General features: G+C 36.6%; 1 protein-coding gene across 3 annotated transcripts; it reads right to left on the bottom strand.

The window, feature by feature from the left end:
- Positions 1–3,806: 3,806 nt before the first annotated feature.
- LOC128991567 (rho guanine nucleotide exchange factor 17) lies at positions 3,807–110,051 on the bottom strand. 3 transcript variants are annotated; one of them, XM_054414565.1, is made up of 22 exons: positions 109,938–110,051; positions 92,085–92,247; positions 78,541–81,115; positions 24,444–24,521; positions 23,269–23,346; positions 22,552–22,659; positions 21,495–21,611; positions 20,214–20,306; positions 18,557–18,622; positions 18,211–18,458; positions 17,757–17,848; positions 16,072–16,297; positions 14,039–14,133; positions 13,068–13,216; positions 12,714–12,820; positions 12,217–12,309; positions 11,434–11,667; positions 10,376–10,443; positions 9,808–9,956; positions 6,776–6,950; positions 5,813–5,992; positions 3,807–5,184 (listed from the first exon to the last, which is right to left on the bottom strand). In XM_054414565.1, the coding sequence occupies exons 2-22, from the start codon at positions 92,141–92,143 to the stop codon at positions 4,997–4,999; spliced, it is 5,178 nt and encodes a 1,725-aa protein (XP_054270540.1). In that variant the 5' UTR covers positions 92,144–92,247; positions 109,938–110,051; the 3' UTR covers positions 3,807–4,996. The 3 variants fall into 3 exon arrangements, with proteins under 3 accessions (XP_054270540.1, XP_054270542.1, XP_054270541.1); XM_054414567.1 differs by having other exon boundaries at positions 5,825–5,992; XM_054414566.1 differs by having other exon boundaries at positions 11,434–11,664.
- Positions 110,052–115,587: the final 5,536 nt, after the last annotated feature.

Here is a 115,587-nt window from a genome sequence, read left to right as displayed (position 1 = left end):
CAAAGTGACAGTCCTCACTGTTAAGCCATTCAAAGTGACAGTCCTCACTGCTAGTGCAAGTCAGTCAAAGTGACAGTCCTCACTGCTAGTGCAAGTCAGTCAAAGTGACAGTCCTCACTGCTAGTGCAAGTCAGTCAAAGTGACAGTCCTCACTGCTAGTGCAAGTCAGTCAAAGTGACAGTCCTCACCGCTGGTGCATGTCAGTCAAAGTGACAGTCCTCACCGCTGGTGCATGTCAGTCATAGTGACAGTCCTCACTGCTGGTGCAAGTCTGTCATAGTGACAGTCCTCACTGCTGGTGAAAGTCAGTCAAAGTGACAGTCCTCACTGCTGGTGTATGTCAGTCAAAGTGACAGTCCTCACCGCTGGTGCAAGTCAGTCATAGTGACAGTCCTCACTGCTGGTGCAAGTCTGTCATAGTGACAGTCCTCACTGCTGGTGCAAGTCAGTCATAGTGACAGTCCTCACTGCTGGTGCAAGTCTGTCATAGTGACAGTCCTCACTGCTGGTGCAAGTCTGTCATAGTGACAGTCCTCACTGCTGGTGTAAGTCAGTCATAGTGACAGTCCTCACTGCTGGTGCAAGTCTGTCATAGTGACAGTCCTCACTGCTGGTGCAAGTCAGTCAAAGTGACAGTCCTCACTGCTGGTGTATGTCAGTCAAAGTGACAGTCCTCACTGCTGGTGTATGTCAGTCAAAGTGACAGTCCTCACTGCTGGTGTATGTCAGTCAAAGTGACAGTCCTCACTGCTGGTGCATGTCAGTCAAAGTGACAGTCCTCACTGCTGGTGTATGTCAGTCAAAGTGACAGTCCTCACTGCTGGTGTATGTCAGTCAAAGTGACAGTCCTCACTGCTGGTGCAAGTCAGTCAAAGTGACAGTCCTCACTGCTGGTGTATGTCAGTCAAAGTGACAGTCCTCAATGCTAGTGCAAGTCAGTCAAAGTGACAGTTCTCACCGCTGGTGTATGTCAGTCAAAGTGACAGTCCTCACTCCTGGTGCAAGTCAGTCAAAGTGACAGTCCTCACTGCTGGTGTATGTCAGTCAAAGTGACAGTCCTCACTGTTAAGCCATTCAAAGTGACAGTCCTCACTGCTAGTGCAAGTCAGTCAAAGTGACAGTCTTCACTGCTGGTGAATGTCAGTCAAAGTGACAGTCCTCACTGCTGGTGCAAGTCAGTCAAAGTGACAGTCCTCACTCCTGGTGCAAGTCAGTCAAAGTGACAGTCCTCACTGCTGGTGCATGTCAGTCAAAGTGACAGTCCTCACTGCTGGTGTATGTCAGTCAAAGTGACAGTCCTCACTGCTGGTGCAAAGTCATTCAAAGTGACAGTTCTCACTGCTGGTGCATGTCAGTCAAAGTGACAGTCCTCACTGCTGGTGCATGTCAGTCAAAGTGACAGTCCTCACTGCTGTGGCATGTCAGTCAAAATGACAGTCCTCACTGCTGGTGCAAGTCGGTCAAAGTGACAGTCCTCACTGCTGGTGCATGTCAGTCAAAGTGACAGTCCTCACTGCTGGTGCATGCAAGTCAAAGTGACAGTCCTCACTGCTGGTGCATGTCAGTCAAAGTGACAGTCCTCACTGCTGGTGCATGTCAGTCAAAGTGACAGTCCTCACTGCTGGTGCATGCAAGTCAAAGTGACAGTCCTCACTGCTGGTGCATGTCAGTCAAAGTGACAGTCCTCACTGCTGGTGCATGTCAGTCAAAGTGACAGTCCTCACTGCTAGTGGAAGTCAGTCAAAGTGACAGTCCTCACTGCTGGTGCATGTCAGTCAAAGTCAGGGCCGGAACAAGGGGGGGGCAGAGGGGGCGGTTGCCCCGGGCGGCAGGGTTGAGGGGCGGCAAATTTCTGGTTGCAGAAAATTTGTTTAATACTGTTTGTAAAAGTTTTTAATGAGCCGAACGTCATAAGGAACGTCAATTAAGTAATTTCAAAACTGCATATCGTAATAAACAAACAATAATTTTACAATAGAAATCAATATAAATTGCAACGGAGTAGAAAACACTGAGAGCCCTAATAGCATAGTTAGCAGCACAGCAAAGTTTGTTTACAATTTCAGCTGATCGCCATCCCTGTCAAGGCGCCATGCCGCCCTGCCGTGGTTCGTTATATAGAGGTTAGGTTTCCAGGAATTTCGCTAAGTCGAGGTTCCAGAACCAGCGTCGATCAATATAGGTCGGGACTTGACCTCATTAAAATACAGTACAATTAAAGTAGCATGGGCTACAATTCTTTACAGTACAGTGTTTACATTGTACAGTAGAACCTAAATTATCCGGCATAATAAAGGGGAGGGATCTTGAATATTGCGCAATCATGACAATGGCCACAACCAATCACAGCTTGTTCTAACCCTCCTAAAACCTAGCCAAACACTGTATTGCGTAGTCATAAATTATGTAAAGAACAAAACAAAACAGTAGAAAGTGTTGTAAGCTACTGCTCGCGATAGGCCGGTAGCACAGACAATATAATACTTTATTGTCTGTGCCGGTAGGCTACTTACAGTACAGTACTGATTTATCACAACAGAGGAATGTCAATAATAATCATTAACTATAGCATTGGTGTTGCTAATGCTAGTTGAAACAAATCGTATTGAAAACAATAAATTATTAGATAAGTCATTATAAAAGAGTATAATCATAGCCAACTTAAGGATAGTAAAAATACTCGTAAAAGGAATGTTAAAATAGCGATGTTGTTATTCTTTCTCTTTGGTTTTGTTTTTATATTCTTTCTTAGGTTTTTCTTTATCAAAAAAATTGTACAATTCACCATAGTTATCCCATATCGCCCAATCACAGCTTACTAAACATTACGTCGTCATCAGTCCTCAGTGAATGAAATCAGTTCTCAGTTGCAACATAGCGCGCGCAGAGACAGCAGACAAAGATGTAAATTGTAAAACGGAGCAGAAGAATGTTAGCGCAAGCGATGAGGTGACCTTTCCATTTCATTTGATAAAGAAACAGATTTTCCCAAAACAATAATTGGGTGGGGGATTTGTTATATCGAGGGAAAGACGTAGACAATTCGTTATGCAGAGGTTAAATTCGCAATGTAGAGGTTCTGACAATGATAAATTTGTTATACTTATTGAGGTGTCTTATTTTAGCCGAAATCACGAAAAATTCGTTAAATCAAGGTCGTTATTATAGTTTGTTCGTTATGTAGAGGTAAAATATACATTGTGTCTTATGGAGAGTTCTAGGGGATTAAAAAAAATTCGTTATATCAAGGAATTCGTTATATCTACCTATTCCACTTTACCTATTCCATTTTTGTTTAATTTGTGAGGGATTTTTTGTTGTGGGTGAAGGGGGGGAGGGGCGGCAAATTTTAGTTTGCCCCCACTCAAAAATTGTCTAGATCCGGCCCTGGTCAAAGTGACAGTCCTCACTGCTAGTGGAAGTCAGTCAAAGTGACAGTCCTCACTGCTGGTGCATGCAAGTCAAAGTGACAGTCCTCACTGCTGGTGCATGTCAGTCAAAGTGACAGTCCTCACTGCTGGTGCAAGTCAGTCAAAGTGACAGTCCTCACTGCTGGTGCATGTCAGTCAAAGTGACAGTCCTCACTGCTGGTGCATGTCAGTCAAAGTGACAGTCCTCACTGCTAGTGGAAGTCAGTCAAAGTGACAGTCCTCACTGCTGGTGCATGTCAGTCAAAGTGACAGTCCTCACTGCTAGTGGAAGTCAGTCAAAGTGACAGTCCTCACTGCTGGTGCATGCAAGTCAAAGTGACAGTCCTCACTGCTGGTGCATGTCAGTCAAAGTGACAGTCCTCACTGCTGTGGCATGTCAGTCAAAATGACAGTCCTCACTGCTGGTGCATGTCAGTCAAAGTGACAGTCCTCACTGCTGGTGCATGTCAGTCAAAGTGACAGTCCTCACTGCTAGTGGAAGTCAGTCAAAGTGACAGTCCTCACTGCTGGTGCATGCAAGTCAAAGTGACAGTCCTCACTGCTGGTGCATGTCAGTCAAAGTGGCAGTCCTCACTGCTGGTGCAAGTCAGTCAAAGTGACAGTCCTCACTGCTGGTGCATGTCAGTCAAAGTGACAGTCCTCACCGCTGGTGCATGTCAGTCAAAGTGACAGTCCTCACTGCTGGTGCATGTCAGTCAAAGTGACAGTCCTCACTGCTGGTGCATGTCAGTCAAAGTGACAGTCTTCACTGCTAGTGCAAGTCAGTCAATGTGATGCACTAGTGAAAGTCTCCAAAGGCTACTGTGACTTTGTTAATACCAACTCAATACACAGACCCATTATAACCATTATAACATTTTTTGTAACATATTATCGTGTTTTATGTTCTCGTATGTGAAAGAGTACAAAAACAATAATTGTAGCAATACAGACACATTATAATATTAACAGTCAAAAGGTTTCACTAAGATGTCAACAAGTTTGGTAAAGAATCAAATTTGTAACAGATGTTACCATAGGGACTGACAAATACAGAGGATACAAAATGAAGCTGCTTTTAAAACTGCATACACTTTTACATAGACAAAATTAAGTTTTTAATTCATTATCATATCTGTAGTAGATTTAATTAATGTTCTAGAAGTCGTTGAGATGACTTGCGAGCATCACATATAAACTAATTTACAAAAGTACAAACAATGTGTTTTAGCATTGATTGAACACTCATACAAAAAATTTTTTTAACGGAATTGATAGAAAAACCATCAATAGATTTAAAAATTTTTTACGATAATAAATCTAAAGCTTTTAAACTAACAAGTTCAACTTCTGTTTCAAATGGTTTCAACATTTAACCAATTTGAGTGAGAATTTTGTTTACTAAGATGACATATCTAATACGATACAGCTTATCTAATTTTAAGGGTTTGCAGCAAAGATCAGTTTGTCAAGTCTTATCCAATTAGTCAAATTTTATTCATCTAGTCTCACTTTTTTCAGTCCTCGCTCCAACCTCTGGTTGTGACTGTAGGGCGACTATATTGTTTCCAGTCGCCCCATCCGCCTCAAGCCTGCCACAACAGCAGGTGGTTGGTCGAGTCCTCTCGCCCTGCGACTTCCGAGACGCTGGCTGACCGGAAGTCCTCGTATCCGTCTCCTCCGGAGATGACCAAGGGACGACCTTCTCTCTCCCTGTCGCCTCTCTCGACCACCGTGAGGAATCTTACTTGTCCTGTGTGGCCGTGGGGTACACCTGCAAGTTATAAATATTCTTGTTGGTTTTAACTTTAAAGTACTGGGTAATAATTGTTAAGTCTGTGATAACAAGGAGTCTATCAGTTTTCAAATCTTCTATTATACAACGACAATGATCAAGTAACGACGATCATAGTCGATAGACGATCAAGTAATGTAAGATCATAAGCTATATTTGTGTGGTATGACTTAACTCTGTAGTAGGTGCTTTGAGACAACTCATTAACACCGCCTTACACTGTAGTAGGAAGATCCACCTGGTTTTGGATGCTTGCTCTTGACTGTACTTGTGTGTATATCCTTTGGCCCAAATAAAGATTCAAAAATACCTCCCAATCATCTATCTAGATGTTCTTCACTGACAAAACCTTGGTTACTGTGATTTATTGTAAAAATATGGTCTGACCTTTCCAGACTTTGTGAGGAAAGAACTTTTTGCTATTCTCAATCCATTCAATGACACAAAAATCGTTAAATGTGTTTAAACTGCAAACAATTAACAGAGTGACAATTATTTTATTGAATAGTTAACCTACAAATAAAATACAGACTATGAAGTATCATACTACTAGTCCAATTGCCAGTACGAAGTAACCACCACCAGAAAAGTAGCTTGTGCGACTCACATTTGCACCGACCTGACACTGGCGGCAACTTGGCGGCCGTGGTGGCGGGAGATACATGAGGCAGTGGCATTGTCAATATCACACCGGCGCTGGTGCCAACCCACAACAAGTCCTGACACGCCAGCAGCGACGTCACGCGTAGACAAGCTGCCTTGTGTTGCCTTATGATGTCATCACAGCCTGTAAATAATGAATACTTTAAATTTGATAGGGTTCAGTGTTCGTTTACTAATTTTGTTACTGAAGGCTGTAATACTGACTGAAAATTTGAAGGAAAATTGTTAGAGTTTATTTGTAATTTGGTAAGATATCAGTTATCCAGAGTGGTCGTCCATTTTTTGTTTTAAATTTAAACTCACTTTATGCAAAAACTTCCTCAATCTAAATTATTTACTCAGTCCTATATATATATATTTTTTTGTTGTCCTAGTATGCTAGGCTCTAGCCCGGTATTATTTTTCACATTACTTCAAACTAGACCTAGGGGTTGTGGCATTATCACAAAATAATATGCATTGGTAATTTTGCATGATTTGAACACTTCCCTCCTGCCTGCCTGATTTGAGTCCTCAAAGACTGAAGTCCCTTGCTCTACCGCTAGACCAGCTCACTCCCCCACCTCTCTGGGGCCTAATACTACTATGCATTATCAAAGTCAAAATATTTAAATATAATTAAGAACTATGGATTTTTTTACTGGGGGTTGTATCCCTTACGTCAACTTTCTTCTATATTGCTTACTCCATATATAGTGTAGTGGCCTGAGAGAGGTGGGGGAGGTAGCTGGTCTAAAGGTAGAGCAAGGGACTCCACACTAAAGATTAAAATAAAACATTTTTAGGGATAAGAGTGCTAAAGTGCAGGCAGGAAGAATTTTAAGCATATTACCCATAATTAGTCAAGAATAATTAATAAAGAGAAGTGGTAAAGATTAAGAATTTTTCATTTGATTTGATAACTGACTTGCAAGCATCTTGGTGACAGCAGGAGCGATGTTGACTTCACCCAAGCAGTCAAACGAGGTGGCATGGAACACCCTCAGTACTGCGGAGTGCTGCAGTGACAGCCACACAGCCAGTCCTGACACTGCCATGCAGCTGATACTGCGGTGAGTCTCCCCACTGGCACTGAACTGATGCTACAATGGACGGCATAGAAAGTAAATACAAACACAATAATCTTGGGGATCTATTCATTGAAATAGTAGATACCAAGGTAACTTCATTTGCACAACGTAACTGTTATTGGAAAATTTAGCCCCCATGCATTGGGAACATACACTTGACTTTATACTTTATTATGGAACCCCACTCTTGACCTGCTGATCCTTCCATGAGCTAAACAAAAGCAATATTGAGCGGCCAGAATGGGTACGCAAATTACAATAGCCAAAAGAGTCGCATGTCAAAGACACAATGAATGGTAGCAAAGTAGGTGGTACAGTGGGAGTGGGACAATGAAGATAAAGGACGATGGACTCGTCGTTTGATACCCAATATAAGGTTTTGGCTAGAGAGAAAGCTTGGAAGTATGCATTTTTGCCTCACCCAGGCTTTTACCATGGGGCTTTCCGGATGTACCTAATAGGCTGCAAAAGCTAGAAGATAGAAACTGCACTAACTGTGCCTATATATGATGCCAAACTTTTGGTGCAAAACATTTATGACAGAGTAGCAGCAACTTGATCTTAAGCAAGAAATCAGAAAGGAAAGCTATTGTATTTGAGAACAAGATTTTGAGGAAAGTGTACGGACCGATTTTTGAGGATGGACAATGGAGATCGAGACATAATTGGGAACTAAGAGAATTATTTAAGGATCCAGATATTGTCGCAGAGATACGGAGCAGAAGACTGAGATGGGCAGGGCATATTCTGAGAAAAGATGACAACTCCCTATCAAAGAACATCTTGAGGAATAACCCAGAAGGTAGAAGACCCCTTGGAAGACCGAAACTTAGATGGTTCGACCAAGTGGAGAAAGACCTGAGGAAGCTAGGGAGAAGGAAGGAAGATGCAAGAAGCAGAGACCTATGGAGGCAGTGTGTTGGGGAGGCCAAGTACCATCTAGGGTACCAGTGGCCACAGCAGTAAGTAAAGCGGCCCACACACTGGGGCGCTTATGCGCGCACATGTGACGCGCGAACAGCTCTACGCACATGCGCCTCAATGTGTGGGTAAATGTGCCCATGCTCGCGACGCGCATGCAAGGTGCCTGGTGCCTGCCGCCGGACCTTCGAGCATCGTCACAAGAGCGCGAGCTTGTTATGATGTGCGCCAGTCTGTGGGAAATCGAGGCACATGTTCGCAAGCTAGCAGTACTAACCATAGCTGCATATACTGTAAATCGGGAAATACAAGGTCTGCGCCTGCGTGGCACAGTGTAACATTAACTGCCCCACGTGTTGTATTTGATTTGTCCTTGTTTTTAGGTTATGAACTTCTTTGTTGTGCGGTTAAGATGTCCTGTAATGACATAAGAAAGTTTTGGTCTGAGTTTATAGAGCTTTATAGATCACAAACGTGTTATTAGGACGTGAAAAATGTAAACTTTTCAAACAAATAAATGAGAAAAGAAATTAAGGAGTTATTAATAACAAAATGCAAGGGGGTGTTTCCTGAAAGTGGCGATACGTTTGTGGAGACTGAAATCAACTCTTTGAGAGCTTCATATAGATGTGAACCAATTAATTAGAACTAATTAAACTAATTAAATCTAAGTCTATAACCCTAATAGGTACTCTAAATACGACCCTTATACCCTTATATTAAATAATACAACCCTCATATTCTTTCATACCTTATTTCTCACTTTTTTAGGCCCACAAGTTTATTGTAAACACAAAAACCATAATACAGTACATACAACTAATAACTCCCCCAATCAATTGAAGTACAATCACGTCTAATGTATTTTTTGAAGGCAAATTTGATTCTTTAGTGACTTTGCTTGCAACTTAAAAAAAAATTCCTTGTTAAAAAAAATCCAAAATGAAAAACAAATAGTAGGTAAAAATTACATGGGGGCGATACAAAGGGGTTTATTAGAATGATTTCCATATATAACATATAATATATGTTGAATTTGCTGTTATAGCCCACTATTTGAATCGTCAAAGACGGTGGTGCGCGCGCATGTGTCTTTAGTGTGTGGTTACCAATTGGATCGCACATGTGCCTCGAGCCGCTCGCAGTCACCTCACCACGAGCCCCGCAAGGCACATGCGCGCTAGTGTGTGGGCCGCTTAAGTAAGCAGCAACTTGAAATAGAATAAGCTGAGCATTAAAGCTGAAAATCTTGTAAGAGTCATGAGGGGAAGCGAGGTCACTTTTGTGTGTTTCATACGTTTTCTACGCAAATGGATTTTTTTAGTTTTAAAAGCGGACAGTTGGGACATGATAGGAAGCCAGATCCGCAACAACATGGAAGGTCAAATGGAGAAATGTTGAGACAAAGCCTATCTAGCCATGAAGTCATACTAAAAGGAGATCCTATGTCAGAGAAAGGGCGAGAAAAAGAGGGATTGTTTTCAGTGGTCTCCAGGAGGGGGGTTGAAAGGCATCCACATACAAACTTTTAGGTGCAGATCCCCCAATGCATCTGGTTGCAGACTTTTTCTCCTCTCAAAGGAGGTAGTGTGATTGAAAGCCAAAGTTGAAGCTTTATAGACGAAAATATTTTTTAAATTGTATAATCGTAACATGTTTACAATGGTTTTTAGTTTTTAAAATGTTTTGTGTCATCCAACCTCACCGGAAACTGTCAGCCCCCACTCTGCTTTTTCCAAAGTACCTACATATAAGTAAGCGTCCTGTATTTTTCTGTGACAATGGTGACAGTTACCGCCCTAGAAAACCAGACTATACCACTCTCCATCTGGCCAAGTGATAAAGTTATGTCACTACTTTTTCACCGTAGTGCCATCTGTAAATTATAACGTGCATAGGCCTAAAACTGGATAGACAAGATGATGAGATTTAGTCAGCATCGCATTACCTCAATGCTGAGACTGGAGATGTTGAGGATCTTTATCTCATTATTACAGCTGCACCACAGCTTGTTAGAAATTGGCACCATCCTGGAGACCGGACTAGACACAGTCCCTACAGTCACTGTCTCTGGCTGGGACGTGTTCCATTTGCCACCTGCAATAAACAATAAAATTGGAGGACTAGAATTTATACAATAGAATAGAACACGATTTATACATAAAAGTCAATTTTTTTTCTTAAAGTTTTTCTAATAGTATGACCATAGGGAAAACTAGGTAAAATAGTAGTGAATAAAGTAAGGAACACAATATTGGTCTCAGAAAAGAACTGGCCTGGTTGCAACGGGAGCTTAACGGAGACCTTAATTTACAGACAGAGCCCTTGAATATTCCAATGTCTATAACAAACACACAATATAAAAATGTTAAGATTTTGAAATAATTTTAATTTTACAGGAAATACAAGTAGGTATTTCTTATTTAAACTCCAGTACCACTCATTCCTACAATGAAATATTCAGTTAAAAACAACAACAATTTATTTAGTTTTGAATTTAACAACATTAAACTCACTGTTTTCCCTGGAGTAGATAGAAATGTCTCCGTTTGCCAAAGCCACAAACACCCTGTTGTCCAGATATCTAAAACAACACAAAACTTTGCATTAAAATAGGCCAAGTTCTACATTCATTAGAGTAAATTCCCACTAATTCGGCGCCCTATATTGTGTCTGAGCTTTTATTTTTGGCCCCTTTTCCCGATCAACTGGCATTTAAGTCAGTCACCCGACTGCTTATAGTGACTGGCTAAATTTAAATTTAACTTACATATCATTGTATACATGAGGGGGCGAGCTGGTCTAATGGTAGAGCACGGGACTTAGGTCCTTGAGGTCCCAGGTTTAAATCCCGCCAAATCATCAGTGGATTTTAAGTTATAATGCCGCAACCCCTAGGTCTAGCCTGAAGTAATGTGAATAACAATCCCGGACTCGGGCCTAACGTCCTAACTAGGACAAAAAATGTCATTGTATATAAACTATTTGATAACACTAACAAATAAAATTGTTGAGATGTTTTTTTTTTTTTTTTTTTTTTACGAATCATTTTTAACAGTAGATTTTAATGTATCAGATATCATAAAGCAGTAAAACTTGGTTAATCTTTTACCCTTTCTTACTCTGTATAGCCCAGAATTAAACCAACAGTAGGGCTGATTACCAAACACGGGCAGTTCAAAAAACATTTGCGGCGTATGAGCTTGTAGTTGACAAACGTCTATAATAGGACTTCCTGAAGGTCAGAGGAAACAGCTGAACACCTACTCTCTGACTGTGAAGAGATCTTTGAGGTCAGAAGGACAACTCTTGGACATTTGGTAAGAGGTAATTAATTACCTTCCCAAAGAGGAATTGATTGGAAGACTGCAGGCATTCATCAGGTGTTTGAATCAGGTGTATCAATAAAACAACTTATTGGGATGCACAAAAATATGAATAATTCGGAAGAAGTGCTTTATGACTTGGGCATGCCCCTGTAATATAAGATAAGACTCTGTATATTGAAAAAAATATGCAATATGGTCTTAAAAATCAAAATACACAACACCGGTTCAAACTGCTCAGCACTCACATGATGGAGTGTACCGAAGAGCCGTGTTGGATCTTGATCTTGTTTCTCTTAGTACGGATGTTGTCGCTGCTGTTGTACACATGTATACACCCGTCTTCAGTGCCGAGCCACATCGTGGGCTGGAGATGGTCGTATTCTTCTCCCCCTTCCTCCCCTCCAGCTCCACTATCTCCCTCTTCTTCCCCTCGTCCTGTAGTCTCCACACCCTCGTCCTCCGATGAGCTTGAAGAACTGCTGAAACGTAAGCAAATTATCACGTTAGAGTACAGGTATGTGCCAAGGTGTTTCTAAATAACTTCAAACATATTGCAATTAATTGGACTCATTCATGCTTCATTCAAATTTTTTAGATTGATTTGATACACAGTCCTGGTCAACCAAGGTCATACAAGACACAAAGCGCTTAAATTCTTGGCAGAAGAACCAAACAGGAGTATCTATTGTTGAGACACTAGTGAAGACCAAATCACATTGCAGTCAGCACATCCAACCACTAATCATTTAAGTAGCTGGAAAAACAAATATGAAATTCGTCCAAACTGCTTCTAACAAATTAGAAAGGAGGAGAATGTTATTTATGTATATCAAGGAAAAGGGATCAGCTGACTTCGCTTGGAAAATTTGAAGGCGTTATAAGATTTGAAACGTCCACAGTTCACACAACATAACTCTGATATTTTTTAGTATATGAGTCTTCAGAGAGTAGATAGATGTGAAATTAAAGCTAGCCAAACTCTAACATTTTTAAAGCAACCAAAACAAAAACACTTTGATTACCCTTACCTTTCCAGACTCATGTTGGGCTGTTCAGTATCCTCCACTGATATACTGATTTTGGAACTGTCATTTTTACGTTGTCTGGTTTTACGGCTGTTTCTGAAAAAAATAGATCTTTGTTGTTCAACTTTATTTTGAAGAGAACCATAAAAAAATATAACTACAAATGTAGCACATAAAAATATTAGTATTTTACAGTAAAATTGCCGTCATTTTTCTTCAGATGCAGGACATTTAAAAAAATTAAATAAGCCTGTATGAAATATCAAAATTAAATATGAAAAAACGCCTCATATACCTATAGAGTTAAATCAACCTCCTAAATATTAGCGATTTTTGGTTACTCTCTCTACTAACAACAGGTTTCAGACAGCGCTCAACAACTGAACTATTGTCAGTATTTCAGTACTGCCGAGAGCCAGATTAGCAACCCACTGTAGAATACCATACTATTCTTGAAGTTAAAAAGATGCCAATACTTAAGAAGGTTTTATTAAGCTTACTGTGAAGGGCAGGCAGGAATAGCAGCTATACAGAGTATTCTTGCATTGCAAACTCCGTTACAAGACGTAACTGTTGGTTCTGTCGGCGACAACGACAGGACACAAACCTACGACAGAGAACATGTTTATAACAACTGATATTTTATTGCAGCAATATTGTAATAGCATTATCCTACCTTCTCAAAAACATAGGCAACAACAACAACAACAAAGGTAATCTAAGTCAAGTTCTTGAACCAGGGATGGGAGAAAAGATCTAATAGCAAGGAGTTGCCATTGCATACACAATAAGGTATGGTTGATTGGGCAGATTTTGAAAGTACGGGTAGAATTTAAAAGAAGGTTCTACTGTACCTGGCCTACGTAGCCATCACTGTTGCACACCCAGACATCCCGAGAGCCCAGCAAGGGAGCAGCGCAGGTGAACTGCAGCCCGGCTCTGGTCTTGCGGATCGGCACAGAAGCGACAAACTCAGGACAAAGTCTTTTGTCTGCTGTCACTGCTGGAAAGGAACCATACATTCACTGGACGTTCTAAATTATTCTAGCGAAAATAAACAGTCAATATAGTTTTAAACTTATCCAACTGAATTTAGGTCCCCAGCCAGACTTAAAGTCTATGATGGTTTGACTATTCCATTCCACATTCAACCACCACTGGGCCATATGACATGCGATTGAAATGGCAACCTCAGCCAGTGTTTTCATTCTCGACTTTCATTTCAGACTATGTAAGGGATTCGATTAAAATAGGATAAAAAGGGAATATTGGCTCTGATGCTGTTTTTCTTTGTTATACTGCTTTCCCAATAAAAACCAATCCCAATTGATAAATTTATTCTAGTGCAGTGTTATAGCAAGGTTAAAGAGCTATATAAACATTATACACCAAAAAGTTCACTCGAAATAGAACGAGGAAATACATGCGGGATAAATTATATTTTTCATTGTATTGAGTGGCATTTGCTCGACCTGATAAGTGGAATTTTCGTTTTTGTCATGTGGATACAATGATCTCCTATCAACCCATGCAAAAGACATCAGGACCCTCAAAAATAGCTCTTTCACTATTTACTTTATTCTTGTGCCTTGAACTAAAAATCTAAATCCAAATCAGTACTTGAATAAGCTTCTTATTGTGTGCTACTAGTGAAGTTCTATTTCTCTCTAGTTTTTCCTACTATGATAGTTGATTATATTCTAAAAGCTGGAAAACAACTTTAACGTGGGAAGTAAATATTTCCTTCGGAACTGTATCCATAGTCCAAGATAATATCAAGCAAGAGTAAAAGTAGAACATAATTGGTGGTTTTCACATAACTTACCGAGCCTTTGTTTCGCTTCGTTGAATGTTTCCTCCCAACTGCTCCTCTTGTCGGGTTTGGAAAAGATCACGGAGATTGGATTGTTGACTCCATTCCTGAAAATAATCGTAAAACTTCCTGAACTATTTTGAATTCAATATCACGTTAATCTGTTAAATATTATTTAAACTAATTATTTAAACACTTTGTAATGGACAGGTTTACAGCAGGCTTACTTTACTGACAAAATTTGATGAAAATGCACAGATAAATACATAAACACATAATTTTCAGAGCTACTAGCTCCATCAGTAGTCTTTGTTCTTGTAGGGTGTTCTGGCTGTGGAAGGAGGAAGAAGAATATGATGTCTAGTCTATGGTTTTTTTTTTCAATACCACCAAGACACAACCGAATCATCATACTATAACAATTAGCCCTATTCTGAAGGTTCATGTTGGGGGGTTCTCTGTATTCGGTTATCCATTGGTGGGAAAGTTCCCATCTTCTCAATTCTAAGGAGTTGCAAGTTTGATGAAGGGCTTTAATGAACCTAAACCCCAACTCTCACTTGTTAGCTGCGGAGAGCTACCTTCTGCCACTGGGTGTTGGTCCACCTACAGAACCAAGTGAGGGGGGCCCTAGACTAAGGTGTAATGTGATCCGTGCCAAGAGTCTTGTGGCACTGGGGGCCTAATGTTCAGTGTCTTAACGGAGCCTTCTGGGAACCAGGGGGAACCCAGTTGTATGCACCCCTTACCTCTCAACTCGGGTCACTGGGGAGGTAAACGTAGATACCCGGTATTCGTGAGAACAATGTAGACGATCTGACCCAAATGGAGGAGGAAGGTCTACTGAAATCTGATGATGACGACAAGCTCGCAGAAACTGGAAAGGAACGAAAAACGACTTTCCAGGGGCGAGTTGCAAAGACAGAGGATAGCGGATGCTTTAGCCAAAGGCGAAAAGGTGCTATCCAGAAGTGAGAGAAGACTGGTGTGGGCTGCCAAGCACCCTAACTCTGCTCCCTGCAAAGCCAGTTCCTCCAGGAACCAGGATGCTGGGAAAAAATCAGGGCAAGGGTAGTACCCCCAAAGCTGACTCTAATGAAGCCTCCAGGAAGAAAGGTGGAGGCTCTGCTAACCCAGCCACAAAGGATTGGCTGGTCAAGCAAGTACAGGAGTTGAGTCCTTTCAGGGAAAACTCGCTACGGCTTGCCCCAGCCAGAGACCTTGTGAAAGCTGTGAAGGTATATTTATGTGCCCAGCCCTACAAGGTCTGCGTATGGGATCCCTTGGTCTATTGATGGGAGATCAAAGGGAAGAACAGGTTACCATAGTCAAAAGGCTCTCATGGTTCACCAAGGACCTGGGATTTGACGGTGAATGAGGGTGCACAATAAGCTGTTCTAGCTGCGATGCAATCCCATGGTGACTTGTAAGCCTGGCCCTCTGTTAAAAAAAAGAGCTTTAATGACTTAATTAGGAAAGCAGCTGTTTAAAATCTTTGTTGTGGGTGGCAGCATGATTAAAACTATGGGTTTGTCTTTGAACTGATTTTTCACATCTTGCCCTAGTCTATTCATCCTTTTACATATGCTCTTGGTAGTTATAAGGCCTACATATTAAGTGGGGCTCATTTTGTATTGGCAAATCTCATTATCGGTATGTTGTTATTGATTTTGTATGTTTTGTTTGTCATTGAGCAGTTAAATGTAATGAAAGGAATATGAATTTCACGAGCATTAAATTTGTCTTTTTCACGGAGATAGGGGTTTGGAGGAGATTTTTACTGTTTGGGGATCTGAATTTTTTTTTCTTTTACCGGAATCTTCTTAAAGTTATTAGTGGGTGTTTCAAGAATTACACCCAATGTTTCAAGAATTAGTTAGTGGTGATTTGATGAGATCTTTTGTGTGAGTGAAGGCTTGAAGAATGTTGTAACCTTCTTTCAAAATATTTTAGAAGTGCCAGTGGACACTAAAGTTAAAAACAGCTCTGGTATAAAATCACACAAATAAAAATTAAGTTTTAAGTTAGTTGCTAACATCACTTACGGTGTATTGAGCATGTTGAGTTCCAGACAGGATAGTTGTGAGTCGCTGTTCTGTCGCTCGGCCAGCTGTTTGCTGAGTGCGGAGTGCATGTCTCGGACGTCAGACTCCAGCTGGGAGTGGGGACAGTGGAGTTGCGATACCAAGTCACACATCTGTGTCAGGGCTGTCACGTCATCACGCAGATGCTCCATGTCACGCAGCATCCGGCGCAGGTTCTCATCCTTCTCTGTAAACATTTATTGTTAATTGTTCAAATTTCAGATTCAAGATGAGTTTGAGATTACAAAAATATGGTACAGAGGACAATTTGAACACCAAGAGAAGAGTAAAAAAGTTTGAATTTGATTTTAGCAATAGGTTTAGCAAAATGGAAGTCACATTTGCAATTGCTTAGTCATACTGAAAAACATGCATGTTTTTTGTTATACACAGTAGAATCCCGTCCAACCGAAATAAAGGGGGAAGAGCCGTTTTGGATAACCAATTTTTCAGTTAACCCACATGCCAAAATTATCATATGCTAAAAATAACCATATAGTGGTTTAAATTACCTTGTTACTGTCAAAACGATCCTTTGTAGTTAGTAGACTACAGCTGTTTCGTGCTACGAATGGAGCACATCATCAGGTCAGAAGAATGTCAAGTAGTCTTCATATTCCTCGCAGTGGAGTTCGTCAAAAGTTTAATAATAAATAGAGAACAAAACACATAACACACGGAAACACGAAACATTTAATATTGGTCGACCAGACGACGGTAACAACACACGTGATACGGCGCCGGTTGAGGGTGAGTCGCGACCTGGAACTTCAACCAGGACGTGATTGAGCCATGCGAACGAGCTCATCTTGAAAATTAAGAAGTTAAATGGGGCAAAGCCTGCGGGTACAGCTAGTCCAATATATACCAAATCACTATTTCCTTTTGTTGTAAACAAAACATTTTTACTTCTACACTATTTTACAGAGGAAGTTGGTTATTCGCTCGTTGCACAACATTCACCTGTGTGATGTAATACCGCTCTTACTACACTTATAATGTAAATAGCTATTAAACTAAACAATTGAAGTTACTAAAGCATTTTACATTACTTATATTTGAGCCGTGTATTATTTTTTAAGGGATCGTTTCGGTTAACCTGGGTTTCGGTTCACCCGAATTCGGTTAAACGGGGTTCTACTGTACTCTAGTTGTCATACATCAGTGTTGAAAAAATGTGAGTCATCCAAAATTATATCCAAATCATCCATGTTATTTCGACCACAGATACATAAAGTATGGTAGGTTTAGGTAATGAGAGAAAAACTTTAATTCTACAAGTTTTTGAACTAAGAAAATTTTAACTAAAAACCTTCCACGCCATGGAAAGTAATTAAAGTTAATGTTGGCTAACTTACACTAGATCATTAGTACACGGTAAACCATCACTAAATATCTGGCATTCAATAATCCAACATTTTATTTTAGGGATTTTTTCTTCTTTTAGTTTGAAAATCTACAGGTTGTGTTTGGCAGAATTTTGGTCTGCTGAGCGTCCTCAGGAAAATAACCGGTTATCGATTATTTACTAGCATGTGCCTAAGGAATTTGTTGAGCCTGCGAATTATGGTATGATACAGAACTGATACCACCATAACTTTTTAACAATCAGTGATTTGTCAATACTAATATTAAAATTATCTTACCTTTCACGATTTCTAGATCCTCCAAAGGTATCCTTGTAAGCATTTTATATTTATTGGCTTCCAATGTGCTGGCTATGGTTCCAGGACAGTTCCTGCAACAAAAAAACACATTATATGCTAATGCAACCATTCTAAGCTGGATTGGACTATTTAAACTGTTTATTTCTATCATTTAAATTTATTTATGTAACATAACATAATTTTCTTTAAAATAATAGTATCAAATGTTCGTATTTAATAGCAATACTAGATAGAAACCATTTTGAGAGTGGATAAAAAACAAAACAACATTTTAATTTTGTGTAGCTTAAGGAATTGTGCAATAAGAATTGATGATCTTGTCTTTCCCTAGATCATCAGGAAGACACTTCAGGCTCTAGTGATGAAACATACTATTTAACATGCTACAATTCCAAGAAATTGTATACCTAATATTAATAAACTTCCAACTTACATGGAAGGTTTCCGTATCGTCCCGGACCGCCGCTTGATGCTGGTGATGATGAGGAGGTCGGAGAACAAGAAGAGTGCTCGTTCCTTACGACCCCGCTCGGAGGTGATGGACACCAGGTCATGTCGTAGGAAGCTGCGGTCAGCTCTCTCAGGATGTAGGCTGCCTGCGCCTTCAATCAGCTGTTCTAGCTGTTCCAGCTCTAGGCTCTCACGTTCGGTACAGTTTATGCGGACTGCTAGAGCGTGTACCTGGTGAATGTGACATTGGTTATTGTGAGAAAATTTTAGAAAGTCGGTGTGGTATATATATTTTTTTTTTCATAGATGAAACATGTTTGTAAACATACCTCTCTCTGCGCTTCACACAGCGGACCTCGGTCAGGATGGCTTGGCTCTGTGTGTTTCAGAAGAGTCTGAAAAGAATCAAACATTAGTGCAATGTTTAGAGGTTATCCTGAAAACTTTTCTACAATTTATAGAGGTCCTTAAGGGAGCGAGCTAACTTAGTGGTAGAGCTTGAGGCTCAGAGCCTGAGGTCCTTAGTTCAAATTCCACCAATCACCAATGGATTTTATCTATGTGATAATACCAAAACCCTCTAGGACCAGCCTGAAGTTATGTGTCAAAGAATTAACAGTTCCAGGCTAGAACCTAGCGTCCTTGGATGTGAAGGTTGACATTAAAAATTGTTCTTTAAGCATAGTGTTTATAAATGACAGATAGAGAACAATTTGTATCTACACAGGACAAGGATGATTGGCTAATACAACAAAACTGCCCTCACAACTATCTATGTGAATTTAACTCAACAAAATCCAGCTGTATGCTACCTGAACCTGAAATGTGCTGCAACCAGGAAGTCATGGCTAGAAATTAGAATTACTACACTTGTGCTTTTAGTTGACCAGTTGTTAGCAGTAGATTGGGTATGTCCGTTCAATGGTCAACCCGAAGGCATTGCCTCTTCAGCCAGGAGACACAGCCTGCTAGATTAATGGTCTAAATCCCGTCTTGATCAGGTCTGGTGTGCAGCTCTCGACAAACTTGCCTGTCTCTAGCAGAGATTCATGGGAAAACCCGTCTAAAAAAGGTGCATGGGCAGTGGTGGTTCAATTTCAGAAGGAGATTCCCCCTTCTACCCAGAAAAATGTATAGCCTTTAAAAGATAATGCCAAAAAAGGTTTACCCTGATAATTTGGGTGGATCAAGCTCCCCTCCCCAACCCCACTGGGACCGCCACAAATTTCTTGTAATGTGCACCTCAAATCAAGCATTTTCCAGCTTTTGAGCTTACCCTTGTGTGTGCCCACTAAAAACTTGTTTTATAGTTTGGATTTTTGTGGCTGTAAGCTATGGGAAAATCATTGAAAATATGCATGGATAAATGTTTTGCTACTGATAAATGATCCAGGCTAAATAATCAGGTGATCTTAATTAGTAGAGAAGCAAGGCTATAATGTCATAAGTTCAACGTTCGTCCTTCACACATCTTTCACTTAAGCTTCACATACTGATGTTTCATTGTCTTGATAAATAAATAAAAATCATTATACATAATATGTGAAGGCGTTTTCTACGAAACACTACTCCTCCGTTAATAATGGACAGATTTTTACAAACGATGTGTCAAAATTAAGTATTTTTTGTGTAGACGCCCCCTTTCAACAATTCCTGTCATAAAAGTCCTCGGACTTCGCCCCGCAGGCCATCAAAATCCCAATGTATTTCTTATGAAGAAAATATTTTGTTTACTTAAAAAGACGAATAATTTTTATTAATTACAGCTGTTCATAGTAAACACATGATACACACAAGAGCATTCGTTTTCAGAGTGAGTTCGTTTTCAGTTTCTATAACTGGAGTGGAGTGATTTATTGCATTATCTTTGAGTTGACTCTTTTAAGTCATCGGAAATTATGACTGTTATTAGTTTTGAAATAACGCCTGTAATACTTTGCAGTTGCTCAAATTCGAGCAACATGTGCACTAATCTATCTATATTACCTGTATGAGCAGCTCATATCGGGGTATCCTCTGAACCGGCATTATTAACAGAGAGTCCAGAGCCAGTTTCCCCTTATGTTCTCTAGCCATCGCCTGGAAAATGAAAAACCAAACAATTTATCAAATAGCCTAAGGGAGTAAATTGTTTGTTAAGCTATTAGTACTTTACTGGGCTATAGAATGATTGATGTAGACATTTTCCAAAGAATCTATTAAACCATAATCTGTTACTGTTGACTTTTGAATCTGTGTATTTATTTAAGCTTTTAACAATTCTGTTGTTCATCTAAAACACTATGATTTTGTGTTAGAACTAAAAGAGGTAAAGTGTCACAGTGCAGCAAAGCTCAAGCCACTTTGAGAAAGCTATGATTTTTGTAGCTTATACATAAATAGATTTTAAAATACATTGTGCCAGTATGAATTATATGGGTTTAAGAATTGAGCAGTAATGATTATACTGTATTGCATGGTGGCTTCGCTTAAGGTTGTGTGTTAAATGGTGATTCTAGGTATTTATCTATGGATCCAATTTCAAAATTTGACATGGTATTAGCAATTAGACAATATCTGTTGCCTACATACAAACCAAAATCTTTGATTAAAACTTATGGAATCCTTATATATAATACGTGAAGGCGATTTCTAAAAAACACTACTCCTCCGTTAATAATTGACGGATTTTTACAAAAGAGGTGTCAAAATTAAGTATTTTTTGTGTAGACTCCCCCTTTCACAAATTCCTGTAATAAAAGTCTTCGGGCTTTGCCCCACAGGCCATCAAAATCCCAATATATTTCTTATGAAGAAAAGATTTTGTTTACTTAAACAGACGAATAATTTGTATTAATTACAGCTGTTCATAGTAAACACATGATACACACAAGAGTGTTCGTTTTCAGAGTGAGTTCGTTTTCAGTTTCGATAGATGGAGTGGAGTGATTGATTACGTTATCTTTGGGATGACTCTTAAGTCAACAGAAATTGTGACTGTTATTCGTAAAAAAAAACGCCTTTATTACTTTGCAATTGCTCGAATTCGAGCAACAGGTGCACTAGTAAATTAAATTGTAAGAAAACTATCAAAACCCCACACAGATGAAGAAAATCATTTCCAGCCAAAACTCCAGGCTTTAAAATCATTCAAACAGTCGTCTTTTTCTCATAAAGCAGTTGTTCGCACTTCCCAATCGTTGAGTTTGAAAACAAACATTTTGGAACAAGAGTGGGCCAATGGCAAACATTTACACCTGCAGCTGACGAGACGAAACCGAAACTAACCTCCAAAAACCTGGCGAATGCTGGCTTGGCTTGGCATGTTGTTTTGATCGCTTCCTTGGCTGACTTCCAATTGTTGATGAACGCTGTGTAGGTATCGATCACCGACTGCTTGGTAAACTACAACAAGATCACTATAAATACACAGTCTGGAGAAGAACAGAGTTTACGAAAGCTGGGCACTACTCAGTTGAGAGATGAATTTTATTCAAGTTGTTCCCTGATTTGTGTACACTATCGGTTTTTGTAGTTTGATTTTATAATGTTAATAGAGAGCAAGATTATTGATTGTAAAATACAGTAAATCTAAAAAAAGAACAGAATTTCCATAGTCTTGACAGGCATTTATCACAAGTTTGTAAATAATTTAAAAATTTACAGTAGGCTAAACCAAATTTTTTTTTTTATTCACAACAATAATCAAGATTTTTTCTGTCAAAGATGTTATTTTGTTCACAAGGAGTATCCAAATTGTTCTATAATACTGCCGTCTTCTCACAAATTGCCCATAGGGAATAAGTTATTACTGTGGGTTTCATGATAAGACTATTCAGGGAACGACTCATTTTTTATTTTTTTATGTCTTCAGAGGCCAAAAACCCCATCTGTTCTAAATTAATAAATATGTGGATCTGTAGCAAGATAGCTTGAGTAAAAAAGTGTTATATTTTTCATCCCTGATCTATCAACTTAAATAGCAATTTGTGTTTGGTATGTTTCCAACTTGTACAGTGCATGTAGAGTGCATTTTCATGTTGACTATTAATTATGTGTTACACTTTCAAACAGTTGTAACCAAATACCGCTATTCATTTTTAATTTGTAAAACTCCTTGGTATTCAACCAAAGAGTGATACACTGTACAATTTACAATGAGAGAAAATCATATTTTGCGCACTCAAACGTGCGCACAAGAAACACATCAAAACAAATTTAAGACTTCATGATAAGATGAGAAATCTACTTTACCCTCAAACCGAGAGGTGAATCATGAGTGACTTTAAGTATCCATCAATCAATCTTTAGTGATTTACATCCTAAAAGCTCAACTTCAACTCACTGTTTCCAGGAAGATATCTCCGACTCTTTGTTTGACGTCCCAGTGCAGCATCAGCCGAACCCTCAGTGCTTCCAGGAACTCTTCATGGTGGGCGAGAATTGCAGGAACCTGTGTAGTATCATACTTTGAAATGAAGTTGTAACTCAATAATCCGACATTGGAACCAGGTGTTTGTCCAGGTCGTACAACTTTAATTTAAGCCGAGAAAATTCAGCTTTATGAAGCCTTATTTTGTACTCTTTGAGTACGGTACTTGGCGTTCAAATTAATCAGTTAGCATTAATCAACAAAAATCAATGTTTATTGAATACAAAACCATTGATTTACGTACAGCTTTGTCTCCAAAGACTGAATAACATTAAATATAACCAATATTCTTAATTCAAGTAGATACAACTGTACACATGTTTAATTGTTATAAATTAGGCACCTTACTTTATTTCAAAAGGCAAACTAACAAACCAAGTACAGTAATATACTTAGTCTAGGTAAAAATCCCTACCGGTACTATTCAGTGAAATGACTCCGGAATTAGACTATACACCACAACTGGACCACCACACAACACCAAAGTATTCCACAAACATCGACCAAGTAACAAACTTATTTTTAAATAAAAAACATTTTAATTTCCTAACAAAGTTTTAAATTCATTCAAAACCTAAACCGACAAATAAATATAAATGAAACAATAAATTCAAGTCCATTACTTCTTACTTGATAGAAGATTTCGTCTACCAGAGCCGCATCAACAAGTCCTGCGTTTTCTGGACTTTTCAGTGGCTGAAGATATTTCTGAAACAAAATAGAAATGGCATGAATAAAAAGGAGACGATTGATATTTGGGAATACATAATAGGGGGGCCTCTATTAAAAATATGCAATTATGAGAGCTTGCCCCGTGGTAGAAAACTCGACCAAAAGTATGTATTGTGCAAACTTCTCTATTTTTACCCCACGTTGTAAATAATAAAAAATGTGATTGGAATTTCTTCCATTAGTTTAGATTTTCTGTTTATATTTTGTTGTTATTTTGTCACCGGCATGGCAACCCATAAGGCCCATGTTAATTTTTTTATTAAAAATTCATTTTTTGTGCTCATTTTCGAGCTTATTTTAATTTATAAAGGGATTCTGCACCTACCTACAGGAAAATATCATTGGTACCAACCGCGTGTAATTTGGTGTTGGTCCAGTAGGTTAAGCCTAGCTGTCATAAGTTTTTCCAGTTTTTTAGTATGTACGATGGGAACTGTTTTTGGGAGTCACAGCTAATAATAGTTTTAAATTAGTAAAAATTTGTGTTTTACATATAATAGTTGTTTTACCTAAATTCAGAATCAAGTTTGTTGAGATTTGGTTAATGTATTTACAGTAAACTCAGGATAATAGCATTTATGCTTTTTTCCTAATTTGAAGAGAAATGAATACGCAATGTTCCCAAGGGTTGGATCCAGCTCTCATCTTATCTACAATAAAAAAAATATGTGGTATAATTTTGTTACAATTATAAGTTTATCTCCACAGTATGATGAAAATAGTTGTTGTCACACGAAGCGAAAGTGTCTTTTTGGTACTTAATCTTAAAACACTATTGTGTACAAAAAAAGCCACTTTCGCTCCTAGTGATGAAAACTACTATATTGAAATCATTCAGTAATAATTTTGTTTCCCATATTTTACTTTAAACCAATAAATAAGGTCTCAGTAAAAAATTTTTCCAGGGAAGGTTGAAAATTTGCTGAATCGCATATTTTACAGTATTTACTTAATCCCACTTATGTTCTCAACAATGTGTATAAAGCGGGACATCATTTTATCAAACTTACTCCTTTAGTTGCGATAACTAATTTAACTTTGTAAACAAACTTAAAAGTTATTGGAGAACTTACCGTGACTAGAGTTTTCAATGACTCGACATACGAACCCTCCGTTTCATACAGTTCAAATACCACATGAGTCCGAGTATCCTGAAACAAAAAAAAAAATTAATTTTCATTCTTGATTCTGATGAGAATTATTTTTACAAGAAATCGTAAGTCGATATGTTTTACTGTGGTTACGTGACAATTTTCCAACAACCATTAAAGAAGAAATTAATGTCTGTAGCCATTTAAAACTAACATTTTAATTATATTTCACTTTTCCTCAAGGAAATATCCTCAAATGTAATCACATTGTTATATTGGTAAGCAAGGATATGGTTATATAATACTTAATGGACATCATTAACAGATAGATTGGGTTTTGGTTCATGGAAATAGCATACAATAACAATGGTCGGTTACACTATGTATTGTATAATACCATTCAGATAGTTGACAAAAGTATTGAAGGTCCAATTATTATTAAATATGTTTAAAAATTTGTGAACCAAACTATAACAGGATTACATATACAGGGTGTTTTTTTTTTTAAACTTGCATCTTTATTTTTGTAAAAACCGCAATAGATATGCAGTTTGCGGGAATCATCTATTGACGTAGGGGTCCAATCTTTTTTAATTCAACGTTACATTCACATTCCCCCCCTTTCCCCCCCTGCCCCCAACTTATTTTTTTAATAGCAAGGTACCCCTTGTGGCATATCAAATGAAAGAGCATGAAAAAAGAAAATGTTTGATGAAAAAAAATTCAAAATCGGTTCATAAATTTGTAAGATATTCCCCCCTCCCACCCGGAACTTATTTTTTTTTATTGCAAAGTACCCCTTGTGACATATCAAATGAAAGAGCATGACAAAAGAAAATGTTTGGTGAAAAAAAAATTGAAAATCGGCTCATGAATTTGTGATACAATCCCCCCTTTCCCCTCCTTGGAACTTAATTTTATTTTAATAGCAAGGTGCCCCTTGTGGCATATCAAATGAAAAATAAATTTCACCAAACATTTTCTTTTTTCATGCTCTTTTATTTGATATGTCACAAGGGGTACCTTGCTATTAAAAAAATTAAGTTCCGGGGAGATGGGGGAGGGATATCTTACAAATTTATGAACCGATTTTAAATTTTTTCATCAAACATTTTATTTTTTCATGCTCTTTCATTTGATATGTTGCAAGGGGTATCTTGCTATAAAAAAAATAAGTTGGGGGCAGGGGGGAAAGGGGGGGAAGGGAATGTAATGTTGAATTCAAAAAGATTGGGCCCCCTACGTCAATAGATGATTCCCGCAAACTGCATATTTCTATCAATTGTGGTTTTTACATAAATAAAGATGCAAGTTTAAAAAAAAACACCCTGTATAAATGTTTCAAAGAAGCTGTCAAATGATATTTAAGGAACAACTTTTAATTTAATATGTACTAAAAGTAAAAATATTTATAAAAACATTCCAGTAAAAATGGTAAAAGTAATAAGGTGAAATAGGCTAAGAACAAAATAGAAAAGAATAATAGAAAATGATCTCAGGAGCTAAGTGATGAAGGTGTTTTTGTCTCCAATTGTATTGACTTGTTTTTTAGCAATCGATTAAAGATGCTGTCCAACAACAGGTTGATTTTAGACCTATGTAATAAACAGGTTTAGGTTTAGAAACTTTACTTTGAAAAACGTGCCTAAGTGTAAATAAACAAAATTTAAAAATGTATGGTATCTAGATTTCTTGACATTCTATTTTGGGAAATCAAAAATTGGTACTGACACTAGTTATTTTTAAATTTAAATTCTGTGAACAAATTTTCCTCCACCTGACCTGAGTTGGTAAAAAGGAAATTAATTGAACCCTGCAAACAACCAGGCATATAACGAACATTTTTTGCACTCAGAACCCCTTTGAAGATACCCGTGGTTATTAAGGTAATAGAATCAACTATATAAATTTCCAGAATCAATAATACCAATACTGTAATCCACTTTTAAAAAATATATTTGTTTTACTTCAACCAAATAAAAATAAAGGATATTTAACTCCCAAATTTAAAAAAAAAACTTTTTTAAGCAACAGAACTTTTTTTGCAGATCAACCTACACTGGAATCCTGATCTGGCGTGGATTGAATCAATCGCTTCATCGCCATTTTATAGATATAATTTTACACAAACTTCTTTATTATGAAGTGAATATAACAAAATGACCTTAATAAATCAAAAAGTAAGCCAGATTGTTCCCAGTGTCTGTGCTAACACATGGTTACCAAATTACTAATGTCTCAATGATCAACAAAAGCTTTGCAGTTAAGAGCAGATTGTAAAATTATACGATTCGGGGGTCACAAACGGAAAACTCCATTTTTACCCCATAAAACCCCCGATAAAACTCCTGTCCCCACAGTCAGATCATGTTCGTTCCTGAACTCTTTCGAATAAACGTAGGTTTACACGTGTAGCAAACCTCATCAAAATCGAATAGTATCTTCAGTAATCTTCTTCTATATTTATAAAAGATGAAGTTTGTATACATATATATATTTGAGCGTTATAGACTCCGAAATCACTCGACAGATTGCAATGAAACTTTCAGGCATTATTAAGCTTTATTGAAGGATGGTTTGTGTGAAGTTTGGTGCAGATCCGTCAAAAGGGCTCCACCCCAGTGGCTCTGGAGTTTCCCATGTTAACCTTATGAATACTCATATTTAAATGGAATTAAAGAATCTTAACAGCTGTTTCAACTAAACAATTTGATTCTGTGATGTTCAATAGCATTAAAAAGTTATAAGGTTTACCAACAGGGTGCAGCAATTGTTTAAATTGATGACAACAGCTAATTTGAACCAAGTAGCAACAAAAAGCTGTGAGAACTGTCAAAGTAGGATTTTTTACAGAGTTGTGTTTATGTTTTTAATTTAATAAATAATTTGTGATATTGTGGGAATAAGGTGTTTTATTATTTTAGTAGTGAGTTCATTAACTTATTGACTTTCTTTTTTCCTATTTGTTAACAAAAATTTATTGTGTCCACAAAAATAATGTTTGGGAAACGAAGTAGCCAGTTAATACTTTTAGTGGATCAATAAAAGTTTATCTACATACAGCATAATGGAACATAATTATTCTTTTAAACGTTCCCTTCCCCGTTGCGAAGCACGGGTGACTGCAAGTAGCTTATTATATAGGAAATTTGCAAAAACTACCCAATACAACATTGCTCAACTCAAAATTATAGACCGATAGCTTAATATCTAGTTTACAAGTTAGACATGTAATTGATCTAAATTAAAACAGATTGTCTGGTCTTGGGTGAAGCTGAAGCTGAGGCTGGATCGAGGTCATATTGTGGTTCCCCGGAGACGAGGCAGGTACAACACGTGGATCTACTCAGGATATTGGAAATAATAGAGGACGGAGGTCACACAATACTCTCCAATAATTACCGTTCGAACGAACATAATTTTCCTATTGGATAGTTTCAGATTTATGAAAATTAGTGAGAAATAATTCATTTGTGAACCCTTCGATGCTATTTCTTTAGATTGTTGCGTATCATATATTTAATTATAAACTCAGGTTATTGGAAAATAATAATGAAGAACGGAGGTCATACAGCATTACAGGGTGTCCAAATTACTGTTCAAACAAACATAATTTTTCTATTTGATTGTTTAGCTTTATGAAAATTAGTGAGACTTTATATAAGACTTTATGAAAATTCATTTGTGAACTCTTTGATGCTATGTTTTTAAGATTATTGCGTTTTGTGTATCTTGCTAATATTATAAATCTGAAAGTTTGTGAGTTTGTGTGTGTGTGTGTGTGTGTGTTGCTCAATCACGCATAAACTACTGGACGGATTGGGCTGAAATTTGGCATGATGATAGCTCACATTCCCGATTAACTTTAAAGCATATTCTTATCTCAAAAATCCTTTTGGGCTCCGCCCCAGTGGCTCTGTAGTTCCCCATGTTAACCTTATGATTTTTCATATTTAAAAGGAATTAATGAATCTTAAACGCTGTTTCAATTAAACAAGTTGGTTCTGTTCTATATGATGTTCAATAGCATCAAAGTTACAAGGATTACCAACAGGGTGCAGCACTATTATTTTTTTAAATTTATGACAACAGCTAATTTTCAACCAAAAGGTGAGTGAGCGTAGCGAACGAACTTCAACCTGGAGGCGAGTTAGCGTAGCGAACGAGCTAACCTGAAGGCAAGTGAGCGCAGCGAACGAGCTCCAACTTAAAGGTGAGTGAGCGTAGCGAACGAACTTCAACCAGGACGTGAATGAGCCTTGCGAATACTTATGAAGTTAAACGGGGCAAAGCCTGCGGGTACAGCTAGTTTCATATATATTGGAAAATAATGATGAAGAACAGATGTCATATAGGCCTACACGTGGAAGTCCAATAATTACTATTAAATTAAACAAACATTATTTTCTTATTAAATTGTTACAGATTTGTGAAAATTAGTGAGTAATAATTTATCTGTTAACCATTAGATGGGGAAATCTTTTATGACTTCTACATCAATGTATATCTTTTAGATTATTGCGTTTAAATTTCCCGAACAGGGAATAAGCTATTACCATAGGTCTCTTGGTAGACCTGGACCCCTTTCCAATTTACTTTCTTGTTTCGGTGTGCCAATAGGCCAAAAACAGCATCCCTTAAAAATAATATAATGCTTTAGCAAGGTTACCGAGCAAAAATGTTCATAATTTGCAAATCAGCATGATCAGACTATAAGTACGGGGTTGTATAGGGGTTTTATGAGGTAAAATTTGGGTTTTCCCATTGTTGACCCTAAAAATAACATGCAATTACTTCTATATCATGTTGTAGAGCTCAAAAAGCAAACAAATAGTGTAGTATATTGAAGCAATATTGTAAAATCAATGGTTACAAATAAAATTTATACACATTTTATATTACAGCTTCTAATGTCATTCTAATGGAAAATAAATACACTGATTTAGTTTGCTTGTTCGTGGATACATTTTGAACATATTTTGAAAATTCATGTATTTTATGTTAAGCTTTTGATATTAAGTTAAAAATCACATTACTTTCCCTGTGACGGCAAACCTAAGTATTCGTTGAACCTAATATTTTTAAATAGGTTATAATAATGACAGGTTTATGAAATATTTTTCTGAAAATCCAACGGTAGTCATACAATACACATGTGCATGTTCAAAAATTACTTATCTGGAAACAAACTAAATTTAGCTTTCCGATTGCTACAACTTGTTAGAGTGGAATAATTCATCTGTTAAACTCAATTGAATGGAAGGATTTGGAATGTTTATAAATGTTGTACAGAAATAACTGATGAAAATATTATTCATTTACTAAGTTTTAAATTTGTTTTTTATAAACCATACAAAAATTATTTGTTAACATTTAACTTAATTTATTTAGTTAAATTATCTATTTATTTTACAAAATTGTTTAAGAAAAATTTGCTAGTAGGATAATTCAAAAGTTTTAGTATTTAACCTGAAAATACTACCTTCCGGTAGTTTATTAAAATGTATTTGAGATGTTGTTGTATCTAAATATTAAAAAATAATGGTAAATATGTATTTGTAATTTAATTAATTGAGTCGTTAAACGACAGCTATGAAAGTCACCCTAAATGTAATATATAAACATGTAAAATAGTTACCTACTATAATAACAGCACTACATAATAACTTTAGTGAAATTTTTACTCTTTACACATATTTTATTGGTGTTCACAATAGGGTGGTGTTCATTTTTAAAAATTTGAATTCCAATTCAATCTATTTACATGTCACAGTTTTGAATTGTAATTAAAGATACGCGTATATATCTTTAAAGGTTTGAACTCTAATCCCTTGCCAAAAAAATATGTACACCACATTATAAGAGAGAATTAAGTTTAAACGTTTCAACAACTTTAGGGTAGACCTACAGTTGTCTTGGTTCAGTTTTATTTTAAATTTGTATTAACATTTGTCATCCTTATAGATCAGCTAAAGACAATACAAGGTAAGTATTGTTCAGTATTATAATAGTTTGAGTTTTTATAAAGTTTTACTAGTATGTTGAGTATTCCATGTTGTTTCACAAGCTCTTAAAACTGTTTTAACCTAATAAAACAATAAGTTACTCTTTCCTCTGGTAATGTAGCCAAAGAGAGCACAAAGTAAAATGTACCATAATATTAAACCGGCATCATACCATTTAACACTCAAGCGAGGACTAGACATAAACACAAGCTTCGGCTTTTACAAAATGATCAAAAGTCAACGTGTATCATACAATTTCGCATAATAGTTACTTTACTACGTATATAATCAACGCTAGAGCGCACAAGTTGTGTAAGTTGTAGTGGCACTACTGCATTGTCACAGCTGACAGGTAGAGGTTAGATTACTGGAATGAATACAACAGGTGATTACACAACAAGCTCATCAGCTGATTACCCGCTGTTGCGGTACAATGGCTACAATCTCTGCGACAGCCGACAGGTGACCGACACACACACACACGTGCAGAGGTCACTTTCCGTGGTGCGCTCCATGGGGGTGTCTATCAATTTAGACTACGTTTAGATATAATAATAGACGACTTTTAGAGACAGCGTTTGACGATAGCGTTATTATTGACAAAATACTGTAATATTTGTTATCCTAATGTTAATCTAGTATGTTTTGTGTGTGTTGATGTTGGTAACATTGAGTGTACTGATCTCGACAAAATCTTTCCTCACGATAAATTTAACAATTTGAGCGGTTAAAAAATTGTGAAATTGGTTAGATACCTACCAAGAAAAAATCACGAAATAAAACTTTAAAATCTATAAAAACCAGACGGCACCAACCTTCAAATTGCCTTTTAGTTTTAGCTAATCTACTGTAGTTTATACTATCACTACAGTAGTATACAGTACTTAAATTGTCAATTGTATTTGAAAGTAAGTTCTTGTCTCTTACGATCACTAAATTATGAGTAATTACACAAAAAAACAAGCGTGAGTAAATTAAAGTCAACGAAAGATTAAATCAAAGAAGTAAATTTGTAAAAATGGTTTGCACCTCTCAATCCTTGATGGAATCTAGGTTAGCCAAGAAACCGTACAAACTCACCGCAGCCGGACCAACTTGGCTATGTAACTCTGTCCTGTCAAATTCTAAACCAAACGGATATAAAAATAGAATGACGATTTAAATAATATTTATGTTGCTATCTCAGATCCAAGGACTTGGGATTTTATCCATGTTCTCAACTCACACACTAACCTTTTTCAGATTTGCTCACGATTCTTAGCAAATCCACTCAAAGCCACTAGCAAAAGTACAAGAAAGCTACCAAAAACATACATAAAATACGACATTGAAAATGACAAAACTGGAAACGGCCACAAACCGGTGTTACAGCAGAAATCAAAACATTTACTCAACCATACATGGAATCTCCGACCTACCCTTAACCCTCACGGAACGAAATTCCAACATCCCCAGAGTAAGAAATAAATTGGAGAAAGAAATACCTCCCGCCGCGTGTCCGTAGTCGCGTTGTTAGTTCGACCCGACCGCGATACCAGTGACCGCATATTTGTTAATATTCTTGTAAATAGGCTACAGTGTTAATGAAAGAGAATAACTTAAGAAGACAAATGAATATACCACACAAGCTGGCATAACGCATAGGATGACACAAAAACATCTTAATCAAGAACACAGTCAGGTACCAATGATTTCAACAAACTGTTTTTGTCTTCTGGGAACGTTAACACTTGGGCTTTGTGCCGGAGCTATATCTTATCATGGAATTATTGTTAATAACAAATAACTAGTCTACTTCTAAGGGAGCCTGAAGCGATAAACCCTGGAGAAGAAAAGGACCTCCACGCAAAGAATGTTCAAAACGCTGTAGACAGATTTTGACAGTAAACTCGGAATTATCTTTCAAAAACGCCTATAACACATTTCATAGTCACTTTTGATCTTTTGTGTACATTTTAAATAATTGAGGGACATCAATACATAGGCAAGTTAATTAATACCTGTTCTTCACAAAAAAATTATGATTTATGCCAAAACTGTATAATGCAGCCGCGTTCGCTATAGTGTAACAGAAATAAATCAAAACACGTCGAAAAAGCGTTGGGAATAATGTAAATAGTGTGTGTTGGCAATCGTGTGGTTTAGGATAGAGTGAAAGATAGGGTGAAGTAGTATTATGGCTTGTATTTTGGGCGTCGCGAAGTAGAAGATCGCTGGCATGCTGACAACTTAGTGATTACATTACAAATGGAACTAGCACATCAAGAGACGTCTTCACTACCGCGTGGATAAAGGCATCGCGGTAAACATGTGAATGTTAAAGGCAATGACGATTGCGTTTAAAAAACGCTCATTCCAATATTTTTTACCGATTCATTAAGTTTTTGAAAATCCAAAAGTTTACCACTGTGGTACACGAGGCGACTCCAAAACTTCGACGTGTTCCACCGGTGGACACCGTTAAGTGATTGTACGCAACAAAACGGCATTTCGAGTCTTTTTGAGTATCTTTACTATGTATTCGTGTTTGTAGAAGCCACATGAAACGTGTCCAGGGTGGTACATGAACCAAATTCAGGTTACATAAATAATAAAACAAAACACAAAGTTACAAAAGATGGCGTGTTTTTATTTATTTCAATCAAAAAATTTCAAAAAAAAAATTGAACTAAAAAGTAATTTTGAATGCTCAAAGTCCTTTGGATCTATAACCTAAAAGTAAAACACAACTCGTAAAATTAACCCTAAAATGCGGGGAAGAAAATTTCGTAGATACTAGCGCTCAGCGTCACCAACATGAAAAAAGATAAAGCTTCTGATTTTACAATTGAACGATATGTCTACTTGTGTTAGTTAGGGTTTTCAAACAACAGTTAAGTATGCTTAAATTCGGAAAAAAACTAAGATACAAACCATAAAAAAACATATTCTTTACAGTATTAATGGATCGAAACGCAAAGTTTGTTAGCTCTTTTAACAAAGTAGCTATTTTTTCATCGTGATTGAAATTTTTCCACGAATCTATATTCAAACGGAACTAATTTTGATCTGCTGAACACAATACTCAAACACTTCTCTTGACAAAAACTTTAAAAGTACGAAATTAATTTTTAAATCTTCAACCTAAAAAATCACAAAGTATCGCGAACTCATCAATCTTTTGAACTAAGGTAATAATCAAATCTCTGACAAAAACTTCGACTAAGCCCATAATTGAATCGATGAGAACAAAAGCTATTGAAAGATGAACAAAGCGAGCTAACTTTAATGACGTCACGCGTTTGGACTGTAATGAAACAAGTTGGGAAAACGGGAAGCCCCTCGTGGGCTTACGTAAGTCAAAACCGCAACTCTGACAATGGCAGAGCTCAGGGTCCGGCAACCGGACCTCGTATTACCTATATAAAACAATTATCTTAATAAAGAAAATGATTTATCAGAGGTTGGTTGAGATAATTTCATCAACGTTTTCGATCTAACAGAAAATCTTGTCAAATTATTGAGTAAGGTGTGGATTGTAAGATATGTCCCTTAATGCTAAAAATTGTTAATGAAAAAAAATCACTGGAGGATTTTTCACGTCAGATATGTACCAACAAATTATCTAGTAAAATCAGTAAAGCAGTTTCAGTGGCAGCTGTTTATTGTCTATTGGGTATGTAGTTGGTGTTTGGTGTGTCCATACAGTGTTGTAGTTATTTAATTTCTATTTAGTAGTGCATCAATTGTTAGATTTTTCTAGGGAGCTTTGAGTTAGACCGTCAGCTGTGCTGCGGTTACCACAGCACGGCTGACAGTCTATATTTAATTATTTTTGTGTATGGTAAATTGTACTAAATGCAAGAATTGTTCAGAAATACAGCACATTGTAAACTTTTTGTACAGAGATATTCAACAACTCTTAATTTACTGTAGACACGAAATGTAAGGAGTATTAAACACGGGTAAGTAATTCAGAAGCTGTAGGCAGAGAGAAAAAACACACTCCCATAGTTGTTAGTTAGTATATGCTGTAGCCTAGATTAATATTAAAGTTAAATTAAAATCAAAATTGTAAAGAATATTGAAACGAATGATTTATCTCTGCGTTTTAAATAATGTATATATATATATATATATATATATATATATATATACGTTTTGCGACCCGGCCTGTGCATAAGTCGCGTAGCTGTGCTCGAAGGTGTACGTTTCGTGCTCGGCATTTCAACTGAAGATATCGAGGTGATGGCAGCGATAGTAGTGAATAGGAAAAGGTGCAAGAGAAGCATGTGGGCGAAGTCATGATTTGAACGTAAAAGAAATACCACACTTCAGTGTTATGCAAGAGATTGGAACATTTTAATGTACGAACAAACTTACATGGAGTTATAAAAATGGTTAAACTTTTTATTGCCAAGCAAGACACTGTTATGAGGCAAGCCATGAAGCCTAGCAAAAAGTTAGACAACATTGCTATATCTAGAGACAGGTAGGACATTGGAAGATCTGAAGTTCATAACTGAATTGGCCTCGGACTGCGGGATTCAACAGTACACGATCAGTGTCTTGAGGCCAGGCCTCGTGCAATTCTAACTTTTCCCTGTATTTACATTCTAGAAGTCCTCACTTTTCTTAAGTCAAATTATTCTCATTTTCACACCGCAACCCACTCATATCTGCTTCGCAATACTTTCAATCCGAGAATTCCAGCCCATTCAACTACATTCTTTGAAAGACATCTAAATTATAATGACATCAAACTGTTCAATACTCTCCCTCTTCAAATCAAGTCCACATCAGACCCGGGATGCTGCAAAAGGCACTTGAAGACATTTCTCGTGGGTAAAGGCTACTAGTGTCCGCGCCTTTCTCGCTGACGGACAGTCCTCATGAATTTTAATTTTAAACATTTCAAAAGTTAGTCAATAGTTATTTTTAGTAAATTTTGTAGTGTTATCGTAAGTTAAATTAAAATATAGTTTTAATAAGACAAATACTTTATTAGGTAGCTTCTACAATAAATCATGATTCAGAATGTTTACCAACAAAAACTAAACAAATAATATTCTAACACCATCTATATATTAATAGGCAAGCATGTTTCTTTAAAACCTTTTTTCTCAGCTCGTGTGCATCGTAGGGAAAATCTACGCATACCGTTAGAAAGCTATTTTCCTGTAGGTGTGCAGAATCCCTTTATAAATTTAAATAGGCTCAAAGATAAGCACAAAAAATGAGTTTAAAAATTTGAAAAAATTAACATGGATCATATGGGTTGCCATGCTGGTGACGAAATAACAACGAAATATAAACAGAAAATCAAAACAAATGGAAGAAACTCCAATCACATGTTTTATTTACAGTGTGTGGTGAAAATAGAGAAATCTGTACATTACATATTTTTGGTCGAGTTTCGACCACTGGACGACCTCTAGTATGTTTTAAAACACATATGAATAACAACACATCTCCCCTTTAAAGATCGAACCTCCGGGTAGGTTTGAACTGTCTTGTTGATCTTCTTAGATTCACTAAACCAGGATTTGTCTGCGATGCTATTGCAGGATGATCGAAAGATTCTGATCTTCTCAGGTGTTCTGAAGGACAGGTCTGCAATGCTGGTTGAGAGTGATCAGAAGGCATAGTAGTGCTAAATTTTTGCAGCGACCTTCTGTTCCTCCGCAAACAACCATCTTGCGTTTGGATTATATAGGATCGAGGTGCAGGATGTTTTTTCAATATAGTTCCTTCTTGATTCCGGTCCTTTATATGGACTTGGGCTCCAACAGGTAGAGTAGGCAATTCTCTGGTTCTATGTCTTTTGTCAAAATAAATCTTTTGACGATCAATTCTTGCTTCTTCCTTTTCCCTTAACTTTTCAGCGTCTACCAGATAGGGTCTTAGTTGATCAGACATTATTGGAACATAAGTGCGGATCCTTCTCCCGAAAAGTAATTCCGCTGGACTTTTCCCATTTTCTAGAGGGGTCGCTCTTAACATAAGTAGCATTTTGTAGGGATCATCACTTTTTTCTAAGTGGTACTTAAAATTTTTTACTTGCGCTTCGATGAAGCCGTTGCTTTGTGGAAATTTTGGGCTTGATGTAATCAATTTAAATCCATAATCACGACCAAGTTGTTTGAATTGACAGCAGTCAAATTGGGAACCACAGTCTGCTCTCACTGTCTCAGGTACACCATGACGTGCGAAGATGGACTTTGTATATGTCACAATAGTGCCCATTTTTAAGTCATTTAGTCTAGCAATCTCCATAAACCTGGAATAATAGTCTGAGATTAAGAGATACCAGTGACCTTTGCACTTTAGCAAATCGGCACCCACTATTTGCCAAGGTCTGTCCGGATAAGGGGTTGGTATCAGAGGTTCTGCTCTCGTAGCGCGATTTTCTGTACATATCTTGCAATTTTCTACTAGTTCTTTGATTTGTTGAGAAAGACGAGGCCACCACACAGTCAATTTTGCAAAAGATCTACATTTTGTTATGCCTTGATGTCCTTCATGAATACTTCTTAGTACATTAGCTCTTAGAGAATTTGGTATTATAATACGACTTCCAAAGAGAAGTATACCATTTTGCTCACTTATATCTTCTCTATGATACCAGTAGGGCAATACATCCTCTGGAATCTTAGATTTTTCTGGCCAACCTTTCACACAATACTGAGACACATGTTTTAAAGTTTCATCTTTCATAGTTTCTTGATTTATTTCTTGCAACCTTTCATCTGAAACTGATGTTAGAGTAGTGTGAATATTTTGTATATATGCAAGGATTTCCTCTGTAAGTTCCCATTCCTCTTCAGAGTTCTCTGTGTCTCGAGACAGTGCATCAGCCAAAATCAACTGTTTACCGGGCGTGTATGTAATATCATATGTATATCTCATTAGTCGGAGTCGTATTCTCTGAAGCCTGGGAGTAATATTGTCCAAGTCTTTTATCTTGAATATGGAGAGCAAGGGCTTATGGTCTGTCTCAATATGCAAATGCAACCCTAAAATGAGGTGTTCAAATCGTTCACACCCCCATGCAATCGCTAGAGCTTCTTTTTCTATTTGAGCCCAATTACGTTCGGCTGATGACAAACTTCTCGAAGCATAGGCCACAGGACGTTTAGTTCCATCTTCTTGAAGCTGAAGTAGTGCAACTCCAATACCGTATGACGAGGAATCCGCCGAGAGGAAGGTTTCTTTAGACATGCTGTATAAAGCGAGACACGGTTCGGACATCAATGACAGTTTAATCTTTTCCAAAGCTTGGTCTTGATCAGGCCCCCAAACAAATTCTGTATTTCTTTGTAGTAAAGCATGTAGTGGATGAACTATGGTTGACAAATTACGAATAAACTTGGCTACGTAATTGACAACACCTAGAATTCTCCTTAATTCTTTAACATTAGTTGGTGTCTTGAGTTTTTGGATAGCCTCAACACGAGAGGGATCAGGCTTAATACCATTTTTAGTTACAAGGTGACCTAGTAAACTGATACTGTTATGCCGGAACACACATTTTGATCTATTAAGTGTCCAGCCCTTTTCCTGGAGCCTACACAAAACACTATGTAAATTTTTGTCATGTTCTTCCATATCTTTTCCGTATATAGTTATGTCATCGAAATGGCAAACAACACCTTGAAGCCCTTCAAGTGATTCAGACATTTGACGCTGGAATACTTCTGAACCAGTGGAAATCCCGAAAGGAAGTCGTAAAAATCTGAATCTTCCAAAAGGTGTGATGAAAGTAGTAAAATATGAAGCTTCTTCTGTTATGGGTATTTGCCAATAACCCGAGTTAGCATCTAGTTTCGAGAACACCTTAGCACCATCTAATTGTCCCAGAGTGTAGTCTACAGAGGGCACAGGATATAGTTCTCGTTTAACACTCTCATTAAGTTTAGTAAAATCTACACAAAGTCTTATTGAATTGTCCTTTTTAGGGACAATGACAAGAGGTGAACACCAGTCAGTCGGAGTGTCTACTCTCACGATAACACCTTGATCCAACATTGCATCAAGTTCTTTTTTTACAGCATCTTTATAGGGTAGGGGAACACGCCTTGGAACTTTGAGAGAGTACGGTTCAGCGTTTGGTTTTAATTTTATATTATAATGAGCTTGTGTTGTGCCAAGACCGCTGAAAAGTTTAGGGTATGATGTAAAGGGATCAAATGAGCCAGTTGAGTCGACTTGAAACATCCTTTTAACTAGACCCAATTTTTCACTAACTTCATTGCTCAAAAGGGTTCTATCAGCACCAGATATTAGGCCTACATAAAACTGAGACTTACAATATTGATTCTTGTACTGGATTGTACCCTCGAATACGCCTAAGATATTAAGGACAGACCCGTTAGGCCCAATTAAAACTTTGTTACTTGAATTTAGTGGGTACATAAACAATTTCAACTTATAAAGTGATTGGGGCAAGACACAAACGTCAGCTCCAGTGTCTATCTTAGCTTGAATACATACTCCATTTAGTTTAACTTCAGCAGACCATTTTGCTTTAGGATTCTTTTGAGGATTAATAGACCCCACAAATTTGTCACTCTTAATAACTTCATCTTGAAGAGGATTTGAATTTATTTCCTTGACATTTTTGAACTGGCAACATTTAGCAAAATGGCCCTTCCTGTTACAGTTTCGACAGAAAATATTACGGGCAGGACATTTTGGTCGATCATGTTGAGCGTTACCACACCACTGGCATTGATTGTAGTAATTGGTACTGGACGCATTGGAATCAACTGGAGGTTTCTGAGCAAATTTAGTGCCCCAAGTCCTTGAAGTGACTTTATCTGCAGTTAGAGCATGTTCAGAAGACCCGGACCTCATCAATGATTGTTGCATTTTAACCGATTCGGCTTGCTTAACATTTGAGACAGCAGAATTAAGTGTTAAATCTGCATTCATTTGTAGTTTTTCAGATAAACTTTTGTCTCTAATCGCTACAACAAGTTGATCTCGTATAGCCTCATCTTTATAAGAAGCAGGGAAATCGCATCTAGAAGCCATCTCATGAAGATCATGAATCAAACTCTCAACACGCTCTTCCTCATGTTGACTCCTAGTATGAAACATGTACCTCTCATAGATAACATTTTTAGAAGGTATGAAATATGTATCAAATTTTTTTTAAACAGTTTTGAAACTTTTACTTTCCTCAGATGTCAAATTAAATGATTCAAATATGCTTTCAGCCTTTTCGCCCATCATATATAGTAAGGTGTTTACCTGATATGGTTCGTCTTCATTGGTGAGCCCAGATACCGCATGAAAGCGCAAGAAACGGGTTTTCCATTTAGACCAGTTTTCTCCTTTAAAATCAAAATGTTCTGGGGAAGGAACACTAAAACCTTTCATCTTTATGTACTGTATAGCTAAAACAATAAAAAGCCCGCTGCCACCATGTAGTGTTATCGTAAGTTAAATTAAAATATAGTTTTAATAAGACAAATACTTTATTAGGTAGCTTCTACAATAAATCATGATTCAGAATGTTTACCAACAAAAACTAAACAAATAATATTCTAACACCATATGTTTTAAAACACATATGAATAACAACACAAATTTGACTTGGCTAAAGCATTTTTGTAATGTTAATCTAGCTAAATAAATGAGTTATTGAGTTTCCCATCAGGCCGACGGGTAACCCGGGATTGCGCCAGCTATGTGTGGATTACCAAGGGTCAGCCTGGCACGCACCGGGATTGCGCCAACGCTACCACAGGTAGCCAGGTAGCCGGGTAATCAGGTGGAGGATGGAATGTAACCTAACTTAACAACCTAACCTAACCTATCCTAACCTATCCTAACCTAACCTAACCTAACCTAACCTAACCTAACCAGATAATGAAGGGATATGAAGGGAAGTTTTTTTTGGGGGGTCGATTTCGCAGTGGTGCTTTGCCGGTGTCTACCTGACCCTAGTTTCGCATAGGGTAGTCCGCGGCCGACGATCCACCTCAAGGAATCGCTACACACTTTCAGTTCTTCCTTCAGTCCAGGTACAGTCCAGACCTTGAGGCCGAACTGAACGTGTATGGTAGACACTAGAAGCATATTTTGCATTTAAAACTAGACTGCATACTACAGCACACGTACCAGTGTGGCAGAGTTGGTCCAGCAGCATATCTGGTTGTCTGTGTCCTGAGGAGGAGGCTGGGGACAGAATCCCAAGGTAGGATCGCTGAGTCTTAGTCTGAGAATGTCCCGCGGTTCAGAAGTCATGTCTAGTAACCGCATCGCATCACTTCAAAGTTTGTCATCAACTTTTTAATCTTCAATTTAATAATCCCTTTAGTTTTGCTAATTGTCATAATTTGTATTTATTAATGTTTCGATTTTATATACTACTCTGAAAATCGTTATAATCCGTTAATTCATAGTTTGAATGCTGCAAAAATTCTGCTCTTTTCCGTGTTTGTTTTTTATCTAGATTTGACGGATTGGATATGTTTACCGTGCTTCTGATAAAAAACTTATTTAGTTTGAAATTGAAATCTCTTTTCTTTACACAAATTTACTATTTCAACTTGGGTTTTCTTACTTTACACGTGAATAGTATTTTTATGTGTTTGATTAACTTTATACAGACAGATATGGACTGAAGTAAATCTCGCCACAGTTTTGTGGTTGCGAACACAAATCAATTACGAATCAAACTACATTATTAGCCCGGTGCATTTGTTCTATTCACTAGTAAAAATTACTTTTACGTTTCCAGTAATAGATTGGCCAAATATCAATGTACTGCTAGACTGTGGCTATTAATTAGTTGGCTAATCATTAAAACGATTAGGGATGGCTAAATATTTAACACCCAAATCAAACAAGAGTAAAATTGGAATTAAAAGCAAACAAATAGAATTAAATTTTAAATTAAAATACAAGGTAATTACAAGTACCGATACTGTAACGGTTTAGTACATTCAGACTTTCGTCTACTTGGAATACATGTATTTCGTATTCTGTTTAATATTATTTATGTACTAATTGTCAAATGGCCTAATTCAATCACAGAGCAATTGACAACCATGGCATGCTGTCAAAGCAATAAAAATAATTGGAAAATTACGTATGCTTAGACAACAAGAAAAGTAGTACGAGTAAACCTATCTCAACAGTAGTGATTTTTTTATGTGAATCATCATTTATAATCTCGTGTGAAACCGCCATGCAAACAATAAATAATTAAATAATTATTTTTATTTGCTCATTTAATTGCAGTAGTATTTGAACAAAACTTTTAGAAAATAGTCTTTAAATAAATATAGACATTCGGTTTTAAGATCAAACGTATTCTAAAGATCTAACAACGATTTTTGTAGGCTATGTGGTAAACAAATAGAATCAAACATAAAATATTTCAACATTTAGCTTCAACAAAATCTATTATAATCAGCAAAAATGTATGGAACAACCTAATGAAAATATAAAACCGATCGAAAATTACTTGTTTGTTCTAAATGGGAATCATCACCGAAAAACTATGAAATGTTTAGCCATCACGAAAATATTTAGCTTGCTAAAAATATATCATACCCAATAGTCAAAAGTATATCATGAAAAATAACCGATAAACCTGAAATGGCCAACCTAAGTAGGAAACGCCACCAAAAATAGTCAATCATTCGCCCAAAATAAATATTTAGGTCCAAAATATTGCATCACCGATATTGACAGTGTACAAAGTAAACCTAAAAAATTAAAATTGTAAACCAAGAATCAACGAAATTACCCAATGCAAACACTAGTCCTATAAATAAAACCACATCACTGACAACACCTACGTTCCCGGCAAAACACAAAGCCTAGATGCACACACTGCCTCCTGGAAAAGAAACACTGGTCTCTTGAACATAACCGAGCTAAAAATACGCTTGGATAACGTAGGAGCTACGCGGTACGCTATGTACGTCCTACGCTTCTACGCTGTCTAGAGCTCTGCTAGCAGTATGGTCAATAAGGGTGCTGCGCGCCGGACCGCGTTGCTAGGCAACGGCAACCAGCTGACGATATTGCGCGGGAAATATGGATGTAAAATAAGTTGATAGGAGTGGTAAATAGGGTCACATGATTTCGTAATTGTCTGTGGTTGTGATGGCCTCACAGTCCGAAACCACAGATAAAACCATAGAGGTTAACTAAGAAAGGACTTAAGTTCGCTTCAATAAAGGATAATTTTCATTTCATTTCATAAAACATAAGTTACTCCCTTAGTAGATTTCTCACTCTTATGGATCAGCTGAAGACATTTGTATTGTTAGTTCCATCCGGGTGTCCGGTGCACTAGAGAGGCACGGCCACCTTTAAAGGCGGCCGTGGGAGAGGTCGTGTTTTGTTTACAATTTGTTTCTTGATATTTCAGTAATATAAAACCTCGTTTAACCAAATAAAACAATCTAACCATAAACTCGTTTCCTGGTTATATAAACAAACAGTGAAGCATAAATCACTAAATTAACCCTAAAATAATAGAAACAAAATTTCGTGAACACTAGCGATCAGTGTCACCAACATGAACTAGACACGAAAAACGAGCTTCAAAATTTACAATAAGATGAGAAATGTACTAACTTGTGTTGGGTAGTCTCATAGATAAAACATACTCCTCATTTCGTTGATTGCAAACATTTTATTTGGTGCAGTAAAAAGTTTTCCGTCAGACTATTTCAAAATTTTCGATTTTCATTATTAAAAAATACAGTACTTCATGAATGGGAAACGCCAATTTAGAGTGTTGCCACTAGCAATAACGTCATTGGTAGACACATTCGCAACATTTCATTGGTTAGATGGAAGAATCATGATTTGTTTTAAGATGTCTTTGATTAAGTAGGATTCTTTCTATACGCTAAATTATTCCGTAATTTATACACATGAAGGGAAACAGTTTGTGGAATTACCAATTATTCATTTCCATACAGCTGAGACCTTCGAAAATCTTCAATTTCCGTACACCAAAAACAAATAGTGATCAGCTGACTTTTCCTGACATAAACATTACTTTCGCTCCACAAACAATAGGTACTTTGCCTGACATCAACAAAGTTACAACTCAATGTAAAGATATATAGATATTTTTAAAAGTTTGATTAAGTATTCTTTTTCATTGTGATAAAAAGTATCGTTTAGTACTCGTCAAAAAAGTCACATTTCGCCCATTTCGGGGCTCTATAGTGTTTTACATGCGAGTCGTAGTGATATACAGGGTGACTGAAAAGTAACTTGCACCCCCCTTAACTTTTCAGCCATTAGAGATATTTGAAATCTGTTTGTGGTTTAGCTATGAGGGGCTACAATTATTATGGTCAATTTTGAAAATTTTTGCCCTTAGGGTAGTAGGGGTAGGGGGTAGCTCAAACTTTTCAAATGACAAGTTTAGTCGAGTTTGGCATCATTTTACAGGTCTTGACAAAACATACAAATTGACATAAAGAAAACCAAAATCTGCCCACTAATAACAAAATGGTGCCCCAAAACGTTTCAAATCCAAATAACCATGAGGGTGGCTGAAAATTAACTTGCACCCCCTTAACTTTTTAACTATTTGAGATATTTCAAATCGGTTTGCGGCAACCTATTTGGATATGAAGGGCTACAATAATTATGGTCAGTTTTGAAAATCTTTCCCTTAGGGGTAACGGGGGTAGCTCAAAATTTTCAAATAGCAAGTATAGTCGAGTTTGGTATCATTTTATAGGTCGTGACGAAACATAAAAATTATCATAAAGAAAATAGAATTCGGACCATTAATAACAAAATGGCAGTTCAAAATTACTTTTAATAACCATTGTCTTAATCATTTTTAGCGGTTATTTTGTTATTAATGGTCCGATTTCTGTTTTCTTTATGTTATTTGTTATGTTTCGTCAAGACCTGTAAAAGGATACAAAACTCGACTATACTTGCTATTTGAACATTTTGAGCTACCCCTTACCCCCGCTACCCCTAAGGGCATAATTTTCAAAACAGACCATGATTATTGTAACCCTTCATATCCAAACAAGTTGCCGCAACCGATTTCAAATATCTCAAATAGTTAAAAAGTTAAAGGGGGTGCAAGTTAATTTTCAGCCACCCTCGTGGTTATTTGGATTTGAAATGTTTTAGGGCGCCATTTTGTTATTATTTGGCCGATTTTGGTTTTCTTTATGTCAATTTGTATGTTTTGTCAAGACCTATAAATTGATACCAAACTCGACTATACTTGTCATTTTAAAATTCTGAGCTACCATCTACCCCCACTACCCCTAAGGGCAAAATTTTCAAAATTGACCATAATAATTGTAGCCCCTCATAACTAAGAAGTTTGCCACAAACAGATTTCAAATATCTCTAATGGCTGAAAAGTTAAGGGGGGTGCAAGTTACTTTTTAGCCTCCCTGTATACTATTACTCATTATTGATGAAAAGTGTTTGCAATGGTCCTGTACACAATATAAACTTGCTAACACCAAAATTAACATTGAATGAAGGAAGACAAACTATTTCATCTCTCGCGTGATAACCAAATAACTATAAATTTTACCCTAAACACATATAAGGGCTACTGACTCTAAATCTGATGGTAAAAGTAGCCGATTTTCAAGGTAAAACCCGCTGTAAAGGCTGTTAATCTATTTCAGCTCGGAATGTAACAGCGGGCAATTCAATAGATATTGCGGCAGTCAATGGTCCATTACTATATAAATGGCCAATGGGCCAATGGTTATTTTTAAAGACTCAAACCCCTCGAAATAACTTTCAACAGCGCCACATTGGGATTGTTAAAGTACGATAGATTTAGATTAAAACATCCAAAACTTGTTATTGTTTGTATATTTTTGATTGCGACCTGGAAAAATCATCCAATTAAGGGATTTTTAGTGATGTGAATTCATAGTAAGTAGCTCTCTGTTTTTTGACTGTATTCGAAATCAATACCAATACTTCGAACATTGTACAGCGCATTTTAAACAAGTTTTTAGTAAATAATGAAGGTTGTAATACAATTAATTGCACTGGTTCTTATATGATTGTACAAGGTAAATTTGATAGTATAACACTATACATCTCCTTTACCAAACTTTTAACATGTTTAGCCTCTGGCTTTGGGTCCTACCAATATCCCCACAAGTCCCAATTTCATTCCCCAATCCCTCATATCCCTTTCTCCCCCCCCCCCTACAAAGTTATACCCATGATCCGTTTTTAGTCTGCGACCGATGTTTCGAACCTTAAAGTTTCATTTTTAAGCTTTCTCTCTATACCAAGTAGTTGAAAACACCCTCTCCATGTTTGAAGTTTGAAGTGAGTTGTGAATCATGTCTCATCTTCTGGTTCAGCATTACAATTTGGCACATTTTTATGTGTTTGAAAATGTTTTCGTGTAAGTGTTTATTTGACAAATCTTCACAACTCCAAGCATGGAGAGGATGTTTTAAACAACTCGGTACAGAGAGAGCTTGAAAATGAACCTTGTTCAAACCCTTGGTCGCAGACTGAAAAACGGATCACTGAGGTATCAGGTATTAAACCTTTTTTTATTTTTTTATACAAATATTATGTTTAAAAAGTTAAAATCTGTCAATTACTGATACCGTACTGCATTTTACTCTGTTCAATGAAAGTTCCCCAAATTTAAACTTAATTTTAAAATATTATGCGATTACGTGTTTCTTATTACTTTGTTTACAAAGAAATCACCGCCTGATACAGATGTTGATTAGTTGATTACTTTTAAAACCCCTTTGTTCGTAGGTAACCATAGAGCACAGAGCACATAATATTAATATGCACTAAATACTATGCTATATGTACGTAACACGTTGCACTCCCGTCACAACAGGACGCTTATAAATAATTACAATAATGGCGTTCTTCAATCCAAATCAGTAAGCAGAAACTACACAGTACTTGTAGGTGTAGTGATTTCCTCACAGATGAAATTAGAACAGGAATTAACCGGCTAAAAGTAACCCCAATCAAAAATCCCACACAGCATTCCGTACCTGTTCAAACAAATCGTAACGAGAGGAATTCCACGTATTCTAAACATCAAATTTACTCCTAGATCAGTTAGGTTTGTTTTTGCGAGAGCGTCGGTCAATAATAGACCTACCGGCACTCGACACTTTGACGATTGTCGGTTGCGGTTTTATTTAGCGCGTTAAATCGGGAGAGGATTAACTTGTTGTGACGCAGACTTAGTACGTCATACCCCCTTCCACCCCCAAACGCCCATCACTTCACGCACGCACTCATTCATGCCCAGGACCGTCTTTTATTGAACTGTTGTCGTCAGCGAAACAGAATAGGGCTCATTCAGTTACCTTGAGGCACACCTGTTGAAGTATTTTTGTTTTTCAGCATTTTTATTTTTGGGAGAAAGTAAATTTGTTTTTAAAAAAATTCGTAAATAATTAATTTTGAGTGGGTACGTCAAAATGGCAACTAATTCATCTATGTTACGTGTTGACTTTCGAATCGGATTTTAATTTAGACACACAGGCCCTATTTGAAAATGTATGTTTATGAAGGAAATGCACAAGCTGTTATATTTAGAGCTAGGTACACAAATGCTGTATTTCCTTTGACAACTAGGTGTTTAAAAGGAGTTTTAAAAATCTAATACAACAAGAGTACAGCCAAAAAGCTTATAGTTATCGAAAAAAATGTATGAAAGTAAAGATTTGACAAGTCCTTAAATGAAATTCTAATCTTGAACACAACACAGCACCTATTCATTATGTAGCTGATCGTGGGAAGATTGGTACTTAATAACTAAGATAACACTATCTATTCATACAAAGCTTCTGATAAAGTTATTTACACCGTGTGCTTCCAACATGGCAGTCACGGTTTCATTCACAAACCCCCTACACTATTGCTTCAAGATACGGACGGTATAAGTACCCCCCACCAAAGCAAACCTGCGAATTATGCATTTGATGCCGTAATTTTACCACATGTTACTACTGGTAATTTTACCGGCGACCAAGGAAATACATGTTTTTTTTTATCTAAATGAATCTTTGGTCTAATAAAGTATTCTTTCAGTCATGCTAAAACTGCTCATGTTCTAACGTTTTGCGTTGAACTACTGGTGTTGGCTACTGCAACGCTTGCTAAAATATCATGGAAAACTATAATCGTTGTCTTCAGATATGTTTAGGTTTTTAGCGAATTTCCCATATAGGGAATATTTACTTATTTTATAATCAAAACCTAAGAATGGGGAGGGCAGAAGAAAATTTAGCAAAGCTTAGGGAATCAATGTTAGTTTGCATGTGTTTGTACGCACACGAAGCTAACATGAACAATAACCCTGCCGCAGCAAACCTGCAGTATAAGCAAATTTCTATTTGCCTGATTGGATTTTCACTAACACATCTCCTGAAATATATCAAATTTATTCCCTATTTAAATAAATTTGTTTAACGAGGTTTGTTGCTACGGTACGGGAAGGAAATGAAGTGTTTTTATAGTTAAATGTTAACAGTATAGTACGAATTAAATAAACTTTCCAAATTTGATCAATGCTTATAAACAAGTAAACTACAACAGTTTACTTTGTCACCATAAGAATAACATGGGGATTTTACATTTACAGTATTTTTTATTTTTCTCCTTAACCACTAAAGGAAAGGCAACGCTTCATTATACTAAATTATTTGTTATTTAAAGCTCTACAAAATGGTTTAGAAAGAAATTATGAATGTTTAAAAATGGAAAACTCCCATTTTTACCCCATAAAACCCCCCATAAACCCCGAGTTATCGAGTTATCGTGCTGACGGACACATATATAAAATATATACCTACTGTTTGAATTTGAACGGATCGTGATTTGGTCCTCTGGGAACCTCTAAACGAAAAAGTAAATCGGTCCCGGGGCCAGGTCTTACCATGAGACCCACGGTAATAGCTTATTCCCTGTTTGAGAAATTCACTAAAAACGAGATAGTAAAAGGGGGGCCACCAGTTGACCGACAAGATACTTGGTCGTCTTGCCACTAGACCGTCTTTTTTAATTAAATAGATAAATACTGAAAACCAGTACGTCGACAAGTTATTTCATCGTCAGTCCAGTTGACCGGCCTGTAAATCTAAATTATTATATACGAGAAACCAACTTGTCGTCAGTACTCCCGACCGACTTACCACTTGCTCGTCTTTTAGGTGGGGATGTGTTGAGCGGCAGTGCCAGCGGCGCGCGCAGCTGTGGAGGGCACTGCAGGCGTACCAACTTCTGTATCTTGTAGCGGCGGTTTTCATTCCGACGATTTTCAGCTATCACAATGCAGCGGACTAGCGAGGTTCTTATTACGTGTAATTGTTTGTTTCTCAATCGATATTTTGTTATACACAGTACAGTGAATATAAATAGGCCTATATTAGTTTACTTCAATGAAATAAATGTTTTATTTAGCTAAATAAATAAAAATACGCCGATTGAACAAATAAAATTGTTACAGACAACAGGAAGTCCTTAATATGATCAAAAAAGTGTTTATCTTTATTAAAAAATTACTGAAATTTGTAAACTTACTGCTGGCGACAAGGGTGGTGCCATACATAGGTTTATCAATAAATAAGATAAACATGGACAACCTTATGCAGCTATAAGTCAGGAAACATTTGTAGAAACATTAAAAAGCAATACCAATTTATGAAATATGATAAAATATTTACAGGAAATGTTGATTACTGTATATACATCGTGAGTATCTCCAGCAGTTACACACTGGTGATCTTTGAGTTGACTCTTTTAAACTCATTGATTATTACTTTTTTTCGTTTTGAAATAAATTCTGTAATACTTTGAAATTGCTCGAATTCGAGCAACATGTACACGGGTTTGAATATTAAATTAACTAACATATTTATGTAATAGGAGGGTCAAATATTGTTAACAGTGGTGAGGTAACTACCGTTACATTTATTCAATTGAGAGATAAATACAAATTGATAATACCGGTTATTTAAAGCTTTGTTGTCTATTTTTCCCTCTCTTAAAAAAATAAAATAAAGAATGAATTCAAATATAAAATTCTTAACTCCTACCCCAAAATATGCCGATTCATAATGTTTATTACAACTAACTATGATCGAAATTTAAACTGTGTCTATTTAAACTGTGCGTGACACAATGATGATAATATCTTACTTTTGTCATTTTTGGCTAAGCCACTACGGATGATTATTGTCATGATTGTAATACTCTGTTTATTTCTTATGTACTGCAAAATATTTATGGCAGCTTCACCGCAGGTGAAGCCTTGGGTTGTATTTACTATGCCATTAGATAAGCTAATACGATAAAAATCAATGGCAGCGTTATTAAGAAATGTAAGCATTTCAAGTTGATCGAATAGTGGAACTAATTATGTGGAATGTTTGCTGAATAGCATGACACACTGTGACGTTTGACTTCTTTCCAAAGTCAACGAACACTGATAACCAGTGCAAATTTTAATCCAATATACCATGTGATCCTATTGTGGTTTAATGTCAAATGCTCTTTCATTTTCAAGATGAGCTCGCTCGCATCAATCAAACACGTCCTGGTTGATGTTCGTTTACTACGCTCAATCCGGATATTGTGGCTACACAAATGCCAATAAAAATAATCAATTATAATCAGCTATTCGCTTAGTTAATTTTGAAATATTTAAATTGTTCAGATCAGACAAATTGACAACAAAAATTGCGTTGTAAAAAGTCACTATGAGAGATTGCTGATGAAGGTATGCGAAGGGGTGGCAAGGTCATCCAACGCGGCTTCTCTTTCATCTACGCAGTTCTAGGCTTCTCTGGACTTCCCCAATACTTTCGTTCTCACGCCGATGAAGGACAGGTCAGGTTGATTGGAAATGGAAAGAAGTTGTAAAAGATGCTTGTCATATTTATGATAGTCTCTATTCATTTAGGGCTTATAAGGGTGTTGTTAAGTTAGGGAAAGCAGACGCGGTGGCGTTCTTTTGAAGATATTGACCGCCCTAGTGGCAAGTCCCGCACCCGTGGACTTTCCCCGAGGCTTCGGTTCTCACAGTGATGTACGTCCAGAGAATTGTAAATTAAAACTGATTTATATAAGTTCCTCGTTATTTTTACGATAGTACCTTACCTATTCGGTGAAGGTTTTTAGGGGTGTTCTTAAGTAAGAGAATAGGGATGACAGACACGGTGGCGTTCTTTAGAAGTGGTAGGTCCCGCTCCCGTCAACTTAAATATTTGAAGGGTTTGGTTTTTTTTTTTGTTTGGAGCAAATATAAGCATTAGTCAATTATATAAGGCAAGGACTATACAGATCTTAGTATACACAGCATATACAGCATATACAGACATTATTTTCTTCCGCGTTCTCTTCCCATTGCGATTACTTATATAGTTAAGTCTTTTTTGTTTTACTTGCGATATCAGTAATGCTCCATATTTATTATGTTGCCAATTTATTGTTAATTTGTATTTTTCAAGTTTCTATGTTAGTTTTACCTGATATTCTCACAGCAATGGCCTTTTCGAACAGAAACAAGTAATATTGGCACGGGCTTGGAAATATGTTTCAAATCAGGCGAAAGCACTTGGAATCACACGATTAGCCGACATTTATGTTATAGAAAGGATTTCATGTGTTCTAAATAACAATCTCTCTAGACATCGCCAGAAGTTATTTTACCATCCATGCGATTCGGGCAACTTTGTCTAGCGATCCTTTAAGCTCGTGATACCCAACATCTGTTGACCGTTATTAAGTCACTGGTATCGCGGTTGGTTAGTAAGTATTCCTTTGGTTAGTAATACATCATAAAACCCAAATACATTAAATAATCAATGCTCAATAGCATTCATAGGAATGCCCTTTTCCTTTGTATTGTATTTTGTAATTTGTTACTCTAGTATAGACTAGTTGTTTCCAGTTAATATTAACTATACAGTACCTATTTAAAAATCATTAAAAAATTTTAATTACCTTATAACTTCTCAATACAAAAAAAGGAAGAATTTTAAGCGCTTAACTTTTAACTAACCGTAAATAAAAATCTTAAGCTCAATACTGTTTTAATAAAGGTTTTAACAGGCTTAGAATACTGACTGACAGACCAGTTAAAATGTTCATCTTACTTTTAAAATGTTAAATAAGAAACTCTTCACATACCATGTCTTTTTGTAAACACTCTAACGTCTTCAGCCAAATGACCTTGGTTTCGTTGTTCTTTAACCATTATTTTTAGATCATCAAAAGCGCGGCATCTTGAAATTGTTACGTACAATCCCCCATGCTGTAAGCAGGGGATGCAGCTCTAGCAGATAAAGACCAACTTTTCGAGGACGAATTTTAGAGGAACACTCGTTTTCCAGCTGACCTTCAAGTAATAATTTCAAGACTTCATCATTCATAACTTTCGCCATTAATCTGGTTCTATTAACCAGTCCTTTTTTTGGATTTAATTTTCTTAGTAAAATTACAATTACACCTTTTTTGACATAACTTGCGAGGAGGTAAACCACTTGGTGCTAAAGTGTGAAGAAATTCATCAGGCACATGTATCTGGTCTCCCTCTTCTTGAATTAAAGTGTCCACTGAGTAGTAAAATCGGCTGTCATCATTTAGTTGCTCAACTATTTTATTATTTATTTCGTCACAAAGCCAAAACAATCACCTTTCCACCAAAAGGCTTTTCTTGGTCTTCTCTTCTGGCAATATATCGCAGTAATCTTTTTACAGACGATAAAGCTTACTAATATAGACATATGAGCTTCATCCTATAGTATTTCTTTACAATTCCTGATATAAATCTCCCTAACACTTTGAATGAAACTGCAAAAATAAACTATCCCATTTCATCAGTCATCCTTGTATTGGAAAGTCAACTGATAAATAAACAGGAAAAGTAAATATTTAAAGAGGTTATTTTTATGGGGGGCCACCAGTTGACCGACAAGATACTTGGTTGTCTTGCCACTAGACCGTCTTTTTAATTAAATAGATAAATACTGAAAACCAGTACGTCGACAAGTTATTTCATCGTCAGTCCAGTTGACCGGCCTGTAAATCTAAATTATTATATACGAGAAACCAACTTGTCGTCAATTCTCCCGACCGACTTACCACTTGCTCGTCTTTTAGGTGGGGATGTGTTGAGCGGCAGTGCCAGCGGCGCGCGCAGCTGTGGAGGGCACTGCAGGCGTACCAACTTCTGTATCTTGTAGAGGCGGTTTTCATTCCGACGATTTTCAGCTATCACAATGCAGCGGACTAGCGAGGTTCTTATTACGTGTAATTGTTGGTTTCTCAATCGATATTTTGTTATACACAGTACAGTGAATATAAATAGGCCTATATTAGTTTACTTCAATGAAATAAATGTTTTATTTAGCTAAATAAATAAAAATACGCCGATTGAACAAATAAAATTGTTACAGACAACAGGAAGTCCTTAATATGATCAAAAAAGTGTTTATCTTTATTAAAAAATTACTGAAATTTGTAAACTTACTGCTGGCGACAAGGGTGGTGCCATACATAGGTTTATCAATAAATAAGATAAACATGGACAACCTTATGCAGCTATAAGTCAGGAAACATTTGTAGAAACATTAAAAAGCAATACCAATTTATGAAATATGATAAAATATTTACAGGAAATGTTGATTACTGTATATACATCGTGAGTATCTCCAGCAGTTACACACTGGTGATCTTTGAGTTGACTCTTTTAAACTCATTGATTATTACTTTTTTTCGTTTTGAAATAAATTCTGTAATACTTTGAAATTGCTCGAATTCGAGCAACATGTACACGAGTTTGAATATTAAATTAACTAACATATTTATGTAATAGGAGGCTCAAATATTGTTAACAGTGGTGAGGTAACTACCGTTACATTTATTCAATTGAGAGATAAATACAAATTGATAATACCGGTTATTTAAAGCTTTGTTGTCTATTTTTCCCTCTCTTAAAAAAATAAAATAAAGAATGAATTTAGACTTTTGGTGACATTAGTTTGTACTATTTCTCCTTAAATGACACTGCTGTCTTGGTAAGCAATAGTTATCTCGGTAAACTATTTATTTGCTGAAGTGCACAGTGTGCTACTTAGCCTGAGAAACATATTTTGTTTTATGATTTTGTTGTAGGCCTATTGAAAACCTTGTCTAGAAGGAATTCCCATTGCCTGTGTTACCGGGGAGAAGTTTTTCTTAGTAAAGTCTGTAGACGTCTTCGGTTTTACACAGAAACATGTAATTATAATAGAAGAAGTACATGTTTTATCCTCTCACGTTGTTGCGTGGACAATACTATGGTGATTCAATTCTGTGTACTTCAATTGTCTAACTGGCCCTAACTGACGCATCCTTGTTTTTTTTTTTTTTTTTTTACTAAATAATGTAGTCTTTACTTCCGTGGATCTTTGCGTTTTATTGTGTAACTGTCCTCAAGTAAGTCTGTGTTCTGAGTAAGTACTTCAAATGCACGGCACTACTGTATATTCAGATTTTTTAATGAACTATCATAGATAAAAGGAGTATAGACATGTATGTATGACAGAGTATGTCTACTCCTTTTATCTATGGTACTATTTCCAAGTTCATCTGGACGACCCTGCAAATCGTTTCTAGTAAAAAAAATTTTATTTGGTTTATGTTTATGAACTTGTATGAGTGTTGTTAACTAAAGCTAAATTCACATCAAATTAATTAATTAAATTTATTTTAATAGTAGGCTATTTCTAATCAATTTCAGTTTTAAGAACATATAGTAAATAAATCCTTGTTGAAACGGCTGTACTATCCATGCAATTATTGTCAAACTATATGTTCAAAGATTCCTGGGCGGCAATGTAATAATACTAGTTGGAGCAGAGGTACTGGATCTAGGGTTAATACAGTTTTGTGACGTGTAAGGTATATCACTGCAGAAGTAGTTAGCTCAAGAATTATGACGCGGATGACAAAGATTGGTAGCTTTTGCTATAATTATAAAAAAAACCAAGTACATAAAATCATTCACAGTTTTTTTTCACAGTCTATTGAATAGCCTGCAGTTAAGTTCACTCTAATGAAGAATATAGACGTGGCCAGAGTTCCAAACGATTTAAGTAACAACTGTTTACATGAACTATCCTATATGTAAGTTTTTTTTATAGTGTGCAATGTACTTATTGAATTTTCATTAGTAATATATCATGGCTATATCGTTTATGTAAAAGTATCAAAAGATAGTAAAACGAAAACGAAACAATCAACCAAGACCAGTGACCGAAACAAGTGTCGAGCTGGCGGCGCCGCGCCTACCTCGGGATTCCCCGAGGGCAATAATTCATCTTTGAAGTAACACCGGTAACACTGACTCACTGGCCGACACGGATACCCGCCTACCACCCCCTTTGTGTCGTCACCCTATTACCACCGGTCGGTCGGCCACCCATCCAAGGAAACTCTAGACATCGGCGGCTCTTTGTCGTTCGTTGACCAGCGTATTTTCTAGAGTTGAATGTATACCCTCACTCACACCAGGGAATAAGTAAACTGTAGTAGTTTTCTTGTTTATGAAAATATTTGCATTAAATTAGAAAAAAATCATTTATTTATTTATAAAATGTTATTATTTTACAAAAAAAAAACACACTTTTACCCTCCCTGTTGCAGCAAACCTAAGTACTTGTTAAACTTATTCTATTTAAATATGGAATAACTGTGATATTTTCAAAAAGTCATTTTAGTGTAAATCCAATCAGGCAAATAGAAATTTGCTTAGTCTGCAGGTTTGTTGCGTTGGGGGTATATTTCGTCATAAACTCTTTTGCCACTTAAGAGTCTTCAATAGTAAAGTGGCAACTAAAACGCGACTCCTGCGACCCAATTCTGGCGGCGCTCTAGAACTACCCGAAGGCCTTTTCCGGTATTACGCGTGCCGCATCACACAAGTAGTTTTCCCGCGCCTTCGCCTACAAGCGTTTGAATAGGGGCGCGGCCCGCGCCCCTATTCAAACGCTTGTAGGCGAAGAAAAAGAAAACGAGTTGACGACCGAGGCTAGGTCGACCCGATCGACTTCGACAGCTGTTTTACTGTCTCTCTCCCTCTCTCTCTCTGTCTTTGGATGTGTAGGGTTGGCGAGGGTTGTAAAATTGCTGAAAGTGAAAGGGACGTGGCTGGCGCTACGTTCCTAGTTTTTGGCCTCTTGATGCTAACACTGGGTCGGCTACTCGAGATCAAACAACAGCGTGTGTTTAGTACAAAATTGGGTCCACAGTCACATCTATACTTATTTAATACGCAAGCAGGATTTTTGTGACAATTATTCCTCCGAAACTACTGAACCGATTGACATGTTTTTGGTGTCATTGGAAAGAGCGTAACGTGAAGTTGTGCAGGAAACTTTCTTTTTAGGTAAATAATTAGAGAGTGAGGCCCTGGGACCCTTTAAAGTTTCGTATTTCTCCATAAGATTAACACGGGAAACAAACATTGTTTTGAAACTCCAGCTGTTGTCAGGAATTAAATATTAATAATTAATTGCTCCCCATGGAAGCATGAGAGTTCTGTAGAGTTTGTAGCCTACACCTTATTGTCTACAAATTGGCTAAATAACTTAGGTACAGTACATTATAAAAGCTGACAGACTTTTTATTTTGACTTAAATTGTAAGCTTACCATTTCCCGTCCATGGGCAGTTTGATAGTTAAAAAATAACCCTTTGAACTGGAATAGGACTGTTATGTAAATTGTGAGTATTTCCATTAGTTAATAATCTTTTAGTTGACTCTTTTAAAATCATCGGAAATTATGACTGTTATTAGTTTTTTAACAAGTCATTTGTTTATATGTAACTCCTGTACTTCTTTGCAATTGCTCGATTTCGAGCAACATGTACACTAGTTAAGCTATTATTTTATACAATAGCTAAGATATTCCACATTCCAACCAAATATCTGGCCGAAAGTAGTTTTTGATTGCATTTCAATTGAATAATTTGTAACGAATCGAATTAAACCACGAATCGGACATACCATGATCCGTATGTCAAAATGTATGTTTTAATAGGTGAGGAATCCGATTATGGTATTTTTAAACTTTCGAAAATGTATGGTTTAGGCTGTATAGATAAAATTACGGTGAAAATCAAATATATAATTGAAACGATTTTTTGTGTTGAAATTCTAAAATAAAATTCTTAACTCCTACCCCAAAATATACCGATTCATAATGTTTATTACAACTATGATCGATAATGTAGCCATAAGGTCGATACAAATTCTTATATTTCGTGCGAGGAATATGAAAATATATAGGTTTTTATTAAGGAACGGATTGTACAAATATATTGATCCGTATGTCGAAATGTATGTTTTAGTAGGTGGGGAATACGATTTTGGTATTTTCAAAGTTTCGAAAATGTATGGTTTAAGCTGTAGAGAGAAAATTACAGAGAAAATCAAATATTGATTTTAAAAGATTTTTTTGTGTTGAAATTCAAATATAAAATTCTTAACTCCTACCCCAAAATATGCCGATTCATAATGTTTATTACAACTAACTATGATCGAAATTTAAACTGTGTCTATTTAAACTGTGCGTGACACAATGATGATAATATCTTACTTTTGTCATTTTTGGCTAAGCCACTACGGATGATTATTGTCATGATTGTAATACTCTGTTTATTTCTTATGTACTGTGAAATATTCATGGCAGCTTAACCGCAGGTGAAGCCTTGGGTTGTATTTACTATGCCATTAGATAAGCTAATACGATAAAAATCAATGGCAGCGTTATTAAGAAATGCAAGCATTTCAAGTTGATCGAATAGTGGAACTAATTATGTGGAATGTTTGCTGAATAGCATTAGACACTGTGACGTTTGACTTATTTCCAAAGTCAACGAACACTGATAACCAGTGCAAATTTTAATCCGATATACCATGTGGTCCTATTGTGGTTTAATGTCAAATGCTCTTTCATTTTCAAGATGAGCTCGCTCGCATCAATCAAACACGTCCTGGTTGATGTTCGTGTACTACGCTCAATCCGGATAATGTGGCTACACAAATGCCAATAAAAATAATCAATTATAATCAGCTATTCGCTTGGTTAATTTTGAAATATTTAAATTGTTCAGATCAGACAAATTGACAACAAAAATTGCGTTGTAAAAACTCACTATGACATATTGCTGATGAAGGTATGCGAAGGGGTGGCAAGGTCATCCAACGCGGCTTCTCTTTCATCTACGCAGTTCTAGGCTTCTCTGGACTTCCCCAATACTTTCGTTCTCACGCCGATGAAGGACAGGTCAGGTTGATTGGAAATGGAAAGAAGTTGTAAAAGATGCTTGTCATATTTATGATAGTCTCTATTCATTTAGGGCTTATAAGGGTGTTGTTAAGTTAGGGAAAGCAGACGCGGTGGCGTTCTTTAGAAGTGGTAGGTCCCGCTCCCGTCAACTTAAATATTTGAAGGGTTTGGTATTTTTTTTTTGGAGCAAATATAAGCATTAGTCAATTATATAAGGCAAGGACTATACAGATCTTAGCATACACAGCATATACAGCATATACAGACATTATTTTCTTCCGCGTTCTCTTCCCATTGCGATTACTTATATAGTTAAGTATTTTTTGTTTTACTTGCGATATCAGTAATGCTCCATATTTATTATGTTGCCAATTTATTGTTAATTTGTATTTTTCAAGTTTCTATGTTAGTTTTACCTGATATTCTCACAGCAATGGCCTTTTTCGAACAGAAACAAGTAATATTGGCACGGGCTTGGAAATATGTTTCAAATCAGGCGAAAGTACTTGGAATCACACGATTAGCCGACATTTATGTTATAGAAAGGATTTCATGTGTTCTAAATAACAATCTCTCTAGACATCGCCAGAAGTTCTTTTACCATCCATGCGATTCGGGCAACTTTGTCTAGCGATCCTTTAAGCTCGTGATACCCAACATCTGTTGACCGTTATTAAGTCACTGGTATCGCGGTTGGTTAGTAAGTATTCCTTTGGTTAGTAATACATCATAAAACCCAAATACATTAAATAATCAATGCTCAATAGCATTCATAGGAATGCCCTTTTCCTTTGTATTGTATTTTGTAATTTGTTACTCTAGTATAGACTAGTTGTTTCCAGTTAATATTAACTATACAGTACCTATTTAAAAATCATTAAAAAATTTTAATTACCTTATAACTTCTCAATACAAAAAAAGGAAGAATTTTAAGCGCTTAACTTTTAACTAACCGTAAATAAAAATCTTAAGCTCAATACTGTTTTAATAAAGGTTTTAACAGAGTAGGCTTAGAATACTGACTGACAGACCAGTTAAAATGTTCATCTTACTTTTAAAATGTTAAATAAGAAACTCTTCACATACCATGTCTTTTTGTAAACACTCTAACGTCTTCAGCCAAATGGCCTTGGTTTCGTTGTTCTTTAACCATTATGTTTAGATCATCAAAAGCGTGGCATCTTGAAATTGTTACGTACAATTCCCCATGCTGTAAGCAGGGATGCAGCTCTAGCAGATAAAGACCAACTTTTCGAGGACGAATTTTAGAGGAACACTCGTTTTCCAGCTGAACTTCAAGTAATAATTTCAAGACTTCATCATTCATAACTTTCGCCATTAATCTGGTTCTATTAACCAGTCCTTTTTTGGATTTAATTTTCTTAGTAAAATTACAATTACACCTTTTTTGACATAACTTGCGAGGAGGTAAACCACTTGGTGCTAAAGTGTGAAGAAATTCATCAGGCACATGTAACTGGTCTCCCTCTTCTTGAATCAAAGTGTCCACTGAGTAGTAAAATCGGCTGTCATCATTTAGTTGCTCAACTATTTTATTATTTATTTCGTCACAAAGCCAAAACAATCACCTTTCCACCAAAAGGCTTTTCTTGGTCTTCTCTTCTGGCAATATATCGCAGTAATCTTTTTACAGACGATAAAGCTTACTAATATAGACATATGACCTTCATCCCATAGTATTTCTTTACAATTCCTGATATAAATCTCCCTACCACTCTGAATGAAACTGCAAAAATAAACTATCCCATTTCATCAGTCATCCTTGTATTGGAAAGTCAACTGATAAATAAACAGGAAAAGTAAATATTTAAAGAGGTTATTTTTATAAAGACAGATGTTTTTTTTTAGAAATGAATTATATGTTTGATATACTTAACTAAATGTTCACTTATATTTAAAAATACAAGGTAGCTTTAAAGTCCGATGGGTCAAAGCACATTGAACTGAGCGTGACATCAATTATTCCATGACTTCTGCAGATAATTCCCTTTAATTTGACACAACAATCATCAAAATAGGTTGATAAATATAAGAGTTTTGCTATGCACAAGAAATTCCTTAAGGAATTAGAATAATAGATGATTTGTTACAAGCCTATGTTACAATTAATATTTGTTTTATGTTTGTGTGCTACTATCAACAAAACATGCGATCCACCACTGAGCTTAAACATCGCATTCTATACTTCCTAACCTATCGTGAAGTTTGAAATTGGGAACACATTAGATCGGCATGTTGTGTTGATCGCAACTTGGGGTATATATGATTGCCCAAGTAAGTAATCCTAAAGTAGTTTTTTGACGTTTAACAAGAAAATACCTAAGTCACATAAGAGTGTAATATTAAGGACAATTTCGGAATGCATTCTCAAAAACTACCTGAAATGAAGACTAGCAATAAATAGCCGAAATGCATGAACAGCTACGTATGGCAATATTTTGAGATAGTTCTATCGTAGATTAAAAGAAGTCCTTTTATCTATGGTTCAATGTAGAACAATTGCTTAAAAACAATGATTATTATAAGTTGTATGTACATAATTTAATATAATAGACCTTATAAGGTTTTGTGAAGACTGTTTGTGCGATTATATATAAACCAGAACTGTAGGTTCATCAAATGACATTACCAAGCAATCATAGAAAAAAACGATACAAAGGATACCGAATGTAAGTAATGTACAAATGTTTATTTGTGAAACTTCTTGTATGTGTTGATGGTTCTGAGACAAGTTGTATTATATAGATATAAAGTGCTGTTTTAATGTATTTCTTTAGCCTTTTAAATTATTGCTACCTTGATTGGCTTTCACTCTTATGATCGCAATCCTAGTAACATAATAGGTACTCTATATTGCATCCTACACAGTTTACACAAAAGTACAGAATTTAATTATGACATTTAATATTATTAAACCAAATTGGAGTACAGGTAAAATAAGTATCGCAACGTAAACAATGTAAAGCGTAAGTATTTCATGACGGTTTGTTAAAAAATGTTCACTCAAATGTGTTAAAACTTTTGTAGCTTGAACTAACATTTCGGAATCCAGACAGATTGCAAAACTTGTACAGTACGGTATGACATAAATTAAATGTAACATGACTAAAAAATAAGATGGGACAACAACGATAATTAAATTGTAAATAGTGATGTAGTTGTTTCTAAAATTGGTTCTCGCTCTTCGGTAGTACCATCAAAAAAACCAACGTCAAAATAATAATGGTTTCGGACAATTGAGTAAGGCCTGGGAAGCATCTCAAATACGGGTTATTTATTTCACGTGATCAGTGAGGGTTGCGTGCGGCCGTGAGAGGTCAGCGCCCTTATATACAAACAATGCAGGGTGTCCTACTATTTGCCACCAGTGTCGTTTGCCACCAGTGTCATTTGCCACCAGTAGGGTCAGTTCCTGGAATTCCCGCCGTGGCCGTTCCTATGAGTCATAACCATGTAGATGTACTTATATATTTTTCACCACACTATGATGTTTTTGGCTGTATTACATACGTTAATTGGTGGCTGAAAGTTACGTTTTGCTGGCCATGCCAGCTGTCATCGTAATTTGGGGACCGAGCAGGTTTTTACAACCCGGGGCCGCAAAATCAGCTGTCCGCTTACTTACTTAAAACATGAATGCATTTTGAATACACAATCAAAATCCATAGCATTGCAATAGAATTGTGTTATTGTCACCGTTGCCTAGCAACTATTTATTTTTATTTTTGCTGATTCCTCAAATTATTTCTTAACATAACCTTAAAGTTGTAGTTGTGTTGATTATCAGTGTGCATTATTATAGTGATGAATAGTGGTAATAGGGTATAGTGTGGTGAAAAATAGTGTTCGTACCACGGACCGAAATGGTTTTGCAGCTCTCGATCGATTTTTAAGTTCTCGATTTCTTCTCGAACTTAAAAACTACCTCGAGCCTGCAAAACCTCATTTTCGGCCCTAGGTACGAAATATACTATTTTGGATATTAAATAAATGTTTATAACTCCAGTTACAACTGTGAATAATACAAAAATAACATTTGGCACAGTATACAGCGCATCAATGACATTAAATCCCATTAAAATACTTGAAAATACGCAGTTTCGGTGTTTAGTATTCTGCGAATATACAGGGTGAAGAACTTAAATGTACCACCATTGACTATGAATCCACCACCTTTGCAATCTCAGAAACGGTGTCCTACTATTTGCCACCAGTGTCGTTTGCCACCAGTGTCATTTGCCACCAGTAGGGTCAGTTCCTGGAATTCCCGCCGTGGCCGTTCCTACGAGTCATAACCATGTTGATGTACTTATATATATATTTTTTTTTATTAAATAAATGTTTATAACTCCAGTTACAACTGTGAATTGTGAAAATTAATTTTACCATCATCTTGTTCGGCAAAAGAAAACGCACATTTTGAGTCCAAAATCACATAATCGCAAGTTAAACAGTGTAGGCCTATCTATGTTAAGGTATTTTAAGCTATTTAAATATTTCTTACATGGCCTAAGATTAGATAAATAATACAAAAATAACATTTGGAACAGTATAAAACGCACCAATGAGATTAAAATACCATTAAAATACTTGAAAAGACGCAGTTACAGTGTTTAGTATTGTGCGAATATACAGGGTGAAGAACTTTAATGAACCACCTTTGCTATCTCAGAAACTAATCGATTTTAGAGAAAACATTATGGGGAATTTCAACTGCTATCTTATGACATTCAAAAATATGAATCCTCTTCCTTTAAAGTATGATATTTTCAATATTTAACTTAAAAATTTCTTATCGGACACCTTGTATTTTATGACGATTTTAGACTGTAATTTTAGTTCAGTTTAATTTTTTCTATAAAGCTACGTAAAGGAGTTACAGCGTGTAAAATTTAGATTAAAGTAGCTTTTGGTTACATTCAGCATGATATAGCTCCTAAACGAGTAAGTTTGGAGAAAAAGTGCAAATAATAAACTATAAATGTTTTAAAATTACATCTACATTCTGAAAAGATCATAAAATATATTGAAATTATTCCTTTGAGACGTTAGGTTCATGTAACAGTTATGGGATAAACAACAGACCTAAAAACTGTGTTTTGTTATCATATGTTATCTTGATGTTCTTTGGAAAGAATCCTTCATATGTCGGTATTCATATGTTCATATCTTCATATGTTGTGTAAAATTCTGCCTGATAACTTTTTAAAAATAAGCAACTAAAACATTTATGTTAACCAAGTCCGTCTATCGTCTAAATTAATTTGTTGATTGAATGTGGTTTTATTTAGTACGTTATTAGGTTATTAGTTAACATTTTTATTTAGCCGCTTTAGGTATAGTTTGTATTAAAGATTCATAACTGTGATGTCATTCTTGTGCAATATGCATCTACTTATATATAATTCAACTTTGAAAATCTTTGTACAACTAAATCTAGAGTTCTACTGGCCCGATTTATTAATTAGTGGGTCATTGGAAAGCTTATTTCATGTAGATTTGCAAATAGTTATGAACGTTTTTAGCGAATTAATAAATAAATAAATTAGACTAACACTTTGTAAAACTTGGTGAGAACAGCACTAACTAACACTACAAAACCACAGATAATGTATTTCCCTACTCCTAGAGAGAGTGTTGGAATTTTACCATAAAAATGTTGCAAGTGAGGGTGATAGTGTGAATTGTAGGTATTCCTTGGTCCATCGGCCGGTGCCTAGAGGGGTGATGACCCACGGACTAGGGTTGTGGCTGATGACTCACCCAGCCAGGTATAAAGTGGTGGCAAATGACACAAATCCTAGAGTGGTGGCAAATGACAGTGGTGGCAAATAACACATATTCCTCAGAAACTATTCGATTTAGAGAAAACATTATATGGGAAATTTCAACTACTATTTTATGACATTTAAAAACATGAATTCTCTTCCTTTAAAGCCTGATATTTTCAATATTTAACTTAAAAATTTCTTATCGGACACCTTGTATTTTATGACGATTTTAGACTAATTTTAAAAATGTTTTCAGTTGAATTTTTTCTATAAAGCTACGTAAAGGAGTTACAGCGTGTAAAATTTAGATTAAAGTAGCTTTGATATAGCTCCTAAACGAGTAAGTTTGGAGAAAAAGTGCAAAGAATAAATTATAAATGTTTTAAAATTACATCTACATTCTAAAAAGATCATAAAATATATTGACATTATTCCTTTGAGACGTTAGGTTCATGTAACAGTTATGGGATAAACAACATATCTAAAAACTGTGTTTTGCTATCATAAGTTATCTTGAAGTTCTTTGGAAAGAATCATTCATATGTCGGTATTATGTTGTGTAAAATTCTGCCTGATAACTTCTTAAAAATAAGCAACTAAAAACATGTATGTTGACCAAGTCCGTCTATCGTCTAAATTTATTTGTTGATTGAAGTGATTGAATGTGGATTTATTGAGAACGTTATTAGTTTACATTTTTATTTAGCCGCTTTAGATATATAGTTTTTATTCAAGATTCATTTAACTGTGATGTCATTCTTGTACAATATGCATCTATATAATTCAACTTTGAAAATCTTTGTACAACTAAATCTAGAGTTCTACTGGACCGAATTTTTAATTAGTGGGTCATTGGAAAGCTTAATTCATATAGATTTGCAAATAATTATGAACGTTTTTAGCGAATTAATAAATAAATAAATTAGACTAACACTTTGTAAAACTTGATGAAAACAGCTCTAACTATGTCGTAACACTACAAAACCACAGATAGGAATGAGCGTTTCCGTCATGTATTTCCCTACTCCTAGAGAGAGTGTTGGATTTTTTACCATACAAATGTTGCAAGCGAGGGTGATAGTGTGAATTGTAGGTATTCCTTGGTCCATCGGCCGGTGCCTAGAGGGGTGATGACCCACGGACTAGGGTTGGGGCTGATGACTCACCGAGCCAGGTATAAAGTGGTGGCAAATGACACAAATCCTAGAGTGGTGGCAAATGACACTGGTGGCAAATAACACATATTCACAATGCAGGGGTGAGGAAAGAGAAAGTCCAGTCAGCTGCTTTGGAATGCAGTGGTCCTGTCTGTGGAAGGGCAGTGACGGCCATTATAAACACACCAAGCACTGATGGGTAGGAAGGGAGAATGTTTGTTTAGTGATTGATATATCATCTCAAGTGTCAAAATATTGTCTTCACTTGATGTTGATGTTCATTATCTGACAAGTTTAAGGTCATTTGTTTCTGTTGTAGTAGTGTAAAAATGTGACAATGTTTGATTACAACACAAGTACCAGGAGAGCTTACTCGAGGTGGCAGGTTATTTCATATGTAGCGATGCATATTTGGCTAAATACACTCTCGCCAATTCAGTGAATACAAAAAGACTATTTAAATGCCTATCGTATTTCGTATTCGTATTTCAGGAGAAGACCTCTTGTTCATCTTTACATGCAAATACTACGTAAAATATCTTCTGGGCCGTGACGGACAGACAGACAGAAATTGAGAAAAAACATTAAAAGTTTTTTAATGTATAAACGCAAAAATAACAGAAAATATGTCATTCTGAACAGTGTACAGACAAAACTCTAATTTTATTTGCAGATATTTTATATACAGCACCATTTGATTAACTGTATTTTTTCACTTCTATAACAGATTTCGTTTCTCATGACGCTTGATGAACGACTTATACACCTAATAACAACTTACTTAAATAGGCAATCCTAACGAACTACTGTTGCAGTAAACTTAACTGTTACACATGTTTGAAATTTACAACATCTTGCATAATTACAATACTTTGTGCCTGTTGGCTACTATGAATCGTTTGGATTAATTTAAGATATTAAACTTTTTTGATATAGGCCTACACAAGGTAAATTGACCTCCATGTTACCCAAAATTATACACAGGTCCTATATATATACTAGTGTACATGTTGCTCAAATTCAAGCAATTGCAAAGTATTACAGGGGTTATTTCAAAACCAATAACAGTCATATTTAAAAAAGTTTAACTCAAAGTTTAAAAAGAGTTTAAAAAGAGTCAACTCAAATATTACCATTGTGTAACTCAGACCCTGATTACCTAAATCCCTGATCTTCGTTATTGATAAACCTAAAGCATTCCGGCTGGTTTTCTCCTTCTCAAAATGCCTCGCTGTACAGGCAACACATGTCATTGATAGAGGGTCAAATTGAGAACGAAAAGTCTTTTAGGGGTAGTGTTAGCTCGCATTCGTAACCTAATAGTTGAGATTGTCCAGGGTCAGGTGCTGACGTGTACGCCTCCTTTCTATGTTTCGTTGTTGTCGCGTCGGAGGCATTTAAAAGAAAAAAACAACAAATAAACAAATTATAGCTACACAAAACAACGATAAATGCACAAATTTAAGTTACAATCATGCTAACACGATCCGTCATAGCGACACAAAGCAACGATAAATATATAAATTCAAGATACAACCATACTAACACGGTCCGTTTTCGTTTTGGGGGTTATGTTTACACAAACTCAAATAGTAAATAAATTTACTCAATGCGTTTCATTGAATCGAAAAATAAATAACAGCAATTAAATTATACAGCTGATCAAAATGTAAACAATTATGTTCTTCATAAGGATAACATGGGAACTTTCAAAGCCACTGGGGCAGAACCCAAGGGACTTTGTAAAAAATGTAAGGCCAGTTGGCAAATCTACGCGACACGCTCTTTCCAATGAGATGTCAATGGATAAAATCGGTTAAGAAATGGCGGAGGAGTTCAACCGACAAAGTTTCATGTAGCGTATTAATTATATATATATATATATATATACACCATATTACCACACTACAAATGTAATTCTACAATATACGGTACGTAGTTTTATCCAAACAAACGATCAAAACCCCCTAATGATATTGTTATTTGATTCAATAGTCAATGCACATAAGCGAGTCTTATCTTTCAACGCAGATTAAATAATACAAAGGCAGAGGAATGCGCGAGAACGAGGTCACTTCACGGTTGCTATAGAAACGACGAAACTATCCATTAGAATTGCGCGCCAACGTCAACTAAACTCCAGACTGTATAAACACGCCGAGTGTGTAGTGTTCGACGGAGCTAGGCTACTTTCAGTTGGCAAGACTGGCTTCTAGCCTCGAGCGACGTGGTTCAACCACGAGAAGCGCCTCAAACTCCTGGGTAATCCCCGGTTAGCTCCTCCCACTCTGCCCCCTATCCCCACCTAAAAGACGAGCAAGTGGTAAGTCGGTCGGGTCGATTGACGACAAGTTGGTTTCTCGTATATAATAATTTAGTTTTACAGGCCGGTCAACTGGAATGACGATGAAATAACTTGTCGACGTACTGGTTTTCAGTATTTATCTATTTAATTAAAAAAGACGGTCTAGTGGCCAGACGACCAAGTATCTTGTCGGTCTACTGGTAGGCTCCCTATTTTTATAAAGACAGATGTTTTTTTTAGAAATGAATTATATGTTTGATAAACTTAACTAAATGTTCACTTATATTTAAAAACTAGCTGTGTGCCCGTTCTACGCACGGGGATCTTATAGTAGTCAGTTGAAACCTTCTTATATTAAGATTAAGAACAGCAATTAGTTTGCATATTTGCAGATATGCTGGCAAAACTATTATATATAAACCTTCGCAAATACAGTATCTGACAGTTCAAGCCAAAATAAATGCTTCGCAATTAAATGTCACCCGGATCGTGTTGGTCCATATGTCCAATGATTAAACTTAAAAATGTTTTATAGATCCATGAAGCGTAGCCCTAAAGTAGGCCTATAATTGAAAGTTACTTTCCACATCGGTTAACTTAAACGTATTTAAAGTACTATCTCAACCTCACCATTTAACACTTTATTCCGGTTGACATTTTCAGTATCAAAGGTGCTCTTGTCCATTCCGTGAAACACTGAGAAATAAGGACATTAATGCGTTACCAACATACAACAAAACAACACAATAAAACAATCCAACAAAGGCCACGAACTATTGATACATAAACAATATAAAGGCGTAAACAATTCATGATGGTTTGCCCAACAAATGTTTTACTCAAATAGGTTATCATTTTCTTAGCATACCGGGTAAGCTAAGATTTGGAATCCAGGCAGAAAAAGCAAAACTTATACAGAGTTAAGACATCACTTAAATTGAATACGGACGGCTCTAATAAATAAGGTGCAACACCAACGATATCTAATTTGTAAACTACCGGTTCTAAGGAAAAGAACCAGTACCTACGTAAGAACCTACCTAAGAATTACAGTAAATCGGACCAATTAAATGCATTAATATCTAGTCCCGAGGTTATTGATCTCTTGCTTTTGGATTTTCTCGTAAAAAGTTATAGCGTAAACTTATCGGTGTCAGTTTGAAAAAGAAGCAACCTTACCCAAACAACTTTTTGTTATTTAATAGATTACGCATTCTCTAAACAATGATTAGTATATCTATTAACATTAGAAGGAAATGTGACGAAAATCACACAATGTTGGGGGTTTGGTCATTTGTAATTTTATTTTTTAAGTAGGTAGGCCATGTATTCTATGGAAAAGTACCGGTATCAAGGATCGTCGTCAAAAAGGTTGTTATGAATAAATATGTAGGCTTACGTACCCAAGATATGAGCTATGGGCCTATTGGCTGTATGGTCCAGCGATTGCATCACACGGTGAGTAGAAACAAAAAGTGACACATTGGAAAAGCGAGTTTAGCACTTCCTCTGTTAAACCTCTGTTACAATCACCCACTGCAGTTGTGATTTTTTACTTTACACTTTACACAATCGCCATTGAAGCGCCGTCAATGAGTGGAAACCTTTTTTGTAAGCTATTGGCGACGATCATTTCAGTGTCACAGCCCTATACAACACTGATTCAAGGTCTTCTTCTTTCTGGTTGTCAAAACTCAAGAAACATTTTATACTCAAAGAATTTCTGGTTCCGATTTGGACGATGTCTAGTTATTTAATTTCATTTACGGTTACACTATTAGACTATATTATTGCACTTGCGATTAATTTAATCCGTTATGTAAGAAAAACGTTTTTAATCTCACTTGGTTGGGATTTGCTTTCAAAACGTGATTCGAAATAGTTGCGGTATTTGTAAACAACATTTGTAAACATGTCATTGACAGCTAGAAAAAATAATCTTGATCCGAACAGCTGTTAGTTATTTCATAGACGATTATGTGATAAAAATTGAACGAAAATTTGACAAAAATCGCACAAAACTGCAATTTTGAACGTCCGTAATTTTATTTACAAAGTAGTGAGGCTATATTTAAATCACTAAAGACACTCTCGCCAATCCAGTGAATACATTAAAATGACTTGGATCTTGATATGTACTCTGGTTTTCACGGAGAAGATTGCGTAAAATGCCATCTTGAGTGTTACAGACAAAGGGACAGACAGACAGACAGAAATTGAGATAAGACTCGTTTCTGCTTCTTTAATGTATAAAACGTAAAAATAACCTAAAAGTATATAATTCTGAGCAATGTACAGACAAAACTCTAATTTTATTTATATAGATACAAGGTAGCTTTAAAGTCCGATGGGTCAAAGCACATTGAACTGAGCGTGACATCAATTATTCCATGACTTCTGCAGATAATTCCCTTTAATTTGACACAACAATCATCAAAATAGGTTGATAAATATAAGAGTTTTGCTATGCACAAGAAATTCCTTAAGGAATTAGAATAATAGATGATTTGTTACAAGCCTATGTTACAATTAATATTTGTTTTATGTTTGTGTGCTACTATCAACAAAACATGCGATCCACCACTGAGCTTAAACATCGCATTCTATACTTCCTAACCTATCGTGAAGTTTGAAATTGGGAACACATTAGATCGGCATGTTGTGTTGATCGCAACTTGGGGTAGGCTATATATGATTGCCCAAGTAAGTAATCCTAAAGTAGTTTTTTGACGTTTAACAAGAAAATACCTAAGTCACATAAGAGTGTAATATTAAGGACAATTTCGGAATTCATTCTCAAAAACTACCTGAAATGAAGACGAGCAATAAATAGCCAAAATGCATGAACAGCTACGTATGGCAATATTTTGAGATAGTTCTATCGTAGATTAAAAGAAGTCCTTTTATCTATAGTTCAATGTAGAACAATTGCTTAAAAACAATGATTATTATAAGTTGTATGTACATAATTTAATATAATAGACCATATAAGGTTTTGTGAAGACTATTTTTGTGCGATTATATATAAACCAGAACTGTAGGTTCATCAAATGACATTACCAAGCAATCATAGAAAAAAACTATACAAAGGATACCGAATGTAAGTAATGTACAAATGTTTATTTGTGAAACTTCTTGTATGTGTTGATGGTTCTGAGACAAGTTGTATTATATAGATATAAAGTGCTGTTTTAATGTACTTCTTTAGCCTTTTAAAGTATTGCTACCTTGATTGGCTTTCACTCTTATGATCGCAATCCTAGTAACATAATAGGTACTCTATATTGCATCCTTGTATAAGTACGTGAATAAAAACATTGCAGGCCCTACTCTGCAGATTTATGTACATTTACAATGGCAAAAATCAAACGTGTTGGTTTGTCCATGGGTTTACGTATATTTGCTTTAATTGCCCAACTGGTTGGTATATTTAATTTCCTGGTTAATTCCTTTCATAATAATTCACCATATTCTTTGAGTAAATAACCCATGTAAGTGTGATTTAAATGTGTACATTTGTATTACTAAAAAAGCATTTTGCCGCATTAAGAGTTTATTATTTTATTTGTTGTCTACAATTATTGTGTATAATTAATTCTATCATATTGCTACATTTAATTTGAAAGAACGGATATTTGGTATCAGTCTATATAGGCCTATAGCTTTAAAACAATCAGCGGGTATGCACACCTGCTAAGGGGTGAAGCGCCATGTGGGGATGGTGGGGGTTGAAGTGTGAAACTGAGGGGGTGGGGGTTTGCAGATTTAAGAAGCTTGCGCCGTCACATTCGTTCTAACTTGACAACGTTTTTTTGATTGTGCATCTTTAAACTATCTTCTTGACATCCACTAGGACACCTGAGTTATGTGTGCTGTATTGGTTTTATAACCTTTTGCTGCTTACAACTGTCCTTAATTAATTTTACTTCCGTAGGTATTACGTTCACCGTGCTTAAGTTTTACAAATCAATGTTGGTTTTTATGAGTTTGTATGCTATAAGTTAATGTTACACATATATTCTCTTTGCTCTTTGGAATACGGTCGCAATGAGTTTTTTAATTTAAAAAATATAGATTTTCATTATAATAAAATAAATACAAACAATACGTTGATTTACAAATATTTATAATTCTTCTGTTTTAATGTTAATGTTTGTAATTTGTTGGGGTTTCTTACATTGCACTTCATTTTCACCTTATTGGAAATCAAAATATTAGTTTATTATAATCTGAAGTTTAATATGTATACAAATCTTTTTACCATAGTTTGTTTTCTTTTAATTGCTTTACACATACTATTGGTGAAATCACGGTATCTGATACAATCTGTGCAATATGAGTTATTAATTTATTTTCAGTTATTTATCTATATTGGGGGAATAAGCCAATAATGACGGTCTCTTAGTCACATCAGGGCGCGGGACAATTTAGTTTATCTTTTTGATGCCCCAGAAGACCAATAACACCATCCATCAAAATTCATATATATTTATATGCGTTCGATAGCACGATAACTCTAATAAATATTTTCCGATTACAATTCAATTTGGTACAAATTTGAATTCTGTACCTACATTTACATACATTCTCTGTAAATTGTAAACATACATTTTGATAAACCTACTGGAGAAAAATAATTTTATTACTTTGTTTACATTATTTATATTTATTACATAATTAAATGAAAAATATTCAGCCTATGCTATCTTTTTACCAATCATGCGGTTTTATTTTCCATCTACCTTCCCATTATCTGTTACGTATAAACTATTAATGACACGATCTTAATACAAAACTTCCCAATATCATGTATTTTACATTTGATGCATTAAATAGCGTTGTGTTGAATCAACTCATATTAGCAAATTTCCCTATAGGAAATTAACTATAATAGTTATTGTAGTTGGAACAGTGAAACCTAGACCCGGGAGCGATACACTTTTTCATTTGGATGTTCCTCTAGGTAAAACAACTATCAGTTCAAATGTATACATATTATAATAGCTGCGTGTCCGTTGTTTTAATGGTTCTACGGACGGGAATCTTGTAGTCAGTTAAAACCTTCTTGTAATTAGAAAAGCCAATGGTTTGCATATTTAGTGTGCATTTTTTAGATATATAGGCAAAATAATTATAATAATACACATACAACTTCGTAAATACAATATCTGACGGTTTCAAACCAAAACAAATGCTTAGCATGTTAATGATACCTGGATATAAATCATGTTAGTCTATATTTTATTTATATCTAATCATTAAACTAAAAAAATATATAGATCTATGACGCATAGTCTTAAGGTAAATTTGAAAACTACTTCACACAGACTGGATAAATTAGTTCACCATTGCAAACTTAATTTCGGTTGACATTTTCATTTACAAAGATGCTCTTGTCTTCTTCGCGATCCACTAATAATATGCACCCTAATGCGTTCACAACAGAGATACACAGTTTACACAAAAGTACAGAATTTAATTATGACATTTAATATTATTAAACCAAATTGGAGTACAGGTAAAATAAGTATCGCAACGTAAACAATGTAAAGCGTAAGTATTTCATGACGGTTTGTTAAAAAATGTTCACTCAAATGTGTTAAAACTTTTGTAGCTTGAACTAACATTTCGGAATCCAGACAGATTGCAAAACTTGTACAGTACGGTATTACATAAATTAAATGTAACATGACTAAAAAATAAGATGGGACAACAACGATAATTAAATTGTAAATAGGGATGTAGTTGTTTCTAAAATTGGTTCTCGCTCTTCGGTAGTACCATCAAAAAAACCAACGTCAAAATAATAATGGTTTCGGACAATTGAGTAAGTCCTGGGAAGCATCTCAAATACGGGTTATTTATTTCACGTGATCAGTGAGGGTTGCGTGCGACCGTGAGAAGTCAGCGCCCTTATATACAAACAATGCAGGGGTGAGGAAAGAGAAAGTCCAGTCAGCTGCTTTGGAATGCAGTGGTCCTGTCTGTGGAAGGGCAGTGACGGCCATTATAAACACACCAAGCACTGATGGGTAGGAAGGGAGAATGTTTGTTTAGTGATTGATATATCATCTCAAGTGTCAAAATATTGTCTTCACTTGATGTTGATGTTCATTATCTGACAAGTTTAAGGTCATTTGTTTCTGTTGTAGTAGTGTAAAAATGTGACAATGTTTGATTACAACACAAGTACCAGGAGAGCTTACTCGAGGTGGCAGGTTATTTCATATGTAGCGATGCATATTTGGCTAAATACACTCTCGCCAATTCAGTGAATACAAAAAGACTATTTAAATGCCTATCGTATTTCGTATTCGTATTTCAGGAGAAAACCTCTTGTTCATCTTTACATGCAAACACTACGTAAAATATCTTCTGGGCCGTGACGGACAGACAGACAGAAATTGAGAAAAAACATTAAAAGTTTTTTAATGTATAAACGCAAAAATAACAGAAAATATGTCATTCTGAACAGTGTACAGACAAAACTCTAATTTTATTTGCAGATATTTTATATACAGCACCATTTGATTAACTGTATTTTTTCACTTCTATAACAGATTTCGTTTCTCATGACGCTTGATGAACGACTTATACACCTAATAACAACTTACTTAAATAGACAATCCTAACGAACTACTGTTGCAGTAAACTTAACTGTTACACATGTTTGAAATTTACATCATCTTGCATAATTACAATACTTTGTGCCTGTTGGCTACTATGAATCGTTTGGATTAATTTAAGATATTAAACTTTTTTGATATAGGCCTACACAAGGTAAATTGACCTCCATGTTACCCAAAATTATACACAGGTCCTATATATATACTAGTGTACATGTTGCTCAAATTCAAGCAATTGCAAAGTATTACAGGGGTTATTTCAAAACCAATAACAGTCATATTTAAAAAAGTTTAACTCAATGTTTAAAAAGAGTTTAAAAAGAGTCAACTCAAATATTACCATTGTGTAACTCAGACCCTGATTACCTAAATCCCTGATCTTCGTTATTGATAAACCTAAAGCATTCCGGCTGGTTTTCTCCTTCTCAAAATGCCTCGCTGTACAGGCAACACATGTCATTGATAGAGGGTCAAATTGAGAACGAAAAGTCTTTTAGGGGTAGTGTTAGCTCGCATTCGTAACCTAATAGTTGAGATTGTCCAGGGTCAGGTGCTGACGTGTACGCCTCCTTTCTATGTTTCGTTGTTGTCGCGTCGGAGGCATTTAAAAGAAAAAAACAACAAATAAACAAATTATAGCTACACAAAACAACGATAAATGCACAAATTTAAGTTACAATCATGCTAACACGATCCGTCATAGCGACACAAAGCAACGATGAATATATAAATTCAAGATACAACCATACTAACACGGTCCGTTTTCGTTTTGGGGGTTATGTTTACACAAACTCAAATCTATATAAATAAAATTAGAGTTTTGTCTGTACATTGCTTAGAATAATGAACTTTTTGGTTATTTTTACATTTCATAGGTCAGAGAAACCGAATCAAACCTTATCTCAATTTCTGTCTGTCTGTCTGTCTGTCTGTCTATCTGTCATTCTCTTGGTAACGCTAAAATACGCACTTTATTACAACTACTCCTCAATAACTATAGCACTGTCCCGCCTGAAACTTATTTTCCAAATACTATACATATATGAGATGGTTTTAGACGTATTTCATCGAATATGAGACAGTTAGATATTTAACAGTAAACCCTTGAAAATCAAGTTTTTGTCGATTTTTGACGTGGAATTTCTGGAAGCCCATGTTAACCTTATGAGAAATGAAATTATTGAATCTTAACAGCTGTTTCAATTAAACAAGTTGGTTCTGTTCTGTGATGTTCAATAGCATTAAAGTTACAAGGATTACCAACAGGGTGCAGCACTAGCACTATTATTTCTTTTACATTTATGACAACAGCTAATTTGCAACCTGGAGGCGAGTGAGCGTAGCGAACGAGCTAACCTGAAGGCAAGTGAGCGTAGCGAACGAGCTAACCTGAAGGAAAGTGAGCGCAGCGAACGAGCTCCAACATACAGGTGAGTGAGCGTAGCGAACGAACTTCAACCAGGACGTGATTGAGCCATGCAAACGAGATCAGATAGTAAAAATAAAAGTAAGCCTACCGTTATAGGATCGACCGGCAGACACAGAGGTAATTTAACCTTTTATTGATTGTCATACCGATCCGGAACAACAAAAAACAACATAAAATGAAGCTATGTATAATAGTTTGGCCAGCATATCTTAAAATATGCAAACCAACTGCTGTTCGTTATATAAGAAGGTTTCAACTGAATATTATAAGATCCCCGTGCGTAGAACGGGTACACAGCTAGTAGTAAATAAATTTACTCAATGCGTTTCATTGAATCGAAAAATAAATAACAGCAATTAAATTATACAGCTGATCAAAATGTAAACAATTGTTCTTCATAAGGATAACATGGGAACTTTCAAAGCCACTGGGGCAGAACCCAAGGGACTTTGTAAAAAATGTAAGGCCAGTTGGCAAATCTACGCGACACGCTCTTTCCAATGAGATTTCAATGGATAAAATCGGTTAAGAAATGGCGGAGGAGTTTAACCGACAAAGTTTCATGTAGCGTATTAATTATATAGATATATATATATATATATATATATATATAACACCATATTACCACACTACAAATGTAATTCTACAATATACGGTACGTAGTTTTATCCAAACAAACGATCAAAACCCCCTAATGATATTGTTATTTGATTCAATAGTCAATGCACATAAGCGAGTCTTATCTTTCAAAGCAGATTAAATAATACAAAGGCAGAGGAATGCGCGAGAACGAGGTCACTTCACGGTTGCTATAGAAACGACGAAACTATCCATTAGAATTGCGCGCCAACGTCAACTAAACTCCAGACTGTATAAACACGCCGAGTGTGTAGTGTTCGACGGAGCTAGGCTACTTTCAGTTGGCAAGACTGGCTTCTAGCCTCGAGCGACGTGGTTCAACCACGAGAAGCGCCTCAAACTCCTGGGTAATCCCCGGTTAGCTCCTCCCACTCTGCCCCCTATCCCCACCTAAAAGACGAGCAAGTGGTAAGTCGGTCGGGTCGATTGACGACAAGTTGGTTTCTCGTATATAATAATTTAGTTTTACAGGCCGGTCAACTGGAATGACGATGAAATAACTTGTCGACGTACTGGTTTTCAGTATTTATCTATTTAATTAAAAAAGACGGTCTAGTGGCCAGACGACCAAGTATCTTGTCGGTCTACTGGTAGGCTCCCATAGTAAAATTGATATGCGTATTTCATATGTATTCACCGTATATTGGTATGTTTAATTTACTATGCAATGCTTCATAAAATGTTCGTTCATAAATATTTTGAAGATTCTCATCAAAACTTCGCACTAAAAAGCTAATCATTAAAGGGATTTAACCATTAGCTTTTTGAGGGGTCGAAACTGTGGCCAGCTGACCGTGATTGGGCTTTTAATAAATTACAAAGAGACCCGTGCAAAGTTTTCACATTTTAATAGCGATCGAAACTCAATTTCAAGACAAAACAAATAGTGGTGTATCTTTTTATTTTTCGAAGATTATGTTGGTTTGAGACATTATTAGAATAAAACTACAAAATTACGATACAATTAATTTGTTGTTTTTATATCTACACCATAAAGAGTGATTTGCCTAAATCACGTTACAATGAGAAAATGTAGTCCATTTTAAATCCATGTTCATTAACTACTGCTTTGTCTCTTGTTTACAATCTGACTGTGGTTTAACATTCAACAAAAGAATCAGCTGTTCGATGACATTTAACATTTAAACGGTAATACAAAAGTTAGTTAGCATCTCTGAATCTTTGAACGCAAACTCTAGGAATAAATAAAACTCTACGGGGGCGAAGCACAAAAGTAAATTACCTTTTCGGTTCGTCGATCCGCTAGATCATAAGCTTTAAAATAACACTTCAATCGTGAAAATCTGTTAAGTACAACGGGTGGAAAAGGGATGGATTCTGACTTCAAAACAGCTGATCTTAGTTAGTACCAAAGCTACACTAAACATCTCGCTCAATTATACACTCATCCTACTCATATTTGGGTTAACATACGCACCGTTGAGGCACAGACAATAAAATACTTTCCATTGTCTGTGGTTGAGGCGTCCCCATTTCACTTGGTATAATAAACTCCAATAAATTAATACAAATAAATATATTTTATTTATTAATTTGTATTAATTTATTGGAGTTTATTTTAAGTATCAAGAGAAATACAAAAATATTGTTCCCTGAAGAGCTACGATGAAATATCAAAGCTCTGATTATATTTACAATCGTTAAAGCTTAGTATTAAAAAAACTTCTTAAAAACAACTGTTTAATTTTTTACTCAAATTAAGTAAGCTACTGTTTCAAAACATGTCAGAAGAAAACTTGCTCTTATGAATCATAAAGAATTGGGTCGTCAGATACTAAAAATACCCAATTTACAAGGCGTAAATAGACAATAAAGACCCCAACGTGAATCCTATAGAAGTCGCTTGTCGCCACAAGATAATCATATCAATACTAATGAGTACTTTGTTTTGGATTTAAATATAGTTTTGGATAGTTTTGGAATAAGCTAAACTAATCGTATAAACAATTAATTACAAGTTGGCTGTACAATGTAAATCAAATCGATGCAATACGATCGATACACTTTAGTATGTTAATAGTTTAACCGCCATTTATTAGCAGAGATTTTAGTGTTTAAGACCATAAGAGGTTATGTATACAATGACTCTCATATTTATAATTAATACACATTGAATTTCGGCAATGAAACTGGAAAAAGGAATTCAGCACAAAAAGTTATTTGCGTAACTAGTGTGCGAAGTGGCACTTTGCACTCGCGTTACACATTGTATTTTCATACAGTTACTATAAAGCATAAAAAAAAATAGTCTTTCAATTACTATACAACACATTTAAGGTCGGGTTAAATCGAAGCGTTGAACGAAATGGGAAACACTGCACCAGCTGATCGTAGTCATAGTATCTCCAAGTGTTGCTAACTTATTTTCAAGCGTACACGTAATTACGTCCCTAATAAAACACGCTGTTTTGTGTTGTTTGTTTGGAATACTGGAGTGCGGAAAAAATGAGTGGAGTAAAAATAAAATGACTGCGGCAAAAGTAAGTAAATGCATCAATTAGCTACTTTGCGGTCTATAACCAGTGCAAGGAAGTCCACTTTGTCAGGTAACTGTAGGAAAAATAATAATCTCTACAGTAAATATGTTAAATGACGTAGGTCTATACTTTGATGGATCTACATAAGGTTAATAGTTAAATCTCTAAAAATGTATAGGCGATATGGGTAGGAGTTTATCATAATTATTGCATTAACATAAATGAGATAATCGTCTGGTAATGCTCACCAATGGTATCCTAATTGCACTTATACATTAGGTTGGTTAGACTTTTTAGTGTCAAGTTATGTTTAGTTAAGTAAAATCAAACACTAACCTTCCAAAGATGCAGAGGGATGGGATGATTGAGTGGTGACGGACTCTCCGGGGCGAAGACCCTCTCGGAGCTTCCTTTGAGCAGCTGAGCAAGAAGCTGGGGACTAGGGCGAGGGTGAGCCTTGGTGGCACAGCCCTCCAACTGCGACGGGCTGGAGGTGGTGCGGATATGGACCACGGGGGGAGCTTCAGAAGCGGACGTTGGAGGGTTTGGCGCGGAAAACGGAATGTTCGCACTCACTTTCCGCTTGGGCGTACTCCGGGGGACGGGACTAAGCGGGGAATCTGGGGATGTGTTGCTTCTCTTAAGTTGGGAGTCGTCAACAGCGCGTAGTCGATTGCCAGGAGGTTTCCCTGCCGAGGTGGTTTTAGCTAGGTTCTCCAAGAACTTCAAATCTTCGTTGTATTGAAACTTCGAAAACTTTCTGTTCGCTTCTGGCTTTTTCATCTCCGCCTCCAGCATTTGGCCGTAAGGTCCTCTCAGTGGCCTCTTGGAGTATCTCCTAGTGGCATGTGGACTCCTGGATACGTTAACGGAGCTTCCGAATCTGCTCTCACTGTCAGACTGGTCAGAGGGTCCGAGAATAGACGGAGAAGCTGTCCCATCTCTATCTCTGTTTGGCGTTGTTGGTCGTCTGTCACCGGCGTCACTTTCGTTTTCTGACAAAGAGTCGTTTCTGCCTAGAGGATGGAATCTCTTGGGTGATCCTCTGGTGATGGAATCGTCGTCTCTCTCCTCAGAGCTCTGGCAGACCAGTCGTGGTCTCTCCAGCCATCGTCTGTCAGGGGACCGAGGCCACGCTGGGCGGGTGTTACTGTCGTCTGGACTCTGTGGTTCTTCCTGAGCACTGGAAGGCCACTCACTCGAGGTCCTGTCTCCGTCTGACCAACGTTGCTTCGTGTTTTCGTCGAAACTATCCTCCGGTACGATCGGGGTGATAGTCGCGCACTCGATGAACGACTCATTCGCCACATTTTCTCTATCTGTTTTTGGTGGTATCCTCGGTTTCTCTGGAGTCAAAGATTCTTCATTTTTCGTTTTTCCCGGAACTTCCACCTCCTTCAGATGACTATAGTCGGTGTGGATGCACTTCACCTCTACAGTCGGTGTATTTTCGTCTGGCCATTTCGTCACGTAAGTCTTTATCGAGCTTTGGTTTGATTCTAAATTATTACTACAATCGTCATCTCGATTATTTTCGTCACTAATTCGTTCGTTTGATTTGTACTCTTTTGCATCGGTCAGTTCATATATACTATTTCCTACAACTAAGTCCGGACAGTTTTGATTACCGTCACTACTACAAACTATAATCACCTCTTGATGAACGTGGGTATCGACATTTTTGTTGTTGTCCCTATCACACTGTCTATCTACAGGTTGAGCATTAGTGTTATCAGGTCGCACCGAGGTCACAGACGCCTCGGACTCGCTCGGCGCCACACTATCTGTGTCACTCTCCTCCCTCAACCCCTCCAGCTGTCTCTCGACCACGCCTAAACTCTTCAGACCGTTCCCGTCGATCGAACTGAAGGATATACATTCCTCCGTCGACGATCTCGACCTCGTGAGCGGATGAGTGAGGGATCTCGAGTTCGCGAGTTTCAAGTGTTCGTCCGTTTGATTCGGGAATATCCATTCCGACGATCCCACAGCGGAATCGATGGAAGGGTTCGAACTGTCCGTTACGTCCACTACCGTCGTCGCGGAAGAGGTTAAACTCGCCGAGGAAGGAGACGTTCCAGGTGTTTCCGGAGGTTTCTTTCTCGGCAAAGTAAGACATACACTAGATGTGCCTAAGGTGGGGATTTTCGAACTGACCGAGGGGCTTCGTCCACATCGAATGTACTTCCCATCCACAGGAGAAAAGTCCACTTGAGAAAAGGACGCACTCCGAAACGGTATAGTTCTTTGGATGTACGACCCTACAATAGTCCTCGACTCTGGTTTAGGAAGTTTAAGATTAACACACTCTAAGAACTCATCTTCGGAGGGTTGTTGTGGAGAAGGTGTGACCACCGGTGGCACCGCGGCGGCGGGCGGTGGTGTCGGGACGGGGACACTCGCACTTGTTACTTTAGCACTCACACTCGCGGTCGAAGTTCCCGCCTCGGTTCTGCTGACCGGAGGGCTCTTGAGTTTCTCCGTCAGTTCCCTGAGTCGCTCGGTCTTGTCACTACTACGAGGCTTCTTCTTGTGCGGCGGGTTCCTCTTGCCTCCGCGGGTCCGGTCGCCGCCAAACCGGAACTTGCTGAGGCGGTCCAGGGTGTCCTCCTCGTCGACCAGCCGCCGCGTATCCTCCTGTCCGTCCTTGCAGACTCCCGAGAAACAGCCGGTGAGTGAGGGGGAGGGATCTCGCTGCCGCCACTCCGCCGAGGAGCGGTACACTGGCGCTGGCGGCCAGCCACGGCTAAAGATACCTCGGCTATTATTGGATGGCGGTGGGGGCGGGGTGCGCAGGGGTATCCGGGACCGAGGGCAGCAACAGTCGACGGCGGACTGCGTCACGGAGGCGGCGGCGGCTGGTAGTGGAGACAGGCGCACTCTGACGGCGCCGATGCGAACCACCGGACCCCTGCAACACGACACACACCGTCAACTCACATCTGGACACCGGACACTGGACATTGCTTATGCATTGAATCAGTTAACGCTCAACAGAGTTCCACAGGCGGGGGTGTTTTGGAGGCTATAACCACCCTGTTACAAAGGTTGTTACTGTAAATCATAAATACTACAGCCATCACCTATTATAAGCTACAAATATTATGCAACATCTCCGAAATTAAAACGAGAACACCTCAATATATGTGTAACCATGGAAGGTGTTTGTACCCCCTCCTCCATAGTTGCAAACATTGATATTGAATAACATAAATATTATAAGCCATAGTAAATTTATTCTAAAAGATACTTTCCAAAAATATATCTGGAATAAAAACTATAATACAAAAGTTAAATATTTACTATTTATGTTTGAAAAGAGGCTTAGTTCTAAAATATGTGACTTCAAGAAAATATATTAGTTCAGGGTGCACAGTTAATTTTAATTTATGACCTTCACATAATAGCATACATCGTGAAAAAAATTGTATACCTCAATAAAGGTGTGAACAAAAATAGGTGTTTTGGAGTTGAACACCATCCCCCACCAAAAATGCAAAACTTGCCATGTATTTTGTACAATATAAAAATACTATCAGCTACGAAAATTGTTTTAATTGCTAACCAATTTCTTCGGATAAACGAGGATAAACAACAGTTATTGCAATATTTACAACTATTTTATTTGAATTAATTTGTTTTGATTAATTCAACAAGATCCTCATTTCAACAGATCATGTTCAACGAGAGCAAAAGTTGATAGCAGCAACTCCAAAACAAACTTTCAAATCGGATTCAAATCAAAATAAGATACAGGGTGATTGATATAAGTGTGCCAGCCGTTTTATTCGAAAACTATAAGAGATATCAAAAAAAGTTAAATGGTAAGTTCCTTGAATTTGTTATTTAAAAAATTCTAGTGAAGTCGAAAAAATTATTTTAGCCACTATTTTTCCAATATGGCCGCCAACTTTGATTTTTCTTACGGAACACCCTGTATTTTATGATGTATTCTGGTAGAAAATGTAATTTTAAGACGATTTTATTCTTGTGATTTTTTTCATAAACCTAACCGTTTCAAAGATAATAATGGTTAAAGTTTTGAAATTTCTGCATGAGGTAGAGTTTCGATAAAGGCCTAAGCAAGCATGCCAGCTGTTTTATTCGAAAACCATTCAAAATTTCACAACTCAAACCATTATTATCTTTGAAACGGTTAGGTATATGAAAAAAAATCACAAGAACAAAATCGTCTTAAAATTACATTTTCTACCAGAATACATCATAAAATAAAGGGTGTTAGCTGGTGGCCATATTGGAAAAATGGCAGCTAAAATAATTTTTTTGACTGTACTAGATTTTTTTAAATAAAAAATCCAAGGCACTTACAATTTAACTTTTTTTTATATAACTTATAGTTTTTGAATAAAACGGCTGGAACACTTATATCAATCACCCTGTATATTTTATGTGGGAACTTCTTCTCCATTCGAAACCCCCGTTCACTAAAAGTCTGTTAATAATTAATTAATTTCAGCAAAATATTAACACTGGTTTGATGGGATAAGATAATACACTCTTCCAAATACAGTATTCCAATGTTTCACTATACGTATAAACATGTCGTTATGGTAAACAATTCGAACAAAAAATGTTTGGTTCAAAATATTTTATTTCCCTTTTAACGATGACAAATACAATTAGCTTTCACATTGACTATGCTCATTAAATCATACATGTAGTCTTGTTAGTTGGCTATTAAATTTATTATTCATACGGCATTGTTTGTGACTTTTCCCTTTTAAAAGATTGGATTACACTGTCATACTTAAAATCTAAACAGGGTTACCAAAATTCAAAAACCACAAAAATAAACTTTTTATTACAATAAATATTACGCACTGTAAATATAGTTTTAAGACATTTTCTTCCTACTTTATTAAGAAGTCATCTACGGAAATCGCATTTTACTTTCTGGGGAGCATTCCTATACATTAACATTATGTATAGGGGGCTATACATAGCATGATCGGACTATGGGAATGGGGGTTTATGGGGGGTTTTATGGGGTAAAAATTGGGTTTTCTCATTTATGAATCCAAAAACATAAAATTTCACAATTTCTTTCCAGACCATTTTGTATAGCTTAAAAAAAGAAATAATTTTGTATATTGAAGCGTTGTTGTATGCCTAACGGTTACGGAGATAATTAAAAACATTTAAATTTAAAATTCCTATATAATATTATAGAGAATAAATAAACTGCCGTAGTTTGCTTGTTTATTGATATATTTTAATCAAATTTAGCAATTTCGTTTATTTCATACTAAGCTATCAACATTTTGATAAAAACACGCATCAATACCTTCCATGTAGCAGCAAACCTAGGTACTCATAAAAATTAATGTTATTTAAATAGGAAATAAATCTGACAATTTTCTGGGAATATTTAGTAGAAGTCCAGCCAGGTAAATTGAAATTCGCTTAGTCTGCAGGTTTGCTGAGGCGGGGATATGTTACATAAAGATTGTTTACAACAAATATTTATTTAAATCTGCTCTTAGGTTCTTATTAAATTAAGTAAATTTGATGAAATGTTGACATTAGTTAATCTATGGTTACACTCCAACAAGTGCACTAACATAGACGTACAATTTTAAATTAAACCATATTTTCTCTGCTTCTAATTTTGTTGTCGTTTTTTCACGTACGTTTTAATAGGCTACTAATAAATCAAAATTACTCACTAACGTTTCTTGATCGTGTGTACTTTTCATTTTTGAATTGTAATCATCGAAGCAGTAAAATAATACCCCTACCGCAGCAAACCTGCAGACTACGCGAATCCGCATTATTTTGCTTGGTTGTATTTTCGCTTGAATATTTCCTTAAAAATGTCAGATTTATTTTCTAATACATGATGTTAAACGTTAATCAGTATAGATTTACTGCAACAGGAAAGGCAATAAAGTGTGTTTTTATTAAAATTTCAATAGCTTAGTATAAAATAAATGAATTTACAAAGTTTAATAAAAATAATACATCTATAGACAGGAGAACTACAACATTTTACTTATTCTCCGTAAAAATAACATGATCATTTTAAATTTAAAGTATCTTCAAACACTGTAATATACTAAATTATTTGTTTTTAAGCACTACGAAATTGTTTAGGGAGAAATTTTATGCTTTGATGGTCGAAGATATGAAAAATCAAATGTTACCCCATAAAACCCCGTTCCCATAGTCCGATCATGCTGGTTCGCGAACTCGTTCGGTTGAGTGTAAGTATACACATTTTTACACAATTTCATCAAAATCGGATGATTTTTACTCAACTTATCGTACTAACATATATCTAGGTCTTACCATGGGACATACGGTAATAGCTTATTCCCTAGATGGTAAATTCACTAAACAAATAAACAAACATGATTATAATTTCTATTTGGTTCTGTTGAGTTGTTTATTTACCCAACGCCAGTAGGCCATATGATCAATACCGGTCAATTCCGCGATTATTATGCACAACATGACGTCATGGATTATTCCGAAGGTTTGTCCACTTCCACCCCTCCCCGCCCCTACCAAGTTAATCACTTTGTAATGCCGCGTATTGAAAATAATTCTTGTTTTTATTTTCCTAAGACGCATAGGCTATCTTGTGACGTAGATAAACTGCGTAGCATCTGAAGTGACTACAAAACTGCATGAATTTTGAGGAATGATTTCGTAACATCGAATTTTGTATTGAAGTTGAAATACCATCAGTAAAAACCACATAGAGCACATAATCAATTTTATTTTCGATCTAAAGTAAGTTTATTCAATACCCCCACCGCAGCAAACCTGCAGACTAAGCGAATTTCCATTTACCTGGCTGGATTTCTACTATTCCCAAAAAATTTCAGATTTATTTACTATTAAAATAACATCAATTTTAATGTGTACTTAGGTATGCTGTTACAGTGAACATATTGAGGTGTGTTTTTTTATTGTAATGTTAATAGCTTAGTATTCAATAAACAAGATTTCCAAATTTGGTTAAAATATAACCATAAACAAGCAAACTACAACAGTTTATTTATTCTCCATAAGAATAACATGAGAATTTAAATTTACAATTTATTTGTTTAATCAACTCCGTTACTGTTGGGCATACAACAACGCTTCAATATACAAAATTATTTATTTTTTAATGTCTACAAAGTGGTTTGGGGATAAATTATGATATTTTGTGTTTTTAGGGTTAAAAATGGGAAAAATCAATTTTTACCCCATAAAACCCCCCAAAACCCCGGTCCCATGGTCCGATTATGCTGGTTCGCGAACTCGTTAAAATAAAAGTACTGTAGGTTTACACGTTTGTACCAAATTTAATTAATTTCATTATAAATAAATAAATATATATATATATATTTGAACTGATGTTTTTGGCCTCTGGGAACCTCCAAACGAAAAACTAAATCGGTCCCGGGTCTAGTTCTTACCATGAGACCTACGCTAATAGCTTATTCCATATATTGGAAATTCGCTAAAAATGGTCACACTATAGCTATTTATACTTTATAATTTACGAGGTGTTCGCCCGTCCTACGTACGGGAATTCAGTAGTCAGTTAAAACCGTGTACAATTCAGATCAGCTAGTTTACACATATAAAGACAAAGTTTATTGCAGTTTTAATGTGAAAAATCATCTTGTAAACAAAATGTTGTGTGACCAAAAATGTTTTTATTCCATCATAATATATACCTGATACGGCCTATACGATATGCATTTTAAATCCGATAATTTTACAATAAAACAGCAATTCTGCAATTTTTATGATGTGAAAAGCGTTTAAGTGAGGCAGCCGATTCGCACAGACGCACACTGATCATATGATATAGTATTTTACTATATTCTGTGCCTACAGTCACAGAATAGTAGTATGTTTTCTGTGCTACGGTAGAGAGAGTAATAGTCAATTGAGAAGTGTGTAGACCTAGTCAACGATACTACCTTCCATAGCATACCTGCCTCTTCATTAATTATTATCACCACAAAACAACTACTATACACAATTTCCAGTAGGTCTGAATAGAAACGACCTAAAATAAAACGATAATATCCAATAAAATTCACAGTACACATAATTTAACTTTGGTGTCCTAACATCAAAACTAATCGTCACACCTATCCTCAATTTCACTGCATTAATTGCTAAATAAATAAGTGTAAACAAAGAAAAGTAAAAACAATAACAGTTTGTTTTGAAACAGCTGTTTGGTTCAAATAACATTCATTTGAAAAAAAGACTGGTCACATGTAGCAGGAATATAAAAAGTAAACACGCTAGTAAAGCTAATGACGTAATTGTCAATGTTTATTATCCATACCGTTATCAGTTCTATCCTTGATAATTACCCACCCTCATTGAATAAATGTACATCGTAATTTCCCATATTAGTTAATTTAAACTACAATATATTCATAGTTAAAATAAAAGTTATATTTTCACGTTTGGGGGCGCTAATATAGGCACCCCCAAACGTAACCACAACTGAACACGATTTCATAAAAGGATGGTTTGTCTAATTGCAGTATCCTAGGTCAATGTTGACGTTGTGTTCAATCTATGTCATCCATCCGTTTATCTTTGTATAAAACCCGGCTGAGGTTGTGGTGGTAATTTAAAATCGTGATTCCTGATTATTCTTGATCTTCTTTTTGTGACATAAATATTTCCGGGCCTAATCCAAACAATGTTAAAGCAGACAAACATAATTGTAAACAAAAAGCTACCATGAAGAATTAAAACATGTAAACATTGTTATTTTTCTAATCTTTCCTTGAAAAGTGGAGCAGTAAAATAATTTGCATTTATCCTTTTATATTTAAGACTCGTGTAAGCCTCGATTTGTACTGTGGTTTAATTAATTTTGGTCTAAACTATTTTAAACTGTGGTCTAATTATCTCTACTAATCTTACTTATTTACTATAATCAATGACAAAATAAGAGTAAATAAAATAACCTCATAGTTCTATAGTTTATATTTAACCAGCTGTTAGTTAAAACAAATTATATTGCCCTAAAACAAATCGAAGATTACAAAGATTGCCTTTAAAAATAATATGAACATCCTAGTATTTTACTATGTATAATTAATCTGTCATCCCTTACAGAAGAATTGAACGTATCAATGATTAGCATTACACATAGTATAAATAAGTCAACCCTAAGTATGTCTTTACATTTTTATCCAAATGCTGAATTTGTGACACAAAAGCTGAATGTTTACAGCTGTTATGTTAAACAAATTATTTTATGCCAAAAGCTAGTTTAAAATCTTAGCGTCGGCTGCTAGACTTTTTAAAAATTAAAACACAATTTCTAAAAAACTGGGACCCTAAACTAAAATTATGGCTTCGACATTCCCTAGTTCTCAAAATTATCTTTCTTTCAACACAAAAATCATGAAAATCCGTCGAGTGGTTGATTCAGAATCGTGAAATAAAAAAACACAGTTTCGTTTTAATATTATAGATAGACTATGATGCGCCCTTTTAATTTGGCTTTGCGTAAACTACTATACAAAAGTTATTTACAACAGTGCACTCAATCGGTGGTTCAATTTAACTACCTTTATTTTTTTTTAATACTGGGAACAACTCTAACATGAGAATATATATTATACTCTATACATACCAAGAATACTTACAGAATACAAACATTATTTAACATTGCTTAAACGGAACTGTCTTAACCTGCTATATAGGCAGAGTAACCAACACAAGTAGACTTTTCATCCTATTGTAAATTTTGAAGCTCGTTTTTCGTTTCTAATTCATGTTCGGTGACACTGATCGCTAATGTCGACGAAATTTATTTTCTATTATTTTAGGGTTAATTTCATGATTTGTTCTTTACTGTTTGTTTGTATAAGGGGGCAAATTATTGTTTATTAGTATTTGGTTAATCGAGGTTTTAAATTACTAAAACAAGAAACAAATTTTAAACAAAACACGACCTCTACAGAGCACCGTACAGAACTAACAATAAAATTGGCTTCAGCTGTTCCATAAGGACTGTTCCGACGAAACGGACAAAGATGGCGGCGCTAGCCTAGTCCCGGCGTGTGCAACGCGCTGGTCGTCTGCTATGCTACGAGTCAGTGTTGTTTACATAGGCTTTGTTTAAATGTAAAAATACTTTTGTATAAAAATTACTTAGCTTTTACTGGAAGTACATTGTCGTATTAGTATATTGTTGGAAATGTCTTAAAGTAAATCAATTGTTTTTACCGTAGTAAATCGATTTTTTTATCGTGGGAGAAATTTTTGTTTACAAATATATATCTGTTTAAAAAACATCTTTGTTCACATTATAAATCTGTCATATTGGTGTTATTTTATTTCTTGTGTCACGACAAACACGATGGCATTTTGAACAACATTTTTAGCGTCTTATTAACGATGTTAGCATATGTTTTAAAAATAAACATCAAAATAAAGACTATTGTGAGTAAAAATTTTAAAATGCATGGAACTGTTAACAATAAACCTACCAATAAGCCATAACAATCTCAGAAAGATTGGCTGAGTAGTTTGTTTACAATTAAATTTTAAACTTCAGTGTTAGTGCAGAGTTTCTTAAAAATCGGTACTTTTTAGGATCTTTCAACTATAGAAATCTTTCTGGTAAACGGATTTTTTTTAAATTGTTACCACGTAAAATGTATTTAAACCAGATTATATTTAATTTTTGTCTCAACAAAATCTGATAATTCATTTGAAGAGATATTTAGGCTCAAACTCGAGTGCACATATTTATTTATTTCCCCGACAGTAGTCCCGGCGTGTGCAGCGCGCTAGTCGTCTGCTATGCTTGATGAGAATAGTGTAGATAATGATATTAGTGTAAACGAAAACAATGTAATTGAGGACTTGACGAACAATGAACAAAGTACCTGGACAATGTGTAGGTGTAAATTTGTTTCCAAATAGTACACATTTCTCAGGATATGAAACAATATGGACAAAAACCATTTTTGTTTAGAACCTAATTAAAATTATTGCTCAAAAATATTCCAATGTTAGAGTTCGCTACTACTGTAAAATAAGTAACGAAAGTCTTCACAAAAATAAAATCAGGCAACATCTCAATAAAACTGTAATTTTTCTGGGACAATAAATTGAGTGTAATTTTACAAATATATTTGGGAAGTTTAATTTAACTTACAGAATTATCTTTAGTTTATCTTGGATGATATTGAAAGCTAATTAGTCCTTAAAAAGTTGTGCTAAACGGTTGAAAATTCTACATAGACAATATATTTGAAAATTTCTTTAATATATACAATATTACAGTACAACAGAATAAAACATTAAAACACTGCACGCTAAATGTATAGACGACTGCCCGGCGGCGCGGCGGGCGTGGCGCGGAGCAGCGGCAATGGATCCCTTTTGTACCTGATTTTTTAGAAAACCGAACATGATAAAAATTTTTGGTGAATCGTATAGTTAAATTTGGTTATTTATCCACAACTTTCCCGCTGACGAAATTTCTCTGACCAAAAAATAAAAAAATTCCTCGCAATACAACTTTTTCATGTCTGAATTTGAAAAATTAAACTACATAAGTATTAAACATATTTATAACTCAATTACTATCCTAGCTAATAATTTTATATTAACACCATCGTTTTCCTCAGTATCATATCTACAAGTGTGCAAAATCTCAGAATTTTTTGTCAACTATTAATGTTGTTTATGATCGTGTATTTGTCGCGGGGTTTTTAATGCGAACTGAGCTCGCGGGTCTTGGATTCAGGCTGTATGACGGACCAAGATGGCGGATTTGGCCACACTTTCAGTGCATTTGGTTAAACGCCGTGTCCTCTCTATTATTATTATTATTATTATTATGTGCTCGCTGCTTCAGATCAACAACCCTGACTTGTCCATCTGTGCCAGGATGCAACTGTGTGACACGGGCAAGGGGCCAGGACAAAGGAGGCGATGAAGAGTGGATCAAGACTAGATCTCCAACTTTTATGTTTTCTGTCTTATGAGTCCACTTGGATCGTTGCTGGAGTGTATGAAGGTACTCTAGTTGCCAGCGCTTCCAAATCCTTTGGTGGAGAGCTTGTACTAGATGCCATCTTTTGAGCCGAGTTAGTGGAATATCAGCATGGTCTTCTTCTGGAATTGATGCCAGCGGAGATCCTATGAGGAAATGTCCTGGAGTGAGTGCTGAACAGTCATTAGGGTCGTTAGATAATGGTGTCAAAGGACGGGAATTGAGGATTGCCTCTATTTGTGTAGTCAGAGTCATGAATTCTAGGAGAGTAAGAATGTGTTCACCCATGACACGGCGCAGATGGTATTTGACACTTTTCACTGCTGCTTCCCACAGACCACCTTGATGGGGCGAAGCAGGAGGATTGAAGTGGAAATTTATTTTCCTGGATGAAGTGAAATGCAACAGGTGTTCTTCAGATTCTTTGGTGCTCAGGGTGTTTTTGATTGTTCGACGCAGTGCAGAATCAGCGCCTACGAAGTTCGTGCCACAGTCGGAATAGATATCTTTACAGAATCCTCTTCGGGAGATGAATCGTGTGAGTGCAGCGATGAATCCCTCAGTTGTTAAATCTTCTACAACTTCTAAGTGCACTGCCTTTGTCACAAAACAAACAAAAACACAGATGTAGGTTTTGATATGACGCATTCCGCGAAGATTGACAACTTTCATGTCAAAGGGGCCACAATAGTCAACGCCACTGGTAGTGAATGGTCGAGCTGGATTTAATATTTAATAAGAAATATCTAATAATGTTTGTAAATAAAAGAAACTAATAGGTTATATACTATACTGTGATCATGGCATTAATGTCCGAAACATGTAAGTAATATAAAATAAAATGTTTTTAGGGTACTGTGGTATTTTGATTTGCTTAGTAATATATATTTATATATATATTTATATATGTGTCCGTTAGCGCGATAACTCGAGCAAAACTCATCCGGTTTTGATGAAATTTGGTACAAACATGTAAACCCACGTTTATTCGAACGAGTTCGCGAACCAGCATTATCGGACTATGGGAACAGGTGTTTATGGGGGGTTTTATGGGGTAAAAATTGGTTTTTCCCATTTTTAACCCTAAAAACTTAAAATTTAACATTTTATTTCCAAACCATTTTGTAGAGCTTAAAAAAAAAATAATTTAGTATATTGAAGCGTTATTATGCGCCTAATGGTTACGGAGAAAATTCCAAAAAACTGTAAATTTAAAATTCCCATGTTATTCTTATGGAGAATTAGTAAACTGTTGTAGTTTGCTTGTTTATGAACATATTTTGATCAAATTTGGAAAATGCATTCATTTCATTCTAAACTATTAACATTTTACAAAAAAAAAAAAAAAACACATTTTACCCTCCCTGTTGCAGCAAACTTAAGTACTCGTTAAATTAATGTTATTTAAATAGGGAATAAATGTGGTATTTTTAAGGAGACATTTTTGTGTAAATCCAATCAAGCAAATGGAAATTCGCTTAGTCTGCAGGTTTGCTGCGGCGGGGGTATTTATGTTTATGATCCATACCGGTTCTGTTCAAGTATACGTGATACATACTCAAAATTTGCACTTACATCATACATCTGAGTAGAAAATGGACATTAAACTAAAACAATCAAAATAAATACATCTCAGCGTTAGTGTCAATGTATACAAGCGAACAAGAAGACACATTTTTAATACCAATGTAAACTATATTGTATAAAATATTAATTGCAGAAGGTAAACAATGACAAGTCGACTAAAAGGCATGTAAACCTCTCAAATTGAAGCATTTAAAATATAAACAGTAAATAAAATAAAAAAAACTCGTATCAAAAAATTACAATAAAGACAACTTACAGCCAATTGACAAAATAAAACCATATTTACCTGAAGGGGTTGGCTTGGCTGTCGTCGTGGTTGCGGCATGGACTCCGCGACACGGACATGGTTGATACATCCGCGACCACGGTCACTCACCACCACGCAGCGCAACCGCAACCATCACTGGTTATATTTAGAGGATGAGAAATACCTCATGTCTCGTAGGAGCCTGAAACAACAACAGTCCAGTGAGATACAGGTCCACCTGCTGTCACAACACAACTGCACAGTGAGACTGAAACAACAACAGTCCAGTGAGATACAGGTCCACCTGCTGTCACAACATTACTGCACAGTGAGACTGAAACAGCAACAGTCCAGTGAGATACAGGCCCACCTGCTGTCACAACATTACTGCACAGTGAGGCTGAAACAGCAACAGTCCAGTGAGATACAGGTCCACCTGCTGTCACAACATTACTGCACAGTGAGGCTGAAACAACAACAGTCCAGTGAGATACAGGTCCACCTGCTGTCCCAACATTACTGCACAGTGAGACTGAAACAGTAACAGTCCAGTGAGATACAGGTCCACCTGCTGTCACAACATTACTGCACAGTGAGACTGAAACACTTACAGTCCAGTGAGATACAGGTCCACCTGCTGTCACAACATTACTGCACAGTGAGACTGAAACAGTAACAGTCCAGTGAGATACAGGTCCACCTGCTGTCACATTACTGCACAGTGAGACTGAAACAGTAACAGTCCAGTGAGATACAGGTCCACCTGCTGTCACAACATTACTGCACAGTGAGACTGAAACATTAACAGTCCAGTGAGATACAGGTCCACCTGCTGTCACAACAGTACTGCATAGTGAGACTGAAACAGTAACAGTCCAGTGAGATACAGGTCCACCTGCTGTCACAACATTACTGCACAGTGAGACTGAAAAAGTAACAGTCCAGTGAGATACAGGTCCACCTGCTGTCACAACATTACTGCACAGTGAGACAGAAACAGCAACAGTCCAGTGAGATACAGGTCCACCTGCTGTCACAACATTACTGCACAGTGAGACTGAAACAGCAACAGTCCAGTGAGATACAGGTCCACCTGCTGTCACAACATTACTGCACAGTGAGACAGAAACAGCAACAGTCCAGTGAGATACAGGCCCACCTGCTGTCACAACATTACTGCACAGTGAGGCTGAAACAGCAACAGTCCAGTGAGATACAGGTCCACCTGCTGTCACAACATTACTGCACAGTGAGGCTGAAACAACAACAGTCCAGTGAGATACAGGTCCACCTGCTGTCCCAACATTACTGCACAGTGAGACTGAAACAGCAACAGTCCAGTGAGATACAGGTCCACCTGCTGTCACAACATTACTGCACAGTGAGACTGAAACAACAACAGTCCAGTGAGATACAGGTCCACCTGCTGTCCCAACATTACTGCACAGTGAGACTGAAACAGCAACAGTCCAGTGAGATACAGGTCCACCTGCTGTCACAACATTACTGCACAGTGAGACTGAAACAGCAACAGTCCAGTGAGATACAGGTCCACCTGCTGTCACAACATTACTGCACAGTGAGACTGAAAAAGCAACAGTCCAGTGAGATACAGGTCCACCTGCTGTCACAACATTACTGCAAAGTGAGACTGAAACAACAACAGTCCAGTGAGATACAGGTCCACCTGCTGTCACAACATTACTGCACAGTGAGACTGAAACAGCAACAGTCCAGTGAGATACAGGTCCACCTGCTTTCACAACATTACTGCACAGTGAGACTGAAACAGCAACAGTCCAGTGAGATACAGGTCCACCTGCTGTCACAACATTACTGCACAGTGAGACTGAAACAACAACAGTCCAGTGAGATACAGGTCCACCTGCTGTCACAACATTACTGCACAGTGAGACTGAAACAACAACAGTCCAGTGAGATACAGGTCCACCTGCTGTCACAACATTACTGCACAGCGAGCCTGAAACAGCAACAGTCCAGTGAGATACAGGTCCACCTGCTGTCACAACAGTACTGCATAGTGAGACTGAAACAGCAAAAGTACAGAGAGATACAGGTCCACCTGCTGTCACAACATTACTGCACAGTGAGACTGAAACAGCAACAGTCCAGTGAGATACAGGTCGCCTGCTGTCACAACATTACTGCACAGTGAGACTGAAACAGCAACAGTCCAGTGAGATACAGGTCCACCTGCTGTCACAACATTACTGCACAGTGAGACTGAAACAGTAACAGTCCAGTGAGATACAGGTCCACCTGCTGTCACAACATTACTGCACAGTGAGACAGAAACACTTACAGTCCAGTGAGATACAGGTCCACCTGCTGTCACAACATTACTGCACAGTGAGACTGAAAAAGCAACAGTCCAGTGAGATACAGGTCCACCTGCTGTCACAACATTACTGCAAAGTGAGACTGAAACAACAACAGTCCAGTGAGATACAGGTCCACCTGCTGTCACAACATTACTGCACAGTGAGACTGAAACAGCAACAGTCCAGTGAGATACAGGTCCACCTGCTTTCACAACATTACTGCACAGTGAGACTGAAACAGCAACAGTCCAGTGAGATACAGGTCCACCTGCTGTCACAACATTACTGCACAGTGAGACTGAAACAACAACAGTCCAGTGAGATACAGGTCCACCTGCTGTCACAACATTACTGCACAGTGAGAGTGAAACAACAACAGTCCAGTGAGATACAGGTCCACCTGCTGTCACAACATTACTGCACAGCGAGCCTGAAACAGCAACAGTCCAGTGAGATACAGGTCCACCTGCTGTCACAACAGTACTGCATAGTGAGACTGAAACAGCAAAAGTACAGAGAGATACAGGTCCACCTGCTGTCACAACATTACTGCACAGTGAGACTGAAACAGCAACAGTCCAGTGAGATACAGGTCGCCTGCTGTCACAACATTACTGCACAGTGAGACTGAAACAGCAACAGTCCAGTGAGATACAGGTCCACCTGCTGTCACAACATTACTGCACAGTGAGACTGAAACAGCAACAGTCCAGTGAGATACAGGTCCACCTGCTGTCACAACAGTACTGCATAGTGAGACTGAAACAGCAACAGTACAGTGAGATACAGGTCCACCTGCTGTCACAAAATTACTGCACAGTGAGACTGAAACAGTAACAGTCCAGTGAGATACAGGTCCACCCGCTGTCACAACATTACTGCACAGTGAGACTGAAACAGTAACAGTCCAGTGAGATACAGGTCCACCTGCTGTCACATTACTGCACAGTGAGACTGAAACAGTAACAGTCCAGTGAGATACAGGTCCACCTGCTGTCACAACATTACTGCACAGTGAGACTGAAACAGTAACAGTCCAGTGATATACAGGTCCACCTGCTGTCACAACAGTACTGCATAGTGAGACTGAAACAGTAACAGTCCAGTGAGATACAGGTCCACCTGCTGTCACAACATTACTGCACAGTGAGACTGAAACACTTACAGTCCAGTGAGATACAGGTCCACCTGCTGTCACAACATTACTGCACAGTGAGACTGAAACAGTAACAGTCCAGTGAGATACAGGTCCACCTGCTGTCACATTACTGCACAGTGAGACTGAAACAGTAACAGTCCAGTGAGATACAGGTCCACCTGCTGTCACAACATTACTGCACAGTGAGACTGAAACATTAACAGTCCAGTGAGATACAGGTCCACCTGCTGTCACAACAGTACTGCATAGTGAGACTGAAACAGTAACAGTCCAGTGAGATACAGGTCCACCTGCTGTCACAACATTACTGCACAGTGAGACTGAAAAAGTAACAGTCCAGTGAGATACAGGTCCACCTGCTGTCACAACATTACTGCACAGTGAGACAGAAACAGCAACAGTCCAGTGAGATACAGGTCCACCTGCTGTCACAACATTACTGCACAGTGAGACTGAAACAGCAACAGTCCAGTGAGATACAGGTCCACCTGCTGTCACAACATTACTGCACAGTGAGACAGAAACAGCAACAGTCCAGTGAGATACAGGTCCACCTGCTGTCACAACATTACTGCACAGTGAGACTGAAACAGCAACAGTCCAATGAGATACAGGTCCACCTGCTGTCACAACATTACTGCACAGTTAGACTGAAACAACAGTCCAGTGAGATACAGGTCTACCTGCTGTCACAACATAACTGCACAGTGAGACTGAAACAGCAACAGTCCAGAGAGATACAGGTCCACCTGCTTTCACAACATTACTGCACAGTGAGACTGAAACAGCAACAGTCCAGTGAGATACAGGTCCACCTACTGTCACAACATTACTGCACAGTGAGACTGAAACAGCAACAGTCCAGTGAGATACAGGTCCACCTGCTGTCACAACATTACTGCACAGTGAGACAGAAACAGCAACAGTCCAGTGAGATACAGGTCCACCTGCTGTCACAACATTACTGCACAGTGAGACTGAAACAGCAACAGTCCAGTGAGATACAGGTCCACCTGCTGTCACAACATTACTGCACAGTGAGACAGAAACAGCAACAGTCCAGTGAGATACAGGTCCACCCAAGATGCATGGAGTAAAAGAGGTGGGCCAGACAGAGCGGACTGCGCGCGATGACGTCACTTCAGTCCCGGCCGCGGCTGCCTCGCCGCTAAATACATGCTAAACGCACAAACCTACTCTTTCAGACACGATTTAAGCTGGTTTGTAGGAGGTATTTCCCGTTATGACATAAATATCTTTGTGTACTAAATAATGATTTTTATGATTTTTAACTAACATGATTTGTGAACAGTTTGACAATAGTAAATAACCAATTTAGGCATGTATGTTGCATTGAAAGCGATGAAATGCGGGCGTCTACCGATTCAGTTGGAATAATAATTACACTTTAGAATAATTTTGGATTAAGATATAACACTGTCCTTTTTCAGGTTAGTTAATAAAATATATGTTTTAGCACTTGCTAAAAAAGTTGCCTGTTTAAAAGTTACTTCAACTGCTTTTTAGTGTTAGTTATAAATGAAACGCCATCCTTTTTCATTTTTAATTTCTTCATTTTCTATTTAATGTTAAACTTATTTGGGTTTGTTGATACAAAAAAAAAAAAACAACAACCAATTATATAATATTTTACATGAGAATCATAAATGTTGCTTATAAATCAAAATCAACTACGATACTGTCCCTACTATTTTACAGGAATTAAATAGACCACAAAAATCTGTTTGGATAAATGGCATTGACCAAAGAATACGCTCAGAGAATACTAATGATTTTCCCCGAGGAAAGCTTGTTTAACAGGTACTTTTAAAGAAAAAAATATTAATTCCGTATGTATATACATATATTTTATTTTAGACTTTATTTTTTGTTAAGAGGATTTTCTCTTTTATGTAAGGGTACGTTGTTCGGTGTTTTTATACGAGTTTACTTTCTGAAAACTTTACTTTACTTTCTGAAATAAAAAATTCTAGGTATGCGTTTTGCTCTAGCTATATATAATGACAGTTACCAATTTTAAGACTAAAACTCAATCCGACATAAGAGTCATATTTTATTCGCAAAAAAATACGCTTTGTCTTCATTGAAAGGGGCAAAAGAAACGATTTTTGGATTTCAGAAATTTTTATATTTGTTTATTTTGGAGATGTTTAAAGGAATTAATTTAATGATTATTGAGTTTGGGGAATGTTAAACATTCATGAGCCCTGAATGAAACTTGTGTCTACTGAACACAGTATTATCGCAGTGATGCGGAGGAATGTTCTACAAAATGAAAATTCAGAAAACTTCACCGGGGAAACAAAAAAACTGTGCAATCTGTGTTGTAATAATAAAACATCGCAATGTAGGCTAAATAAAAATTGAGAGTTTGGAAAAGGAAATTTTAAAATTGAAAATTAAATACTTAAAATGCTTTGATATGAATAAATGACCCTGTGATGAAAGTAAAGACATTAAGCCATACGCCGTCTATTTGTTACGCCGGCTATTTGCTCAAAGAAGAATAGTAGAGTCTAATGATATTGAAGTTTTCAAACAGGCAAAAACAAATGAACGGCAACAAAAAATCAAAAACAATCAACTAAGAAACGTCATCGTCAGTACTGAATTTAAGAGTAAGTAAAAGATTTCAAGAACTATAATAACTCAATGTGTTTATATCTGATTGCATGTCCAATGGTGAGAGATACACTTTGTAAATAAAGTGTTTTATTTCAAATGTGTATTCTTTCCATTCATAAAAATATAAATCTCCATTCCTAATTACACTAATCTAATGATGATTGTACATTACCAAAAGCTACTTTTATTTGGTATATCTGTATAGTGAAAAATGTTCGTTTGATTTAATTAATAATTTGAAAAATCTTAAGGGTATCTAATTTAGTTACTAATATAGGCCTATTCATGAACAACTGTAGTTAAGTAGGCTATCCTAAAAATATATAGATCAAAAAATTAAATGCTATTTACCGGATCAGAGTAGATCATTAGTGATATAACAACAATTGCAGAAATGGACATCAATTAAATCAACAATTGCTCTAATATTTGAGTAGTAATATAATAAGGAATAACATATTAATATATTGAAAACCAAGCAAAACAAATGTTAACAATTGCGTAGTACAAACTGGCGTAAACAACGCAAAATAACTTCTAAAAGTGTTGTGCACGGGCTGTGAGTAGCGGCTCGAGGACTGCAGTGACGTCACTGCCTCAGTCCGATGGGCGAGGGGGGGAGAGGGGCGCACTCTGTCTGGCCCACCTCGAGGTCCACCTGCTGTCACAACATTACTGCACAGTGAGACTGAAACAGCAACAGTCCAGTGAGATACAGGTCCACCTGCTGTCACAACATTACTGCACAGTTAGACTGAAACAACAGTCCAGTGAGATACAGGTCTACCTGCTGTCACAACATAACTGCACAGTGAGACTGAAACAGCAACAGTCCAGAGAGATACAGGTCCACCTGCTGTCACAACATTACTGCACAGTGAGACTGAAACAGCAACAGTCCAGTGAGATACAGGTCCACCTACTGTCACAACATTACTGCACAGTGAGACTGAAACAGCAACAGTCCAGTGAGATACAGGTCCACCTGCTGTCACAACATTACTGCACAGTGAGACAGAAACAGTAACAGTCCAGTGATATACAGGTCCACCTGCTGTCACAACAGTACTGCATAGTGAGACTGAAACAGTAACAGTCCAGTGAGATACAGGTCCACCTGCTGTCACAACATTACTGCACAGTGAGACTGAAACACTTACAGTCCAGTGAGATACAGGTCCACCTGCTGTCACAACATTACTGCACAGTGAGACTGAAACAGTAACAGTCCAGTGAGATACAGGTCCACCTGCTGTCACATTACTGCACAGTGAGACTGAAACAATAACAGTCCAGTGAGATACAGGTCCACCTGCTGTCACAACATTACTGCACAGTGAGACTGAAACATTAACAGTCCAGTGAGATACAGGTCCACCTGCTGTCACAACAGTACTGTATAGTGAGACTGAAACAGTAACAGTCCAGTGAGATACAGGTCCACCTGCTGTCACAACATTACTGCACAGTGAGACTGAAACAGTAACAGTCCAGTGAGATACAGGTCCACCTGCTGTCACAACATTACTGCACAGTGAGACAGAAACAGCAACAGTCCAGTGAGATAAAGGTCCACCTGCTGTCACAACATTACTGCACAGTGAGACTGAAACAGCAACAGTCCAGTGAGATACAGGTCCACCTGCTGTCACAACATTACTGCACAGTGAGACAGAAACAGCAACAGTCCAGTGAGATACAGGTCCACCTGCTGTCACAACATTACTGCACAGTGAGACTGAAACAGCAACAGTCCAGTGAGATACAGGTCCACCTGCTGTCACAACATTACTGCACAGTTAGACTGAAACAACAGTCCAGTGAGATACAGGTCTACCTGCTGTCACAACATAACTGCACAGTGAGACTGAAACAGCAACAGTCCAGAGAGATACAGGTCCACCTGCTGTCACAACATTACTGCACAGTGAGACTGAAACAGCAACAGTCCAGTGAGATACAGGTCCACCTACTGTCACAACATTACTTCACAGTGAGACTGAAACAGCAACAGTCCAGTGAGATACAGGTCCACCTGCTGTCACAACATTACTGCACAGTGAGACAGAAACAGCAACAGTCCAGTGAGATACAGGTCCACCTGCTGTCACAAAATTACTGCACAGTGAGACTGAAACAGCAACAGTCCAGTGAGATACAGGTCCACCTGCTTTCACAACATTACTGCACAGTGAGACAGAAACAGCAACAGTCCAGTGAGATACAGGTCCACCTGCTGTCACAACATTACTGCACAGTGAGACTGAAACAGCAACAGTCCAGTGAGATACAGGTCCACCTGCTGTCACAACATTACTGCACAATGAGGCCGAAACATATTAATTAATCATAGTGATTAAAGGCAAAGTATTTTCAGCACACATACTTTATTGTCAAAACTTCATTATTGTGATCTGTTTAGTTGACAATTAACTCAACTGTTAACGGTATACAGTTAAAATGATTTTGAAGATAATTAGTTTCAGTAATTAGTTGTGTCGTCTCATTAATTGTTTATTGGTTCTATGATATTTATGGTTGTTCTGAGTAGTATCATTGTAATCGTGTACTGCTTGACTACTATAACGTTCAGCAGTAAATAGTCTATTACCTCGTATATGATATTTAACATTTATTTACTCTTTAGCCTTTTTCATTTTGCTGATTATCAGTCATATTACTCCGGTACTGTACCAATAAATTCAGAGATACTGCCGATATTGATTACATTATTGACAACCATTTGTTTAACTTGATATACCTGACGGTGCTCATTAACTGCGTTACATGTAGGTCAACTGACCTATACGAGTTGGATTACATTACAGGTAAAATAATAGTGTACCATAATAATAGTCATTAAATTGTTATTAGTTTGAAACTCACATTGAATTTTTAGAAGTATACTATTGCAACTTTTTTGAAAAGTAATTATAATTTATTGTGCAGCGCGTTTCCTAGAAGTTTTCCTGTAAACATAAGAAAAAATAGATTTTCAGGTTTTTATTCTGCGTTTACAAAAACTAAATTTCTGTTGGAAATTTGGCAGCAACATTGATGAGTTGATTCGCAACGACGAAGATGTCAAATTTGAAGGACGCAGCAGTATTGATATGAGCTCTTTGGCAGAACTCCAGGTGCAGCTAGCCAGAGGTGTTGACATGTGTGGAAATAAATAACTCATTTGACTAAGTCCAAGTTTAACGGAGTGTCGAAGAGTTAGTAGAGAGTTAGAAAAGTTATTTTGCGAAATACTAAAGCGAATTCAAAAAGAATTTAGAAACTTTTGTTTTGCGATTGGAAATTCGTCAGTTTAAAACTTATATTCAACTAACAAACCCGTCGTGGCTTGATCACAAAAATTGAAATTAAAAAGTTTAAACGGATAGGCATACAAAATAATGTTAAAACAAAACTTAGTTATACATGTGTGCTTAACGAATTTAAAACTAAGGGAAAACTTTTTCATTTACAACGTAAATGCCCTTCCACAAAGATCTTCAGGCTACTCACTTTGAAAACCACATACAAAATATGTTTTTGGTCAGGATGCAATCGCCGTTGTATCTCTTTTCAGTTAGGTGTACATGCTTAAGGTCCGTTTTGCCAGAAGCGTCTCGTGCGTCTGACGCTCAGCGTCTATCGCTCCGCGTCAATCGCTGCCCACTGCTTTGCATTGTTTTAGGTTAGTCCATTTTGCCAGAAGCGTCTATCGCTACAGCCGCCAGCGTCTGTAACTGAGACGCAAGCGTCTGACGCGGACCACTGCTCCTGGAGCAGACGGAGACGCAGTCGCTAGCGATTATTACTGGAATAAGCACGTGTTTAGTTGTTGACTTAACTTTTGTTTCCTAAATAAGTTGTGTTTTCAAGTTTAGTGACATGTCACAAACAAAGTGGGGATTCAATAGTGAAGAAGATGAAAAACTGATTGAAGCCATTTCAGCACACGACTGTTAAGTCAATTGTTAATTGATTTTCAAATATTAATTTAAAATATCCCTCTTCAGGCCTCTTTAAAAACATAGTACGCACTTCTTCCCTAGGTTTGCACAACATTTCTAATATCTCATCATCGTCTAATTCCTCAGCTAACAAATACTTTACTATTTGCTTTTTACAGGTCATTTTCAAAGATACTCCTTTTGCCACCAAAGTAAACCACTACTGATCAAATAATCGCAAGGAACAGACGCTTCTGGCAAAATAGGCCCGTGCGATAGACGCTGAGCGATTATCACTCTAGCGATCATCGCTGAGCGTCAGACGCACCAGACGCTTCTGGCAAAACGGGCCTTTAAACCTAAATTTCCAATAATACAGTCAGTTCTCCCATAGCTTTATTTTAAAGTATTGTGTATCTTAAAATAGCATTAAGTGATATCAAACCTTGCACGATGTTTTATTGTGGTTCTCAAACCCCTAAAGGGCCCTAAACAGTTGCAGGTCTGCAGTATATACGATATTTTCACCAATCACTTGTTACTCTGCTTTTCCGGCTTTACGGCATACTCATCATTCTGTAATTACATGATTGTTGTGGCATTGGCATTATCTTATATCTAGCTAGGAATGGACAGGAGTGTGCTTATCAAAAACTTCTGATCTTATCTCTTTAACACCAATTGTAAATAGGTAGTTATTAAGTGTAGGAGAAGGCAGATGCCATCCCTTCAAATAATAGACTAAACTTACTGTTATTAAATTTAACAGAACACAGATCTTAATAAAACCACAACAAATAGAGTAGGACTCACACATTTAGATTTTTAAATTTACACTTTAAATTTGTTATGCAGTAACACTCGTTTTCAAACCACAAAAATAATGTCAATATTTTCATTTAACTTAATAAAATATAACCAGCTGTTCCCTTAATTAATGGTACAGATTCAAAAGTATTCATGTGTTAAAATGTAAACAAATCTTTTCTCCTTAAGGATAGCATGGGAACTTTAAAAACCACTGGGGCATAGCCCTGATGGAATTTCTTGAAAACGCTTCTTATTGCAAACCTAGAGGTTGATTGACACCTCCATGCCCATTCCAGAGTTTTTATGGCTTGTAGTTTTTGAGATATGGTGATCAGTGAGTCAGTTAATCGTTATTTTACTTTTATAGGTATTGAAGATAGATATAGAAGATAGAGGAGGTCTTTATTATTGGGTTGTTTCATACTAATGATAGTTTTGATGTAGTATGGCACACTAACAAGAATTCATCGCCCACAAAAGCTTCAAAAACTCAATTTCTGGTTTACTACGGAAACTAAAATTATTCTTGCTTGGTTTAGTAATTCTTCCTTTTAGAAATTTGAATCCTTATAGATCAGCTGAAAGGATTGAGGTGATATCCGTACAATTTATGCACATGACTTTTTTATATGTACTTACCGAAGCACATTTAATTATTTGATTTGATTTATTTTAATGGATTGTTTCATACACGCTATACCCGTGTGACGAAAGACAAGCTAAAAATGAATCCACCATCTACAACGTTGAAACAAACTCACTTTGAGATAACCTACGACAAACTAACATCATTAAATGCAAGGTAAAGATCACACAGAGAAAGTTACATGAAAGTCAAAGTCTCAATTCAACACACGTGCAAACTTGTTTTTCACTCCTTTTGCGAAAAGAAAGTGACATTTTAGTTCGTGCAGATCAACTAGTGGTTGGTGTTTCTACTGAGACATTAGTTTAGAGGTTTCCTAAGCTGAATGTTACAATAATCAGTTACAACAATAAGGAAGGGAATAAACTAAACATCTAAACAAGGTGAAGTTAATAAAATGTACAGCGTATCGATATATATTACCTTTGGAAGTGAATTATATCATATCATAGACAAAAAGTATTCTATTGATTAAATATATAAATTTTTTATCCTTATAATTCTGTAAAGGTTATGTCAATGACCTTAAAAATGAACGTAAATTAAAAAATAATGCTACTACTGTACTGTCGGCCTTCCGGCGGCCTGCCGGCGACCCCATACACGTAACGATCGGCTTGAAGGCGGGGGTTGGCCGGACGACGACTGATGGGAATCCCATCAGTCGTCGTCCGGCCAATTTGGTCGTCCGGCGGCCGGACGACGACCCCACACGTAACGATCGGCCGGCCGGCGTGGACTGTTCATCGATGGACTGTTCAGGCCGGGCCGGCCGGCCGATCGTTACGTGTATGGGGGGCCTTAAATTAAAGTTCTGGACGCCAGGGACTCGGGAAAAATAGCAGATTTCCCATAAAGTTACCAGAAAACGAGATATAACGTAAAATGTTCTCTTTAGAATAGCATTGAAAGCCATTTACTGCTGATTATGTTTACTTCAATACAGCTTATCGTGAATTATCATCAAGCCAGTACGCATTGTTAACATTTGGATTACTTATTTGCCAGTCAATTCTGCAATGTACTATATAAAACCAAGGATAACGTTGACCAAAATGTTAATTCGCAACGCAAATTAATTCGGGAAATCTGTAGATCCGGTGGGTTTCCAGTAAAGAGGTATTTATAATAGCAGTTGGTCATGTTAGAGGGTAAATTTACTATTTAAACCAATTATGAGTCAATTTATTGTTCTCGAAGACTATTGTGTTAAATGTTTGGCAGTAACTACTGGCAGCCTACAGGGCAATGCCATCCATTGAACTTGCTGGCTCAAGTAAGAAACAAATTAGAAATGCCATTATCGTTTGAACAATTTTTGGAGGAATAAACGTTTTACTCTAGCACCTAGAGATTTTAAGATAAAACGGAAATTTTGTGACGCAAAATTCTAGGGGGGGAATAAACTAGTATTCACCAAGTCAGGCTAGGTCTACCCCTAGAACTGGCCACACTCAAATTTCTTCCCCGGAGTGCTCAGAAGGAGCCGAGAAAAATCCAGGGGTCGATACGAAGTTGTCACGGCTTTGACTGATCAATTTATTTAAAATTTAATCGAAGGCTCAGAGCTCAGAAAACGTTCAGGAAATCCTGCAGACGCTCAGTTGGAGCTATATCATCCCAGCCTTCGTTAAAGAGTTTTGGAGAATTTTGCCTAACTTTTAGAATGACTCTGTAGGGCCGACGAGTATTCAATCTGAAGCCAATGTGATTCAATTACTCGTAATGAACTTTAAAATAATTAACTAAAGGCCTAGGTAAATAAAATAAAATCGAATATAATGTAAAAACAATTCCTACAGAGTCGTCGGGGCCTAATTAATATAATTGGATGGATAATTTATCGTGATAGGTTTAAAATAAATTTAATATTAATTTACGTAGCTGATTGTTCAATCAGCCTGCTCCCAAGACTTGATTCTTTCACCCGCCAAAGACGGGGTTTAGAACTTAGACGACAAGTCTCGGGGTATTAAAACGTCGAATTGATTAAAATAATAGAAGTAACAATTACTCGTTAAGCGAACGGAGAAATCGTAATTTCGAAACCAGTTAATTAAAATAAAATAAACGATCGCCACCGCTAGTCACTGGCAGGCAGGAACTGGCGGGTCAAGACTCAAGTTACGATATTAAATTTAGATAATTCGAATCGGTAATTTAAGAAAACGAAAATGTAAAATAAGTTAAGTATGCGTATAAAAAAAGATAAAACAAAAATAACGTAAAACGTAAAAAGGAGCCTAACTGGTGTGTTAGCTAACCTTCGTAATCGAATCGTAGGGTCGTATTCGTAAGTCGTGTGTGAGCTAGTCGGCGGTCAATTAGCGAAGTTACTTCGAAGACGGCGTATGAACGAATAATCATGTCTTTGGGTAAAATCCTTCGTTCCTGCCCGCTCGAGGCTTACGCGCTCAAGCGGCGAACTCAAGTACTACTAGATAACAGCTGATCGAATTCACTTGTTGAGCTGGTCTAGTTTCGTCTGTCGTCTGTCAACAAATAAACACCAGTTTGGGGTTATGTCGTCGTCGGCGTTAAATATCTGTAAAATCGGCCGGTTTAACTTTATTTTGTGAAGCGAAGTGCTATTATGAATAAATATGTAGTTGTGGATGTGTTTGTGTACTTCACTGTGAATAAAAATAGGCCTACGTTCTTTGGCCCATAGCCCAAGCTATGGCCAACACATAGGCCTAGGAGTAGGCTATTGTGGTTAAAAATCGGGTAAGTTCTGATGTTCATTTATTCGTAGTACGTTTCTACCCCCCTTAAAATTTGGTACCTTACAATTTTTCTAATCAAAATACAGTACCGGGGGACTGAGCCATGGCTCGGTATAGTTCATTTCGATTGTGAAAGCAATCTACAGGAAACTCACGTTTTATCTAGAACTAATTTTGGCTTTTATTTTTTAAGTTTCAGTGGAATTTCAATTTATTTACAGTTTTATTCACATTTATCATGAAAAATACTTTTATTTATGTATGTAAGGGGTGTGATTTATTTCTTTGTACTAAAATAAATCTTTCTTTAGGTAAAAGTAAAACTTCAGCATGAGCATACTCTCTAAAATACTATCATATGATGGATTAGCTGAAGACAGTTAAGTTTGATTCAAGCGTATATCGTTTACTCAAAGTTTACTATAAAAATCATTGTAATAGAATAATTAACTTTGATTTAATTCAACTGAATGCAGCTGTTCAAATCCAAACTATTAATAAAGAGTGCATTAAAATTGTAAAATCAAACCCTTAAATATAAGAGTGAAAAATTGAGTTGACACCAGTGCACATCATCAACACTGACTTGCTCTATTTTCTCTTTATCGAGTAATCTTCAGTGTAATCTTTGCTCAATAGTTCAACTGATGTTTTTCCCTTTGTACTTACTGTATTTTGTAATTTGCAAGTATACTGTGAATGGCTTGTTATAAACAAATGTTACATGTCTTTTGTTTACCTATTCCTTGTTAATTCAACCAACTAGCTACTTGGCAGCCCATAAGGCCAATGTTAATTTTTTTAATTTTCAAATGAGTTGTGTTGCGAAATACGAATTTTCCTGAGGTAGTACCTGTCGTCATCACGTTTTTAGGGCTATAAGTCCCCAATTCCAAAATTAACTCAAATACCTTCAGCTGGATTTCGAGATAGGCCTATATATTACAGACAGACAAACAGACATAGCTCGTATCATTAGAGTATATGATAGGCTACAGCAGAATGTATCGAAAACAGCTGTTTTCGCTGCACTATAACGAAATAGACTTTATTCTGCATCAGCAAGGCCACGCCACGGATGCTGACGCTCAGAGGTTGCATCAGCGGGCGCCAGTGTTGATGTTGCTGATGACAATCCCTGCGTCAGCATTATCACAGCGCCGTCGCAATGTACTCAGCACCGACAGGGATGCCAACCGCATAAAAACATAACCTAAAATTAACTGATAGTCTAATGGCTAATCTGTTGGTTGTTAATCAGTGTGTGAACTGTTTGTTGTCAGTTATCGTAAATGTATTTTATTTGTTTTATTACATTGCTTGTGAATTTGGTACATAGATTGATTGACATGCGACGACAGAAAAAAAGTGAGTGCTCCTGTCTTAATTCTGTGGTAGGGTATTTGAACATAATCGCCTGCGAAAAAATTATTGTCAATTTTGCCCCCCCCCCCTCAAAAAAACAAATATATATATACAGTATATGTGAAAGATGCATACAGTAGTTTTGTAACTGCCTTATTTACAAATAATTCCTAACGCGGCTGGTAGATATTATAGCTCGGAGAATTTACTAAAGCGAAAACCTTTGACTTGTGGTTCTGAACCGACAGCTGTACGTTTGAAGGCCTTCAAGACCTTCAAAAGGAGATTGAGGGTGTATTTAATACAAAAAATCATACTACTATACTGTTTCAATGAACAATTTGTATAACTATTTCTAGATATTAAGTTATTGGCGCCAATCTGTATCTATGTTATAAATCATGAATAAAACATTTCTGATTCTAAGTTGACCGATCTAAACCCTGTACCAAGCTGACCTTCACATTGGACTTTTAATAAATGTTTTTAACTAAGCTATCACCTTATTCACCTTAAACTACCCACCCCCTCCCTTCCCCTTGTGTGAAAGAGTAATCAAGACAAAAAAATTACATCCTTTAGGCCCATGTTATAAGGACAGCAAGAACGCGACAGATAAAACGCCGACGCTGAACTAAAAATTCAGTGCTGTTATACGAGCAGCAATAACGCCGCGTCGTCGACGCCATGGAGCTGTTTAGGCCCATTTTATACGGACAGAAAAAACGCGACAGATTTTCCATTTTTCAACGCAACAATAGTATTGCACAACTGGCACCTGGGAACTACCCTATCGGAGGAGTATAGTTAGGGGTGAAGCACGGATCTGCCGCGTAAAAGCTGCCCGTATAACAGTGCTCGCGTCATTTCTGTCGCGTTTTTTCTGCCAGTTTTACCGGTCCGGTTGCGTTGTCGACGCTGACGCTGGGTTTACAGTGTCCGACGCGACAGATAAAACGTTCGTATAACTTGCACACAGTGACGTCCATTGCTCGGTAGGCTTGGCGTCTACGCGGCGAAAAATCTGTCGCGTTTTTTCTGTCCGTATAACATGGGCCTTAGGCAGTGAGGACTTTCTCTGTATCACAAAAACACTACAAAATCCATACGATAATCTAAATCATACCTTATGTAATTGTTGACAATTTTCAAATTTAATAATTTTCGTAGAACTTTTTTGATAAAAATTAAGTGCATGTTTCATGTGGTCAGATATAATGGCAATACACAATGTTAAGTATACTTTAACATATGTTTGGGCATTAGACATTTGTTCCATTTTAACTTCTTACTAGTTTCCTTCGTTATTTTTGTGTATATTGCTTTTATTTAGTACACCTACAAAACACGCACGTGTGTTTCCAGCCACTTTATCACATAAAACGCGTGCACCTTCGTTAAACAATTCAGACGAACTTCGTTAGAAAATAATTGTTACTCATAATTACAGGATATAGTAATTTCAATTTGCTCGTGACTTCATTAACTAGATAAATATACATTTCGGACGTACGTTTTCGCAGAGAAAATATGGAATGATTAATTTTGTGCTCGTTATATATAATACCTATTATTCATTTTCCAAGATATTAAATACGTGTTTTCCTATTTAAATAATAATAAAGTCATATAGTGTTGGTTTACAGTTGAATTGTTGAGGATTTGTATATTGTTAAAGAAATTAATTGTTAAAACAATGCACATTCCTAGGTGGGATAGCACAAATAACCAAAAACTAATTACTGTGTTGAATTCAATTCAATTTGGAAATTCAATTGTGAAAAGATATGTGCGGTAATTAAAGCGATTACGCCAAAATAAAATAAATTACGAAAAACATTGCAGTAAAAACATTTTGTTTTTATGTATTGGATTTTTTTTATATGTTTCGTTGACCTCAACTAACAAATTAGAAAGTATTCTAAACAATCGGCTTCATTATGAATCGTCAACACAAGTTCCAAATAAATAAAAAACAAAGCCCAAATTCCTCACTTAACAAGTTTTATTGAAAACAATCATAATAGTGTGCGATACAAACATTATTGAAATAAACAACACACAAACACGAATAAACAAAAGCCTCACCGGGATCTATAAAGTAATGACTTTTCAGTCCTGTCAAATTTGACTCTCGCCTTCCTGGGCCAAACAAAAGTTAGAGTACAGTTATTCCGACACTCCTTGAATAAATCACAAATCTACACAACACAGAATTTATGACAGAAACCCTCATTGAATCTTTGTCCCTTACCTTCCAGAGTATCCAAAGTCTTCGCGCATTCCACTAGCACACAATCACAACAATCAACAGGTGGACATAACTCAGATTCGTTAACATTATAACTATGGACGAACACCGCGCCGGCGAGCAAGAGTCGGTCGGACACTGCCCAAGAAGTTGAGGCGGCTGGAGGGGGAACCCGGTTTAGAAAAACCGTCCCACTGTTGCCAATTGGTGCACTACAATACCGTACAGACGTACACACTCAGCCAATTAATCCAGAGGTGTGGAAGATTGACTCACGGTCTGTGAGCGGGTGATGGTGTGTGACGTTTCCAGCTGTTGGTTGTTGTCAGCTGGAGAAGTTGTCGAAGTTTGTGCGTTGTTTGAGTTGTTTGAGGTCAGGGCTCATGGGTGGACATTTTTTGCCAATAGTGTAAAGCGATGTGTTTTATTGTGGGTGAAAACAATCCCCGCAAGTAATTTGAATATTAATTCGCCAAACGTTCGTTTTCAAGCCGTACAGTAGCAAACATAAATTTATAGATAGTGCAAAACATACTGAAATACCAGAAGTCTGGGACCAAAAGCCTCTCTGCATGTGCTACAGCAAACCTGCAGACTAGAATTTATATTTTCCTGGTTGGATTCTCACTAAAATATCCCCTTAAAATTGTGAGATATGTTTTTTAAAAATTACATTAATTTTAATAAATTCTGAGTTTGCTGCTGCAGAGAGGTTAATGAAGCATGTTTTTTTATTGAATTGTTAATAGCTCAGTAATGAAATATATTGCCAAATTTGTTAAAAAATATATCCCTAAACAAGCACACTATGACAGTTTATTTACTCTCCATAATGACACAGCAATTTTAAAATTACAATTGTTTGTAATTTTCTCCGTACTTAACAGGCTTAACATAATTTGGTTTTTAAGCTCTGCAAATTCGTTTTGAAAAAAATTGCAAAATTGTTTTTTTTTTTGCCTTTGGGGTTCAAAAATGGGAAAACCAATAAAACCCCCCTAAAATAATACTGGTGTAGTCCATAGTAAGTGCGGTACAAAATGTTGTACCGGACTTGCGTTTAATTAAATATGTTATTTAAGTCAAAGTTTTATTAATCGCACTTGGTTTAGGGTTTTCTTACAAAACGTGATCGGAAATAATTATTGCACTATATTTGTAAACAGGTACAATCGTACTGTAACTAGAGGACCCAAGACCCATGCTGCTCCGCAGCGTTGAAATTAATATCATATCTGAGAACTAATAAAATTATAATTTTTGATTGAGTAATACAGTATCTTGAACTTAACTGATTTAAACGATCAATAGCTCATATTAAAGCCTATAATTTACTGATTACTGTACATTGAGTCTTAAACACATAAAAAAAACTTAAACAATAATGGAGCTATTGATTTTTAATCATAGATAAGCCTTATACAAAATAATGTTGTGTTGTTTGTTCACCTTGCGTTTGCTTGAAACTCGTCCGATTTGAATAACTAATAACCTAGCTTAAATGGTAGCCGGTATTTCACTGAAGGTTCTTAGACCAAAATACATAGTATTATACAATTATAACTTGTAAGATTAAAATTAAGTAAGAATTCGAAAAATCATATTTATGTTTTTTGGTCGAGCAATATTATAAATATATATGCCGATGCTTGATGTGATATCTGTGCATGCATATCTTCAATTTGATACCTTAATCATGAAAATCGGTTGGGTAGAAGAGCCAAACGAACTCGTAAAATAATTTAACTCCCACAAGAAATACATGGGAAGCAAATTTCGTTTAAGTATAAGACGAGTGGGAATGTAGATAAATATATGTCGATGATCGATGTGAAATATGTGCGTGCATACCTTGAGACCTCAATCATGAAAATCATTCTGGTAGAAGAGCCAAACGAACTCGTAAAATAATGAACTCAATTTAATAAACAGTTAGTGGATACGGCTATCCACGCGCAGCTCAGAAAGAAATTTCCCTAAAGTATTGAATTACTTCTGTGTAGGCCTAGGCCTACTACATATACGTTACGTAACGTAGCCTACTATAGTTGCTCAATATAAATTTCCAACACTTTTTTACTTAAATTATTTTAGTTTCCTACATAAGGTTAGATGTCTGCTTTTGAAAATAAACCTTCAAGTCGACAGTTAAACGACAGTTTCAAATCTCCCAAAATCCCAACTCATACCTTCAAATACCCAAAAATTTCCTACTTTTACACTTTTCAAAGATGATTGGGGGGGTGGCTCCTCCCCCAACCCCACCTTAGGCGACGCCCCTGTTCAAGATAACATTAACTTCACCTTGAGGTTCCCCGAGTGTTTGAAATTATTACGTAAATACAAACTGTTAATGTGTAAACTAACTGCCTCGTTTTTCGAATAATCCAAGGAAGAAGGCGTTGCATTTCAAGGCCATGAACCAACCCAGCACAGCCCATATGTGCACGGGTGTTTATTTCTAGAATGGTAACACCTTAGGCCAATTTTCACGGATGATCAGAGGACATGCCTGATTAAACCCACACCCGACACCCAGTGACTCATGTTGACCTTGACCTTGGACCTTGCCTTATCTGATAAGGTGTCGTTCCCTGTCAAATGACATAGACCTTGCTGAGTAGCTGAGTGGTTACAGTGCTTGTCTCAATCAAAAGGTAGCTGGAGGATTCTGAGAAAAATACGTAAATACCAGCTGTTCCTGAACATTGGGTTTTGAATAAATGAGCATAAACAGCTGATCTTTAGTTAGTAACAAAAGTTGCACAGATCATCGATCATCTCACTCCATTCTACACTCACATTCACTCATTTTGGGGATACGCATGTGGCGTCCCCATCTCCAAGGACAATTGATATAGTGATACTGGTGATAATGTGACAACCCCCAACGGCGAACGTCAATAATGCGAAGAATTGGTGATATTGCCAAGACAGTTAGGTTTGTAGTCAAACCTAACAATTATCTTGACCAACTCGCCATTCTCCGTCTAGATGAAGTAAATATATAAGGTTCTATGTGTTTGTGGCAGTACACAAACGGTAAGACTACTTTAATTAGTTGCTACTAATTTTCATGAGCCTTATGTACAGTTTGACTTTGGTAACCACAAGTTGACTTCTCATGAATCAATTTAATTAATCAACTTAATCAATTTAATTAAAAATAAATTTGGAAACTACCTGTATTTAAGAGGTACACTATCCTACTGATTTTATCTGCAATCCTAAAATGCTATGGGAAGGGAGGAAACAGACCCAAGATGTAGGAAGTGGTGAAGGAAGTAGTAAAGGTGAGCAGTTGTGCAGTGCGGAGTGTGTGTTGGAATATTTTAAGGACATTTCGGTTTCATAAATGTATAATCCTATACTATATGATCAATATTTGCTTGTATGTATACTTTAATAAATGCTTGCACAAACATCTCGAAAACGGATTTCCTTTAAACTTTGTAAAAGTCTTATTTCACTACACAACTTAGATCATGCCGTATGTGTGTGTGTTCTGCATTTGATTTGTACCAACAGTAACAGTAGATGTAATTTGAAACATTGCAGACTACACTGAAGATAAGTGTGTGGGGGAAAACGTGACATGCCACGCATAGAGTAGCTATATATAACATAAAAATATATATTTTATAGCTGTATAAAATATGAAAATCCGTGCCATGGACGTATAGTGTGTGGGCTAATTTTTGTCACGAAAGGTTTGAAATTACGTTTTCGATTGTGATTCCAATACCTAAAATATCAACTATACATGGAAAAAAGGAATCACTGTTCAAAAATTTAAGGAAACTGAATTTTTAGAAAACAAAAATCCAGAACCTACAGAACGTTATCTATTTAAGATTGCAGAAACACCCCGTTGAGTTTTATTTACAACAAATTCGCTATAACACTTTCTTAAACATTAACTTATCATTTTACCATAAAGTTATACATGAGGACAATTGACAAAGAAGATTTAATAGGGCTTTAACGGTTACCTCATTTTCTGAATTTCCTACCTGATGTTTGCTAGTACTGTATAATAATTTATACTCTTCTAACGAGAAATAGGATTTGTTGGAAATTATGAGAAATACAAAGAGCCATACTATGTATGATACTATTAGACCTAAAGAGATAAAAAATAAATTAAGAGGTAAATTAGCCTCCTTTTATAAGGTGACTGAGTACTTTAAAAAAATTAAAATACAAAAAGTGCTACATTGCAAACGCAAAGCTAGAGTATAACTGCAATAAGCATTTTATATGCCAACCTCATACGAAGTACTCTTCTAGTTGACTTTAAAATAACAGCAAAATGTAAAAGAAGCTTATCCCTTTTTACCTCCTTACATAGCATAGATAAAGAATATGCTTTCCCTTGGCTTTCCCCAACTAAAGGTTTAAGTTTTGAGTATTGAATATTAAAAATTACTATCACTAACATACACTATTGCGTCTGCCTAGGTCGTTACTGGCTGTTTTTTTTTCTATTTTATTGTTATTATAAGCATTGGTTGAGTTTCACGTAACATACTCAGTGTTATAAGCCAATCATCGGTCCCACGAAAGACACGACTCTCGGCTTGCCAAAAAATCAGAGATAAATAGACCTGAATATTTCAGTGACCACTAAGGTAAGATACTTAAGTAATAGTATGCAATGGAAGGTGGTACAGAGACGAGTTTCCAAGTGAGCTAGTCTAGTACGAGCCACACACAAATCACTCCGAGTATCAACGGATAAAAATGAGTCATTTCCAAATACCACGACTTTAAATCGAAACATTGTAGTTTAAATGTATAGCGTATTAACTTTTTAAGATAAAGCCAATTTTGTTTCTCATTTTTAAACTGTTTAATTTGTTTAGAATATTAGTAGGGTAAATAGTTAAACAACGTTGAATTACGATGTATTTCGATTACAGGGACATCTAGCGGTGAATAGGTGAACTGTCGCGAACCTAGTAGATACATCTAGCGGTGTTTGACTGAACTAGTATCAAAATTACTTTTTGTATTAACTCAGAGTAAATTTTACTCTGAGGTATTAAAAATAATGTGTGTGAATATTTAATTCTTTTTGTCTATGGTGAAATGTACACGCAGAAATCTATCTATTCTATCTATATTATTAATACGCTACATAGAACCATTAGAACTTTGTGAACAATAAGGCTTTTATGTTTTAAGATTTAAACCCACATATTACTGTGTATACCAAAATTTTAGTAGGTGGGTAGATTTTCAAACTGACCTTACATTTTCGAAGTCGAAGTCCCTTGCCTCTGAATTTAATTGCTGTTGATTAATATTTTAATTGCAATTTAAGGAAACGTGAGCTACAAACACTGACTTGGTTGAAATGAAATATTTACTATTTGAATTAGCGTTGGCGTAAATATTACAATGGAAAAAACGAGAAAGCCTGGACAGTTTGATATGCTTCGAAGATTTCCTTTAAATGTAAATAATTTATTCCTAATTCCTAGCCTAAAAACTTAATTGACGACAACACCCAAGTAGCAAAAACTGTTGGAAAATTGTTAGCCCTACGTTTCTGTCCATGTGGTCCAAACAATCTCTGGGTTTTTGCACAAGAATCACGATTTTTTAAATAGGTTTCCACATAAAAATCTCAGTGTTAATAGCCTCAGGC

This window comes from Macrosteles quadrilineatus, unplaced genomic scaffold (genome assembly GCF_028750875.1).
Source record: "Macrosteles quadrilineatus isolate MER2022 unplaced genomic scaffold, UCM_ALF_1.0 Scaffold_4__1_contigs__length_99947679, whole genome shotgun sequence".
In the NCBI taxonomy this organism is placed as follows: Eukaryota; Metazoa; Arthropoda; class Insecta; order Hemiptera; family Cicadellidae; genus Macrosteles; species Macrosteles quadrilineatus.
The sequence above is the reverse complement of the archived record's forward strand: the minus strand, read 5'-3'. Positions and strand labels throughout refer to the sequence as shown.

Coding starts and splice junctions, on each gene's coding strand:
- LOC128991567 (XM_054414565.1), bottom strand. CDS start 92,143: ATGTCCGTGTCGCGGAGTCCATGCCGCAACCACGACGACAGCCAAGCC. Junction 22,660..23,268: donor TAGACGAAATCTTCTATCAA/GTAAGAAGTAAT, acceptor GATACTACACAG/GTTCCTGCAATTCTCGCCCA. Junction 12,310..12,713: donor ATTCCTGCCTGCCCTTCACA/GTAAGCTTAATA, acceptor TATTTTTTTCAG/AAACAGCCGTAAAACCAGAC.